A 144,179-nucleotide genomic window follows, 5' to 3' on the forward strand; every position below is an offset into this window, starting at 1 on the left:
AAGGTAGGGAAACCGGTGAAAGAAGAGGGACTGTGAAATAATTCTTAGGCTGGCACTTTCTAAAATGGTCTGTTAGTTTGTTGTCTTTCTGGCTGCTGTTTTTGTTGTCTCCACTCCATTTTTTTTTGCAATGTAAAAGTTTTTACAGAGTGAATGATCTTCATGCAGCTCCAAATAACCACTTATTTTGGTAAAATTTATAACACCAGATTCTACTTTTAGCCAGGAAATGCAAACAAAGCTTGGAGACAGCTTGTTCTCTGACCCCAAATTCATTCCATGTTGCTATAGCATCACCCCCTGAGAAAATGGGACCAGCTCTTTTCCTTTCCTTAGACCTGCTCAATGGGCTTTTGTCAGCTGTTGAATTATAGCATTAAAATTTAAATACTAGAGATTTAATGGAGGATTATTATGACACCCTGGTGCATTCTTTGTGTTGCTCTTGGCAACAAACCCAAGGAATGAGTGAAAGAAATAAAAACGAACAGCTGTCTTGTTAAAATCATGCTGGTACTAGGACATATTTAGGAGGGAGAAAAATGGTTCCCTAACTTTGACTATTATTGTTATACCAAATGGACTGAAAACTCTTTTCAGCCTGTAAGCATGACTAGCAGCTGACCTTGATTCCAAAGCTGTTATAATTTTCTGTAAACAGGTTTCTTTCTACCTTGTGCACAAAATAAATGGGATCAACAGGAGAGGGTGTTGCATCAGTTCACAATTTTCTTTTGCTCATCAGAAAACAGGAACACTTTTAAAAACAGTGGCATGTCAAATGTGTCAGAGATAATTTTAAAGCAGAAAGCACAATTCGTCTCAGAATATATGCATGGTATTTTGTGTATACATGTTGCATATGCATGACTGCTACACAAATGCTTAAATTGCTCATGTTTTCCACCAATGTCTCTAGATTTCAGGAATGTTTGCAAAAAAAAATCTCACCTTTTTTTTGTATTTGGTGTTAGTCTTTAAATAGGAATTGCATTCATGACCATATAGCCAGAGCATACAGTGAAACATCAAAGAACTTGTACATGAAGCACACTCTTTACTGATCACCAGTTTTCCCTGGAGAAATTTGAGCCAAATTCATCTCTAGTATAACTGCTCTGAAGTCTCCAGGGTGTGATTTTCATTCTTTTTCTTCATCCTAATTACACTAAATACATATGTGAAAAAGTTATATCTGGAAATACAGACTTTGTATGACTTTGAACAATTGAATACAACTGTAGTTTGAAACTTTGGAGGACAACTTAACAAGTCCTCAGCAAACAAATATTAGCACAATATATTTAACATGGTGAAAGTAAGATCGTGAGCTGAAGCAGAAATACGTAACCAGTTCCTGTTGAGATGCATCACAGAGCAGTTGTCCTTTTCCTGTGTAAGGAGAAGCAGATGAGGACAATCACATTAAACATGACCGTGCACACATCTGCTTGTGTTGGCTGAGAGGACTTCTCTAACAGCAAGTGTCTGACTGGTGAGCACGGTTAGGACAGAAGCACATTGGATATGGGTTACAGACAAAATGAAGTGACAGTCAGCTGATGACAACAACAACAAAATAACCTGATCTCAGAGACACAGAACTTGACATTTAGGTATAAAAAAATCTTTAAGTGGGGAAAGGAGGACTGTTTCATTTTGTTTTCATTAGTAAAAATCTGAAAGCATTCTATTAAATTATTTCTGTAGACCACTGTCTCCCACAAAAAAAAAAAAGAAAAAAAGAAAAAAAATCTCATAAAGCCACCTGGATTTTGCAAACTGTGCAGAAACACAAGAAAAGTTTTTCTTATATCCTGAAGAAATCAATGACTGTGCTGATATACTCCTGGGGCTTTGTATAGGCTTGCCTTGCACAGAAAACTGTCTTTCTGTTTCAGGAGAGCTTCATACACAGGATTTGCCCAGCCTGAGGCTGAGGATCAGTGCAATGGACATCTTGAAGTTATTAATTAATGTGCTTTGTCCTCTTGTGGGCTTCAAATAGGGAACTGATTAAACTGCAGGTGCTTCAGAAACCATTACAAGTTTGAATTCACTTGAGGCATGCCCATTGTGTCTACAACCAGGCAGAATAGCTGTCAAGTGAAATCAGTGGCAGGAATCGTGCCAAAAAAATAGGTCAGCTGCTGGGAACTTGCAGAGAAAAGCTACCTTGCTTAAAGGCAGAAGAGAGGCCTCCAAAAAGGCTCAAGGAGAGGTACAAGCATCTGAGAGAGAGGGCTTCAACGTAGTGCAGAGAAGCCAAGGCATAGTTTTGAACACACTTTTCCCATGCATGAGGGATCTTCTTTTATTTTCGCAGTAAAATCATGCCTTCCAAATTGCTGATCTTTACTAATCTCTTCCGATGACTAACGAAAAATGTCAAGCATTCATTAGTCTAAAGTGTATGAGAATGTGTCCCAAATAACACCTTGTCTAGCTTCCCTGGAAATAAAACACAGTGCGTAATGGATATAATGACTGTGTAGAATCAAAGTGATGACCAACATAGTGTGTGGAAGAAAATATATGACCCCCAGGTGCAGCAACATAAAGAGTCCTTGGTTTCTACAGTTGGTCTGTTTACCTTGCTGGAGATGTCATCTCTGCTAGAGAAAGGTCCAGATCTGGGAATGTGAATGTTTCTGGTTTCTATTACATCCTTTTTGGTACCTGAGATCTTTTCTTTGTGTTTCTGTAGAGTACAGTATCTCCTCTATTGTCTGCTGCTGGCTTCACACACTGGAAACTGGACATGTGTGGTAAAGAGAAAGTAAAAAGAAACAAACCAGCAGCTATCCCATTCTCTCATAAATACCTTCCTGCTTGTGTTTCTAGAATGCCAAGAAAGAACTTTTCAGAGCATTATGTGCCTGGAACACCTGAGAAATTTTCTTGTTACATTTCCACTAAAAGGCTTTAAGATGAAACTGCAGCGTTCCTTATAAATGGTGCTGGTTAGATGGACATCAAGGATGCACAGTAGCTGGCTGGTTCTGGAGAACCATTGGTTTTCTATGCTACAAATTCTTTATTAAATCCTGATAAATCTAGTGCTAGTATTTTGTTGCCTTTATTTAAACATGATTGCTTACTGATATTTGTAGAAGCTGTATTTTAAATATTAATGTAGTTTATGGAGATGGTGAATATTTTAGACTGTCAGAATTACTAAACTGAGTTCCTCACATATATCTCAGGTTACTGCACAAGTCATAACTACCACACATAATTAACAAATGATGAGGTGAGACTTCCAAATGGTAGCAAATATATTTTTCTCAGTATTTTTTTTCAGCCTTTTATTTCTGTTTTTTTTCCAGATTTACACCAATTCAAACCAAATATGATTCAGGGCATTAGTTATATCACAATCCAAAGCAAGTGATATTCCTACTACAGAAATTAACATTTCCTGTCAACAGGAAGCAAATCACAATACTGTGGGCAAAACAAAAAGTCCCACATACCTGGCTGACCTCAGAGAAAATTGCCTGCTGAGAGGGACAAAATATTATTTTCCTTCAGTAAAAGTCCTTCTTTTTTTCTTTCTCTTGTTTTTTTTTTTTTTTTTTGTTTTTTTTTTTTTGTTTTGTTTTTTTTTTTTTTTGTTTTGTTTTGTTTTTGTTTTTGTTTTTGTTTTTTTTTTTTCTGATGATAAGACATGGTTAGACTGAATAACACCTGTGGAACAAACAAACATGTCTATAAATATAAAAGTCTTTCTTGATGACAGAACTTTACATTTCTTTACTCTCTGGCCTCAGGAGAGACAGACAGAAGTACTAGATATGAGCTTCCCTGTCTTTTCTGGACTGGTTTCAGCTGAACTTGGTAGAGAAGCCAAAATGACAAAGCAAATGGGATTATTATTTAGATAAACACTAGGCTACAAAAACTCTCAAAGTTTACAGTATATTAACATGAGTATTTTTAATTTCTTTTGACTATTTTCTGTTCTCTCACTGGAAACAGAGAAAACAGTACCCAGCCTCTTGTCTCTTGCTATCCTGAAGTCCATCCTCCTCAAATTGCTTTCTGCACACTTGCCCTGCAAAAGATGCAGTGAAATGTCTGTTTTCTCCCATGACCGCATCTTGCTGCCCACTCTGAGATCCTGCTCTAGAAGCTACTTCTTTCCAGTCGCCTTGATAAATCCTGAAGAGACTACACTTCATGGCTAGATGCCTGATGTTCTTCTGCAATGCCAGTTGTGAGAAACACATCTGCTTTACACAAATGAAAGTGTTTACACTGAGTTATTTACTAAGGCATTGACAATTTTCTACATATTCTACAGGGATTTCAGAAATTTGTCATGAGGACAACTGTAGTACAATACTAGTCAATGGAAATATATTACTTTAATGTTTGTCATTGAACAACTGGCATTTAGCGTAGGAAAAAAGTACACATGACAAGGTAGTTTTATCACTCTTTTCATTGCTCTGGTGTTTTCAGGTTGCACTTAACATTGGGGGCTCTCTGTGACACATCATATAAATTCATAAGGATCAGATCCTGCCTCAGAGCACAAGATCATATTGAGAATGCAGACAAGAGGTGGGAGAAGAAGTAATCAGAGTGATGATTTGACACATTGAAACCCTGGGAACAGAGTAGTATCTTGGGAGCAGAAGATACCCCTCATTTGTCTGCTAGAGCTCTTTGAATATTTCACAGAAAATAACATTTTTACGGTTGTTCTCAATCTCTTACTGCTTAAATGACTCATTTTACTTCCCTGTAGCATTGTGTGAAACGGTTGTCTACATAGCTCCTGAAATCATCTCCAAAATTATTTTACATATTATCTAGCCAAAGATTATTTTTCCAAGACGAAAGTTACCCTTTCAATAAATAATTTAATGTCCTAAAATTAATTACAATGTTTAAAGAAAGAATCTAAATAAATTTTAAAATGTCATTGGCTATTTTATGAAAAAAGAAGTGCAAAATGAATGTGAAAACCATTTGTTTGGAAAATGTCCCACTACTAGACTGTTTACATTCCAAATTGTGAAACCCACAGCCCATAATGTTCATCAGTATATCTCAGAAACCTGTAAATTCTTCTAATCTTTCCCATTTTTCCCAAAGACAATAACAGAATCTTTGTAGATCTTCATTTTAAAGGAGCTGAGAGTTTCTCTCCTCTGTAGAAAATGTGCCAAAATCAAGTTGAAAAATCTCTCTCTATTGTATTCAAATGTAGCATCATCCCATCACTGCTTCTTTCTCTAGAACAGCACCTCTTTCTCTAAAGTGTTGAAAAGTATGTGCCAAAACTAGCCTTCACTTTCTCATGGTTCATGTCCATTTTGTGATGTTCTGAGTTTTTCAGTGGCTTTAAATAGGTGCATATTTTTATACATTTTCTTTTTAATAATGATGTTTCAATTTTATTTATTTATTTTAAATTTCCCGGCTCTTGCTCCAAGGTGATCTCCAAATTTGGTAGCAATGTCAATGGGATGTTTCCTGGCAGATACATTGCTTGCATTTTTGTTCTGTGATTGCATTCACTAAGCCCCTGCTAATATCCCAAGACCTTGGGGGGTGGAAATAAAAGCCTGTTTTCTGTTATAATAGTGTTTTAGTGCAATCCATTTCCTTCTGGTGATTAAGAATGACTTTATCTGTAAAAAGTTTTCTGCTATTTTTATAACTTGGGGGTGGTGTAATGGTAGCAATTTAAATAGTTTTGGGCAATGTTTTTCCCTTGTGTGAACATATGGTTTAATCTACCAACAACATATACTGGTGATTTATCAAAAGGTCTTCATTTTCGTAGTCTTTTCTGTTGTACTAGGCATTCATTTAGTTTAGCATAAAATGAACCCTCTAGTCTGCTCTTCTCTCAGTGTGCTTTCAGAAGGGCAACTCCCAACGTTGCACTGGCTATGCAACTACTCCATGTCACGCTTTTTTTGACTTGGTGACAGTCACAATAATTCCGTATTTCAAATCCATTCACTTTATAGGGTTATCTTCCCTTCCAGTGTGCCTAATTTATTCCACCCCTTATTTGTTCTTGCTTTACAAACTGTAACAACATTCTTCTGTTGTCACAGGTCAGGCATTTATTTTCCTGCACTCTGAGTTGGCTTTGTCATTCGACCTACAACATGTCAAATGTTTTTTCACAAATGTTTCATTGATTGTTATTACTGCAAGTTTTATTACACCGCTGCTTTGGCAATGAGATTATAACATTAAAAAGAAGACTTTTCCTCTCTTTTCTTGCTTTTCTGTTTAATGAGCTTTCATGCCTGCTAGCACTTTTGGAATTTATTGGAACACTTCATATCACTCTGTAATCTCTACTGAATAATATACTGATTTGCAGTTACTGAGGTGGCAGGAAGGGAAGGTATTTTCTTGCGGCTTCATGTCCTCTAGACATAAAAAAAATAATTCTTTATCATGTTAATGGAACTTTCTTGAGACTAATCTGTTGCTCAGTCTTTGCTACATGATCCACTTCATGGAAGTACCTGCTGTATCAACTGGCTTTACAAAGAACATTCTCTTCTGCATCTCTCCATCTGGGTTTTCATATGCAGCATATTTTTGGGTACCTCTGATGTACCTGAATATTTTGAGTACACTGTGGATTTGACATTCAGCTTTGTCTTAGTGAAGGTATTCCGCAACATAAATCCAGGTAAACTGCACAGAATTCACCTGTTTGTTCATATATATCCTTCATTTCAGAACGATGCCAAACACTTCAGTTAAGTCAACACCAGTGTTCCCACTTTGGTTCTAGCATCATTCAGTGTTACCTGCTTCAGATCGATCTCTGCTATCAGCAGCTTTTGCAACAAACTAATAAAGGTCCTTCTGATTGAACAAGAGCTTCCAATAGGAAGCTTCAGCAGTAAACAGCATCTCAAAGAAACCTATGCCTAGTCTTAGGCATAGGTGCCTACTCACTGTGATCTGGATGCCCATATACAACTGAAACACAGCCCCTGGTTCCATTTTGCAGCTAGTGTTACTTAGATTAGCTTTTAGACACTAGTACTCATTTCCATTTCCGCGTATATGAGGTTTTGGATAAATAAAAAACTTTGTGGGGGGGCATCAAGTGTTTCTTAAGTTCAGAAAGGGAAAATGATGGTCAAAACCTTATCCTTATTTATATCCACTTCAAACTGTTTTCTGGAAGCGATGGCATGACTACAACTGGTTTTAAAAATTAGTTCCCAGAGAAAACAACAGCAGGGAAATTGGATTTTTGCTGGAATCATACTAAAGCTTTACTGGAATCAGATTCAGTACTCAGACTAACTCCAGATTTTAAAGTTGCTTCTTGCCCAGATGGTTTTCAGCCAGACTTCATTATTTTTGGTGAGCTCATTTAAATTTATGCTTTATTCTTCAATCTGCAGACAGCTGGAGCATTAAACATAGATTTCAACTTTTGTTTTTCTTAACATTTTAGTAAATGTCTGTGCAGTTAGCCAGCCTGTTAATCTAGACTCATGCAAGAGGCAACAGAAGGACTCCTCTACCTGAAAGCCAACAGCATAGGAAGACAACGGTTGCCTTAGGAAATCAGCATAGTTTCCAACAGCAATCTCCACTGAATGTTTGATAGCAAAGTGCTGAAAACAGTCATCACAGATAATTTTGTCATTTTTGAAACAGTTTTTAAAATGAGTTTTAAATCCTACTTGAAGATTCTGGACAGCAGGATGACCATGAGCCACCACTGTGCCCTTGTGGACAAGAAAGCCAATGGCATCCTGGGGTGTATTAGAAGAGGGGTAGTTAGTAGGTCAAGAGAGGTTCTCCTTCCCCTCTACTCTGCCCTGGTGAGACCACACCTGGAATATTGTGTCCATTTCTGGGGCCCTCAGTTCAAGAAGGACAGGGAACTGCTGGAGAGAGTCCAGCGCAGGGCAACAAAGATGATGAAGGGAGTGGAGCATCTCCCTTATGAGGAAAGGCTGAGGGACCTGGGTCTCTGTAGTTTGGAGAAGAGGAGACTGAGGGGTGACCTTATTAATGTTTACAAATAAATAAAGGGTGAGTGTCATGAGGATGGAGCCAGGCTCTTCTCGGTGACAACCAATGGTAGGACAAGGGGTAACAGGTTCAAACTAGAACACAAGAGGTTCCACTTAAATTTGAGAAGAAACTTCTTCTCAGTGAGGGTAACAGATCACTGGAATAGGCTGCTCAGGGGGGTTGTGGAGTCTCCTCCTCTGGAGACATTCAAAACCTGCCTGGACACATTCCTGTATAACCTCATGTAGGTGTTCTGGCTCCGGCAGGGGGATTGGACTAGATGATCTCTTGATGTCCCTTCTAATCCCTAACATTCTGTGATTCTGTGATTCTGTGATCCTGTTCTGCAAGCATGACCTTGTTTACTTGTCTCATGAGGATCATCTTAAACCGGTTTGTTGTTTGAACACTAAGTGGACCAGATGTGCTCTGCAGAATGGGGAGTCCCTGGAGCCAGACATGAGTGTAGCTACAAGGGTTTTCACTTTTTTTTCTAATTTGCCTAGGTTTAAGCTGTTGACTTCAGTTGTGTCCAGTGTCAGTGAGTTCCTCAAGTCAATCAGGAACTCCAGGAATATTTCCATTTGTTTCACATCTGCTGCCTTTCGATTTCATCAGCACATCAAGCTTCCTGAATTATGAAAAAGGCTAACTATAAGAACTAAGATGCTTTTTCTGTAACTTCCTATAGTTTGAAAACCACCATCACATCCGTACAGCATTTCTGCTCTCTGTTTCCTATGAAAGATGGCGCCTATAACAACTGCTGTTACAAGTTGAAGGCTATGTTTCTGTCTTACCCAGAACTGACATGGTATGTTGTGTGAGTAGGTATTGGCAGATCTCAAAAGGAACCATTTTCAATTTGCAGGTCCTTCCTGTGCCCTTTCCATGTGCTTTTTGTCACTCTCTCTTGGGCTGTTGATACAGATGGAGGGTTTCTGTGGCTGACCTCAGAGGAATTCTTCTGATGAGCAGGAAGGTTGGCCTGTTTGCCTGATGAATCATTCCTGTGCCCTCTTGTCGTGCCCTGCCCCTTATATTTGAGTGGTATCATATAACATATATTAAAAACAAAGCCCCCAAAAAAAAGGCTATTGAAACTTCCATCTCTTTATTACACTGTCTCTCTCTCTTCTTTGGGCAGATCATCACTAAAGAAGGCATAAACAAAAGGGTTGGATCTGTGCAACTCCATATTGGGTTTGCTTCCCCTGCTTCTGTGCTGTATGCTGAAAGCCCTTACTGCTCTGCTATTGCACAATCAAAGATAGATTTCACATGCAATTGCTGAACTCCACATGTTTTGAGTCTGAACATCGTGAAATCAATTATGGAAAAAATACATGACTTTCACCAGGAGAGCAAAAAATATAGTCATTTATATTTAGAACTTGATGTTGTGCTTCTGAGAATCTGAAATGTCAAAACACTAACATCAAGGAAAATGAAAACAGCCCTATTAACAGTTCAACCAAGTTACCATATAAGGTTTAAAGTAGTTACTTGTAGTTAATATGTGATTAACGAGTCTCTCTTTTTAATTGCTTTTTCAGAAGAACTTCAAAGACTTCAGATAGAATTTCAGCTGGGTTTGGCTAAGTATTGGGAAGAGCTAATCTGCAAAATTGGTTGCACAATGGACAGGCATTTTGGTGAGATTCCTAGTGCTTCCATCTGGTCACTTGAAAATCTCAGGACTAAGTTCTACCTCGGCCTTTTCTGGCATTTTTAGTGCAAACTAAAACCAAGAAATGGAACAGCTAATGAAAACCAAGATGAAAGCAAATCAGAATATGGCTGAGCTAAAATTCTTGTTCTTTCTGAAAAGGTTTTGCTAACCCTAGGAAATAAATAATTTCAAAATTGTGGTAGATTTTAAAGTACCATTGCTATTTCTGTGACCGAGCAAAGTGATAGAATGCACCTGATTAAAGTCACAAAACAGATGGAATAGCTTCATTTTTTTAAATTAATAACATGTATTAGTAAACACATGGAAATTCTTAATTTCCTAGACTGAAAGTCCCAAAATAGCACCAAAACCACCACCAAGCTTGAATTCAGTCATGAATAGTCCAATAACTGCAAAACTCTGACATTTAATAATAGCAGACTCTAGCTCTGCCTTGCTTTTGGCAGCCAGCAGTTTGAAACAGTACACGCTGTTACAGATATAGGTAGACTAGGGGACCACTAAGTTCTCAATTTTAAAGGGTGGATTAGGCTATCTAGAAAGCAAAAGTATCAAATGGAGTGTCCCTGAAAAATATTGACTGTCTAGCATGTTTGAAACCCATAATGCTAAGTAAAATATGCAATTTCTTAGTGACACTTGACCTATGAAGTCAACTCCAATAATGTTATAACACATTGGAATAAGAACAGAAAAACAAATTAAATGTCTCCTGGGGCCAAATGATTACAACAGCTTTTCACTAACTTTATTAATTTACTTCTCCCCTTACTATTTACCACCTAGCACTCAAAGCTTGTTTCTTATATTATGAATGCCTGGTTTTCCTTTTTCTCTTAATATTCAGAGAATACTAGGTGTAGACACAAACAGCAGTTAAATAATTACAGTAAGAAAGATCTGATTAATAAAACATTTTGCAAGCTCATGGAGGGTTATAATAAAACACTCTTACAGAAGTATGTTTGAAAGCAAAAGGACCCTATAAATAATCCTTTACATGTTTTTTGTGAAGATAATGGTTATAAATTTATGCAACTCCCATAAACACGAAACTTCCGTAATCAGATTTGGGATAACCCTCCAGCATCACACAATCTCCCCCTGCATACTGTGATATTCAGTAGTCATGTTTACAGTGCTCATTTTGTTTTCAATAGTTCTCAATTACAAGAGTTAAAACTGAGACTGAAATTACCTATCCCAACTCAGTTGAAACATTATCTGTACAATTATGATCTCTAACTTTCAACCTCATCTTGGAACTGTTGCTGTAGAGACTGTGATCCTACTCCACATGTCTTCTGAAAAGAAAGTACAGCCTAAACTAATGAGGCTATCTGAGAAAGGCGAGAAAAGTCTAACTTCTTTGGGGTAGGCAGATGAATTTTTGCATTTCCATGTTTTTCACGTGATTTCCATGCAGTTACAGAGATTAGCAAAAAAATAGGATTAATGAGCAATGTCCTTGGTCTTTATTTTCTGTGGCCGGGCTCATGGCTATTTTGAGAAGAGCAGCACAAAGTATCTCTAAACCTGTGTTTTGACTCCAGCTGATCTTTCCAAATGGTGCAATGGGGGTAGATAGAGTAAAACTTTGACTTCCAGTTCCCACAGTGTTATGCTGTGGTAGATCTGTTATTATGAGGTACATGTTGTGTGTCCACAGAATATTACAGCCTTCCTTTGGGGAAAAGCTGTGTAGCACATGACCCCATAGACCTCCCCTGCAACCGTGCAGCTTTTCTCAGGACCATAGGCTGAGTGTAATCTATCTGAATTAAGCAATTATCTAATGTATCCATCTCTGTCTTTTTAATCAAACATTCTGTTGTGTGTTGGGGCATTTTGCTTTACACAAGATTGCCAAGTGCAGGAAAGTTCCTATTTTACTGTAAATGATAAAGGTAATGTTAAATGAGAGGTAAATGAGGTAAATGATAAAGAGGTAAATGATAAAGTAGTAAAGTAATTTATAACAGGAGTGCATTATAAACAGAAATTCAGTCAAGGCTCAAATTAAGTCTTCCCATGTACTTAGAATTTTTATGATTGAGTATCACCATAGCAAAAATCTCTAGGTAGATGACAAATAAAAAATGAAAAATCCTGCTACAAAGTAATGTTTAACACTGCTAACAAAATAAGCTGGATGGAAAACACTGTGTAGAACAAGAAAGAAAAAAATTAGTAATACAAAGCAAAATAATTTAATGCTTCTTTCAAGTGTTCCATTATTTGGTATTGAGGACCAGAACTAATGTATCAGATTAAAGATAAATTAATGGCATGTAAATTAAATGTATATTAAACACAACAGACAGACTGGAAAGGAGAGGCCTTCCAGTACAGTGATGGACTTAATGCATACTTTGAAATATAAATTGAACCTGTGTTAAGTGAAGAAAAGACAAGCCTAAAACCATCAAACTCCTTTCACTGTTTTGAATGGTCTGGGTCTAAGTTAATGATAACACTAGTTATATTCTATTTTTATTGTTTTCTAATTAATTTAAGCTTTCAAAGTGGAAAGAAAAAGTAGTATGTATGCCAAGCTTTAGCCTGTTGTGAATTAAAGTGTCTGGCTTCTTAATTAGCTGCAAAACCAGATTTTCAATGGGAATAGCAATTGACCCTTGGCAGTCACGGTGTTAAGAACTGCTGCTGTAGTATTAAGTCACACCTCTGTTCCCTGGGCAGGTCTTACAAGTTATACAACAGCAACCATTACAGGATTACTTAATCCCTTTACCTAACCCTAACTGCATGTTGGACTTTTGGCTCCCATAACAGCTCTCCTCTAGAGCATGCACAGTGAAGATATCAGTGACGCCACCAAACCTGTATTCTGCTGCCTGCACAGATTAATAAAGTTCTGCTAACTAGTACCAGCCACCCTAAGGAACATTATTTTGTTTTTCCTTCTCTCCTTTCCTAGCTGGCAACCAATTATTGCACAAAATGATGTACTCCTGGAAAAAATCTGCACAAATAATAGATGTATAAACTACAGGTACAGTATGTACTGCATTTAATTTCTTGACATTTGTGTGAGACAGCCTCCCAGCTGCAGAAGCAAAGAATAAGTCAAATTAAAATGTGTGATACGATACTATATTTTTACTTAGGTCTTCTGGAAATCATCTGCATGATAGCAGCATATCTTGAGTGGCTTTTGTATCTCATATAGTCTTTAAAATGCAGAACTTGACAGTATCCAAGCCAACATTTTCAACTTGTCTGCATGTAGTTAGGCAAGCAAAAATCTGGTTTAAATTTTCTCAGTGCTCTGGTTTTCTCAGAAAGTAAATAACCTGAGAGAACCCCATTAACATCTGCTTGGTAGCACCTTTCAAAGATACAGGAGAGCTACACCTCACTGTTTTCATTATTGGGAGATTATGTGACTACTCATTACCAGCAGTAGCACCCTGAAGTTCTTATGTGGCTCAAGGTCCTCTTTTACCAGCTGATGGGCAAGCAAATACGGAGGCAGTTTTCTCCTGAAGAAAAATAATTGTTGTTCCTACCCACAAAAATCTGACTCATGACTTTTAACTCTTCCACTTCATCTTGTAAAACTTCTCCCAGAGGGGAAAAAGCCATCTGTTACCAGATTGCCCAGCATGAAGCCAGGTCACTGACAGTGCAAAGACAAGGATTCAAGGAGGAACAGACTCTCTGCCAACCCATAAAGCCGTGTTCATCTAAAAGCAACTGACTTTCAGTGGAAATGTGCCTGCAGGAGAAATCCAGCCTGCGCAATTTCACGTCTTGTCTGCAGAGTCATCTCACTGGCAAGTCAGAATGGATAAGGGATTTAGCTACCTTGTGGCATTCAGCATGTCATACAACAGATGGAGATTTCTCAGAAATCTCACTGGCATGATTTCAGCATGGAAAATATCTGTGTGAAAGGCAATGGATACATTAAGAAGTTAAAAGGTCTCCTAAGTGCTGTTCTCTGACACATTTGGTTGCTAATGAGGCAAAAGGCAGAAAAGGATGTAGCATGCTGAGAACATACTGTTACTGCTCCTGACTTGAAAAGTTAGCTTAACTCTGAAGTTCCTCCTAACATGCGGATGAATCCTAGCAGAAGGAAAATTTGATTAAGGAGATGGGCAAAGCGGGATAAAACTGCATTTGCTGACTGTTCAAAAGCTTCTTTCCCAAAAGCATTTTGCCTCCAAATACACTATTTTCTTCTCCCTCTCTTCTCAATTTTCCTCCTTCTTAATGCTACCTCTAATTTTGATACTTCACTCTACATACATTTGATCACCTTTCTTGTTTTCTTCCTCCTCCTTACCATTTCCTGCATGACACTCTCTGCAAGTGGCAAGACTCAGAAGGAGCTGCTGGATATATGTTGCAGTGCTTAACCTGTGAGGCTATTCACTTATTTCATTTTTTCTCTGGCCCTTTTGGCAGGAGGAGGCTTCCTGGTCATGTGTATTCAATATATCAAATGAGATGCCTGTACAGCACTGTGGTGATAGCTGTGCACTTCTACACTAATAAAAAAATGATGACTAAAACATACAAAGGAGTAGATTTTTGGGAGGTGAGATTGACTTAAAGGGAGCAAAACAGTAATTGGGAAAAGGTGGCTCAAACAAGTATCCTCTGCTTTTTATTCTTAATATTAGCATTAGTCATTCTAATTAATAATTCCTTATTTCATCATTTTTTAAGAACAAGCTGTACCATAATGTAGAGCTACAAGGTCCTCATAGATGCAGTTGTATCAATAACCTTGAAGCTTACTCTTGAAACTTTCACTGTTTTTGTGGGGTACATACTCATGGGCTCTATATATTGTAGTTGGCTGTGACCTGTGAATTTGCACCAGTAAACCTTTTAAAGGGACAGCCTTTATTCAGAGCAAGGAGGTCTGTGCTGTCTCTGCTTCTTTGTGGCCAGCTGGTTGCACAAAAGACTCAGGATTATGATTGCCCCAGTGGGTAGTGCGCAGTTGGAGCCAGAAGCAAACACTCTGGTCTTGTTGAATTATAATAGTGGCATAGTAGTATAATTGTATAATGACTAAGTTAGACAAATATAACCAACTGAAAACATAATATTGTCCCTTTTCTGTGTCTCTAATAATTTTCTGCAGTGGCTGGGCAAATTATTGATCTATTTGATCTAAAACTATTGTCTGCTCACAAGTTGCCTAAGGCACGCTTTTATTTCATCAGCAAGCCCATCATTTAAACCACAAGACGAACTCATAGGTTACACAATGTATTCCCCGGAAATACATTATTTTCAGTATTTGCTGTGCATAATTCCCCTCTTGGTTAGCTAAATCCTGTGATATTACTGCAGTTGCCACAGTCAGTAAGTTACTTAGAGAAGCAAAAAGTCAGCTTTCATTTATTCAAAAGATGGAACACAAGCCTTTGCATGGAAATATAGCTGTACCTTAGTTACAAGGCTTTCAGTCCCTATAAAAAGTTACAGAAGCATATCTTTTGTGTGGTGGTGATAGTTTCCATCAGCCAAAGGTTTTATCACCTGAACTACACCAACACAAAGCAAAAGCACTAAGTTACTCACACAGTCACTGAGAAAAATATGGTGAGTGGGAACATGAATAGTAACCATGAACTAATCTCTGCAGTATAAAAACTGGGGCTGTGTGCCTTGCTGCAATACAGCAGGACCTGGACCCCAGCTGGGACCTTCAGGAGCTATGAAAATACATGTACAACACAGAGAACACAGAGAAATCTGCCTTGGTATTAATGAGAGATGCTGAACAAGCACAAAGTGATGTCTGCCTGAGGGCTGCTGATGTAAATTAGGTGCTGCAAAAATCCTGCACCTGCCACCAGAGCAACCTGTGTTTGCTCTGCCACTGTTTGAACAATGTCCTTGCAATACAAAGCTCAGTATGTTAGTGGGAGCAGAAGCTAAGGGGAAAAACAGTTGAGTGGGAAGGGAACAGGGGTTTTGAACTTAAGCTGTCTGCCATCAGTGACATTGTGGTCACTCACAGGTGCTGGTGGTGACAGCCCCCAGATAAGTAGAGCAAGATACTCAGATTCTTTGTTCTCATTCAGACAAACTTCTTTTGGCTCCAAAGGAAGCTTGAGTGGAAACTGGATAAGGTGCCTGGTATTTTACTTAAAGCTATTAGAGCTGGAAATAGCCTATCAGGTTGTTGGGGAACTCTGTACCATGCCTATGAATATTTTATCAAAACTACACAGAAGCAAAGGAGCTACTGGAAGATACTCATTCCCATGGAAGATTAATTATAACCAAATCTTCCAGAGCTTGCCCCTACTGCTGATTTTATGTCTGCTGTCTCTGACTGTGCTACAAAAGGATTAGTAAACTCCTGTGAGAGAGTGCCAGTCTCCATGTCTATATGCTGCTTCTTAGCAGCATTACTTCATAGCCTAGATATTTGCTGTCAACCAGAAGTACTGGCCAGCCCATGAGACAAACACGGTAGTCAGTCACTAGCTGATGGCAGACATCTGCTGTGCTCGGGAGCAGCAGTAAGCAGTGTTTGTATTAAAAAGCTTTTGTGGCCAGACAGTAGGACTGACTCCTCTGAGCTTGGTTATGGTAACAGTCCCCCAAGGAAATTACGTATGGCTTAAAAGAGGAAGCAGATTCTCTGATTTACAAATTATGTGCCCTCTCTTCTCTGCCAAATAACTAATTGCACCTTAAATAGAGGGTGATCTATAAGAAAAAACAAACTTACATATGAATAAGTGCTCTTTGTAGCTTACACAGGCCATGTATTTGTCTTTTGTCTGTCTTGCACTTTATGTGTTTAGCCACTATCCAGGGCGAAGGATTGTGCATATTCACCCTGGGACTCATCCTAAAAGGCACTGGGATTCAGGGAGACAGTGGTTTTGTGGTTTCCTTAGTCCTTCTATGAACAAACAGAATGTTGTGATGGCACCATCCTTAAGCACTATGGCAACAGAGTACACCTGACCAGTGGAGGGGCTGGTCTTTTTTAGAGCTGATATTTCCCTAACAATACCTTGTTTCCCAAACAGCAACAACATCATACAAGGTTTCCCCAAGGCTCCGACAACTGATCCATTAAGTGGTCCAATTTCTGATATCAGTTGAATTCATGGAGATTTGAGTATTTTCACCACAGTCTCTGGCTTATTTGCTTTTAAGATGATGTAAAGAAACTTTACATGTGATCCCTGTTTTTCTATGCTGGTACAACTACAGCTGACCAGCTGTGGCCCAATGCTTTTTCCTGGTGTTTCTCTAAGGCTTTTGGTATGGTAACATCAGAGAAGGCCCTTCCTGACACAGCAAAACTGGCAGAGATAATCAATTTTAGACATATGAATTTACTTTGCAAACCCAAAGCAAAGTGTAACAGCAAAGAATAAGGCTCTGCAACATGATGAAGAGGCTAGGTGAATTATAGTTTAGTGACAGTCAATCTGAAAGCCTCCATCGATGACAGCCTTTCATACTCTCGGATTCAGAGGGGAGCTAAAGAAGGTCTGAATTAACAAAAATGCCAAAAACATTAAGAAAAATTATCTGTAATCTTTAAAATTTTTTGTCAAAAATCTGTTGCAGCAATCTCAGTTTCTGCATATGTATTTAGCAATAATAATCCAAGTGCTGGTAGCCTTGCTTGTATTATTTGGATTTTCATGAATACTGGTTTTGGCTGTTCCGCATTCATTGTTCAGGATCTGCTCCCTACATTTTAGTCTCTGACCGGACTGCTGAAAATTTCTAAGCAAATCAATTATTTGGGCTTAAGCATTCTTTCTCGTTTACAAATACAAGCAAAGTACTGGCACCTCTTAGACTGTAACACACACACACACACAAACCAACCAAACAAAAAACAAACAAACAAAAACCCCAAACAAACAAACAAACAAACGAACAAAGATTCTCTGTGTGAATCTGGTCAAGGGAGAGAATTACAGACAAATTTAATGCTGGAATGTGAACAGATATTACACAACTCTGTGTTTGCAGCAAACAGGTATCTCTTACTACAAGAAAGGGTAGTCACTCCAGGATGTAGTGAAAGGCTCTCTTTTTAAATCTTTCAGTATTTCTGTGCCAAACAGGTTCACATAGCTTAGACAATTTTTGAATAGGCATCAGTCTTTTGAATACTTATCTAAGACAGACCTTGGAAATTTTCAACTGCTTTTATTGGAGCTAATTAATCCCTTGAGCTAAAGCCAGTGCAGCTGGGTTTGTGCAATTTTCGAAGAAAGAGAACCACTACTATCAATACATTATCAATTTATCAATACATTTTTAAGAAAAAAAAATGATGGGATGTCTTATTTAATAGAATGAGTCCCTGCTTTTGAAGATATGGTCATAACAAACATTATATTCAATGGGGTTATGTATTAGATTAGCAGGTGACTGACAATATATGAACCTGTCCTTTCTCAAATGAGAAGTGCAGGTCCCTACTCTCACTGCACCTTATCTAAAACTATATAACACACTCAAAAATAATGGTTTCCTTCTACTTTCTCTTGGAGCCTTTTCTCAGGAGAAATCACATCTTTCTCAGTGCCTAAAAAGCCGAACGGAGGCAGACATACTTCTGATTCCATGTTTACTTCTATGCTCAGTGCAGTTCCTTTATTTTGCTTCTTTGTCAGAGCAAACTACCTCACTACAAAAGTGTTAGCAAGCCATTTACTGCATGCATGAATTAAATTCAGAGCTGAGCTGCAGCTGTTTGTGTGGACTGGAGTGCTCCTTCCAAAGAATAAATGTGTTTTCTTGACAACTTCCCAATGCTTTCTTTGCTTGTAAAGCTAGGGAACGGGGGAGGTAAGCGGTAGGTGAGTCATAAACATGCAGAGTTGTCCAGAAGATATCAAGTCTAATTATATAGCAGAAACTGCTTTTATTTCTGCAGTGGACAGATAAAAAAATCTTCCCCCTATTTCTGAGAAAACTGAGTTGTTTCAGTCTTTGATTTTGTTTGAATCAGACCTCAGTTCAGTTTTTCATCCCGAATGCTTTCAAGTCTGGCAGAGAATGAACTTTAACACAAACACCTCTGGCTAATGTATTTACCACTGGGCTGGTTTGCTTCATTGGTTTTGTTTCCATGAAATGTAGTGGTTTAAATCATGTGATCAATTCTAATATCAGCTGTTCCCCATTGCATCATTTTCTTCTTAGATGGTGATTATTGTGTCTATGGTTGTTTGTGATATAAAGAGGTACTTCCAAAATCCTGTGGTTCGTGTATGCTTACATGAATGCTCATGCCATTACCTTCATCCTGGGGAAAAAACAAAACAAAACAAAACAAAACAAAACAAAACAAAACAAAACAAAACAAATAACATGTCTGGAAAAACAGATGGTTTATTTAAAAAAAAGATTCAACTTCGTGAATTCTTCTCTTCTGTTGTATGCCCTTTTCTTGTCAGTCATCATGAGGTACGTCATCATGGTCTACCACATTTCAGGAGTTTTCATCTACCTCAAGACAAATCCCCATGCTGTTTTTATTTCACTTTGATTCAGGCAGAAGAAATTTTTTAAACTATTTTTTGTGCTTCTGAGGAAGTGAAGGCCCACCTTGATGAAAATATTTCCTCAAAGTCACATTGTTGGTCAGGGACAAAGCAGAACTCAGAACTGAGTCTCAGTTATGGGCATACAGACACCTTGTTGGGTGAGCAATTTTAAGGTAGATGATTCCTATTCACTTCATATTCTTGCCTGGCAATGCATGTCCCTTTTATCATCTAGGTGTCGGCTACCTCCCAATGACCTCAGGGTGAAAGACTGGGGCCAGGGGTGTTGATGTGGTGGTGAGTGACTCACACTCAGCCAGAGGCTCATGTCTTGCAGAATCTCTGCTTTTCCTTACCAGGCTCTGCTGCCTCCCGTGGGGCAGCTCTTGTGCAATTCCAGACAAGACCATTTTTTCTTTCACAGTTTTTTGTCAATGATCAAAATCAGATATGAGTTTTTAAAAGTAAGCAAACAAACAAAAAAACATTGTCTTTGAGACTCTTCTGGAAACTGGACATCCCCTTGAGATTATAAGTACTTGCTTGTTAGGTTCTAGTAGCAACTAGTTGTGGGGTTTTGTTTGTTTGTTTTTGTTTTGTTTTGGCTGGTTGGTTGGTTGTTTTGGGTGAGTTTTTTTGTTTGGTTGGTTGGTTGGGTTTTTTTTGTCAAGTACAAACCATTGTCTTCAAATCCAGATCTGAATTTCAAAACAAAAAGTTCATGAATGCTCAACTTGATGACAGGGACACTAACCCAGAATTACCATGTCTCCACTTATCGTTCCTAGCTTACATATGGAAGTTTTATCACAAAACTGCTGAAAACTTCAAGTAGGTGGATAGCTGGATATGCCCTGACAAAGCTCTAAACTTACATGTTTGTTTTTTTTTTTTTTTTCATCCAGACTCCAAAACTTTAACCCGTGTGCTTTTTCATATGGTTTGTTTCCAGTGCTGCAATGGGTATGTATCTTCAGGATATATTACAAAAAAGAGAAGGTAGGTCACAAATGACAAATACAATTGTGGTTTTAGTAAAGACCTCTGATAGTAGGCATAGATGAAATAGAAAGAGATTAATGGAAGTTACACTTTTCTTGGATTCACCTCTTTGCAGCCACATGATTTATGCAATGTCCCAGATACTCTGCATCTCTGCAATGAACTAATACAACATTCACATGACAGCAAAGCTCAAATTTAGCCCTGAAAAAGCTGCTTGCTGAGGTCTAAGATGACGTGGGGGGAGTAAAACCTCTCTAATGCTTAAATCCTCCTGCTGCTTCAGAACAGTCAGCACCTCATTAGCCTTAGCTCCTTGTTTGATAGGTAATGTCAGCTTGCTACAGGAAATCTCCTACACCCAATGACAGGAGCATCTGTCTCCACCTAGTGTTCATCCATCTACAGTTGTACTCACCTGCCCACCAAGGAAATTACAAACCAAGAAAGGAAAACAGGGGAAACACTTGCTCACTAAAACGTCACCTTCTCACCCACCGGAGGCAGCAGATGACATATAAACCTGCTGATGAGCTGCAAGGGAATTCAGCACTCCCACCTTCATCTTGTGCTAAAAGAGTGGGAAGTGACAATAAATTTTAGAAAAGCTTGTCTATTTTACAATATTCTTCTGCCCATGACCAAAGTTACATTCAAGCCCTTTCTATTTTTTGTTGCCAAGGGAATTACTTAGTATGAGAAATGAAATATTTAATTAAGGAAAAGTAGCATGGAAACATTTATAGGAATACTTTCCACTGTAACTCCCAAAGTACTGGATAAGAGTTACTCAACTTGCCTCTCAACGTGACTGTGAAGAAGAAAAATGTCACACCCTCTGTGAGTTGTGAAACCATATTTTCCTCAAAACCTTCTGGGTGATTTGAGGGCATTTGAAGTGAAACCAGGTACAGACTGCCACCAAGATAACCCTCCATTCCAGTGGCCCAGCTTTTTGCTGTGCACCTTGCTTTATCACTTAAAAGAAAAATCTGTGGTACAAAATGCAGGATAACTAGTAGAACTTGAAGGGGGTGGTAGGCCACACAGACACTTTTGGGAAGAGAATGAGTCCCTTCAAAACACTTTTAAGGCCCTAGAGGGACCTTCAGGCTGCCTAGCTGGAAAAGGACTCAGCCTGCAGCCACTACTGATGAGGTACTGCTGAGACTAAACTGAGCTGTAAGCCACAGAGACAGCATCCTGGAAACTCAGAATGGACGTAAGCATAAGTTCTAAGTTTTAAAATAAGAGGTAGAAGAAATATCCTGCAAGCTCAATTTATAGCAGAGAGTATTAAGAGCCTTTGTGGGAAACATGGTCTTAGTCTTCATGAGGTCTTGTTTGTCCTGTAAACACTGAAATAATGGTTGACTAAAGGGAATTAAGCCCTAACCTCCCTTTCTTAACACTTCTATGTTTCAGTAAGTGGAACAAATTCCAAAATCTCAGAGAATAAGCTGAATGTCAGTGGGGTGAACCCAAATTATTTTGGTGAAAAGCAAGAGAGGCAAGCAAGGAAGTCATGGAGCTCCAGCATGCAGTCAGTACTGGGACCAGCTTCCAATGGCTTTGTATTGTCTCTAGACAAAACAGATTCACAGCAGCTGTTACCATGTTCATACATTTCAATTTTCCCATCTCACAGCTGACTGTCTTCCCAAAACATGTTAACCTATTGACACACAGAGCATGCTGAGGGGTGTGAAAGTGTGATGGACCTAGGCTTGCCTCTCGTGGTGGGGACCAAAGAAGAAAGGAGCAGAGAGGACCCCAGCAGGAATTTAAGACCAAAAGATTGGCTGATCCAAGGGAACCTGCCAGACCTCAGGGAGTTTCTGAAGTGAAGAGTATGGGGAAGTGGTGCACAGGATGTGCCTGGAAGAGGTGTGGGAGTGCAATGAACTACAACTCCAGCTTAGAAGCAGCACCAGTGTGAGACTTCAGGAAACAACACTATTTCACACTTCTTGTTTCATTTGAGAACTTGCTCTCTTTTGTTCACACTCTCTTGTCTAATGCTCGCCAGCTTCTCCTTTATTCTGAGAACTCTTCTCAGTTATAAGCTCTACCACTGAGTTCTTGCTGATCTCCAGTTGAGGAGACAAAGACCACCCATGATCTGACGCATGCAAATACTGCAAACACTGCTGATGTTGAAAATGTCAGTAAGTGAAAATAAGTTAAAGCTGTCTGTAAAAAGAAGAGAGGCGCTAGAATAGCAATATTCAGTATTTGGCATTTCGTGTATATCTTATTTTTATATTCCACTGCTTCCATCTGTCTACCTTGACATTCATCTGAAAAAAAATTAAAAAAAAGACTTCATATTTAGATTTTGAAACAGACTTTGCTGGAACACTTTCACATTGATGAGGAAGTCCCTTAACTGGTTTTATGTATGTCAGGAGGTATAATTTCCCCTGGGTGTTATGAGTAAACAAGAATGTGAACATAAGTTTTTCAATGTACAAGGGCCAAGTTTAAACTTTACACTAAAACCAGATGAATTTTTTGTACTTCTGAATTGCACAATGACAGTTTCGCACAGCACCAATCATTAAGAGGTATACTGCAAAAGAAGTTCAGTTTTGGTGAAGGCTTGGATGCATTTACAAGCCACCTTGGTTTGGAAATAGGCAGACATTTTCATCAGATCTGTTTTTCCTCAATGTATTCCAGGGATCTTCTGCCTTAGCCAGCTCAGAAATGGTATAAAGAGAGTCACTGGAGTGTTACAGTATTCACGTAACTGGTTGACAACAGACAGATGGATGCAACATATGATGTATTTTATTATTATCAACATTATCATCACTACTAGTACTACTGGTATTAGTTGTGTGTTTATATACATTTTCCAAATTTCAAAATGTTTGAGCTCTGGAGTAATCCTTATTTTTATTGAACTACATTACCCCTTTCTAAGCAATAACAATAGTTCTGTTGAGTAGGCAAATACATACTTGTGGTATACGCATAATTTAAAGTGAATGTTGTGCTCAGGAATAGGACTGACATGGTAGGCAATAAGTCCTTTATAAATTCCCCGAATAGTAAAAGCACTTGCAGTAGCAATGCTTTCTCATATTACCAGCATACCTTGAGTCTGTTCTTATCTAAACCTCCTTAGCTATAAGACAGTTTCTGTAGCAATTCAACTCTCAGCTTCTTTCCTGAAGTTGCCAAGAAAGTTGTTCTAGAGGAAGAGATGCCTGAGGTGGTTGTGGATGTGAACAGTGCTAACAGCAAAAATGGTAGCAATAGCAGCAGTCAGTTTTGAGCAGTTTGGGTATTTGGAATCTAACAATGTATATTCCTTCAATTGCAGCTACTTTCAGTGTACTAATTCAATATTGTGTCACTTTATGTAGACCACCTTCAGGCAGCTGCCATTTTGAATAAAATGAGGTTCCAATTGCTTGTGTAGCAAGGGTCCCATATTACCTCCATGGGTTACCTAGGATTTTAGGACTTAAATAGAGGAATGCCAAATTACAAACCTCTCCCCAAATCCAAACTTGTCTTAATCAGCGATGATGCCACAAATCAGTAATCTATTTAGTACTTCGGTATGTCGCATATAGCTTTTACTATTTTTATGGTAACTCTTCTGCCCTATAATGCAGGCATGAGACTCTGAATGAGCTTATGTGTGATATATGAAGGCAGACTGACTCAAGAGCAGCTTATGAAATAATGACTGGAAAGAACAATGATCTGCGGGAATTCTGCCCAGATTTATGAGAACTGCTAGGATTGATTTTCCCAGACTAATGAGCCCTGGGCAGCAACAGCTTGAAATGTTGAAACCAAAAGCATTTTTGAGGGAGGACATTTTAGGAGAACATCTTGAAGCTGCATTTTGTAATAAAGTGGAGACTTTATCTGTGGGTTGATACTGTTGGAAGTAGTATGCATCTCACCTAACTTCAGCCACCTTCAAATAACATATTTAGTCTAAACTGGTCATTTATGTTTCATCTGTCATCAACTAAGAGAGACAAGTCTATGTTTAGCCTATATGAAAGACTTCTTGGTGACACCTATTTTAGGATGTGACACATTATAGGTGTCAATTATTGTTCACTCAGTAGCACCTAGACAACTAGGTTGAACAGAATACTTATCTTCTAAGTATCCTGACTAACATTAGGAGAGACAAACTCTCCTTTTCCATTTCTCAGGAGAGGCTGCTGAGTATTCATTCCAGAACCTGTGCATAGACTGCAGTTTTATTTCTGTCTGTGTTAAATACTTTGGCTTTGGTTGATGGAAGAACAACTGCTCTTACATGCTGTGGCCCTGACAGCTATAATCCAGAAGTACAGACTTATTTCTTGTTGATATTTGGCCCTTGGCCCTGGCATGGGCTGAAGAGGTGAGCTGGTAAACAGGTAGACTGTATCTAGCAAAATGAGGCTGTGATCTCTTCCAGTCCCATGAGACGTTGCCCACCTCTTTCTCATGAGAGATCTCAGGTCTTCAGTCACTTGCACAATATCCCCATGGGTCGAATTTTATGAAAATATTAAGTGCTTATCAGTGCTGGGAGCCCCACCATTGGCACTGTAGTTAACTGCATACATGTTTTTTTGGTCCAATTTCATTGTCACTGTGTATAGCTTCCAAAGATGCATGTCTTCTTCTATACCCTAAGTGCAGATCTTCCTATTGATTACAATTGCTCATGCTAACTGCCTGGGCCATGCAAGGATTTAACAAAGGCATCTGAAAAAATGGACAAGGAAGTTGAGTCCTACAATCTAGGCAGGCAGAGCCAAAAACATAGTAGGCCAGGCATTACTTTGAGCATAGAAGGGGAATAGCAAGGAACATATTAAGAATAATGTTTTCTATCTTTGCTAGACAAATTTTTTGTATCTTCATTCTTTAGATGGATAGGCCATTCCATCATAATGACACTGATACCCTTTGGTACTATCCCAAACGACCGGCCTTTGCCTATTCTTTCTGACAAGGAATGGACTACTTTACCCAACTTTGGAAGGTGATGAAGAAAAATAGATCTTTGTCCAAAAACTCCCTTCTTTCAAGTATAAAGAAGTTGCCTGAGAGAGAAAAAGAGGGATTAATGTCAGCAGTTTTTTAGTCAGTACAGAGAAATAGCCATCCCCTAGGGTCTTGTCCTAGACAGGCATCTGACACAAGAAACATGACTCAGCTTCGGAGGTGTCTGTTTGTGCTGTGGTGATGAGCTCAAATGGGATGAAATAATTTATATTAGCTGATGTGCCTAGCAAAACTGGAAATCAAACTCAGGTTTCCCAAGCCCTGACCAGCTGATGGTATCACAAAACCATCCCTTTCAATGGATTCATATTTAGCTTTTGAAGAGTTGCTGTTAACCTCTGTATCTAATTAGCTGTGTTTATTTTAGCAGTGAAGGCACTAAACAGATTGTCTGATTTATTATTTCCAATACATCTGCATAATGGATTTGTTGGCCCCTTGGAATTAAATATAAACAATTTTTTTTTTTTTAGTAAACCAAGATAAAAAAATATCAATGTCAAACATTTGACAAATAAGGGTAAATAAAGTTAATGGGAAGTCAAATACAATATTTCAAATGTTTTGTAAAGAAAAAAATACTCCATATTTAGGCATTTGAGTAGTTTTAAGAATTTGTTTAGTTTCTTGGTGAAATTAATTTTTTTAAGAAACTTTTATATATATATATATATATATTTAGGAAACCTGTTTTTCCTTTCCCAACAAGAACTAACTGGCAAAAGAAAAGTAACTGCGAACTGAGCTGTGGCATTAAAACGGCATATTTTTCACAGAACAAAAGTTCAATCCATTCTATCATATTGGAGCTGGAGAAACTCGTAAAATGGATGTCCCTAAAACAAATGAGATCAGAAATTAACATGGATATGTATGACAATATGTTCACACTCATATTCAGGTGAACCCTGTAGCTCAGTGATGATCATTTGATTCAATGAAAAAAACACTTGCCATAAAGGAAACAGTGGAGTCACCACATGCTGTGGCAGGGATACTCCCAAGCAAGTCTGCCACACAGACTTGTCAACAATTTATTCAGATTATTGCAGGTGGCTTAGACAAAGAGGAGGGAGGAAGCCTACAAAGGTGGTCGAAATCCTCAGAGATGTGAGCTAAGCCAACAAATTTCATTTAGATTTTTCTCTTCAGCATAGTTCCTGGAGCTGTGTCTGAGCCGTCAGGGCATCTCTTTTTTTCCTACAGCCCTGAGCCCTCAGGACATCTTTCTCTTCCTACAGCCACAACAAGATGTCACCTCTCCTGTTCATTCCCTTTCTCACCATGAGGTTCAGACCATAGATGCTCTCTTCTCTGTTACACAAAAGTAGTACAAAAGCCTGTCACTGAAACCTGAGAGCTTCCAACTACCGTTATTAAACCTCCATAAGATGAGTGGCATGGTGGTTTGCAAAACTATCCCTGACTCTTGGGCCAGGCTCCATCTGTGAGAAGTAAAATCACAGCTTCAAAGGTGACCAAGGGACAGGGAAAAACAAGGTTGACTTGTAACAGAGCTGGATCTGCCTTATGACAATCTGCTTGGAAAACAAGTTGCAGCAGAGGAGTTGCCAATTTTCTTCTTGATTTTTTTTTGCCTCTGAAATAAATTCAGCATCTTTGGGACTGAGAGCAAGTATGAGTATAATAACCTTTCCAGAAAAGTGCAAAGATCAAATGCATGGGTGTTTTGACAGAGCATTACCTATCCTTCTTACAAACTGGAAAAGAAGATTGCATATAATTATACGAATTATGTCATTTTAGGAAAACTTCTGGCATCTTTTAACTCAAATATTTGCTTCAGCCCAACCTCCATCAATGATTAGAAAACATTTGGTGATGCCAACAGGTTGTTTGTGGGAAGTTTTTAAAGAAAAATACAACTGATGCAAAAAAAAAAAATCCCTTTTAATCAGTTCCTCATGCCAAAGATTAGCAGTGATCTTGACGTGTGCAACATAATCAGTCACAATAAAATCCGAACTGGAGTAGTACCTCAGATGTTGTTAATTGTATTCCTATTAGCCTAAATTTTATTTACCCATTACCTGCTGATGGTAGATGCAGAAACTTGTTCAAGATATTGTATGTTTGCCTTCAGCAGCAAACGAATGGAAGTACCTAGCAATGGAGCACACACAGGTTTTTCCCTATAAAGATACAGACTCCCAATGTTTCTTTTGGCTTTTTCACTGCCCTGAGATTTAGGTAGTCTGCTAGCATGTGCAGTTCAGAGTTGTTTCAACCTACAGGATTTAACATCTCTTTTTGGAATGAAAATATGTCTTTCCTGCAACCTCCATCAAACATGCAAGGATCTTGGCCATCTCTGAGACCTCCCACTGTGGCTAGGAAATATTTTTGCTGAAGTCCTCAGATATTACTTACTCTCCTCACATCAGTTCACAAAACTTCTTTCGCCATTTCTACCTTTTCTGCAATGTTCTATCAATGCCACTTTCCCAGAAACTGTGAAATAATAGAGAGAGGAAAAAAAAAAAAAAGGTAGCTATTTTTATTTAAGAAGGAAATAAAATTGGCAGAAAACTTTTGGAGAAGGTAGTGTAGGCAGGGAAGTTGCAATCACTGCACATGCACACTTTTCAACATTCAAGGTTTACACCCTTTAACACAGCCTAAATTCATGATCATACCAGTGCTCACCATACACAATTGTTGTACCTGGTCTTAAACTAGCACTTCTACTTCCTTCTGTTCAAGAGAACCCCACTAAAAATGGCCACAGTTTTTCAGGGAAGAGCAGTTTCAATATTTGTGATTCTCAGCCATGAGGGGACTTTAGACCAGTGCACATGACTGACACCTCTGCATCTTGCTGGACCAGAAATAGATTATGAATTGTGACAAGACAACATGCAGCCTCAAAAAAGTACCTTGACCAAGTGTGTGTGAACTTACTAGCCACCTAAGGAAACATAACAGTAACCGGGTTCCCTTTAAGGAGGAAAGTTCGCTACCAAACCTTTTTTTTCATAGGTTGAAAATGCTCATTAACCAAGTGAAGATTATACGATAACAAAGATTAAGCTGTCATAGTACAGAATGCTAAACTTCATTTACGCATGCTGCTTTCCCACATTTTAGCCCAAATCTCAACAACAGAGACACTATGCATGTGCCCTCCATAGTCAGATGCTGGTAAGAAATACCACCTGCTTCACAGGATTACTGACTGATTAACTAATAGCAGCCTCTCATTTTGATCAGCTTTACAAAAGGAAAGACTCACCACTGTGGTCAGATATGAACATTGTTAAGGAGGCATCACTTGACCATTTCTTCCAGCCTGTCAACAGCAATTTGACTCTGCTTTCCATAACATTTCCATTTTGTATTTCTCTGAGGTTAGGAAAGGTCAGTTTTTCTATATGCTTAAAAATATATAATTACTATCAGTATTTCAGTTTGTGACAGCTAGAGCAGCAATGTCTTGCATCATGCCTCTTACAACTGCCCTTCCTGTATCAGAACCAGGACACATATATGAGTCAAACCAAAGGTCCGTATAGCCACTGTTGTTCTCCAACAGTGGTCAATGCAGATAAATAGAGAAAAGTACAAAAGCACAGGAAGAAAATAGAGGTATTGTTCCAGAAAAATCTGTCTCACCATGACAGTTTGGTCAGGCACCTCTTGAATCAAAAATACTGTCTTTGAATATATATCACCCTTGATGAGTTTTTCTCCCAGACTAACACACAACACATCTGAGATAGGAAGGGAAAATTTCTGTTAAATCCAGTTCTCTGCTTTTCTCAAAAGTAGTTTGTGAAATGAAGACCTCAGTACTTCTACCCATAGTAACAGATACGTTGTGTGTAATGACAAGGGCCATTCTAAGCAGTGGTTAACAAAACTGAGAACACATTTTGTCGGCTTGTTGTTGTGAACACGCTTTTTTTTTTTTTTTAGACTCTATTTTAAACATCATCTTACATGTTCAAGTCTGGCTGGCAAAACATTCTTTCCTGTCACATATTGTACTGATTCTGCAGCCAGGTAGAAGGCTTCTGAGCACTGCTTTCTAACTACTGTTACTGTGCTGGTATATAGCAATAACATCCATGTGGGTATAGCTGACCACGATTCGTTCTGGATCAGCAAGCAACTGTTGTCCCTTTGGTGGTTTACAACAGCAGTTACCTGCAAAACATCAAGGTTCTTATGTTAAGTCTTTTCCTTATCTGTTGCAAGTCACTGCAGATGAGACAAAAGCCTTCTGCTCAAACATGCCAGAATGCCCAAGATTTTCTTGGATTATTTTGCTATTTAAGGATTTATTTATTTTTTATGTTGCATGAACCTAGTCATTTCTCGTAGGGAAATGGTAATGCACTAAGCTGTAAAAAAAAAAAATCCAACAGAGTTTTAAGATCTCCAGACCTCGGAAAAAAAGTCCCTGCCTATATGCTAATATTTCTTCTTGGTACAGTCATTTTTATTTGCCACTGAAACATCACAGATGTACTACAAGAAAGAGGCTGAATTGCCATTTGAACTATAGACCTGGTTAGCAAACTATCATTAGATCTTTTATTTTTCTTTCTCCAGTTTGTTACTCTGTTACCAGCCAATCTATGGGAGATCTACCACAGCCACGGTTAGCCATAGGTCAATTATGTGGTCTATGGAACAGTTGGCAATGTAATTGTGTACATATGGACAAGGGGAAATAAAAAATAATCACAAGATTCCCGTGATTTTGTTGTGTGTGCCTACACATAACTTTCGGAAAAGTCAGTACATGATGTTTAGTTCATCATGGAAAGCATGAATCATGAGCTCTTGAGTCATCCACCAAGGAAATGGGATATCATAATTATCTTAGTTACTTCATCCCTTTCTTCTGCTACCACACACTACCCTATCAACCTCCTCCCCAGTTTCACGGTCCCACTTTGAGGACAGCAGCTGCTGTCCAAAAAGTTGAGGCTGTCTGCACTTTGTAACTTTATTTTTGGCTCCTGTTTTTTATTATGGGACACAACATTTTTTAGACTTCATCTCTAAAGTGGAAGTGACAAATGGGTTTCCTGTCAGTATGCCAGAAGTTGCTTTTGTGCTGTATTTCGCATTAATGTGAATTTTTTTTAAGTTAAGATGCACTATGTCTTTTCATTCAGGACCGCAGAAGAGGGTAATCTAGGAGAAAAATTTAAAAACAACCATTTAAAAAGGTTTCTTCTGCAGAGGTCAATGTATTTTAGACTGAAGTAAATAAATAGAAAGTTCAATTGTCCCTTAGTGAACTAAAATCAGATTTTCAAAAGGGTCTGGGGAAACTGAGTTGAGATGCTCATCCTCTTTATTCATTCATTGGAAAGAGACAGATGCATTTGCAGGGATTTAGAGGACCCACACAGCCTCCTTTCAGTGCTGCTTCCTGTCCCCTGCTCAGCAAGCCTGTGTGCTTCCAGAGACTGTCTACCTCTTCCAGAAGAAAATGGTACAGCTGCCCATCCAGCATCCAGCTGCCCAGCTATACCTGCTCCATGATAATGGAGCGGGGTCCTAGATTCAGTGCACAAATAGAAATTTCAAACATACTTAAACAGGTCAAATGCTTGAGTATTTTTGAAAACCCAATGCAAAGTTCAGTTACACAACACCTTCTGAAATCTAGCCACTGGTGTGCCAGTGCTGGTGGTAGTGGTGTGCAATCCTGGGTGAGATTTTTCCAGCAGCTCTTCAGGATCAGACACTTCCTACACTTTGTCAAGTCTGGCTTTTAGACATTCCTAAAATGCAGGGGGATCATACAAAAATCTGTGCAACGAGGAACTTGCTATGTGGTGAAGGGAACTCAAACTAGGTCCCTCCCTGAACAAAAACAGATGGAAAAACACAGACAGACCACATCAGTGCTCCATGACCTACATCAAACCTCCCTCCAAAACATCTCTTAAACCATTCAAGAACCACATCAGAATAAACTTCCTATTGCTGAGATCTGTCAGACCAACAGCTTAACAAGCATTGGGGCATGACCCAAAAGTGGGTCACCAGAGGACACCAACTGGGCTTCATCCCATCAACTGAAAGGGTAGTAAATCCCTGTCGTTGCTAAACCAAGCTGGAATTTTAAGCCCAGCGAGAAAGAACAATGCTTTCCCTCACCCACACCTTCCCTTCCTGTTCCAGCTGCCCTTGCTCCGGTTTTCATCTTCACTTGCCCACCACAAAGTAGATGACCTGCTCTTCAGTTGCCCTCTCACCTTCCTGTTTTTCCTGCCCAGCACTGACGAAACGCCCATATGATCCTGTAGTACCATGTCAGAACAATGTTGTCCATTTGCTGAGGAGCACAGAAATAGCCTTATACCATTCCTACAGTGTCTTATCTTGTCAAGCATAGAGCCTCCAGGGTTCTTCACCTTGCAAACTCAGGCATAGCAGTTTTCTGGGGCCTCAACTCATGTTTAAGCCTAACAAGCCCACTCTGTTGCATTATTATGTTTCCCCACATTAATGGTCAACTCCTCATGAAGTAGAACACTGGTTATATTTTATATGACATTTATAATGCTTCTATTTTTGTTAAATGGGAGGAGGAGGCTAGCAAATGTAGTCACACATATGTAGCAAGAACTTTCCAGCCAATCTTAAGGCGATGAATAAGCAATTTAATGGAAAAATTAAGGAAGTTGCTAGGTCACTAAGCAAACTGAGAAGTCCTGCATTAGAGGAGTCTTTTAGTATTTTAACAAGAAGAGGTGGCATTTCTCTAATTGATGATGGACTATCATGACAGCTACATATGGGCTCTGTCAATGGAACAGATGGAAGTTTTGCCTTCTAGTCTTTTCTGCATAGGAATGACTCAAAATGCAGCCATTCCTACTTTATAATAGTTGTTTTTATAAGTAACAGGAAAGATAAAAAAGAATAAAAATAGTAAGAAGTTTTACCTGCCCAGAGTGTTGTGTCCCTGTGGTAAGCACAATGCAAACAGAAAATGAAAAGAGTGTTCCTGCCTATGTTTATATTCTAAGAAAATGTACCAACAATAGCACACAAAGAAACAAAAAGGCAACATTTGAAGCAGAGGTTTCAACACACCAACTGTTGTTTTGCTTTTCCCTGGTTATCATGGCAGAAAACTCAAGAAAAATCCTTCTGGATAGCACGTATTAGGACTGCAGGCACCCTATTAGGTTCTCATAGGGCAGGGATGGGTAATGGTATTCCTGTTACAAGCAGAGAAGGCACTGTTGTTAGGCATAGTTCCCTAAAGTGGGAATCATACCTAATGCTGCATCAATACTCCTCTTTTCTCTGTTAAAGAGCTTCAGACTCTAGTCTCGAGTGTTTATTAGGTTTTATGGTGTTAACTTACTGTGACATCCCTCTAGCAGCTGACGCATGGATAACATTATCTTACAGATAACATGCATGCATGTGGATAATCCATTGAAGTTCTTTCCTGAATTATCTCTGAATAGTAAATGTGTTTAGAAATTAATCACTATTTCTGTTGTGTTTTCCTCAGAAATCCATACTTTTCTTATCAGTAGTCAATAAAAGCTTTTTGAAATACTAAGATAAATAAATATGCCGAGGGGAGTTTTAAAAGATTGCCTTAAAGGAACTAGCATGACTAAACTTCTCTATTTCACTACTGAGCTCTGGATGTCTACATTGACACCCTACAACTGTGTCTCAAAAATCCCTGCCCCTTGTCTGACATCTCTCATGCTATGTACACAGGCTTGGTGTGGTTTTTCTGGTGTTCACAAGATATTCATGAGCTCTTGGTGTGTTTTCTTGTATCACTGATATTGTTTACCTGGTTTTTGTTTTTGTTTTTGTTTTTGTTTTCAGAAAGGGACCTGTTTTGAGTTCCTGTCAGCTACATGGGTATATATTTATCATTGCTGGAAACAGCTCGTGATTTTGAAGAGCAAGAAGAGCAAATCCAAGTTTTGAAAATATTCTCTCTCTGGAGAATGACTTGAAAAAACATGTGATGTTTAGATTATTTTATCTGACTGACTACTGCTTTCTCAGAAGAGCTCTAGAGCCATGTACAAACATGGTGACACGTGCAACTCAGTGCAATACAGATCCGTATGGTACTGATTTGTCATGATGTAGACAACTGGCTTGGTAATTTGTGAGGTGCAGCACTACCTTCCTCTCATGGGAAGCATTAAAAAAAAACCCAAACCATAACAAAACAAAAATTCAGAGGAGCCCATTTCTCATCCTTTGGTAAAGTGGTTAGTGATCTCCTATTTTAAGAATTCCTGCATCATTTTCTAATTCCCTAGTGCAAGTAAGAGGGGAAAAAATCACATTACTATCTTACATGTGTTCATTAGGTGTTGGAGGATGTACCTGCAGCATCATTTAGCTGCCTCATTAGAGACTTTTTATCTGCTCAGTGTAACCACCACAGATTATTGAAGTTGTTTTAAAGTAAAACTACTCTTTATATTATGCTCAGTTGAGCAGATTTTCACTGAAGCATATTGACGTTATTCATTTATCTTCAATACTCAGTTCCGGCTATATTTGACATAAGCATCCAGAAAGCAAGATTTAACTTGTAGAAGATTTACTCTAGTGGATTTAAACTTTAGATGATGGCAAGAGGGGAACCATAGTGTACCATACCATACCACACCACACCACACCACACCACACCATACCATACCATACCATACCATACCATACCATACCATACCATACCATACCATACCATACCATACCATACCCTACCCTACCCTACCCTACGGTATGGTACCGTACCATAACATACCATAGCTCCTTCCACAACCCAGGACAGGCATTGTGCCCAAAAGTATCCCTGAGTTTGGGTGAAGTTGAGACAAACATTGTGCCTCTTAGAAACAGTCTATAAATTAACCACAGACATTGATATATTTTATACATCAGATCTGGCTCACCTTCATTTGATCTCAGTGTCAGCCTTCATATCCCACCTCCTCTTGAACCTGTGCACCACAACATAGCAGGAAGAGCCAAATCTAGACACGTAAGTATGACACACACAGTGTACTTTCAAAACTCTCTTTCATGCAAAGCCAGCCCTGGGTTGTTGAAAAGCATGATAGAAGGCTGTTACTTACTATATTCCAGCTGTTGTCATAAAAAATCGTGCTGCTTCAAGTAAATGCTAGTAAAATATCACATTCCTTCCTTTACCAATAAATTAAAGCGTGTTGTGAAAATATTACAAAATTAATAATATTTAGGAGGATCTGCTTTTTCATAAAGCAGCTGGACCTACAAGTTTCGCAATTTACAGCACCATCTTGATGTTTGTTGAAGTAGAGCATCATGGTTAATACCCAGTTGACTGTTTTCATCCTTGCACATGTCTTGCAGCAGAAACCTAATGGATGAATCATTTAAAAGAAGAGGAGAAATAGAAAGTATAGGGGTAATACTGTTGGTAAAATTAAAAATGCATGGCTACAAGATCAATGATCTAATGCATATTCATAGAAAAAAGCTGCTCTGTATTTTTCAGATATCTGCACTAGTCTCTGTGCTGAATCCAATGCTGTGTTATTGCCTATTCCAACTGCATAAAATCCTCTTTTCTTCTTTCTTTGAAGTTGTGGAACAACTTCAAGGGGGAAAAAAAAAAAGGCTAGTAGGGCTTTTGTAGGGCTTATTGCAGGATCTGTTAATAAAATCAGCCACTATTAAGATTAATTAATATTTACACTTGCAAGTACAAAAACATAAAAAAGGACTGGGGTCTATTGCAGAGGAAACACTCACTAGAATATTAGGTTAGGTACAGCACCAGTCTTCTGCTGCAGGTGTGGAGCTTAGGATAGCAAACTGATGAAGCAAAGACCTATTAATTCAGAGTCCATCTTCCTGAAAAAACAAGAGATCAAGCCAAATTGAAACTGATGCCTGGTGACTTCAATAATTAGATCATAGTCTCATGATACAAGGCACATCATATAGTAAACTGAGCTGGGGCCAAGAATAATGAACAGAGATCTCATTAACTGAGATCCTGCAAGCTTCTAAGTTTTACTAAATCATTTTAATGTCACTTTTCACCACTAAGTGGCAAAAATAATACAGTGAAAGCACTCTGTATTTGCAGTACTAGACATACCTAGCATACTCCCTATGCCTCCACATGGCTTATAAAAATACAAGTAAATATTTGTAAATCAGACTCAAATTAATTTCTTCTTATTACTTTCCAAGATTTTTTTTCGGTAATAATCCTGGTGCTTTCCCTGGAAATTTTCTATCACACATGGAACATAATTATTTATAAAGCAATAGGAATGTACATGCAAACATGCTTTGCAAATGCATAGAACATATAGGCAAGGTTATAATTTAGCTTAGACTGAACGGAACAAATTCCAGTCCTACAGAAGACTTAAGCTAATGCATTATTTTAAAAAACCCACAATTTTGGGGTCCAACAATGCTTCAGTGAATGATAGTTTAAGAATTTTGGAGCAAAAGACTCACAGAGTTCGAAACATAACCACAGCAGAAAGTCTGTAGCTATATCAAAAATCCTTTTCACTCTGCTTATCTCTATCTGCTGCACACATTTGCTTTGCTAGTACCCTTCTAGTCTGATCATTGTAAAAATGAATCCACCAAGGAGAAATTTCACACAGATCTGAAGAATGTTTCCTAGAGGAAGGAGAACCATGGAATTTGACCAAAAAAGGAGTATGTCATTCCAGTGCTAATATGCAAAGTGAGAGCAAATTTATGTAAATATAGTCCAAATTACAAAAGTTTGTCATATCTGTCTCTGGAAGCTGCATACAGGATGAGCAGAAGACTGAATTATGATTTCCCTCAGCATAGACCTTCTGGTGATATTTGGGTATGAACAGATGCTGAGACTTTCTACCTTATATCCATTTGTCTTTTTCATTGTCTCTGTTTGAGGTATCTAAGGAACAAAATATTATCTCCCTGGGACATGAAAAAGTAGTTGTGCAGGGGCAGATAATCAAGGTAAGCAGGATACCTAAAATGTTGAAGGCAGACTCAGTTTCAGTTCTGGACTCTGTGGTCCTTCATGCCTCCCTTAGAGCTACCTGCAAGAGAGTCACAGCTGTTCTTTTTCACTTTAAGAACGTGACACTTACTTCACAACAGTATCTGCTGCTATAAAGAATATTATAGTGCTGTAGGGGGAACCCCACCTGTACAGGACTCGCAAATACTTTGTTTTGCAGTACCTCATTTCTCTGTGCAAATGTTTTCCAGCTTAATCTGATCATTTTGTGGGGTCACTGTAAACATCCATCTGTCCAGCCAGCCAGCCAACCAGCCAGGCCTGTGCTCAGTTTCATCCCTCTGGGTTCCAGCATCTAGCTGGGACTCCTTGTCTAGGAGCATGGTTGCCACACTTTACATGTACAGTCCATGAAAGGATGTGGCTCTAGAAAGTGACTCAGGCCACCCAGGAGCCATGTTCTGGATAAGCCCATCTGTGTTCATTCAATGCAAGGTAACCACATTCCTGCACAATCCTCACAGGCAGGTGGCAAGAACCTGTGGGATGACCCAGGTCTCTGCTTAAAATGTGCTTTCATAAAAACTAAAAGAAAAGCTGGAAAAGTTCATATTTGCCTTCTTCTTCTATAATTCACCTTCTTGAGTTGATGGCACCTTTTAATAGAAAAATATCTTTTGAAACACAGAGCTTTATGCAATCTCAGTGTTAAAGACAAGTTCTCATCTAGACAACAGTATATTTTTCTGTGTGACAGAGAAAGCTATTAGTTGTACAAATCTGTGTAAAATTCAATCTGCTTTTTATAAAGGCATTTTTTTTAATTAGGCATGGTTCACTGGCCTATGAGACACTTCCACATACTAGAAGTTTTGCTGTGCTTCAGGGACGAGTGACATCAGTGATGATTACATTAGCCTAATAGCCAGCAGTAGCAACAACAAAAAAAATCACACCCCACAACCTGTGAAAAGATTATCCAATTTCTTAGTCTAGGAATAAGATCATACTAGATTCCCTACAGAATGTCATTTTGGCTTAAGTGCATTGTTCACTCTTACACAGAGGTTTTTTTAGGAGGTAAACAATGTCACAGCCTCTTTATGGTAGAGGAGCACACATAGTTCAGTCCCTGGTTCATTTATTTGAGATGATGCAGACCTATGAAGCTAAATTTAAGCATTTCCTTCTATATTTCCAGATAACCAATTCTGAACTAAAAGGGGAGGTGGAAATATATCTGGAAAAAAACAGTAAGCTTTACCTTTGTCAGAATTTCCTTGCTAATGAACAATATACTGAGCTGTTGAACAAGTATGGAAAATCTACAGAAATCAGGAATACTTTTCAGATCTTCTCCTCAAAGCTGGCATCTCCTCAACGACTATAGGAGAAGAAACAAACTCTCCCCAGGGGCATCTGCTGGCTGACAATATTTTGTGCTCAGTACTTCAAGTAGAAAACAATCTGTGATGATCTAGGGAGCTTATTCCAGGCCCCTCCTGACACCTCCACCCTCTGTAAAACTTTTCTGTCAGAGCCTGTGACCTCCCCCAGCATACTCCTTTCTCAGCCACTTACCTTTGGCTGCTCCTCAGGGAAGTAGGTCAGCTTCCGGCCCTCACCTTACATATCAGAACTGCTAGTTATTTGTTGCTAATAAAACACAAGTTTTCTTGTTACAGAAGTTGTTTTGATGGACCTCGAAAGAGCTCAGGTTGATTTCAGACCACAAGTTGGACAGCATTGATGGAAAATCCCTCCTGAGGCTTTAGTTTTCAAGGTAAAATGTTTATGTAGATGTACAATCAAAAATCAATCAACAGAATGCCTGTGCATCGTATCTGCAAGCATCCCACAGCAAACTATATGATCTGGACCTTAGTTGCCCTTAAAACCATGGTTGTTCCACAGTGCTGCCTATCTTAGTGGCAGTATTTCTGTGTTGGGAAGTTGACCCCATATACAAACACAGCAGTTGACTGTGAGATAGATTATCATGGGCAAACTTACAGGTACTTTTTATTCTTAGTCAAGTCCATGTACACCAGAACTTTTTTGAAAAGCTCAGCAGTGGGCACCAAATTCAGATTATGCCCAACAAACATTGCTGCAGGTGAAATAACCATGGTCTGGGGGATTCAGGCTTGCCAGTAAATTACTGTATGACACGTGTTCCTTCTAGAAACAATTTTCACAAAAACCTCATCCAAATTCTGGCCAGGCTTGGTCTGAAAGGCCTGCTGGTCATCATTCGGTCAGTAGGTCAGGAGCTCTTTGGGACAGATGGTTGTGTTTCTCCCTTGCTGAGCAGGTTGCCTGCAGCGGAACATGGGTGTTTGTGGGTTGTCACACCATGAACCAAGTCTCCTATCAAATCACAGCCCTTAGTCCACAGAGCAAGTGCGTAGGTTCAGTTATATCTTAGTGTGTTTTTCATGCAAACTGTGGTATTTAACTTTGGGTCCACCCTGAGGATCCTAACAGGACATAATTAGAAGGGATGTGTCTTGCCCAGGGACCCACCACCCAGGAACTGTGGGCACGTTGCAGCCTTCCTCTATATGATGTTTCCAAGAATCTATTTGATGTGATTTACACCCATAGAGGAACACAGTAAGAGTGTGGAAGCTCAGACCCGCTGCGATGTTTGTGCAAGCGGGCACAAGGATAGAAAGTCTCTTTGTTCCCTGCCCTCCCCTGCTCCCACACTCAGCTTTCAAATGTGGGTGCTGGAATCTGATGGCACTTTTCAGCACCTACAATGATGTGATTGATGCACTTTAGGATCAAACTGGGTAGCCTGTTTACCAGACTGAGATATTCCGTGTAGGGCCTCATGTTTAAAGATTCATGGAGTGTTGAAAGTTCAAAGTGGTTTCAAATGATCTGCATCTCATGAAGATGCCTGCAAACTAGCACACTACAGTTCAAATTCTTTCTATGCCCTGACCATTGAAATATTCTTGTTTGTGTTTCCTTAGCTAGAAAATGGTGATAACACCTTGATCATTTGCTGTATCAAACACAACACGCGCAGTATCATGACATGGACTAGTCCAAAGCCATTTTCTTGTTATGATGTTATATTTCATTCCAATGTCACCCTTTGCCACCTTAAAAACCAATCTTCACCCAAACATCAGGATTTTTTAATCTCAGTATTAGTAACCTGAAGTGAGTGTTTTGTTGTTTTTTTTTTTTCCTTTATTGTAAGGTCAGGAATTGCACAGTTGCTACATCAGATTAAGAATTAACAACTAAAGCATTTAATACTCAAAGGAAACAATCTATTAATGCAAAAATCACAAAGGCTTTGTCTTCACTCTCCAGCTTCCAAACATTTACTCTTAATAATCTTTCCATCACCACAATTTCAGAATTTATATTCTTACCCCTGTTCTAAAAGACATGATTGAAGGCAAAAAGATTGAGATTGATTGTTCCCTTCAGCCCCACCTGGAAACTCACCTACATTGCAGTAAAGCTCTAACTCAATGCTTGTTCCTCTAATTACCAGAGTTTGCAAATGCAAATGATTCTTACTTAACTAGATAAGCTGCCATTTTTTTTCCTTAGCGTGCAGGGAAAGCAGTTATAACTCTTCAGCCTTACCTTGTTGTTTCATCGCTAAACACACTTCCTGTTTGTGTCTCGCTGACAACAATTTTAGGCGCTACTTTGTACTCAGTGCCTCCTATGTGAAGAATGCTGTACCATACCCCTGCAATCAGTACTGGGCACTGTTCTGGATGGGAGGCTGGAGAACATCAGCAGCTGGGTGTAGGGAACTTGTCCCTTCCACCAAAAGAAGCTTGTGTAGAACCACTGTAATTACAGCTAGAGGGGGCTGATGTGTGTAGGGGTTTGCAGTGCAGAAGCTCTGTGTGGCCTCAGGTCATAGTAGCAAGCTCTGGAGCATAAACACAACCATTGGACTGTGCACCTCAGAGTTGCTGAGATGTCCGGAGGTCCTTGGTTTGCATGGTGGGGCTGTCCTTCTCGCAGACTCAAGTTTTAACCTCTCTTTTTAACACATTTAGCAGAAGCCCTTTCACTTCAAAAGAAACTGATGCTGACCACACCAAAACAACAGTGATGACTGGCTGGCCGTAGAATAATAATAATAATAAAAGTGTTAATTACTCTCATTTGCAAAGTGAACAAGGGTCATGTAACACTCATGAAAAGGTCACCTTGTGAGGTGGCCGAGAATGAGGAATTCTGACCTTTAAGACTGAGCACAGCCCTCTGAATGCGTTTGCTTTTGCTAGCTCTGAACACAACATAAACTCCCAATAAATGGGCACTGGCTAAGGAAACAAAGAGATCCCAGGAATGAGACTGCTGCCTTTCTCCCAAAGAACCCCCTGTTATCAAGAGAAGTGAGTGGTCTGGAAGAAAAATTGTTGATGTCTCTCTTCCCCGAAGGTACTTCAAACAGTAAACGAACACACAAGATCCCGTGTTTATTTTCTTTTAAATATATTTTTGAAAATATTGAGTGATCCAAAATATGTGTTTTTCAATTTTGCGTGCCATAGCCCAGCCATGAGTGATGTATTTTATCCATATTCATAGCAGTGTACAAACTTACTATTCATAGCTCTCTCCACAGCATAAATTTTGGTGGGCATGCTGGAATTTCCTTCTGCCGCATATGGTAATCCTTTACCTGAGGGCTTGCTCCAAATAAATGTTTACATTCCTCTGACAGCTCACTCGAAATGTAAAGGAACAAGGTATGTGAGTCTTCCATTAAATGACTGCATTTACATGTTTGGGGGAGGAAGGCACACAGCGTTCCTACACTGGACTGGCTGCAGGAATGTCCAACCTTGTTTCCTCTCATAAATATTTCATAATAGAAAAGACCTTAAAAATATGCCAATTCAAACTGCAGATTGACTCTTCCAAGTCCAGGCCCCGTAGCTAGGAGGGACTGAAATAAACACCACAAGTAAGCAGTGCCTGCAGCGGGAAGTCATCTGTGGTAACCACAAACCTCTTCTTTGGTCCTGGGGACCATCGTTTCATTCGGAGGCTATTCCAAGGAGGGCCAGCTGGGAGGGAGGGCAGTGGGTGGCAAGGGTCACACATCGAAAGTGCCAAGGAAGGTGGAAAGAATCTGGAGAAAAACTTCCTCGTCTGGGATCAGGTTTTATTTTATTTCACCCAGTTCAAGCAAATAACATTTTTACTTATGTTGATGAAAGAATGTCTCAGCAGCTAGGGATCAGCACGCTGAAGCAGTAAATAGGGTAAATGCCTATACACAGTGTATATATCCACTTACTGAAGTAAATGTGCTGCTGTTTGTTTATTAGGGTACTACATCTACTTAGGCTCCTGTGATTCCAGCTAGTCACATGTCTTTCTTTAACCTTTTAATCATTATTCATATCACCAGGGCTATATACTTGGCCACCCTCCTTTCAGCTGCCACCAGGCTGGGGCTGGCAGGTTACCAAAACATCCCCAAGAGAAACAGCAGCACAGGAAGTCGGGAGTTTGTTATTCTGCAGGAATCCAAACCCACAGCTTTCTCTGGTCACTCCTGCCCACCTTCCTTGGCAACAGAGCTCTAATAAGATATCCTTCAGCTGCCTTTGATATCCTTTGCTGGGGGAACATGCTGTTTAGCCCCAGGAGGATGGTAAAACAGAAGCTCTTTCTCCTCCATTACTTGCATTCCCGTGCAGTGAAATATCTCACATTTCCCAGTTAAGAGTCTAGTGTTTCCTGTAAGTGCTTGTCAAGAGGACCATATTTTTTGCTGTTCCTCTCGATTTCTATCAAGCCTACTTGCAGGTCTCTCTAAATGGACACAAGGAGCTTGTGCAAACTGAGCAGAAGTAAAACTAATACTGGAGACTCACAATACCTCTCAAAAGCTGAGAGGTGCCTGAGCGACAGTTTCTCCAGGACATTTAGCAGCTAAAATGTACCCAACAGCCTTGCTTTGAATTAAGGAAAGCTTAATGGGTGTTATGTGATTTACTCTGGCATAAAATTAGGGGCAGGGGGGAAATGGACTCTAGTTGCTACCGTAAATTATAATCACCACAATAATAGTTTGTAATAATAACCAGTCTCTTCTCCAAGGAACCAAATTGCCTCTGCAACCTTTAATTAAGTTGGGATCTGAACTCTTTGTAGGCTAGTTTCCTGTACATTCCTCAGTTTACAGTGTGGAAACCAGGGCATGTATATGTAAAATAACTTATCTGAGTGTCACAGAGGAAGTCCAAGACAAAGCCAGGAGTGGAAACAAACCAGACCATAATATAAACGTGTACAATTCCTATTAGAATCTGAAAGCACATTTATTCAAACCTAAATTTTATTCTTACTTAATAATCCAATGCCTTGTAAACAAAACTATCTTTGTCTACCAGTAATTTCAAAATCTACTCATTATTGGGAAGGTGGATGTATTCATCAGGCAATTGATACAGCTGCATGTAGTGTCTCAGAACCCTTCTCTGCTGAATTACATTTATATATATCCTCTATCAACATGCTTCAGAAAAGTGTAGTAAGGACAAAACACTCCAAGGAGAAGAGTTAGTTTAATTCAGATAATTCTTATTGAAAGTCATAGATATTACCAAGCAGTTATCACTGCTAACACAATTGAAACTGGATTTTTTAAAGCAGATGAACAATAATATCACCTACCCCTTAAAAAAATCCATCAGTGACACCAGTTTAGCTCATACCTGTCCTTAAACTTTTTCTGTCATGGATTATCATACAATATGACTTCTGTAGTTTCTGGGGACCATCTACAATCAATGCACAGACCTACATACACCAAAAGTAGTAGAAGTCAAATCAACAAAGGTTTGCATTTCTCAGTACAAAAATCACCCTGCTGTGTGACAACCAACCATGCCCAAGAACCGTTTCTGGAGTTGTGAAGCTCTTTCAGCATACTTTTCCAGTCAACAGAGTAGGAGTAGTCACATTTATGCAGTCCTAAAATGACATATGGCCCTCTGAAGGCATCAGTGAGGTTGATGTGGTCTCCAGCGAAAATGAGTTTGACAACCTTGATTTAAATGATGAAACAAATGACCAAATTGAAATGTTGCTGCTGGAAATAACCTAACCCCTCCTTCCAGAACTTAAAACTGAACACGGCTAGCAAAAGTGGTTCAGAAAATAGGGTGGCATGTAATGAGAATGATGAGTTCTGACGTTTCTTGGGACCCAAACGACACAGGATTTAATAAAATGACTTGACATTAGGATACACATCTTCCAGCTTAGGTAATAGCCTATTGAGAAGCCAGAAGGAATTTCAAAGGTATTAGTACACTGTTCATGCAAATACAGACAAGCAACTCAGAGGTTAATATCTGTGGTTGTCAATATAGTCAGAGCACACTGCAGAATTGTAAACTTGCATCTAATCTTTATCAAAGAAGCAGCTAGCTCTATTTCTCTCCTTCTCAGCTATTGATAAAAACAGCATCAACTTGTGCTGGTGCTCTCCCATAGCAGTTTGTGCGCCCCAATCCAACCTTTACATCAAAGCCTCCCCAGAATACCCTTGCAACCTGTCCCCAGGATTGGAAGGCTGAGATAAACTTTGTTATTTTCTGATGATGTAGATATAAATATTGACACCTTAACATTTTAAATAAGATTTCAGTGGGATTTCCTAGCATTTGAAGAAGTTCCACTGTGTTTTGGTGGTAAACTGTAAAATCCATCTGTAGTCCTCCATCAAACAGCTTCAAAAACTCATTGCAAATGGGAAGACTCACACTAAAATTGAGTCACGGTGTCACTGCATTTTGGTTTAATATCCTCAGTGGAGATGTTGAGAGACATCTCCCAAATTACCAGGACATTGCCAGGCATATTCCTGCAGGTTTCAGCACACTTCTCACCACACCATCAGTCTCATGCAGCTGGTTCCACAGAAGTGAAATCCCATCTTTCTAAGATACTCCTCCAGCACATGGATAATCTCATATACCTGGAGCCTGCCTGCATTATTAAGTCCCATTGGAATTGAGCTTCAGGTCAGTTCAGTTGTCTTTTGAAGGCAACAAAATGTTTTTTAAAAATGCTGTTTTTAACATTAAAAAAACATTAAAAAACATTAAAAAATGTTTTTTAAAAATCCTCCAAATCAGCAACGGCAGCTGTTTGTAACCAAGTTAAGAAACCAAAGCATTTGAAGTTACCAGAAAGAGGACCATGTACTTCTGTGCTGGTGACATCAAATACAGTTTCCCTTTGTATGAAGAACAATTTTCTGTCAAAAAATGGTTTTGACTGAGCTTTGGGCAGTAACAAACTTCTACCATTAAATATAGTCCTGTTTATCACCATCAACCCAGTGGCAGACTGTGAAACACTTTCATTTGGTTGGGATTTACAGTTTTATGTGAAGTAAGCAAGCTCTTTCACTTTTATAAGTATCTCAAAAAAAAAAAAAAAAAAGAAAGTCTTTGCAACTCAAAAAGCAATAACTGGCGTAAATATCCTAGAAACATCCTTGGTTTGGTATATTTCAGCTTTTATTAATTTTTTTTTTCAGAAAAAGTTTTGCCTGCATTCCTGTAGTGTTGAAACTAATTGTAGGAGCACATGACTAATTTAGTGGTATATAACTCTCTCTGAAGCACTGTGTCCATACTGGAAAATGACAAAGCGGTCAACAGAGGACTCAGTGCCCAGATGTCAGATTAGTAGTTGTACGTTGGGTGACACCTGAGAGGTTTGAGGTTTTTTGTATTAGTATTGTTTGTTGTTACCAATATAACTCCATTATCACTTGTGCTTTTTCCATAGGCTCCCCAGTCAGATACTATTGACAAAAAAAGAGTGAAGAAGTTGTATTTTTTATGCAGTTGGATGTTTTAAAAACTGTACAACAGACAGGAGTTTAGCTGATAAGTATCATTTAAAAACATCTAGCTATAAACAAAACAAATTATTCATTATGAATGAGATTTTGAGTGGTATTTTTGGACCTTGAACTAATGACAGCTGGCCACATTCACAGAAAAAAAGCTGTACATTCAGATAAGCAGAACTTGGGAGACTTCAGCCAATGGGATCTTAAAACACTCAGCACTTCTGAGATGTGGGTGATACGTGTTAAGTTCCTTCAAAATAAATCACATTAGTATCAGAAGCTAATGCTTTGCATAATCAACAAAAAAATAATTTCATCTCTATGAAAAGGTTGTAAGAATACCCAAGTAACTATTGCTGCTGTAGGCTTTATTTTATAGAAAGTGCGTAAGGGAAAGAAAGTTTCAGACAACCCGTGTGTTTGGATAGAAAGTGATGTCTTGCAACTAATCTGTTGGAGCACTTCATTCCTGGCTAGGTTACAGGTAGCCTTCACCAGTCTATTGAGTGCTGGTGAATGCAGAAAGTGGTAAGGCTGAGTTCAGAAAACACCATTTTGTTGTCTACTTTTTCCTGTGTGTCCTACTGGACCATTGTGCCAACACAGCAGGAACTATATCTATAGTGCCTGTATCCACTCCCAGAGCATCACTGTATTTCCTCTGGGATGTCACAGCTTGTATGTTGACTGAGCAGCAAATGAAGAAAAAACATATTAATGAAAACAACAATAGAAACCAATCCATTTAACAGTCTGCTTCAGATGACTTCTCATCATGCTTAGTTCTGCAATGTTTGCAGACCCTCTTCAGGCCTGTTGCCTGCAGGCAGCAACAGGACCTCACTCTGTCAGGCAGCCTCCTCACAGACACCCTCAGCAGCAAAAGTTTTGTCAGTTATTCCTAAATTCACTCATCCTTCTTTGACCTGGAGGACTGAGGTCAGGGTCTCCTATTACACACTCTAGTTTGTAGAAGCTTGCTGGCTGTGACATTGCTCTCTGGCGTCAGCAAGTGAAAGAATAATTCATCCTTTGTCTCCTATATCATGTTTTACCTTGCAAGGATGCAGCAGCTCTTTTCAGGAGACCATGGGTCATCTGTAGCATCATGCCCCCAAACTCCAGTACAGCACCTCCAAGAAGAGGGCCAGGAGCCATTTTCTTGGGATTCAGCCCGTTGTCTTGTTCCATAGTCTGAATTGCCTCTTTCAGATCCTCACAGGGAGAAGAGTTAAATATCAGCCTTGAATACTGCTTTTCAAAGACAACCATGTCATTACTCATTTTAAAGTAAACAACTCCTGCAATGCACAGTAGAATGAGCTATGTGTTTCTTGTGCTATCTATAAAATGGTGGTTTTGTCTGTGTTCTCTGGTTTCTTTATTTCCTATGGATAAAGGTCAGTAAAATAAGAACAAACCTGATATATTCATACATACTGTTATGGCAAAAACAGTTTCAAACACTTAAATCTCATAATGGTCTTATAATTTCCTTTTATTTCATATTTGGACATGGCCACTCCTCTGTTGAAGATGATGATGATTTGATGAGATATAACTTGACTAAAAAACTGTCCTACTGGCCTTTTGTTTGCAGATCTACCATTTTGTTCCTCTTCCCTCACATCTCTTTTATTTTTCCTCTTTTTCTTTGTGCTCTACTGCAAGTTCCCTCCTTGCCTTCCTCTTCAATAATTTTTTGAAAAATTCTGCTTTCATGCACTTTTTTTCGACCAAGATAGTTCTCTAGAGTCATCTTTTATCAGGGAGAAGCCAAAGAATGACAGTGAAGGCATATCTCTAATAGCCAATTTAAACAGTGAGGAGTTTAGATGGATCATAGATCCTTTTCATAGTTATCCAGACTAGTCTTATAAGCTGTCAAAAAGAGGAGCTTCTGCAGACATCATTACTGGTGATATTAATGATCTCATTTCCTCTGACGTAGGAAACACAACAGCTAGTGGTCAAGGTGGCTGGGAGTAAGGAATGTACTGTATTTTTTAAACAGAAGACCAAATGACCACACAGACACTGCTGCTAGTTTAGAGGGGAAAAATACACTTTTGCTTGCATTCATGCATTAATTTATGGAAAATACTATTACATTACTACATGTGTTATTATCAAGAGTGCTAAAATATCCATGTGCTTTGTGACACTTCCAGCATGAATTCAAAGTGAATGATAGGAACTGTGTCATAATGGCTCATGGCCTGAAATTTCTGTTTTATTCCAAGACAGCCAGCTCCATTTGAGATGCTTCTATTCTGTTAAGTGTTAGAATGACCATCAGAACACATATCCTGCTACCTTCTTCAGACAGGACCATAATTCTACCAGGATAAACCGATAGTATGTTTGATTCATGTTGTGCAAAAGGTGGTGAGAGCAGATTTAAACACAATATTATACTGAGTTACCATAATAATCTCTCTGTTTTCTGAGTTTCAAGAAGCAAACCATTTCAGGTCTGGATCACAGAAGACATATAGTGCTGATATAAGATGCAGGAAAAACAGTTCTCGAGGCCCAGTGTTTTTCATGTGGAGATTCACTGCATGACGGCAAAGGAGCGTTTCAGTCCATCAATTGACTGACTGTTGTAGTATTTGTCGTTTTGGTGCTTATTTGTTTTGCTAAAGGAAATGCTTCAGCAGGGAGCGCACACACAGACAGCCTGGCGTAAGATGGAGTGTGCCCACATTCCTGACAATGATGGTTTACTTAGCTGTGTGGGGGAGGCTGTTTTCAGCTGACTGTTTAGAGCACCCGTTTTTTCCTGAAAAAGGGGAAACATAATAATGTCATGGAGGATCACAGACCTGAGCTGCCTGATTTCACCACCAGACGTAAATTCTTCCAAAACAAAATACCTCAAGACATCCAGCGGGCAACAAGGTGTGTATTTATGCACTACTGTGGCAGGCTGTGGATTGGCTTTGCATGGTGATATTCAGCCAGCTCAGTATTACAAACCCAGGCACAGTAGCTTTAGGTACCTATTGGTCTCCAGGCTATTACTGTGGCAGACACATTTTATCCAAAAACTGTGCTTTACGCTGCATAAGGGTTTTGTCCTTTGTTCATCAAAACCCTAATGGATCAGCCGAGGATATTTGCAGGTTATTTTAAGGGATGAAGTATCTATGAGATGCAGAAGGCTGGGGTAGCTGAGCTGGGAGCTGAGAAACGGTATGACCAAGGTGTGTACAAACAGGAAGGCAGTGCAGAAGAGGAGGGGGAAGGTGTTGCCCCAGATTCTCCAGTAGCAGAACAGTTTAAAACAAGTAAAAGTCACTTTACAAAGCAGGGAGTACACTTCTGAAACATGCTGCCACAGGAGACATGATGAGGAGCCAGAGCAAGCCTCCAGGTTCAAACCAGGAATAGAGAAAATAAAGCAAAATAAGTCCAAAAAAGACACCATTGGAAATAGGAAGAGATGTTTCCCCTGGTATCCCCAATCCAATAGATAACTTTACACAATTATTAATGTTAATCTGGAAAAGCTAATCTCCCTAGGATGCCTTCTACATAGCAGCTCAGGGAAAATCCTGTCTCCCCCCAAGTGGCTCTCTAGCAAGCTCAAGGAGCCTGGCTCATTTAGGTTGAAGTTAGCTTCATCTTAAACCTCTCCCCAGGTAAAGAAAATTTAACTTAATGAGCCCATGACATAAGTAAAAAAGTCGTATAGTAGAAACAACAACAACAACAACAAAACAAAAAAAAAAACCCAAACAAACAAAAAAAACCCCACAAAACCACCAACCCTTTGAGCCATTCTCAGAGGGAAATAAATGTTCAAAACCTGAAACAATTAATGTCAAATTTTTCTCCCACCATGTCAGCCATCTGCTGACATAAAGGCAGAGTTCAGCCACAGTGGCTTAGCTACATCTTTATCCCCCTGGGGTAAAAGGATTCGAGAAAATGGCTCAGCTTGCAAAAATGGCCAGTATCTTGAGCCAGGTTCTGTGTACTTTTGACTGCTGGGAAACATCACTGCTAGTCTTGCAAGTGGATCATATTTTTAATATCATTTTCAGGAATGAGATTATAGCCTTTGACTCGGAAATTCCTTCCAATATTCATTTTGATCCGTTTCTTTGAATTTATCAAGGCTAACTGCTTCAGCAGTCACTCATTGTTTCCCCCACTAAGCCTATGCTGCAAATTACTTTGGTATACCGCCTTTCTGTTTATCTTTGTTCACAATAACATCAAATTCCTTGCTGAATGGCAATTCATGTGTAATCTGTCTGCGAAAAGGAAAGATAACCTCTTACTGGAAAGTGTGCCATACATAATTATGACTCAGTCTGAAAAACAACAAAAACTGTGTCAGTGTTTTGATTTGTCAGCTCCATTGTGTAATGTTAACTGGTCTTGATAATCCAGGGCAACAACAGACTGCCACATTTTAAGCTTTCTTTGCACAATTCTTCCACCAGAACTGCCAAATGCATTGGCATTCCCCTGCTTCTGCACTATCTTTTGGGTGTCTGTGTCTTAGCTGACCTCTAAGTAGCATAATTTATTACCTAGAGCCCTGTTTCTAGCTTCAGACAATCCCTGGCTGCAAGTGGAAAGGATACATGTATAAAAATATGTGCCAGTTCTATAACATATATATAATAATAATTTGCACCCATTAAGTAATAATGTGTAACACTGATCCATGGCAGTGGTCTCTTTTCCACCCTGTACCCACCCTGTACTTTTGTAGACTCTCACCCATTGATGATTACTATTAGGTAGAGAAGTGAGACAGAAAACAGTTTTACTGATGGGGCACTGTCTTATCTGTTGGTCCTAAGAGAGATCAAATCTCCACCTTCTCCCCCTGTGGAACCAGGTGTTTTGGGCTTCCCTTCCTAGGAAAGATTTTTCATGTGGAAGGATGCTTTCTGTATTTACTTCAATCTTATTTTCACTGAGTTGCAGTGTGCAAAGTAGCCTGTTGACTTTCTGCTTCCTGCTTTGCTATGAATCCAAGATTAGCACAGGCTGCTTACTAGTGCTGGGTTTTATTGATACAATGAGTTTCACCAAGTTTATAATTCCAAGAAGTCTGTCTCACAGGCAAATGGGAAGTGAAGGAAGAAACAGCCCGTGAAATGAAAAATATTTTCTTGACCTACTGTAGGTATAAACTGAATTTTCATTGAAAGTAGCCACAAAAGTCATCCAGAAAGGCACCAGAAGTAAAATTAGTCATCAGCCTGGTAAAGCTGTCTGTACTAGGTCCTCTTTGTATGTTCCAACAATGTACACAGTTAGTTTAAAATAATAGCCACTGTAAACCAAGACAAATATGTCTGATGTTGACTTCATGTAAGTATAAATGAAACAACACAAAAATTAAAAAATACCTCAAAGATAAACACATCTGTTTGTACAGTAGCTACCTCTCACTCTACAGCAAACCTTTCTTTTCCTGTTCCTGTTCTCTTCTGAATCACCATCCAAAATATCATCCTGGCTTTCTTTTATTTCATTTTATTTAATTTAAAGTGATTTATTTAATACATTTCTCTTACTTAATTTTTATAAATCCAAAATGGACCAGTATTAGGCACATTCATCAGTCTGATCATTCATTTTGCCTGCAGGAATTCCTTGGGCAATATAAGCTGTTCTGTTTCAGTCAGCTTGTTCCCATAATATAGAACTTATTGGCAACAGAGAACTTAACTAACTGTTACACTTGGGCTGTGGACATGCACCCTCTTGGGCTGTAGCTGCACCAGCTGAAGAGGTTACTGAAGCAGCACCTCATCCCCATGTGCTCACCACCTTCTCTCTGTGGCCCCTGACCAACACCCCTCGAAAAGAGATGCATCAATTTTAAGAATTTAAAGAAGGGGCCACTGTTGCAGCAGCTTATTTTGACTGAAACAAGTTATGGGAAGTCACATGAGAAGCCTGGCCAGCAGATCAGAGGGGATGATAACTTCCAGCAGCAGAGCTGGAAGGAACAGCTGGGAGGAGGCTGGGGCACTCACCTTTTTGTTGGCACAGCTGCAGCTGGGAAAGAGCATGCGTCCATAGGCTTGCAAAAACACCAGCTGCAAGACAGGAGATGAGAAACCCAGAGTAAATGCCATAGAGGCATGTCAATGTTCAGGCAGATCGAAGCAAAATATCTTGGTCTTCTAGTGAACTTATTCCGCTTGAGAGTGGGACCTTTGCCATTTACATCTGTGACAGAAATAATTCTGAGTTCTCAGGCCAACTCGAACTGCATTAAATGAAAGGACAGTTTATCACACATCATAAGATGTGTGTCAACTTGCTAAGCCACATAGTTAGATCATGTGTCTGAGCCCTAAATTCTTACTTATGCACCTAAAGAAATAGATTGAATTTCATAAGCACTGGGAATCCAAGCATCTCCTGTTGACTTAGTCATTCCAAAGGCAACTGTAAGATACCCAAATTTTGGGAAAATAAAGCCATTTCTATCCTTACATGAGGGCCGAGAAACCTACTTTTAAGTACATTTGAGTTAATCTTTCAGTCTGTGCAACTGAATGCAAGGAAATAAAGTTCGTTTGGAAAGGCAAACGCAAATATTGCCTCATTTTAAAAAACTACAAAAACTGTAAAAAATACTCAAACAGAGATTTTGCAGTAGCACTATTATAGTGTTTTGGATGACTGTGGCAAGATCTTGGCCTAATCTAGTAATGGTTAAATTTCTTCTAGGTACATACCCTTTTTTCTTCAGAACAGAAACTTGTTATTCCAGTCAAATGCAAATCAGTCTCTAAATTCTAAATCTAAAAGCTGCGCCAATGACTGCAGCAGCTGTTATCTTTCAGATACATGTAAGAAGATCTTTCAGCCTTTAGGTTTAATTAAGAAACTAGTTAAAGTATGCAACAGCAGTCTCTGAATAATGCAATAATATTTTGCCTCTGTATTGATTTTACCATATCTTTCACAGTGTATTTAGAGGCGGAACGGCCCCACTGTCAGGGATGGAAAGTTCATGGTGGTTTTGTGCTTTCTGTTCCAAGGTTTCAAGAGATTGAGGTAGAACTCTCATAACTTGGTCATTTCTACATTTGAATGTGCTTGGTAATGCTGACCCAACTGTGTTTAACCATATCAGTCACCTTTTCCAAGTTCAGTGTGCAATTGCTATGGCATATGTAAAGTGTTGTGGAGCACAGTGCAGTGAATACGATGCAATCAGTACATGCTTCAGAGTAGTGGAGGCTCTTGACCTTGCAAGAAACATAGAGGAAAAGAGACAGTGAATGGAAAGGGTGAAGCTCTGAATATTAGAAGATGCTAAAAAAAATAAAAAAGGAATCTTTCTGCATGTACCTACACATACTTAGTACTTTCCATTACATTCAAGCTATGTACAACATATCATAGCATACTCATTTTTACAGGCAAAGTTGTAGATATTACAGTATCTAACTTTCCAGCCCTTCTTTGCTAATATCTTTCCATATGTTAGGGAAGTCAGCGCTAAAGAAACAGATGCCCTGTACACGTACATCAAACACCTGAGTGTAGCAGGCAGAAAAGGCCACTCTGAAGAGTTTTTATCACTTCCCCAAACCCAGATCAGCCAGTGTCTCAAAGCGTCTGGAGAGATGAGGGAGCAGTAACCTGTCTTTCCTCTTTAATGCTGCCTGCAGAGGCCTCATGAGGAAAGCTGTGCTGGTTGAAATCTGGAAAGAATGAAGATGATGTGTGCCTTGCCCAGACAAATAGTGCCCTAACACCAACCAGGCCTCCCGTCCCCTGTGCCCAAATGTGTTCTTTTATATCTACTTGCCATATGACATCATCGGGCAGTCAAATACCATCTGAAAGTCTGTTCAAAGCAGTATACTTTTATTCAATCCAAAATTTAACCTAACCATTTGTTTGAAATTCGCATTTCATTGGATCTCCATCCACCAATTTTTTTGTATGTGTACATATGCATGTATACTTGCATTGTGTGTATATTTGTATGTACAGACACTCATCTGCATGCACACAAATATAAATGCAAAAATAAGTTACAGGCATTACAGATCAACTAAAGTGATGTCTATTATCAGGGACCTGTCATCTCAGGGACTACTTGCATCTGGCAAAATATTATGTCCTTTTCACCCTTCCCCCTCATCTCTTCCTCATACCTTGACCCACCGTTGTTATCCCCTGTTTCAACACACCATCGTTGTGCTGGGATACTGCACAGGTCTATGCAGAACGTGCTTAAACTGGGCACTTTTGGACCAGCATGGAAAGACCTATTCCTAGCTGAGGAACCTGACCATGTATTTGGTAGTGTTCCCCCTTGCTAAAAAAGCAGGTGTTGTTACCTGAATAGGAGGACAGTGGCCTGACTTCCCACCTGCCAATGTATGCATTTGAAAAGGAAACACCCAGGCTGTGTGGGATCCATGAAGTTCAGATGGAGGGAGTGAGCAGCTGGAATGGAAAGCCTTCCCACTTTTAACTGTTTTCTTTTTCAGAACAAACTAGCTCAAATAAATTCAGCACCAGCGAATCAGTCAATTAAGGTCTTGAATGGAAAGTCAGTTACAGATAGATTTAAACCAAAATATATCATGGCTTAACTCTATGCTGCAAATGTTTGTGTACATGTTTGAACTGGAAGTTGCCTGATTCAAGCAACCAGTGGTGTTAGCATGAATTAAGTTGAACACATACTTCAGTACTTGACAGGCTGAAGTCTGAGACCTTGATTCAGTAAGTGATCTCCTCCTCAGCTGAGACACAATCATTGGCCATTGGTGTCTCAACCTAATGTACCAAAAAGATGCTGTCTGGAGCATGAAACAAAACATCTAATTTTGCTTAGTATTTGCAATGCACTAGGCATACACATCTGTCTAGTGACCATATCGTAACAACTATTCGCATCTTCTGAAAAAATTATAATTCAGTTTCTTACTATGTGAGCATTTAGGCTGGATTCACAGGTGGATTTAAGCATATAACTCCAGTACAATGGCTTTAAAAGAGCCTAATTTCCAAATGTGACTCTTCTTGGCCTTTGGTCAGCTGCTTTCAGGCCCTGCAAGCACTTCCCTTTTCTATGTCAGATTTCTCAACCTTAGCACATCTTGACCTATTAATAGTACTGGTCTGCTTTTGCCATCTGATCTGGTAGGTGGTTTTGAGAGCACTTCTACTAATGAAATGTCACCACAGTAGACGTGCTTCCACCTTCTTGCCTCAGATCACATTCAGCTCCATCCTTCTCTTCCCACTAAACTGCAAGAAAAGCTCTAAACTGCACAGTGAAAGCATCAGTTTCAATTCCATCTTCTTCTGACAGGCCTTTGCATGTCCCATGCAGTTAGAGGTGAACACCATAAATTCCAGGCAACAGAGTTTTCTGAGACCCCCTTTGATGATTTGAAGAATAAAGTGCAGTGAATAACCACGTTTGTTAGGTGAGCGAGAGAGAGAATATGAAGGATTTTACAGACTCTTGAGTCAGGTGTTCCCACGGCTGAGGAAGTACCTCACCTGCCGTAGTTCTTCAGTGCTTGACTATGTCATATGGATGGTTTATCTCTGGGTGAGGAACCCCTCTCCCTTGACTCTTCCAGGTCTTCCAGGCTCTGCACTGTAAAATGTTGCTTTTTGCCATAGTCTGTCTCAGAATATCTACTACTCATGTTGTTTAGTGGTTTTCCAGGAAGTAAGAAATACTGCTTCCATTTCTTACAGGCAAAGGAAAGGAGTTGAATATTGTATTTTTCTCTTCTCTTGTCCTGTTTCTGCTAGTCTCCATATTGTGGTGGAAAGGTCACCATGGCTGTATTCTGTGTGAATTTATCACAGCATGGACAGCTGGAGATGGAAGAGAGCTCAGGGTGGTGAATTCTCATAAAAAATCACTATCTGCCTGCAGTTTGGAGACTGGGAAGAAATGAAATTTCAGATAATATTTCCTCTAGTTTATTTGTAACCACACTGGCTTCTGTGGATCCAGACAATAAGGATTTAGATCTCTCTGCGTATTGTTCAAGGAGAGTAGGATGCTCACCTTTCAGGCAGTGAAGTTCATCAAGAGTAAAGCTGCAGTGAAACACCTAAACTTCCATCCTGAGCACCAGTCTTCTTGGAATCTAATTCCCATCAATCCAGATGAGTCTAGGTGCTTTTTAAAAGTTTAACCCTGCAGTCTTAGGTCACAGTCTCTTCAGGGCAGGGACAAGCTATTTCATCAGGCTGCAGAGCAATACCTATTCCTATAGTTTACAGCACTAGTGAATACAATGGCATTCAGCAACTTACTATCAATTTAAATAAGAACTTTGCCACCTGGCCTAGAGGCATTTTTTTCATCTCTGCATGAACTGTTATATTTTGCCTAAGAGCAAATGCTTCATCACTATCTCCCTCCAATGGTAAACTTTGGTAATTTCTTTTGCAGAAAGAAAAAGATATTAGAAGACATTATAGTACCCACAATTTATGGATGTTTTTCCAATCTGATGAGTAGAGAGAGAGATTGAAAATTTTGTATGTCAAATTCTCATTAGAACCCGCAGTTACTTCTAAAGAAGAATTATCATTTATCAAGTGTGTATTTAACTATATTACAATCACAGGACTGAGCCAGAGTGTCATTCAGGCTGAGCGGGAGCTCAGGAGATCTCTAGTCCAACCTCCTGCCCACAGCAGGGCCAGCAGCGTGGTCTGGCCAGGCTGCTCAGGGCTGTCCCCCATCAGGTGCAGAAAACCCCTGAGGAACCCGCTCCACTGCCTGAATGTCCTCAAGCATGAAAAAGCTTTGTCTTCCACCCAGCCCGAACCCCTCATTTCAACCCAAACCTGCTGTCCCTCAGCCTCCCACTGTGCAGCACAGTGAAGACCCCGTCTACGTCTTCTTGATTACCTTCCCTGGGCTTTGGGGGGGTACTGTTAGCCCCCCAGTGTGGTCTCTTCCCCGGGCTGAACCAGGCCCAATCCTCAGCCACCCAACATGGCAGGAGTGCTCTGGTCTGGCCACCTTGGGGACCTGGCTAAGCTCTCCATGTCCTTCCTGAGTTGGGGGTAGGGGCTGGCTGGAGGCAGCACCTACACGTGGCCTGTCAAGCACTGAGCTGAGACATCGCATAATCTGGTGTCTTTGCACCTATTAATATAACAAAATATCTAGCCTGAAAAGATCTCATCATGTTTCTTCTATGCTGACATGAGCGTCTGGATGTCTCTCTCCTCCCCACATCTGGATGAAGACAGCTGGCAGCTGGGCCCCATGGATGGTCAGAAGGCATGGAGAGTCACCTCTCCCAGCTGTGTCCCCAGGGACAAGTACTCACATAGCAGCCCTGGGACCTTTCAGGGTGTGAAGAGGGGCTGGGACAGGGCAGAAACTTTCACTCAGGGCATGTATCTTTTACTGAAAATGTGGAAAATATGAATATAGTTCAGCTGAGAACACAGATCGCACAAGTCAAGGTCAGGTCTTTCTGTGGTTTCACTGTTTCCCGGTAGCAGTTGCAAGAATTTCCAAGCTTTTCTGATCTGAATTTCATTTGGAAAGTATGCAAAAGGTTATTTTCATTGCTTGTACCGGCTTAGTCAGAAACTCATGCCAAGGAAGATGGGCATTTTGCAGAATTTTCACAAATAGTAAAGCCATCATAGTTTACTCAAGAGATGCTGTAACAGAGGTTTGACAGCATAGCTGTGAAACAGTTCAGCGTGCAGAGTTACTGGTTGTGACAATTCAACATGTGGCACTGGGACATATCCTGCATGAGGTAATAAAAGCCATGCTATTGGATTCTAAAGCATCTTGATTTCTAGATATAAATTTTGCTCTTGCTACTGATACCCTATTCTTCTCATGTCTTGCTGCAGCTTAGGCAGTAACATGGTAATCTAGTAAATAGTAAACCTCCAATAACACATTTCAAATGGCGAAATACTTGCAAAAAAAAAAAATAATAGTAATTTTAAGTGTTCAAGTTTTTGCAGATAGATTCAAAGACTAGACTAACAAAGTTTGCAACTTATTTCAGGGATTACAGTGGCATGTTTGGCATATGTGTAAGTATGCATAACATAAGACATGGAATAAAATTTGAGGAATAATGTATTCACAAAATCTAATTTGACAAAAGAAATTTTCACAAGCACCTCTGAGAATTACATCTTGGTCTTAGTCACTGTCAATGAGACTGAAGAGCCAGTTCAGCTGACACTAGCAAAGAGCCATCATCTATGAAATACCTGAATATTTTGAACTTGAACTTCTTGCAGGTATGTTGCTTTGGGCTGAACACTAAGCATGTAGTAAACTAGATGTTGCTTTTCTTATTATCTCTTTTCATGTCTTTGGTCTGTTGATGTTCTTGACTGTCCCATTTCAGCTTGCCTCTTTCTTTGTTAAGTCAAAGTCCTAGAAAATAAAATAATCCAAATCTATAGGATGACTTATTTAAAATTCTTCTGGTATGAAGATCTATCTCCTAGACTTTCACTGTAGACTAATACTGTTCAAAAGCCTTCAATATAACAAAACTGCATTATTTTACAGATACGAATACATAGACTGAATTCAGGAACAAGCCAGTATATTAATTGTTTTTTAAATAATTAGAAAAAAAAGATTGAAAGGTTGAAATAGTAATTGAGCAGCAAACCCTCATTTAATATTCGCCCTTAATAAAATATTATTTTTACCAGTATTACTTATCATTACTAATGGTAAATGGTAAATTTTAACCAAATAATAATATTAAACTTGAGTTTTATCTCAGCTGTCTGAGGAATTGTGTGAGAAAGCACCCTAAGCAGAAAACTTTTGGTAAAGTGGGTGATTTCATACATTTTAGAAAGAAAAGGTAGAGCTGCCTGAAGGCCCAACAGGAAAATGACATTGTCAAGTGAGTAAAAGTACACAAAAAAATTCAGACTGCAACAAGTATTTCCTAATGCTATTGTCTTCCCCTCCTTCCCCCATACATTTCCCATGGGCTGAGCTGCTTCTCAATAACTTCTCCTAGTAAATTTTCACACTCAGCATCCTAAATTTCATAAAAGTAAAATATGTGGTGATCATTAAACAAGAACACAATGATATTTGTTAAGAACATTCAGTCTCTAACTTTTAAAATGCTATTAGTGAACACAGGTTGATCATATGACATGATATAATCTGAGGACATGTACTGCTTTATTATCTTTTAATGACAAACAGTAGGGATGACATATTTAACCAAACAATACTAATGATATATTTTCTTGACAATGTAAAACTTTCTAAATTCATGTGTGGTTGGTCAGTGCAGTATCTTCCTATCTGTACTCCAATCTCTGTTTTCTCCATCACTTTAGTTCCTAAAAATTGCTTGAATTTTATTGGCTCTGGACTGACATCCTGTCTGATGTGTCTGAGTACATTTCAGCTCAATAGGATTCCAACCTCTAAAAGAAATACACTATACCTTATTCAATATACAATTTATAGTTTATATAATACATGATACATTAACAGAAATACATTGCAAAGTATTTTTCCAAAAGGGCAGAGAAAATAGGAAGAGAGTCTAAAAAACATGCCACGCTAAACAAGCAGTGAATGGTCTGTCCAAATCCTGCCATGAGCAGCTCTGAAACACGTTATAGCACATAGTGTTCTCTACGGCAGGTTCCCACAGACATACAAGAGAGCAAATATTTATTTCACAAATTTGGACCCTGTGGTGGAACATAAATATTTTGTATGTTGCCTGCAGCTCATTATCACAGGTCCAATGTTACAATTCTCAGAAATCAATCACCTAGGGTGCACTCTGTACTGAGACCCAGGGTAGGCAGGGAAGAATACAGCTTTGTACTTCAACGATAATCCAGATGTAAGTATAGGTGTATCCCCCAGCAGCCTGCTAGAGAGCTCTGAGTACCTTGACCATCGGCCAGTCCCATCAGCTTTGTACTGTTTATGGTCCATTCCTCACATTCACGGCCAGCCCTGGAAGTCGGCTCTGTCTGGATGGTCCAAGAGAGCTGGGTGTTCTTGGCCAAGCAGCGGGTGTTTTTCCACAGCTGGGACAGGAAGGACTAGAGTGGATACTCATGAATGGGAGGAGAACTGGACAGGTTTCTGCTGCTGGAAGGAGGTAACTCCTGGTCAGTGGTAAGCTGTCAGCAGAGGAAGAGCTATTGCCACATGTCTTTCAGGGAAGAAACAACAGAAATCTTGGCAGGGACCACCCTTGTTTCTCCACTGAAAAGTCTGGTATTTGAGATGCCACCTGAAAGTCTCAGTTGAAAGGCATGAGAGATTTGCAGTCTCGCATGTCTTCAGGGGTACTCCACATTGGTGAAGAGCATCAAGTGTGATCTTTAAAGAAATTCTAGATGCACAGGAGTGCAACATATCTAATGCCATACTAGCCCTAATTAATTTACTCTTTTTTTCTGACAATTAGAGGCAATGCTTCGTCATCGACAGCACAACACTTTGAACCATCCTATTGCAGTATCGGGTACGTGAAAAGCATTCACTCTGTGACCACAAGAAGCATCTAGTTTATGAGTTAAAACAAAATACTCATTGGTCTTAGAAAAATGTTATTCATGTTATTCAACCCACTTTAAATCCAAGTGTGCAGTGGAGTCTTTAAAAATGTATGGTATGAATTGCATAAACTGACTAGAAAAAAAAATTACAATGTTTGTTCTTAAATTATTGCACAGGAATAGCTAAGAATCACTCTTCATGTTATGATACAACATAACAGAGGAACTGTTTATGATTTTGTTTTCCACAGGTCGAGTTTCCCTCACCTCTTCTGAACCAGCCATGCACAAACTTTGCAGTATTTCACGGCCTGCTGTAGCTCACCCACAGCACGAATCAGGGTAAATTTATGAGCTGTTCTTTACCTGCAGTCTCCCATACATGATACTAAACTATTCTATTACTTAGAATTGGTGAGGAACAAACCACCCTTTTTCATCTGCATGTCTTGAATCTCAGGAGAGGTAGAGTAATGTGCTAAAAGAACATTTGTGCTCACTTTATAATGCGTGTGGGGAATCTCCAGAGGGAATATTTGGGGGAAACTGAAGACTGTTGGTGTTTATGCAGGCATGCTGAGAGCCCTTGCCTGAGGACCAGACCTGGGTTCCTTGGTGGTGCTGAAAGCCCAGAGAAGGAATTCATCAAACTCCTGTCTATTGCTTATACCCCTGAGGCCCTGTGGAGTGACAGAATAAAAAGAACCCAATGCTGTTCCTCGATGAGAGGAATGGCACAATGAGGTGAGATCTTCTATGAGACACCACTGCTAAAACATGGATTAATGCCCATGAATATAAGGATGAGTCAGGAGCTGGCTCCTTAGTCGACCAGTGATAAAGGGAGCTAGTAAGTTCAGAAGACCATTCAGCATACCTGAGATCTGAGTAACCTTTTGGATACCCTCTTCTGATTGACTCCAGAGGAAATGTGATAGACTTCTGCAGCTCTTTACTGTCCACATACATCTTTAGCACATTAAATAATTTTGTATTAGAGCAAATTTTAGCACTTTACTTCCAAGTCCCTATCCAGAGCATTTCTGGATGTGCCAAGCACAGGGCCAAATACGAATGCTTGCAGAACTCCTTTAACGACATCTTCTGTTAAGAAAAGTTGGCACACCTCCCTGGGTATTATAATATTTTTTGAGCTTTTTTGATGTTGAAGCTAAGTACACAGCTGTGGCTCATAGAAGCAGTTATACCACTATGCCATGAAATAATCACCGATAATATCTAAAACTGTATGTCCTGCTTCAGGTCCAGAGTAACATTTGCTCAGTTTTTATGTTTCAGAAATATTATTACTCCCTTCACTACAAGGTGAGCGCCAAACAATATTAGTCAAAGGAAATTCAACTGTGGACTTGTTGAATTATTGTCTAGAGTGTAAGAGTTATCATTTTAGAAAGCCTTACAACCAGAAGAATGCAAAGAAGGTTTTAAAATAAGCTACTCTGAATCTTTAAAACCAGAAATTTTAAAAGTTTTCATGAGCAAGCCAAGGAGATACAGCCTAAGACATCCTGTTGCCATGAACTGGAAAGAATTACGGTAGAGCATGGACCTACTAAACTCCTGCACTAACGTGATACAATGGCAAGAGAGGACATGCTTCAAAATACATGAGACTTCTCCTAAGAACTGGGCCTCATCAAGCTGTTATAAGTGATCAGAGATACTCAAGGGCTTTCAAATAAGAAGTGAGTAGACAGGCTACATAGGTGGAGAGAGAGAAAGACAGAGATTTGTAGCCACGAATGGTGCAATAAATATGAATAACAAATTATATTTAGATGCTGTAGACTGTTTTTTAAAGGTTGTATATGTCAGTAGTCCTCACAAGAGTGAATCAGAACTGTTGTTTCTGAATATATATGAAGGCATGAGAAATTTATAAAAAAATTATTGCCAGTTCTCCTTCCCAGTACTTTTGAGCACACAGTTTGTGGCCAGAAACACATGACTGTCAGAAGTCCAAGGCATGAAAATTCCCTTCAATGAAATGGAAGGAATAAGTGACCAATTATTCATTTCATTAGACCATCACTGGGAAGATCACTTGAAATTGCCATGTGAAAATTCAGGAAGCCAAAATCTTGAGATGTTTTTGTTGCTGTTTTTAATTATTGCTTTTGTTGCTGTTGTTAATTGTTGATGCCTCAGATTATTCATCTTGAAGAGGATCACAATTTATTTTTTCAATACACTCCTGAGACATAGTAGAAGATACTATAAATGTTTCTTGTATTAAGATGGTTCTTTGCAAAATTTCTATGCCTTACTACAGATGTGGTCATAAATTCATTTCATTGAGGTTAAATGGAGTGCCTTTTCACATGCTTTAAAATAAATTGTTTGGCAACACTTGCTATTAAAAGAGAAACTCACATAGACAAAGAGATGAGGGTGTCTAAAACTCTGATTTAAAATTGCTTTATACCAATTTAAAGATCACAGACTGTCTGGGTAAGCTCCGACACAGACAGAACATCTTGACTCAGTCTGCATCCAGGTGCACAAGAAAAGTCCAAGAAACTTCAAGGAAGCAATGAGTGATTCAAGCTGACTGCTAGTCAGAAGCTGTCAGATATCCAGTTCTCATTTTTCTCCATCTCTCAGCAAAACTGTAGTTTCCAGCCCAGGGACTGAGCTGGCAACACTGCCTGTGTGCTGCTGTCCTGCTTACGGAAAGCCAGGTGCTGCATTGTGATGTGCAGTGAAAGAAACAGCATCCTGCAAATAAACAAGATTATCAACTCCTCAACAACCTGTGTGTGTGTGCACATAGAGAAAAATAGTGTGGGTGTTATGAAGAGAGGGGAAAAGAGAAAGAGAGACGAAGAGGAAAGATAGAATTTGCTATTGATTAATATTCACTATTATGACAGCCCCTGTACAAAGAAGATATTTTCCCCATCAGCCTGCTTTTGCAGTTTTTTTCCAAACTGCAGCTTGAAGAAAACAGGAAGAAAAATCCTGCTGTTTTCCAGATGTCATATCAGGATGCCAGCCTTTTCCTAGGTCATCAAATCAACATTGCTGATTGTTCAGCCCACTGTGATCTGCGTAAGTTGTTATAGCTGTTGTGTACTAACAGCAAACATTCACCTTCTGCCTTCCTGTGTCACTCAGCTTCTCTCTTTGCCCAGGAGCTCCTGGCCAGCTGCCACAGACAGTAGACTCACCATCTTGACTCGGTCATGTTTATTAACTTAGTCTAGAAAAACACAGCTGATCAGCAGCAGCCAGTGTACCTTAATCAGATATTCTTCCTGACAAACTCCATAGCTGTGGGACGCGACTGTGTTACGGACAGTCACAGAGAGTGACTGTCTCCACAGCGCCATGGAGAAGGACATGGTGTAAGAAAGAAGTGCACAAACACAAGGCTCCAAAACAAGCCCTGTGAGCCTCCACAACTCCTAGGGAACAACCTTCTCCAGGTGGATTGAAGAAAGCGTGAATTAACAGACATGAGCTTAATTAATTCACTGGTTTCAATGGAAAATGACATTTCTTGGGCTACCCAAAGAAAGGAAAGTGTATGAGTTGAAAGCGGGGAAAATATTACTGCCCAAAGGGCATAATTATCTTCAGAGAGGGTGATTAACTGCCTGAGAATTACATGCCCTGAAAGCTGATGTATAAATATTTAGTAAGCACCTAAGACCAGTTCATAACAAATTTCCTTGAACATAACTTGTCAGTTCTGCTTTCAGCTTAAAGATGCAAGGATATCTTGCATCAAGGCTGCAGTCACAGAATGGATGAGTGCTAGCGACTGCTACAGGTATTTGGCAGAGCTGGTGTAGGGAAAAGAACACCCTGGCAGCCCCTTGCTGCTGTAGTGATGCTTCTCATCTGCAATAGCTCTGGGGTGGGCAGAGGTATATTAAGCTCACATTTATCAAAAGAAAATATTGAGAATCAGAGATTCAAAAGAGTGAGCAAAATCATTACCTGCTGTCACCTCGTCTGTCTGCTGTTTCACTGTCTGTCACTGCACTGAAGTACTCTGTCTTGTATTTTCTGGTTTACATTTTTGTTTTAAACAATACAACTGGCTAGATGCTTTCCCAGATTCTGTGTGGGAGTATTAAGGCTCTGCTAAACAAGCCCTGAAGAGGAGAGTTAGTTTGATGGGCGCTGGTCTGTAAATTCCAGATACTACCAGAGATCTGCTGTGGGAGGAAGGAAAATGGAGTCTTTTCACTACTGACAGCTGTAGCATAAACTTTTATTAGTTTTATTGTAGTTGATTTAAATAGTTCTCAGCTGGGCTCTGTGTGGAAGTCACAGCTATACATGGACCCTGGTTTTCACCCTGAATAAGGGTTTTGTTCCTATGGTCATACCTCTGATGTCATGAGCTCGATTTTACCCTTGATGCAATGCCCACTCGTACTTCTTCCCTGGCTGCCTGCCTGCGGCATGGCAACAGGCACGGGGAGACGAGAGAGCCTGTGTGTCCAGTCACCCACCCACCAGAGCATGGGACCGAGAGCAGAAAAGGAAGATGAATAGAAAGCAGTCCAAATCCCAGACTGAATGAGCTGAATAAAGTTACAGAACTGGATAAAGTAATCCCTTTTACCTTTGGTCCTGCTGTCTCAGCTCTGGACGCAATAACAAGCTGGCTTTGTTTCTGTGATCCAGCCTCTGTTTTGTGGGTGAAGGCCGGCAGGCAGCTGCCCTCACCCCGTGCTGGCAGGGGCTGGGGGATACTCTCTCCAGGACAGGTGGTGGAAAAGCTGATTTAGACTCAAAGTCTTCATTTTCTACTACTTTGACATTATTTGGGCAAGCAGGGACCTTTTCCAAGGAAGGGATGATAAAGCAGAAACAATATGCAGTATTTTCCAAGTAACTTTTCCTTTACCTACTATCTTACAAAAGCGATTGTTAATCTATTATTGGCATTTACCTCATTCTACTGTAAAATTACTTGAGAATATAGCAGAAAAGAAAAGAAGGGAAATTATAACTGCTAGTGATACATCCTTTTCCAGGTCATTTATATTTCAGAGTCTTATTTTTCATAACACAAAACTAGCATGGGACTTTTTGACCATAAATCTTACAACAGAGTTAAGAATTAACTCGTGTGGTAAAGTCTGGCTAGATCTGTAAGATACCCAAGGAAAAGAATGAATCTAAAATTCTTAGTTATTCTCACACTTAATAATCACAATTTCAGAAAAATCTTTCTAATTCTTCCACGTGTGATAAAAATGTTGAAGCAAAGTATGATCATAGTAAGTGGTAATATTTTATATTAGCTTATGAAGGGAGATGTAAAAGTGCACTAATCTGCCTCAGGTACTGCTACATATTTCCATAGGAGATGAGTTAGAAGGGAAGTAAAAATCAGCAGTGAAGAGAAAAGGTGAAAAAGAATAAAAAATACTTTTGTTGAATTATTCAGCTTTCCAGAAGTATTATTGTAAAACTGCTTAACAGCATCAGTTACTACTAAGGTTTCCACATCATTTCCCTTTTTGAGGTCATATTCTCAGTTATACATAATTTTTATGAACTCTTCATTTGGACAAAATTTTCCATGTCTAGTGTCTGCTTTAGGCTGCTTTATTTGTGGAAAAATCCAGCCAAAATGATTCACTGGTTTCCAAGTAAGAGGTTAGTTAAAAATACATTGTTTTTCACGCGGTAAAAATGTTCTGGTTGCTTTTCCCTGGAGGCACTGAAGCACCCCTCTCATTCGAAACATGGCGTAGAAATTGGGCTTGGCTTGAAGGCTGAGAGGAGAGGCAGTACGAGTGGACTTTGAGCACACTCTGATGTACATGTAGTAAACCAGCAAGTCCAACAGTGCCTCCTCACTGGGCTGCTGCCAAGAGATGTCCATCAAACCTGGTTTTGGGTGATGCATCTTTTTCCCCTTGTCCCTCTCTGCCGCTTCTGTGCAAATCCCTGTGGAAGCTGTCAGCCCCCAGCCACAATGAGTTACTTGGTCTTTCTCAAGCTCTTGTTTTGGAAATGCAATTCAGAGCATGTGAGTACAGCCCAAATCCACAATTGCACCCACTGTGGGGAGCCATGTGTCATGTCCAACCTGCTGCTCCAGCCTCTGGCTGCGGTGATCTGCAGGGACCAGGGAGCTTCGGGCTCTCTGCCCGGACCACTCCTCATCTGGTGCAAACCATTGTGGCCAAAATTTGCAAGCGCTGCTCTCTTCTTGCCCAGGAGGAACTGAATTGTAGGCTGATGAATTATCAATATTTGGGAAAAGCAGTCAGCATTTCCATGGGTAGCACCTAGTGGCATGACTCTGGCTCTCTTTTCTTGTTATTTTTAAAGATAAAATTGCAGGAGAAAAAAAAATGTGTTTGTTTTTTTTTTTAAAAAAAAAAAAACATCTTTCATGTTCCAATGGAAGAGAGACATTTGCTTTCCTTCATGTGTGTCTTTTTATTGTGTGCTGTGGTTTCTACAAGATCTCTGCTTCATCAATTGTAGAGGATAAAAGGTGGGAAATAGTGAATAGTGTTAAGAACTGGCTGGCAGGTTTTAAGTTATACAGCAGTTGCTTATTCAGCCTAGGAAAAGGTACATTGTAATGTGGCTCATCTCCATACACAAGGGGAGCACGGAGGCACAATGCCTGTGGGAGAACCCCAATAATCAATCAGAAAAAAGGGGTACTGCTTGGACCCTCCCAATGCATCACAAAGGGAGCAATCAGCCCTGTGGGGAGTGACTGGGGGTGACAGCCACCACAAGAATTAAGGGGAGAGGGTCTCTGGAGCACGCCACAGGCAGAGAAGGGATGTAACCAGGGGTATGGGACTCATTATTGGATGCAGAGGAGCATTTGGGGATTTATTATAGGATGTTTAGTGGAAGGACCAAAGGCAGGTTGTCAGAGTAATCAAGACAGTTGGACAAAAACAAGGGCAGGAAAACACAAGGATTAGAGGACCGAAGGGGCCAGTCACACATAAGCAGGTTGATGGTCAATGTGTTTGTCTGACTGTGCCCTGTGTCACATCAGCACAGCCTGTCCTGGTTTCTCACTCAATTTCTAACTATTTTCCCCTGCATGTGTACATATGGGGTCTTAATGCCAGCAACTGAAGCAGGACTGTGGGTCACAGGGCCATGTGTCCAGGTGCCAGCACCTGGACTGGATGAGGGGGTCTGAGTGTGTGACCATCAGTCAACACCTCACTGGACTGGCTGGTGAGCAGCACAAGTGGTTTGGGTGTTGAGAGAAGTGTGTCTCTGTGTGTGTATGTATCTGAGCACCAGTGAATGGAGCAGGGCTTTGGGCCATGGGGGATCCTAAGTTCAGGGGCCAGCCACTGGAGGGATTCACATTATATATACGTTTGAATTTCCAACCAATGGACCTTTGTTTAGAACGGGCGAAGAAGGGAACAGGATTAGGCTGCTTGTGCTGTCCATGAATGTGTAACTGTCACTGTTGATGTTGCTCTGTGGGGCCAGCCACTTGTATATGTATATTTGCATTTATGTTTACATCATGTTTGTGACTACAGGGGATACACACTCAGCCTTGCTACTGACTAGACTGGGGGACATGCAGTGGGGGCAGCCTCACCTCTCTTGGGATGCCTGATTCAGCAAACCCAAATAAAGATGGTATTTCTAAATCTAGAGCGAGCACCCCCTGTGCTGATGGAAAAGTGGAGATGAAAAGGACAAACAAAATAGGCAGATAAAACTGATTAAAGTCTTTTAATAGTTCTCATTAAGTGAGCACTGAAATTCTGCAGTCTTTAAATCCCTGCCTCTCCCATGGCCTGTCATTTCTTTAAACACCAGTTGTTGGTAGGTCCAAACACAATGGTCAGGGCTGAGGGGGACTCTGCTGGAGCAGGACCAGCGCCCCAGGCGAGCGTCCTGGGCTGTGCCGGCAGGCGAGGTGACACGGGGACCTGGCGTCCCAGCCCTGCTCTGCTCAAGAGCCAGAGCTGAAAAATCACCCTGCACCAGCGACTGCTACAGGGCTGGAGTTAATTCTCCCCTTTTACCACAAGATGGCATGGCCTTAATTTTAAATCTCTGATTCATATTTCTAATTTATTTATTCTGTTCTGGTTTGTTTTCAATTTCCTGTCATTTTGGGGCTGTCCAACACTCTCAGCTACTTTATTTATGTTACTAAGCTATGTTATTTACATTATTAAGCCTAAGCAAGGAGCTTAAATGGTGCTTTTGTAGTGATGCAGCTTTGTCTGCATAACAATTTTGCTTTAGCTCTGGAGTGGGTTAGACATTTTAAAAAATAACACTGCTTTACCAGTATAACTTGGTATAAGTGCACCTTTTAGTTTCTTTTTTGGTACTATTTATTTCCTTTTCATTCTTGGAGCAGGACAGCCACTGCAAATATTTTTATACTGGTATAAAACCACAGATGTAATAGTTTACACATAAAATGCCTCAGCTTTTGTCCTTTGACAATAATCCAGTAAAATTACTTTTATTTGAAGAAGGCAGATGTTTGGGGCTTGGTTCTGCTCCGCTCCTATACCTGCAGAAGATGCCACACCATCGGAAATCACCCAGGTGAGGACTGAGGGTGGGTTTTAATGCATGTGTGAATACTGAGTCTCCCTACCTGTCTCTCCTTCATCTGAGCTCTCCCCCTTGCCCAGAAGGACAAACAGCAGGCTTTTGGACTGGCATCAAAGACTGTTTAACACCATCCCCTCTCAGTCCTTGTCAGAAGAGGGCACTTCTCCCACCCTAGAAAGCGTGCCTTTTAGCCTTGAAATGCTTAGAGCAGATACCACATGCAAATCTCTCAGGAGGCAGCAGAGAGTGCTGTTCCATAAGTAGATATTTTTTTTCTGTCTGTTTTTTTTCTTTTTTTTTTTTTTAGTTTTAGTGCAAAATTGAAGAGGAAAACATGAAAGGGGAAAAAAAGAAAGTACTTGACTCCTTCTGCTCATAGGAAAGGGCCCTCTGTCCTCTGCAAATTAAGTGATGTACTAAATACCAATCGGTATGGGATCAAAAAAACAGATGTGAACAGCTCATGTTGCAGAAGCCTTACATGTCACTGTATGCTTGGCATGCCCTTTTCTGCTGCCTGGGTATCTCAGCCACACATTGATTAAAGACTAGCAGGTAGGCACAGGGGGGCGGATCCTGCCATTGCCTGCTACCAAGTCCAGAATTCAAACCTTTAAAATTCCTCCTCTGCTGTTACCTGGCTCTGCAGCACCCTCATCCTGGTAGCCATCAGGGCTAACCAAGCGAAATAACTACTTCTTTATGTCAGCTGAAGTAAAGTAAATGTCTTTCCTTCTTAGGAGACAAAATAAAATAAGAATTTTAGTAGTAAAAGGAAGATCAGCAAGGACCTTTTGTTACACGTGATGAGAAAGATAAGGAATTGGAAAATTCTAGCAAGGTCTGTGGAACAGGAATAAAAGGAGTGAAGCCAGAGAAAGGCAGTTATAGTAGTAAAAGAACTGGAAACTAAAACCCAATAACTGAAGAAAAACTCTAGTCCAGCAAGTAGTGATTGAAAGGGAAGAGCCCTACTTTTCCTTTTAGTGCAGAATTTGAAAACTGAGTTTTTCCAATGGAAATTAAACTTTGGAGAGGACGTTGTATAGTGACATCTATTTTACTGTCTGTACCGGGGTGAGGTTGACTGGTGAATTTAATAAGTGTATTTTTTTAATATGAAACCTTTTGCCCAGCTTGAAATTTCAAAATTTTCTAACCTGTTCAAATGTGAATAAAGCCACTCTTTAAAAATGAATATATAAAGACACACTCTGCAAACCCATATTGAAAACAAACAGAAAATAACCATTTCTGAGTTTCAATTATGGCAAACAGATGATAGTCCTTTAACACAGTTTTGCTTATGAACATGATGCATGGAAACACGTACCTATGGGAAAAAAAGAAAAAAAAGAAAGAGGTGCTTGCTAAAGGCATGTTTCATTTTTCTGTTTACAAGGGAAGGTTCTTATTTGGTTAGCAGACTGTCCCCTGTCATTACAGGATTGTTCTATAAAGCAATTTTTTCGAAGTTAAGACTACCTTTCCCAGACAAGGAAGCCCCAGGACTGTACACAGGAAAAGAAGAAACTGGACTGATTTCATAATCGGGAAGGCTTGGCTAATAGTCTATTCCAGCCTTCCATAATTTTAATTCACCTAGTTGTTCAATTTATCTTTAATAATTCCTTCTCTTCTGTACCAATACACTCCCTGTATGTTTCTGGCAATCTTCTTATCTCTGTGGTATACAGTTCTCACACGCACATTTTCAGATTTATCCACCAACACCCTGTTTGAAGTGGTTTAGAGTGTATCTTAGTTTAACTGCACACGTTTCTGGCAATGACATGGGTAGGCTACCAAACCTGGGACTCCAAGGCTTAGTTCAGTGCATTCGGTATGAAGCTGGTATGAAGCCATCATGTCTTTCAGAAATACACCCAGATTTCATACATAGGGGTCTCTTTCCTGTGCAACTTGGTTCTTCCCCAACCCTAGCTAAAAGGCACTAACCTCTGGAGGTATGTTCAGCTGGACATATGTATCATTACTTTTTTTCCTGGTGTCTTTTTCCTGTGGTGCCTTTCTCAACTTTCTGACCTGCTTTTCTACATCTTGCCAGACTTGAGGGCCAATTCCTCTGCTGTTGAAAGATGAGGTAGACTCACATATCTCTATAATGGATTTGTGTCACCTTACATTAGCAGTGAATCCAACCTGTCAAGTCTAAAAGTGCATCCAGGTTCGGTATTTCAATTACAGTCTCTCCAGAGAGGCACAATCTGAGAATAGCTTCTCCCAGATTTATTGTATGATGCTACAAATAATGGGCAACACTTGAGCAGCTTTTATGGCTTTCATAGCATATTGCAGACTTGTAACTTGATGTCTAAAAGTTGTAGATATTTATAGAAGTTTGCTGTATTCCCCAGAAATGCTTTGCAAAGTTTTGCACAGGTTATAAAGAAGTTTTCAAGCCCTATCCCCTTAAATATCTTAAGGCATCTTCTGATGACAAGCCAGTCATACGATCTTAAGACAACCAGCGAAAAAGAAAAATATACTGCACAGCGTCTTCCTTTAGACCTGAGAATAGAAATTCTCAGTAAAACCAACAGGACACCCACAGAAATGCTCTTTATCCTTATGAAGTAGGTATTTTTAATATATTTTCTCTTCTACTGGTAATCTGTGCTTAAATAAACCTGAAAGGCATTTGAGATTGTCACACTGCTTTTGCTCCTTCATAAAGCAAGACTCTTCACAGTATTACGTCAAGCTGTAAGAACCTTTTATTTTTGGTCCCTGGCTTAGGGCAGGGGAAAAAGTCAGCATCTTGGATTTTGTCAGGTTTCCTTTCAAAAGATTAGAAATTTCCAGTGAAAAAATACAGTTATCTTTCTTAAAAATCACTGCAGTCAGGGAAGTTCAATCATGATTAAATAATGTAAATGTGCTGAGGAAATGGTTGCTCCAGCTGTAAAATTAGAAGACAGAGTAATTTTTTTCCTTTGCTGCTATTTTGTGCAGGAGTTGTAAACCACCTGTAATGAGGCTGCCTGGCGGTTAATTAGTGAAAGAACCACATTCAGCTCCCAGCTGGTTTCTTGCTTACTAGGGTGGAAGAAACGGGAAGCATTTACAAGGTGATGTATATGTAATCCGTGGGAGGTGTACGTAGGAAAGGAGAGAACAGCCTCATAAAAGGCGATTTAGCTTGCCCGTACCTCTGAGTCTCCAGGAGTATTAATACAATCTGTTGTGTTTTACAATAAGAGTTTTCTGTCTCTCAGAGCTCACATCAACACCACGGTGTTAGTTATCATTGGTAGTGAAATTGCAATATGTTGTCCTAGATCAGATTTGATGCCCCAGATTCACTGTTACATGATTATGTGGCATACAGAGTAGCAAGTGTAAAAAGACATTTGCTTAAAGTAAATATTTTGTTAATATCATGTGGTGCAAAGTGTTCCTTCGCATCAAATGCTATTGGGGAGAGTTGTCCCTCTAGGAGGAGCCATGTTCCGCACCATCCTCTTCTGCTACAAAGATCAACTGGAAGCCTCAGCTGGCTTGAAGTTAGGTAGAGTGAATAACACTTGCTGTCATTTAAGGAGCACTAACATATTCCAGGTAAAATCAATAGTATGTAGGGATGCATGGCAGCTAGGGAAAGAGAGCTGCCTTTTGTACAGTAAGTAAAACAAAATGAAACAAAACAAAACAAAACAAATACACACACAAACAAAAAAAAACAAAACACCACACAAAACCACAACTCACACACACTTTATATGCTTATAGCATCAGAGGCTTAAAATACAAGGAAAAGGTATAAATTGAATGAAAAATAGGTCCCACTGCATATTCTGTATCTTTTCATTGATTAAAAGGTTGTAATATTTCAAGATAGACAGTTAACCCTTTCCTAGGAATCATGCTCTGCAAGCTAAGAACTGCTGCAATATTTAATTAGTTTTCTGTATGCTGCCTGTGACGTAATAAAAGTTGATTCCTGCAGTTTGATCTGGACATGACTTTAGTAATTAAAAACATAACAGAAAGAGTTTAACTCAAATAAAATTAAGTAGAAATAGTTTAATCCTTGTCAATCTGTGAGACAAAAGCTTTTGCCTGTCCTAGCTAGTACGAGCCATGCTCTGTTGATTCTTGATTCTTCCAGTCAAGGGAACAAGTGAAGAATAGCACAATGATTCTGTTCTGACCAAGTGGTGATAAGGCAGTTGCTACTACCTGAGCCTGTAGTATCCACACTTACACACTCCCAGCATACGACCCTTCCTCTTTCTGAAGTAATTTATTTACACTTGAAGGGTTTGTTTGCATTTAACTAAAAAGGTGGATATTTAATTCATAAGACTTTCTTAAAAATCTCAAAAATCCAGTTTAAACTTCAGTAATTTTAAAAGGACACTTCAAGAAGTATTTAGTCAGCCACCTCTACACTATTCATCAACCTTTCTAACCGTGCATTATGGTTATATGTTGTAATAAAGACTTTGCTTCTAAGGCAGGTATTCACGGGGTACTGAACATTTTCCCTGTATATATAAGCAACTATCCTCCTTTACACTGTTAGAAAGTTGCCCTTTCTTTATAACTTTTCAGCAACCATGCATATTTAAAATCCATGCAGTATATATACAAAACAACTATGTGGTTCCTCCAGTTCAGAGTTCCCATCACACATTAAAATACAGTTTTACCCAATTTTGTAAGTGTATTTTAAAGCAAGGAAACATATTTCAACTACTTCTCATCAGTGTAATTGTGCCTGTTCAAAATGTTTTTCGACACTGACGTCTATGTATACAATGCAAACCAAATGGGTAGTAGGAAGAGCCACATCTGATTATGTGGGATCATTCGAATAGTGATATGTGTGATTCTTGTTCAGTGGTTTGAAAGGGCTTGTAGTGAATTTTAGCATGTCTTCTTCTGAGCAGGATCCAATAACTCATCCTAAAATGGCCAGCTCTCAGAAGCAGACTGTAAGTCATGTTTATAGATAGCTTAGGTCATCTTATGTTTGCCTGATAACTTACAGTTTTCCTGCAAACTAGAGTAACCACAAAACTAAAAACTCAGCCTGGGAAAGTATTTTACTTTGCTAGTTTTGGTGTACAAACATAAATAACGTTCATACCTTTATCCTAGGTGAGTCCACTAAGCTCCAGGTTTTAGGTTTTGGTAGCTGGGGGTGGGCAGCAGCACCGCAAACACTTTGCAGGGGCTGAAGAAGGGAAACTGGATGGCTGCTCTCACTCCTTTGGTCAGCCTGTGCCAAGTTCGGTGCACCCATAAGATGCTGGTCTCTGGGGGTCTGATGGTCCTGAGGGTACCTGTGGCCCAGGGAAACCTCTGTGGTGATGGGGAAGCAGCCCAGAAGAGCTCTGTGTCACAGCTGTCATTTTCTTCTCCCAGCTTTCTCCTCTGCTTAAGGGTTCAGGACAAGTTTGCAGTCTCCCGCTCTCAGGCAAGACAGGGATGTACCAAAAACTCAGAAACAAGAGGCAGAGAGCCGAAGGAGCAGAAATTCTTAAACATTCCAGAAGTAATAATGGGCCTAAAAATAGTCACTTTCTGCATGAAGGGAAGAAAGAGGAGAATGAAGCCAGTGTTTCTGCTGGTTTTATTTATTAAATTTGTGTCTTTTCTGCCTCTGGCATAATATGGCCATACAGTCCCTCTTTTTAACCAGCCAGTCTGGTTACCAAGCCAGACCTGTCTCCAGTAGAAGGGCTTAAGCCCAGCACAGTTCAACTACCATCGGCTGCAGCTTTCCTCTTCATCCTTGTGTCCCTCCACAATTGCACCCGGTCCAGATGTTACCACAATGCAGAGACAGATGGGCTGACACAGGGACATATGACGGACCACATGGATGGGATATGCGAATAGAGAATGACACCCTCCTCTATAGGAACAAATTGAAGAGCTACGTAAACTTCAATGCTCCCTTCTCAGTCTTCCTGCATCCCAGTTTAATGACACATGGGCAAAATCCCAAATGGCTGTTGATCCAGTTAACATGAATATTTGAGGAGAGCCATATGTTCATTAAATGGAAACTCCATAATAAACAAATAAATAACAAAACCAAAAGGGATTAAACAGTATTAATAGTGTATCTATGGATCGTCTACAGGCAGTTGAATGATTTTGTGGGTAGTCTGATTTAAGGAGAATTGGATTTTCAATTGCTGTTCCAGAATGCAACTCCTTATCCCACTAAAATATTTATAGATTTAGCTTCTCACTAGAAACTCTTAAAACATTTTTCCATACAGAAAACTTTAAATGGCAAAGTTGTTAAAATGAGGTGTTATGTTTAATCATTTTGGGCTCATAGTCCCTAACTCCTTGATTTTCCAGTATATATTCAACATCTCTTCTACCATGGTTTGACTGATTTCTTGTATATACTTTTAACAATTACTATTATGAAAGCTTTGTGAAGAAATATAACGGAAGACTGTATGCTTAACATAGCACAAGATTGAAAGAAAAGCACACAAACATGTGTCTGGGAGCTTATTCATGTGTAGTGTGACAAAGTGTTTTTAATTCAGTGGCACAGAGTTAGCCCATGGGAAGAGGGAAGCAGTGCCATTGCACTGCCTCTTCTTGAACAGTGACAGGCTTGGGGCCGTGGGAACCTGTTCCAGTGCTCCACCACTCTCCAGGTCAAGAACTTTTTCCTCATGTCCAACCTCAATGAGGGGTCTCAGAGGACACCCACCCCAGCAGCCCACCGAGTCCCCACCAGCCCCTGCCCAGCCGTTACTGAGGCTCCACCCCTTGCCCTGTGACCACGACCCATCACCCTAAAGCTCCACTCCTGGCCCCTGACCACGCCCCACTGCCCTGAAGCTCCGCCCCCTGCTCTGGGACCACGCCCCACCGCCCTCAGGTTCTGCCCTTGGACTCCCTGAATTTGGCCTCTGAGCTGTTCTGGATCTCCAAGCACTGCGGGGTTCCAGAGCACCGGCTGGATCCCGTCCTCAGCAATAAACACCTGGGAGAAGCTGGGAATTGTCCCGCTCAGAGCTGGAGGTGGAGGGAATAGCTCTGAGAGGCTGCGGGAAACACATCCCATCTCTGTTTTCCTTTTCTTCCTTTTATTCCCTTCATCCCTGCTTTGAATTTTTGACAATTTCAGACTTTTACTTTTTTTTTTTTTTTTAATCTTATTTTAAGTTTCTTTAATAATGTAATGTATTTTGGATCCTTTTAGTTGGAAGTATGTCAGAACTCTGTTACCAGTCTCTCTTTTTATTTACCTGTAAAGCACTATTTTCCTTTCCCTTCTTCCAGAAGTCATAAAACAGTTGCAGTTTAATCAAAAATAAACTTCTAGTGCCTACAACAGGTCTTCCTGATATACTGACAGTTATGTCTCATAGACATCCTTTCTGAGCAGGCTTTGCTTTACATCAACCTGTGGCACACTGGATGGCAACAACAAACACTCATTTCTTCACATGTTCTTGGGTCAGGTGTTCATGGAAAGGAAATCCCTGTAGATAAGAAACTGCGTCAAATCAGAGAGCAGCCAAGTGAATGGAAAATAACCTTAGATCTGCTTTATCTTCGCTGCAAACCAAGTCAACATAGGACTGGTGTCAGTAGCCCATGTCTATTACCAAATGAGAGACAGCATTTTATGTGAAAGGGCTCGTCTGTCCTACACAAATGCTCTTTTCTCATTTCATTTGCTATTATTTTTCCATTCACTCCCTGATGAAAAACTGTTCAAACATACTCATTTTAGAGACAGATTTAAGAGTAAGAAAGGCCAAGGCTCCCTCTGTCTGCTTTTACAATAAGAGGCATTCTGGTCTCTATGACATCTTAGCTGGACGTTGCCCCAGCTTTTCATGCTCAGAACAGATCTGTTCACATCACCCAGGTATATTTAGGGCAAGCAGCTGCCCAACAACATCAAAGAAATTTCTCAGGATTTGGTGGAAGTTACTCTTAACCCATGTGCAGACTGCCGCACTAGGCCCTGTGAACCCTTGTCTTCATGGCTCATTTTAAATTCCCTTTATGCATAAATTTTTTAATGAGATTGTTATAAATCCTAGAAAATTAATCTATACTTGATTAATTCTTTCATCTCTACTTGAGGAATTAGCTGCTTCAGTCCCTCTCTTCTGTGTCAATTATCACATACATTGTCATTTTGGCTACTCACAAAGGAGCCTTAGCAGCTTTGTGATGCTTGCCTTCTCAGTTCTCAAATATAGCAAAGACAGTTCCCAAATCTTCTCCTTTTTTTCCTTCTTATGTGATATGTATTTGCATCAGAACAGCCTGCTCTCCTTAAGAGGTTCAACTGCACAGACAGGTATAAATTGTTAACAGACAATGAACAAAAATGTTTAAAAAACAGTCTATCTCTGCTCAATCAGGTTCTTGATCTGCTCTGGACTCAGAACATTGCACATGAATGCTCAATGACATAACATGTATGTAACAAAGTCCAAATGTAGCTGAGTCTACAAAGATTAGTTGTAGTGCAGGTGTTTCAGCGGTCAGGGAAGAAACAACTTATTTTTATAGCCACACTCCAGTAAAGTTTATGCAGCACTGTGGAAAAATTATAGTTTACTGTAGCTGCAGTGTGGCTATAAAAATAACGGGGGTTTTGGATGTTTGAAATCCTTTTCTACCGTGTTACATAATTTCTTTGGGGAGCAACAAATTAGATATCTTTTGGGAATCTCTCCTGCCCAACACCATCTCAGTTAAAAAACAAAAAACAAACAAAACCAACTTGCAGATTTCCAAATAAATCAACAAATAAATAACAACTTGTACACAAAACACAAGAATAACCTCTTAATTGACAGTCTGGCCTACAGTGATGCTCGGCATGTGCTAACAATGGTTTCTGGTAGACTGGTACTCTGGTTCTCTGTGAGAACAGAGCCTGGTGTGAGATAGATCTTTATTGCTACTGCTATCCAGATCAAATCTAGTCAAGGTGTGCCCACCCCTTGCCAAAGCTTTACTCACTGTACGAATACCTTAAGACAAAAGAAATGCACTGCATTTCCAGGGACTGGGGAAAATAAAACCCTACCAAGACAAAGGACTGGTACAGGACTTGCTATGCGGAGAACTGGGGTTCATCCCTCTGACCCCCATAGCACCTGCTGCTCTCAGGAGCTGAGACGGTCTACAGTGTGTTGCTTCCAGAAATCTCCCTCAATTAATCCTACCTGTAGCTTTATGATACATGTCAGTCAGACATAGCCAAACACATGTTCTCAAGACTTGCCCATACAGCAATAACTTCATAAGCTGCAGATGTCAAGAACCAAGACAAAATAATACAGCACACACCAGATTAAATGTGGTTAACAAGTTGCTTTTAGTTTATTAATTTTGCCCATATACATAGTTGGTTTTGGAAACACCACGTGAAAGAGTCATGACAAAGTATAACAAAATGGTACTGGAAAACATTTCAATATGCAATGTGCCAGTGTACCTACTGTGTTTTATACATACTTTACATTGAAAACCAAAAACCCACAGTTTTCAGAGGAAGTTCATGTTTTATTTTGAACTGGCAAATTTAGTTTATTAATATGTAAAAAAATAAATCTACAACAGCAACAGTGCAAACACATCAGAAACTTGCATGGCATACAGAACACAAATGAATAAAAATTATTATACAAAGGGCCCAATGTTTCCTAGGGTATTGGCTGCGACATGTACAACAAACAACAGGGTGAAGAATAAACTGCAACATAAACAAGAAGATGAGCTACATATTACTGGTTCTGTCTTGTACGGTCTCTCTATTTCAGGGGGTAAAGCTGTCATGCCTTGGATCTGCAATTAAGATAATAAAAAATTATCAGAGTTTTGTCACATAAGATTAGAAATTTCTATTTTGCTCTCTAACTAGTTCACAGCTTGCATGAGAATCTATTGTTAGTTTTTACTGGGATTGTGACTTTTACTGTGGAGAAATCAAGCTCAGTAAAAATATTAATATATTGCACAACATATGATCAGCCAGCATGAACATCCGTTGTTCTCAGCTTGGAACAGCTGGACACATTGTCATCCTCTCCAGGAAAGCAAGGTTAGGCTTTTGTTGGTTGATTTGTACCACCTTATTTTGCTTTGTGGGATTGTCTGGTTGGTTTATTGTTTGTTTGTTTGCTTGTTTTGTGTGTGTGTTTTTTCCTTTTTTTTTTTTCCCCATTCTTCTGGCAGATAAAAATAGAGGGTTACAGGGTTATGATTCCATAGAGGTGTTAGATGCTGTTTGAACATATTTATTTGTACATAAAAAGCTTACAGTTGCCTGTACAAGGCAGCTAATTGTGCATACATTATTTCGTGGAATCACAGGATGCTTGCGGTTGGAAGGGATCTCTGGAGGGCATCGAGACTGAAAGCGCTGGGTCTGTTCAGCCTGGAGAAGGGAAGGCTAAGAGGGGATCAGACCCCTTTCAGTGATGCCCAACGGTAGGATAAGGAACAACGGGCACAGATAGGAGGTTCCATCTGAGTATGAGAAACTTCTTTACTTTGAGGGTGACAGAGCGCTGGAACAGGCTGCCCAGAGAGGCTGTGGACACATTCAAAACCCAGCTGCACACATTCCTGTGCGATCTGCTCTAGATGAACCTCCTTTAGCAGGTGTGTTGGACTAGATATCTACAGAGGTCCCTTCCAACCCCAACCATTCTGTGATTCTGTGGTCTGCTCCAATGTCCCTGCTCAAGCAAGGTCACCTACAGGATTGTAATATTAATACATGTTGAGCATTTTCACTTTTCCCTTAGAACTTAGTGCAATTGTTATGGTGTTGGACATATCTACCTGCCTGTCATGGTTTTGACATGAGATTAGAGAGCTTTGGGTACACTGGTTGGCTATGCTTTTCCTGAATGTATTCTCTACGTATTAAAGAAAATAATCTCTGCAAAAGGCAAGCTCCTGGGCATGAGTATCTTTGAAAGTTTGAATGACGACCTGCACAGCATATGCTTGCTTTGGGTTTTTTCCATGTTGCAGTTATCCTGCACTGCAGAAAAAATCTAAATATTGAATTAATATTGGCAAACACAACACAAAGCTAGAACTGACCAAAGCCCCATTGCTACAGAAGGATGAAGATATTTTCATCTCACTTCATTTGTTTCAGTTTTTTGTTGTTTTTTTTTTCTTGTAATAACTCACTGATTGTTTGACCATTCAGGCTAAATCTGTTCTTGATTTTGATGAGGATGGCCAATTTAACATAACATCACTAATAAGAGAAGGGAAGGAAAGAGTCCTAATTTTAGTTTTGATGAATATGCCCTAGTCATTTAAAATAGGAAACCATGATTAAAAAGAATTAAGCATTCCCAGTTCCAGTGACCTCACCCTTTGACAAAGTATTGTTCCTTCATCCTGTAAAATCAAGGTGAACAGCATTTTCCAGAAATCATACCACTAAAAATAAATAAAATAAAATAAAATAAAATAAAATAAAATAAAATAAAATAAAATAAAATAAAACAAAATAAAATAAGAAGCGTATCCTTTCTTGGTAGAATTTCTCTGTGCTTTTCATCATCTTAACTTGTCCTCTGACAAATAATCAGTGAAAGAGTGGCTGCGCAGCTGCTACTGGCCAGCAGTTGCAAACAACAAGAAGGTGAACCAAAACTGGTGAATAGCTGTATGTGCTGTCAATAACTACTTTTCACAGAAGGTCTGCAGTGGGACAAATATTAGAAAAAACAGAACCTTTTGATTGCTTATAGCACACAGTATTTCATTGACATTCTATGGGCAGAACAGTCTGATCGATGTTGGGAAGACCCAAGAACATCACAGCAGAAAGGGCGTTTTTGCCACCACCTGAAAGCACTGTGTGACCTGCTGCGAGGCAGTCAGGGCTGTTTTGCAGGTTGAGGACAATGAGGGACAATTTCACCAGTAGTATCTCGTATCAGCTCTATTAGGCTGGCCTAAAGTCACAGTAGGAGAAAAGCCAATACAATGAGCCAATCTCCCCTTCTGAACAGAAAAGCTCAAAAAAGTAAAATGGAATCTTGACTTTGGACTCTGTAAAGGAGTTCAAGGAACAACACATATTTTTCAGCACATCCTTAGGGATGATACTATATGCACTAGTAGTTATTTATAAACATATGTCAAAACTAAAGATGACAGCATTTCCCAGCAGTCCTGTTAAAATAGCAGTAGACATTTGCAATAAATAATAACTTATTGGGGAATTATTTTTTATCTTACAGTTATTTTCATCAAGAGAATTGGGGAAGGAAAGCTATAGAAGATAAAATCTTCCAAAGGTGCACAAAGGAAACGAACAATTTAAATATACTTTTTTTGGCCCGATACTATAGGCATCTCTAAGACACAAGACCAACAAAAAAAGTAAGAGATATTGGAAGACTACTCCTATAATTTTAGGTAGTCTAGACCAGGAGTGTTAAGCTCATTTTCACCGGGGGCCACATCAGCCTCGTGGTTGCCTTCAAAGGGCAAAAGTCTTAAAATCATATTTAGCCCTTTGAAGGCAACCGCGAGGCTGATGTGGCCCCCGCTGAAAATGAGCTTGACATTACTGGTCTAGATGCCTGAGTTAAGAAGTTAAATGCTTGAGGCTTCCTTATGCAGTCAATAAGCTTCCCCTTACAGAGTGACTCGGAGAAGAAACCTATTTAGGGATTTTGAATCACCTATTGCAAGACCCTGACATAAGTCTCTAACAGAGGCAGCCAAGTGAAAACAGCTTTCTAACTTAGTCACCTAATCTGGACCCATGGTTACTCTCTGACCAGTCCCAGGCACACTGAAAGACTCCATACTCCTATTACTGATCTCAGCTGCTAACCAAAGTTTCAAGTGTGCTATTCTTTTTAAATACTTCTAGAACTCAAGTTAGGTGAAAGCACTGATAAAATATTCTCATCCTTTGTTGCTGTATGTAAATGCAATATAGCCACCTAAACAGTCTGAAGATATAACCAGGTACTACATTGCGTCATGCACAATGAAGCACAGCAAACCACATTTGTTTCATGGTGTTGTTGCCTCCTTTTCAACACTTAGACTTACCGACCACTCTGCATTATCTGTTTTTGAACATCTCACGTTCACTGGTAGTTTAAGCACAAGTTCATTATATGAGAGACCCTCCGATATGGACCATTTGAATTTGTTCATTGCATCCATAAAAGACAGGTTTTTATATTGCTTAGGACTCTTGATAATGAAAGGCCAAGTCCTAAAGAAAAACAAATAAACAGATTTTTAAAAGTAAATAAATACCATCAGGTTGGAAGTGATGAGGAAAACTCAGAAAAACAAATGTACTATTAATACGTGTATTGTGCCTAACTCACATTGTCAGCTACGTTCCCTGCTACACAGAACTGATGCAGTTTTATTGATTTTAACAAACTTACAAAATTTTGTGAGCAGTTTAATACTTGCTGCCAGATGCTTTTAGAAATGAAGGAATTTAACTTAAAGAAAAAGAATTGCATTGTTGTGCTCCAATCTACAAAGTGAATACACAGGCAATATAAAACAGATCCTCTGTTGTAACTTCTCAGAAAAGCCCAAAACAAATCAAAAGCCATCCCGTCTACCAGGCTTGGCAGACAGTGTTGCAAAGAAACGTTTGCCATTAGAAAGCTGCTTCCAGATGGCTTTGCCAAGCTCTGGTCTTAACTCAGATAACAGGTAAAAACTCAGCCCAGCAGAGAAGTTGTTCTAACATGTGTTGGTTGGCAGCAGTGCCAAAAGATCAAAGGACAATAACTGGTATTGTGGACATTGTCTTTTGGCACATCCCTACATGCAGGCTGCAAGGGGAATTTTGGCCAGGGGTAGGATAGAGACCTGTTGTGCTGCTGTGAGAGATCTGACTATTTGCCCACGTGTGGGAATCCTCCCCATGAAAAACTGGGGCAAATCCCATTTTCCACCAGCCAAAGATGTGGAAAGCAAAGAAATGAGATTTCTTGTCTTTATTTAGGAAGGAAAACTCAAAAATAATAACAAAGGAAAAATAAAAGAAAAAAAAAGAAAGCTGAAGGAAACCTTTTCCATTTTTCTTGCTTTCTTCTTGCTTGACTCTATTGGGATGAATGGAAACAAAATGGTGAATGGCTCAAGTTTTTAAAAACAGAAAGTCTAATACAGCTAGTGGAAGAAAGAAAGTAGGTAAAACTTCAACTAAGTAAACTAATTAATACTTTGGTGGCAGCATGAATTATCTTTTCAAAGCACTTTAGACAGATCTGTGTTATCTTGCAGGAGGCTGTCTCCCACTTGCTTTGGGTAAAGTTCTGCCTATGCCCAGGTTCTGCTCTACTCAACATCTAGGCACAGGGAACATAATTTTAATCAAGCGCCTATTTTACACTGTTGTGGCCCAATCACTTTCATCTCAGGTCCTCATGATTTATACCACTGTCTGTGCCACCAGACTGAGGGAAAAACAGTTTTAAAGTGCGCCATGGTGCATTGATCCTGCTGCCAGTTTGCCTTCATGTGTAAGTCAAGAGAGACCATAGAGAAGTCAGTGAAGCAATTCCAGTGTGAGACTGACACAAGAGAGATGGATATCAGGTCACATATCCTTAGGCTGACAGAGTTTAATGAAACAAGAATTGCGGATTAGGTCATAAATACTAGAGGCATTAATAATCTCTTCTTCTAATTACTATTCCATTTGCAGCAGACAGTCTGCATACTTATTCTATTCAAAACATCTTTATTTCCCCAGGCCACATGCGCATTTTTTCCTTAAGTACAGTTATCATGAATGAACACTCAAGAGAGCATACATTTGTTAGAATATTTTCTTTCTAAGCTCAGAAAGACTTTTTTAGCTAGGACTAGTTTAGAAACTGTGTTCTCCCTGTATTAAAAGAGATTGTAAATAGACATAGTGTGGAAAATGAAGTAGCCTGATTGTATTGTGACTTTCTTTGAACTCTTCTGTGTTGGATATAAATTTCAGAACTTAATACCAGTAAGCCTGTACACCAAATGACTTTGAAACAAAAGTTTTATATTTTTTTTTAAGATAAAATATATAAGGAAAGAAAACTTTTTAAAAGTGTATGTCACTACACACTATTAGTCTACCAATTTTATTTTAAAAACTCACTATTACTTTGTTTAGTTCAACTAACAACGCAAATGCAATTCACCTTTCACCACTAATAGTGCATTCCACTTTCTATTGTTTGATTTTTTTTCTGCATTGTATTCATTGTGGGAACATTCCTCTTTAGACAATTCTCACTCTGTTTACAGTCACTTCCACTGCTGATCTGCTGTTGAGATGCTTTAATTTTAAGCACTGGAGGGAACACTTAAAACCTGAAATATGCTATTTATTGGGTTTTATATATTCACACACATTATCCTGTCTCATCTGGCTTCCTCTGAACTTCTACCAAAATTTAAATTTTATATGAGATTCTGGAAATTGCTCTTATTGAGCAATATCCTTGTGCAGGTCATCCCACTGACATTAAAGGGCAGAAAAGCCAGATCCAACAACACATTGGGAAACATTTTGTTCTTGCTGAGTACTCTCATGATGAAAGACAGCAAGACTTCCACTGACTTACTGAAGAAATTGTAACACCTTGTTTAAAATTCACCAGCCTCTGGTTTACCCGAGTGGCCAGATGCCAAGTGAATTGCATGGACCTTCATGGTGGTTATTATAGATCGTGAGTTGCCTAAATGGTAACAGCCCCAGCCCCCCATGATTCACAGAGAGGATATTTAATATTTGTGGAGCACTGAAGCAGACAGATCTTACAACAAAATGATATTACCCCTTTTGAGCTGATCAGCTGGTCAATATTCAGATTCTTGTGGGTTATTTTTATTAGGAAGAAAAAATAATGAATGAACTAGGATTTTTTCTTTCTGACATGGATTTATATCTGAAAAATGTGCAGTGTCCTGCTTCCCTGAACAGCAGGAGTCTAAGACTCAGGAGACAGTGTCTTTGCACAGAATTGCAAGCCCCTGCAGCCAGTAGTTCACCTAAATAGCTCTTTTCTTCCTCTTGGCTGGATTCCTACCACTGGTTCTGTGTTTTTCTCTCAACTTACCTTGCATACCATCCTCTGACTTGTTATTCTTCCAAAGCCTCCATCCTTTCATTTCTCTCTGTCATAGTAATTATCTACCATTTATCTTTTACTATGAACAATTTAATGTTCTCTCAATTTCCTTTCTAGCTTACAAATTCTTCCTCTTCTGTGCATTTTTGTCAGTGTCACCAAGACAGTGTTAAGTTCTATGTATGAGCAACGGTTCTACCGTCTGGTTGCACCTATTGACTTCAGCTGAATTACTCACAACAAATTTACCCAGGGTAATTTGATACCCATGCTCCCAAACTCCTTTTTCAGCATCATCTCTATATATGTGAAAAACTTATATGTTTTCATAAATTGACAGATTTGAAATATTGATATGACATTGATATATAGTCTTTTTACAGATGGTTGTGGTGGAAAAAAAACCTTCTGTGAGTAATATTATTTCTTTAACAGAAGAAACTGGTTTGGTTTGGTTTTGTTGTTTTGTTTGTTTGTTTGTTTGGGTTTTCGTTTCTGTTTTGTTTTGTTTTTTCTTAAAAAAAGGCAAAGTAATTTGGCAGGAGAAATAAGTAGCAGCACAGTATATTGATGAAAAAAGAAGCAGCATGGGTGACCCTGCAATGTGTTATACTATTAGAAAGAAATAATGGTCATATAAAAATGACTCTGGAATCCCACAGACAGAAACAAAGCTACTACACATATCCATAAACATATTACTTGCCTGACTGGTCTATAGATTTCCTTAACACCAATGAATTGGAGCTGTTCCATTATATCTGGAATACTTGCACATCGAGTGAGGTTGATTCTCGGGTAATAGAGCAGATATGACAAGCACATTTCATTCCTGGTGCTCAGACCACCCTGAAAATGGAATTTTTCTTTTAATCAAGATAGCATTGGAATCCCACAGACGAAAACACTGATTAGCATTTATATGCTAATGAAACGTGTATGAGGAGGCCCAATTAAACAGGTTTATTTTGCACATTAGATTATCAAGTAGTAAGCAGTTTTTATATAATTCATTACAAAATACTCCCAAGTAGCTCCCAAGCTTAAAAGATGTCAAAAAGAACAACTATCAATAAAATAAGTCTCCTATTATGTTGAAGAGTACTATCTGAGAAGTTCAGGTTTATTTTCAGCTGTTTCCAAAGTACTTATATCTACTGTGTTTCAGAAAAAAAGGGCTTCAAAATGGACCAGATACAGAAAAGTCTGGTAGGATAATTAGTCTGTGTAATAAGACATTAAATGAGCATTGTCTAGTAAAATGGAGGCTGGAACGGAATATGTATCTATATGAACTCTCCTTGTATGTGTATATGCAGATATAGAGTAAGAAAGAAAACAGTGATTTAAGTTAACAGATAATGCTTACTCAAGAACAAATGAGCACTAACTATAAAATAATTAGAGTAAGATTTTTAGCTACCTGTGGAAACAGACTCTTGAACAGTCTTCTATTGAGAGCCATGGGCAAAGGACTAATTTAAAATTAATGTTGATAAATATGGACAAGATTATGAGCTGCATGTTCCTAAATCCTGTGTGGGAACAGTTCCACAAAACTCACAGAACCACAGGAACAAGAACGGAGAAGACAAAATACAGAAACCAACAGCCAAGGGCTAGTGTGGTCACCACAATGGAAAATATGACAAAAACTCAAAAGCCTTCATTCTCACTCTTTTGCTTTTGTTTATATGCTTACATGCAAGCCATGATTCAGGGAGAGGTATCCCTGTGTTCTTTGGATGCTAGGACTAGGTCTTCCTTGCTGAACAGAAACCCCTCCAGTCCCACCTCCCACAGGTCTGGAGAAGAGGAGACTAAGATGAGACCTCATCGTGGTCTACAGCTTCCTCACAAGGGAAGGAAGTAGGGCAGGTGCCTAACTCTTCTCTTTAGCGACCAGTGACAGAACCTGAGGGAATGTCAGGAAGATGTGCCAGGGGAGGTTTATGTTGGACATTAGGAAAAAGGGTGGTAGAGGGTGGTAGAGCACTGGAACAGGCTCCCCAGGGAGGTGTCACAGACCGAAGCCTGACAATGTTAAAGAAGAGACTGGACAACACCCTCAGACACATGGTGTGAAGTGTGGGGTTGTCATACGCAGGGGCAGGAGTTGAACTCGATGATCCTTGTGGGTCCCTTCAAACTTGGGATATTCTATGATAGGTCTGGATTCAGCACCTTCTGAGGAACCTGGTGAAGGCCTGGTGCTGGCAGCTACCTCCCTCCCGTAAACATGGTGAGTCTGTCCTCACTCTCTGGTTTTGCAGCCAGCTGGCACAGTCCAGCTCATGTCCCAACAACCAAATTTGCTTCACCTCCAAAACCAAGTGGCCACATCACAATGGCCTGTACCTGGTCTCTGCCACCCTAAAAAGCTGCATCTGGGAGACTGTGCACTGCCACATGCTAAACCTTAGCCAGACCCCTTGAGCCTGAAGGAGATGCTCACCCCCTGGCCATGGGGCTGCGGCACAGTTGCTCCTTGTGCCTCAGCTGCAAGGGCATGAGGGTACTGAACAGGCTTCTCCTGCCCTGGGGGCAGCAACTGTCCAGGAGGGTCCCTGCTGCTGGGAAACCCATCACAAGAGAAAGGTAACTCACAGAGGCTGACTGTGCCCAGCCTCCTCCTCCCAGCCCAAATGACCTGCATTCTGCCTGCATTCTACATTAAGGCACATAAGTAAGCAGTCCCATCCTGGTCATGACATAAGCAAAAATCGATATGTAAGAACCAGCAACAGGAACTTTGGGGGAAAATGCCTAACAAGTTCATAAAAACAATTCATTAGAATATGCAGAATTTGAATGTTAATACATGTTATGAAGAAAGCATGCCTTACACTAGCAAAGTCTGATCTTCTAAGATCTTTTATGAGTTGGCTTATTTCTATAAAGTGGTAATTTGAGTGCCTTATGTAAGAGATCAGATTATGATAATAATAGTCCTGATTACTTTAAAACTTTAGAATCTATGAAGGGAAAGATAAGACATAATTACATGCACACAAGCATTAGCAAGTAAGCATAGCATTTATGAAAAAGGTTTTAGTCCTCAATATTATCTATGTACGTATTTTGACCCATTAAGACTTTTCTTACCCATGTCATGCGAACTCGGTCCACAGTACTGTAGTGACATTCTGTGATTAAATTATCCCCCTGAAACACAAGATTTAGGAAGTTGACAAGTATAAAGTTTATCAACACCAGCTTCAGGTAAGCACAGCTGACAGCAAGCACTTGAGAAATAAAGACCAGAGCAGTGAATACAACTTTTTGAAAGAGCAAAGTATTAGGTAATTGGTGTAGGCTAAAGCCTTGGCTCTTATCATTCATGTTATCCCAGATCTTCAGGAATGCCCCATGGATTTAAAAGGGGTCTTAGTAAGAGTCTGGTCTGTTTGTTTAAGATAGCAGTGGAGGTGCCCAGTTATAATCCTGTCTTCAGGAAAATTATATATGTAGGTGCTGCATACACATGATAGTAGCTCCAAAACTCATCCAGTGCTACTTTGGATAGCTTTCTTCAGGCTATTTTATCTTGCCAACTTCAACAGAACTACTTGCCAAATGAGGAAAAGGAGGTTTTCCACATCACAATAACAACTATTTATCTGCCAAGCCTGGGAGTAGAGGAGTGGCAGGCAAAGACTTAACTACATTGACAGATATGTATGGGAAAGGCTAAATACTTACATTCTCAAGTACATACAAGTAACATTTTGCTGTCTTGACAAACTGATCTACAGTTTGGTAGTAACTTTATTCCCAGTACCTGATCAAATACAAATCTCAAAATCACCATGATAATCAAGTGGAAGTTTAAAATATTTAAGAGTATAGCCAGACATCAAAATTCTGGTATTATTGGGCAACTTCATATCACAAGGATGACAGAGGTTCATTTTTTTTATATCGTCCTCTTCCCTTATCACCCACTGTATTAATCTTCCCTGAAAAAAAAACAGATCACCCTTCAAACATGGAGAATTTCTCCTTCCCTGCAGGCTGTCTCATTGCCAGATCAGTGCTAGTGCTAATTATGCTCTGGGCTGCTGGAAGAAGGTGCGTCAGCCTCATGTCGGCCAAGTGGAGACAGAGCCTTCTGAAGCAGGGAGTACTGGCACAGCTTCGCTGTTCCCAGCAGGAATATGCTGGTTCCTACCAGAGAGGTCTCTGGTTTACAGACTGGATAACATTCACTAAAAACATTCCTTCTGCGAGATTACATCTTTTGCTTCCAAATTCAGAAGAGAGTTCTAGTACATGAAGAAAACAAACAACCTGGACTGCACGAACCGAAAGAAGGATTCACCCTTGGAAGAGCTGGCAGAAGGAAACAATAACAAGAACTTCTATAAAAATTTTTAATCCTATTACGTAACTGATTAGAATGTAGTCTGAATTGCACCAGAATGATGTATGTAAAGTTGTACTGTTTTGTTTAAGATTAAACCAACAAAACACAAGAAAAAGGCTCACTTTAGAGAAAGAATTCCAGCTTCTACCTGAGCTGTCTTTTTTTTAAGTTGCTGATACTATCAAATACGTCTTTTAGATTTTCTCCTGTCTACTCCCTTTTGTTCTTGAATTTTAAGAGGCCTTTCTCTATAATCTGCATGGATTTTCCTAAAAATATTACAGGCTTTCTCTGCCAACCTGTCATCTTCTGCCAGCCCTCTTCCTAAACCCTTCAACACTTCTTTCCTGGAGGAGGTAACACCAGTTTGTCTTTGAAGTCCCTGTGGAGTACAAGGAGTTGGACTTCAAAGAGTAAATGCTATACCTGAAAGTCCATGTTTTGCTTTAGAAATTAAATTAGAAATCTAGCATTTTCACTTCTTGTCTCTAAAGGACAAATATGAAAGTATCCTGGCCTGGGCGAAGAGACATAAGAAAGGAAGGGACTTGAAGAGAAGCCTGGAAGTTTAAAACATCGGGCTCCTGATGATACTTGAAGTTCAGTCATTACACTGATCTTTTCAGCTCCCTTTTCCTTACTGGCTGTAATCATAAACAAAATCCAGTTGTTTGATACTTTGCATCTGATCAGTTCCATTAAGTAACTGGCTTGTTCATATGCATCAGGACAAGCACATCTCCAGCTGTGGCATTAAACTTTCTGTCCTCAGGCCAAAGCTTCAAAAATAGATGTTGGCTGGAACTAACAAAGCTTGAGTGAATAATTTTTAAATGAGTCACTCATCCAAAAAAAATACAGACTCTGTTCATGCAATACCTATGGATAGCTATAGTTTTATAATATAATTGCAGTTGGGATTTTTATAAAAGATGATATATCACATTATTCTCACAAGCATAGCAGATAGACATAAAATTGCATTTCTTCTTCTGAAGGATTTTGTTTACTTGGTGAAACCTCATGTGAAACATGAGCATGGAGTTTTCCTCCCAACAACGAATAAAAATCAGAAACAATCAGAAGGCTTGGCTGATTTATAGATGTGTTTGCAAGGCTGGATACTTGCTCTGTGCAAATACTCATGATGTGCTACTTGGTTCCAACAGATTCATAAAGCCACACCATTCTGTTTCTATTCTTCAGCTGGCTGGATGAACAAAGATGGCACAACCAGTCACATGTGTGATTTTATGATCTGCTTTGTTCAAACATTTATAACAGTAAAGTTCAAATCAAGCAATTGCAGGCATCAAACATGCCTAAAGGATAGCTTGAATTAATTGGCCAGGCTAGTTCTGTAGTGAACCGGGTGGACACTCCTGAGACACTGCGACTTTAATGCATTAGCTACTCTGAGTTAAGTAGAAAAATGAACAAAAGATTTAAGAAATTCTGTAGTAAAATTAATCCTAAATGTGAGTAAATGTTAGGCACACAATGTCTTAAATGCTTTAAGGGAAAGAATTAAGAGTGTCATACTGGCAAGATGGTTCTTTCTTCTTTCAGATACTGAAACTCCTGGAAGTTGAAGTCAAACTCATCGTCATAAGCAAGAAGTTTCTGCTCCTCGCCATTGTGGAAGTGACGCATCCTGATAGCTCTGCCAGCAAGATGAGCATGAAGAAGGACCGCAAACACATGAATCCCAGCAGGTCTCTCAGCACCTAGAGCCTGGCCAGGGGAAAGCAACACCATCAGTGTGCTCACAAGTAATATAACTTAATGTAATGCAATGTAATGTAATGCAATGTGCAAACAGAGTGAAAATACATCAACAAATGCATTTTGCATCCCCTCAGTTTACAGCAAAAATGTGGTCTGGAGCAAAAACAAATCTATATGTGTAATTAAGGTTTTATATACCAAAAAAAGCTAGGGCTTTTTCTGTGCTGTGGTTTTTTTTCAAAGTAAAAATGTGGTTTGACTTTTAATGCACACAGTTTTTAAAAGAACAGCTGGACAGCCAGTAATTCTCAATAGATTAAGACTTTGAAGGTTATTATACTAAAACCTCCAAGTTATTTTACTGCTATTGGCCAACACTGCTGAATGTGGATGTTCATTGTGAAAAAGAATTCTGTGAGTTATGAATGACATTACGATTAATATAGTGCCAAATGAAGCACTTTAAATTAAGAGGTTGTAATTACAATATGCTCTATTTCCCATCTTCAAGTCAACTGGTAGTGAAATACTGTAGGTCTACGTCTGAAGCTTTTTTCCAGGTCAAAAGCATTTTAGAATGAAATTTTCCAAATTGACACAAATCTGACATCACTCTCATTCCAGCTGAGATCTACAGATCTGAACTTCTGAACTTGTGGTATGCTAAACTTTGATTCTTGTTCGGAGCCCAAACTAGAAATAAACTGCTATCGCAATACCTTTCAAGTACAGCCTTAAGGTCAAAACCTCATTATAATAGAATACTCAAGTGTTTTTAGGCTGAAATATGACAGTATGCAGCATTGAACACCACCACCACCAAACTTAAATTCCATATCTAATTTACCGTTTACTCCAAACCACATCATAAAAAACAGACATTGATTCAACCTTTCTTTAAAAGTGACAAAGCACATGAGAATCTCCCATAATATCTTAATCACAGATTTTAGACAATGCAAGCATTACCTGTAGAGATATTTAAATTATTGTAATGAAACCAAGGGTTTAAGGAATACCTAGTTTTGTACTTTGAGCCGTACAACAAAACCTGTTCAGGACTTTAGTTTCTGCGATTGGTCTAAGAATACTTTTCAGCCTTTCACTTCACTATTAGGAGACTTTTGCATGTGCACAGATCTTAATTAGTCTCTCTCAACATTTTTTCTGGGCTAGCTATTCCATACTACCAATAGTTTTTCCATGGAAAACAATGTATGCTTATAAATTGAACACATAATTAAATCATTACAAGCATTCTGTCAGCCAGTATTACTCATATCAGTAAAACAGCCTGAATCCTGCGCACCCCAAATACCCAGATCAAAAAGACTCAAAAAGACTGCAAGCATTCTGGAGGGCAGCATGTAGCAGATGCCTTTTCTCACATCTTTAACCAGTAAATATCAATCTCCTCAAGAAGTTAAAGAGGTTGTCCAAAACTATTTTGAAGATTGAAAACCAATGGATTCAGGCAGGAGACATACCTCTTCCAGACATTCCAGTGTGCAGTGACCCTCTGACACAAATTCAGGCATGCCTGGTGGGATATTGTGGAAAAGGCTGACCCAAAGACCGGCTTCAATAACCCCAGCATCATATTTCCTTAAAACCGGAGTATAAATTAGCCTCAGACCAGAGTTATCTATCAAACCTGCAACAAAAGAACACAGTCAGTCATGACTGTGAGTCAGTACTTTAAAAGAAAAAAAAAAAACAACATCCAATTGTTTCACATTTTTCAAGGCTTGTCCTAAGTTTCTTATTGAGGAAATCAACCTCAATAAACCGGAAATCAGTCAAACCATATTCAGGAAGCAATAAACAGAGGCAGCCCACAGGAGGGTTGTTAAATGTGATGTTTTGATATATGCAGTGTTGAGATATGAATGAAAAATACGTGCTGCTTGTAGCACCTGTGTCCCTTCCGCTAAGTTACCCAGCAGGGACCTGAGAGAAAAGAAGGCAGAGCAAATAATACAAGGACATAATAAGTCCTCAAAAGGTGCCATGTATGATTTTCAAATAAAATATTTAAAGGGGAGTTTAAAGTTGTTGTGAGGTTTTTGTTTTTTTTTTCTTTAAAATTTTCAAGCTGTGTATTGTCTTCTACTTGTGAATTTATCTATTTCTTCAAGTTGAGCCCTAGCACTAATTACATTTTTTCTTAGTTTTGGATTGCCTGTCACATTACAGGATACCTTAGGTGACCAAATCACCCCTTTTGCAATCTCTCCAATTAAGACAGCATCAACTAAATGTGAAAATTTGCTTCCTAAATCCCAAAGTCAAAGATAATGCCAGCACTTTGAGTAAAGTAGACAAGAGAACTACACACAATTTTAATGCTGCACTCACTCAAGGACTTCTTTCATTTTAAATGTAGTTTCAGGAACCAAATCCTGATATAAAAACACTGAGATTTTCAAGAGCCAAAATTATATTAATCTATTTAATCCATTCAAATATTTAGTCATATACATTTGTTTGTGTATCTACTCATAATTTATGTTGCTTCTATCATCTAACTCCTTATAATTATTTCTCTTGCATTAGCCATTTTGTTAGGAAAGATTCAAGCTAAAAACAAAGATTAATATGTGTTGCACAAGCTCTACATTGTTACCTCATTTCTTCTTTGTTGTCACTTTTCAAATTTCAGCTTTGAAAATGAAAAATGCAAAAAACCTACTAAGTATCTCAGAGAAGGTAAGAGGCTCCCTAGTGACCAATATTGGTCTTCTAAAAACATAACAGACGTAGCAATGCTTGAAACCAAATTTTACATCAACATGAAATCAGCAGGCTATTTTGAGATAGGCAAATGACAAAGGGGCAGAGCAGGGACTAAATTACCCAGTCACTAAAATACCTAAGCCAGAGTAGTATATAATTATTAAGGATCAAGAGCTATGAACTATGCATAACCAATTAAGAGTGACGATCAACTATGCTACATTGTACGCCATGTATTTTGTCAGGGAGGAGAGAAACATGACCTGGATTAGAGACACCTCACTTCGCCTGTGCTGTCTGAATTTTCCCAAGTCTTTTGTAAGACCCTGCATTCACTTGGGACTGTCCCAAAAAAGGCAAAATTTTCCCCATTACTTAATAAGAAAACAAAATACTATTGACTCCCAGCTTTTGTATCTGCCACTTGAACTAAAACAACAGTATTATGCAGCACAGTCTATTAAAATAGTTAGTTTAGGGACACAACCAATTCAGAAATGTTTTTTCTGCATGCGACTTCTTGGGCTTTCAGGTAACATTTGATGCAAAAGCACATAACACCAAGGATGCAAGTGAAGTTTACTGTATCCCATGCACATGTGCATGCTGAAGGGCAAGAATCTGTCATTAAACAGAACAATTTTGGGACAGTTCATCTACAACAACACAAAGAGGGGGAATAACAGTAAGACAGAACACCATAACTCACAAGATTTTATTTAAATACATGGGAGTGTAAAAAAAGGTCAGTACACTGTGCTGCACTGGATTTTACTTCATTCACTTATAGCAATCACCAGAATAATATAGTAGCTCACTAAACTTTTCTTTCAGAAAAACAGAATATCTTTCCAAAAATCAACTTCAAAGTTCCTTAGATTTTCTGGGGCTCCCTGGTTTCTTCCTTTTCCTTCTTGTAAACATAAATGAATTTTAGAAAGAAGATTAAAAGACACCTTTATAAAATAAAAGCTAGTCTTTTAAGATAAACTGCTTTTACCCGGTGGAAGGCCTAGCAATCTGAGTCTATATTTCTCCTTTAGTAACTGCCCACAGTTCAGGTAGTTATCTCAAAAAATACTAAAAAAAAAATAATAAAAATTAATAAAAGGTCCTTTCCCTGTGTTGTTGGCTCATAATCTGAGTGCTGTGCTGCTTGCTCTCAGTCTGACTGGATTTCCCAGCAACAGGAAAGGATAATGTGAAGAATGTAGTGGTAAAAGGAGATGTATTCACCTGTTGCACAATTCTTTGTATATCTGAATCAATACAACCCCAGGTTCCAGTATAGGTTGGGAAATTACATGTTAGAGAGCAGTGTAGGGGAAAGGGACCTGGGTGTCCTGGTGGACAAGAGGATGACCATGAGCCAGCACTGTGCCCTTGTGGCCAGGAAGGCCAATGGCATCCTGGGGTGTATTAGAAGGGGGGTGGTTAGTAGATCGAGAGAGGTCCTCCTTCCCCTCTACTCCGCCCTGGTGAGACCCCATCTAGAATATTGTGTCCAGTTCTGGGCCCCTCAGTTCAAGAAGGACAGGGAACTGCTGGAGAGGGTCCAGCGTAGGGCAATGAAGATGATTAAGGGAGTGGAGCACCTCCCTTATGAAGAAAGGCTGAGGGAGCTGGGTCTCTTTAGTTTGGAGGAGACTAAGGGGGGACCTTATTAATGTTTATAAATATATAAAGGGTGAGCGCCATGAGGATGGAGCCAGGCTCTTCTCGGTGGCAAACAATGATAGGACAAGGGGTGATGGGATTAAGCTGGAACACAAGAGGTTCCACTTAATTTTGAGAAAAAACTTCTTCTCAGAGAGGGTGACAAAGCACTGGAACAGGCTGCCCAGGGGGGTTGTGGAGTCTCCTTCTCTGGAGACATTCAAAACCCACCTGGACATGTTCCTGTGCGACCTCACTTAGGCGTTCTTGCTCCAGCAGGGGGATTGGACTAGATGATCTTTTGAGGTCCCTTCCAATCCCAAACATACTGTGATACTGTGTGAATCTTGCACTGACTTCAAGTTAAGCTTTTGAGTGCAGTGAGAAAAACATTGGGAATCAGGAACTATTGAGCAGTGAAAAATAAGCCTCAGCTTTGTATTTGCTCTGTTTGCCGTGCAATGCAATGAGAAACACTTGTCTCTAGTACATTTCCAATCTTGCATGGTTTAAAGAGTGTGAGGAAACAAACCTTCTGTGTATGATGGATTGTCATAATGAACCTCCATAAGAACGAACTGAGGGTCAGCTGCTGTGCCAATGGATAACCCGACGTGAGGAGGGTATGTGAAGCCCTGCAAAACAGCACATGCATACAGAATTAAGGTTTCTTTGCCATGGTTGAGTTAATTTCTTTTTATAAATACACTTTTGTTTTTTTTCAATTATACAATCATATTAATAGTAAAATCTACAAAGATAACTTCTTTTAAAACTTTATGAACATGGCATTGTGGCATAATGTATTTGTTATATTCTGAATGCACTAAATAACTATGTCAACATAAAATAGCAGATCCTATGCTTGCTAGAGGATAAAGCCCTGGGCAAACTGGCCTGGCCTCACCACAGACCCTGCCTTCAGCAGGAGGCTAACTAGAGACTTCCGGAGGTCTCTTCCAACCTGCGCTGTCCTGTGATCTTATGATTACTTATACTGTATTTATTGCTTGAGCAGAAGAGGAAAATTCCATCTTAAATGTATAAACATTGCATCAACAAGCAGTTAGCCTGACAATAAAGCCCTTATGAAAAAGTGAATCTACATTTTATACCTTCCCTTTTTCTAAAAGCAGTAATTTCCAGGGAACACTGAGGTTGAATGCTAATTGCTAATCTAATTGATTGATTTTCCTGCACAAATCACTGCACCCTAACCAAAATTACTTGAACTATAAAAATTATCTTCCTGGCTACATTTACGTGAGCAAGCCATGTAGTGTGAAATAAATAGCTCTACACAGGGCAACAGCATGTGCTGGACCCACTGTCCCCAAACGATGTTCCTTTACTCAAGCCATGGTCAGACCCATGCACTTGAACCCCATTTATGGCTGAGAGGTGCTGAGTTCACCCCTTCACATTCAGTTTCACTTCATCCCAAAGGGGGCTGTGCAAGTTCTCAAACCACTTGTGATGATAAACAGAGCTTGGTAAGTGGGGATAACCTGAAGATTTACTTCAAAAGCTCACTCCTGATTCAAACAAAAATTCCAGTATCTACTGAGTGAACTCATTTACCAGGAGTTAATTTGCGTCATTTTATAGCATATAGCTAATATTTTAACATGCAATTTGAGATTAAAAATTCTGAAATGTGCAATTTGAGATCCAGACTTTCTGATGCTTGATGGACATTAATGAATTAATCATAATACATAGTAATAAGTATCACCCCATTCTACAAAAAGGTAAACTGAAGTAAGTGAAGTGAGAACTCCAGTAAACCTGAATGTAACTCAGATCTGCCAGATTCCTCTCTACAGATCTTTAACAACAGGATCATCTTTGCAAAAGCCTCCATGCTGCTTGACACATGATAACCTATTTATATGAGTTTTTTATTTCACTTAGATTAAGACAGTTGAAAGTATAAATACTAGGTCAGAGCATAGCTGAGGGCAAAAATGCACAAAGCATACATCAGGGATAATGCTCACAGGGGATTAAACTTATTTTGATGGGTCCATGTAGCAGCTCTGGCATCCTCACACTGCAACACTTGAAGAAGGTTTTGAGCTGCAGCCTGGCAAACTAAGGCTCTGGAAATTATCATCATCCCAGTCCCTCTCTGTGCTTGCACCGTGGTTTATGTAGGCACTCAGTGAATCGAGGGGGTAAAGAAGGGGTGGGATTCTTTTGGCAGTAATGCTGCCTTATGTCAGCTGAAAGCATCAACTGGAGCCTAAATTAACATGTGAAATAAGCTGAAAACACAGCCTGGGGCCAACACAGCATCAGAAACCATGTTTTCTGCAGATATGCTGTATTGCTGTGAGCAAAGTGATCCATGTGCTGGCTCTGTGGTGTCACAGGATCACTCCTGCATTGAAATTATGTCTCTTTGGGCTGGGTAGGAAACTTCAGAACCATATGCCTGAATGGGGCAACACTGTAACCATACTCTGGTGAGGCAGAAAATGAATTAAGTCTATGTCTAACTTCATTTGGAAAATCTTGCCTCCATGTCTATTATGCAGTCACCTACAGAGACTTGGGTTTTTTTCTGTCATTCTCCACAGGTAACAGATACTGGTCATTGCTGTATTTCCATATTAGACAGGACAAGCTGATATGGTGACAGACTTCCATGCTCACAAGTCATCTTTCTTTCCCTGAGGCATCAACTCTTCTATACTATTTTCATTACTTCGAGCTTGTCACTCAAGGTGTTCATTGTGTTTCATACTTCAGAGGCAAACAGGAAGTTGAGGACTTACTGGTGAGGCATTTAGGAATTGTGACTGTATACCCTTAAAAACAGACAGATAAATAATCACGAATATACTAGGAAGAAACTTCATTACGATGTACACCTTCCTAAAGCCCCATTGACGAACCACGCTAGACAGCCATTCATCCTACCTCTCCTCCAATGGCCCAAGCGAAAATGACCGTCTCACACGTAAGAAAAGAGTCTGGCATGTTGGGGTGGTAGCACTCGTGCCCGTAGTCCAGCACACTGTCATTCAAATTGCTGCTGCACTGGTAGAGCAGGATATGGTGTACCAGATTCTCATGGCCTTTCTGGATCAATGGCTCAACCTGTCAATGTTAAAATGAAAAAGAAAAAGAAAGTAAACACACTCCAAGTGTGACTATTTCAATGCAGGTATGCGGACAGGACTAAAAATTATATGGTGCATTTAAAATAAAAGAGGACATTTGACATTAGTTTGTAGTTAGGTTGAGATGTTACTTCAGCACTCTGCAACCCCAAGCATTAAAAACTTCATTGCTCAAGTGAATCTACACAGGACAGGAAGAAAATTCTGTGTCTCGATGAAACCTCTTGCTCTCTCTTCTCCCACTCCAGTCTTGCACTGTCACTTGTCTCCCTGTACAATCTTGTTTAGCCACACACCACCATGACGAGATTATAAACCAGCTAAAAGTCTGTTCAGCTAAACCAGCTTGGTATCTGAACTACTCAGTACTTTTCATCCCTGTTTCTGCCTCTTTTGTACTATTTCAAACTAGAGCTGCCCATAGATTCTGTACCTATAGTGTGAGCCTGGAGGTATACCCCACATTCCTCAGCAGCTGAAGACGGCCTTTCAAATTTTTTTGACATCTACAAGAAATTAGAATTATTTTACAATCCATTCAGTTGTAAAGACTTTATTAACATGAAGTCATTCTTGAGAGGTCGGGTGCTCCAGACTGTTTATGGCAGTGATGAGCCAGAGGGCTCTCCGGGGTGCCTGGGTGCCCCTAGTATAATGTGACCACCGAACTTCAGAGTAGGCTGAAATGATTTCATTCCTATATGACAATGTTCACTCTCTATTTGGATGGGTGATGTTAAATCATCTCTGTCAGAGATGACATCCCTGGGGCAAACATGAATACTTCTGAAAAAAATTATTTTGCATTTCAGAAAGACCATATTCCACAAAATATCAGCATTTAGGAAACAGTATTAAAATGAAAGGAGTATTTCCCTTCTTTTTCCTTTCCAAGATTGCATCTCATTCTATCATATCTACCTTCAAGTTGAATAAGACAGACATTAATGTTTTCACAAGAAAAGTAAAGCTTTGGCAATGCAACTCTTAAAATGTAGGGTGGTGCCATGCAGTATTGCCTTCTAATATTAGGAAAGAAAAGGTATTTTAAACAGGCAGAAAATGTATGTACATCCTAACTTTGCATCCATTTGTTTTGCAAGTACATGAACACCGGCTACCAGAGGACCAGAATAGGGTAAGCAAGGATAGTTTATTACCTTATTAAAATATTGCCAGCACAATACTGTTACCAGAAATGTATCTTTCTGCACTTTGTTCAATCCACTGAACGGATTGCAAAAGAGGAAGGGCAGGAAGAAACAACTAGAGTCTGTGCACATCAAGACCACCCTTGTTAATATGAATTTGCAAAATACCATTGAAGTTGGGCTCTCAGGGAGTCCAGCTGCTGCTGAGTACCTGCATGTCTGTCCAAGAAGTTCACAACCCGAAACCACCCACTTCACTCTGCTTAGAAGTCAATGGAAAGGTGCCAAGACTGAAAATACTTCACAAAGATCTTCTGTACTGTTCTCAGCAATCCCTATTTCATTTAGCATTACCATCATCATGAATAACTGTACTACAGAAGTAAAAGGTACTTTTGAATGAGATAAGAATCAGTTTGCCTGTTAGATAAGAATTTATTCTCAAATACACTGGCTGACAAAGATTCAGAAACCCATTTCAGTTTGATGTTGCTTCTTCCCTCTGCTCTTTCATATACCTGCATATTTATCCAAATACTGAAGAACTAAACTACACTCGTATCATGGCAGCTTATACATTAAATAGTAGTATATATCTCAAGAATTCAGAAGCTTCACACAACATACAGGTTAGTCAGGGAATTTTATTCCTGTATCTACCAAGAAAAAGCAGTGGTTTTGTCCCAATACGCAATAATTCTGCCTGCTGCTACAAGATCCCAGCGCCTGCTGTGCTTACAATCATTACTTCAAAACCGGCTTCCACTCAAAACAATGGGACATCACCAAAATTAGAAACTCACATCCTGTTGTCGCTTTCTTAGTGCCAGTTACCTAAACAATAACAACACTTCAAAAAGTAGGTTTGTTCAGCTATCTTTACTGAAGAAAAGGAAAAAAAATAGAACAAACCCTTAAGCATCTTTCTGTTGCATCTTGTAGGGCAAATTATACACTCCAGATGCACAAATAAATAATGAAAAGCAGCAGTGAAGTTACACTTTTTACATATTTTTATTACAACCTGGTTAAAGAGGTGCCACCTTTCTCTCTCCCCTCTTAAACAAAAAGAGGAAAAAAAAGCTACCATTAGGAGTGGTCAGAAACCTGTTAACAAACTCCTATAAAAATCTCATTAATCACAAATTGTTCATTTCCTAGAAATATACGGAAAAATTTTAAAGGCCAGGTCCCTAAGGATCACAGCATCATTTCTGATTGAAAACAGAGAAGGAAGAGGAGCAGACTGCCTAGACATACTGGGTTCCCTTTCCCTATTCCAATGAGTAGCTAACTGTCTCTACTTATGAGAATAACCTTGTCAGAAAATAAAATTAGGAAATATGATTTGATTCTCTACTGCAGTGATTAACTGGAGCAGGGACGTAAACATGCCATTCTACATCCCAGGTGAGTGCTGCCCTAGTTACTCAGCCATTTGTTGTTTTAACTTATGGAATAAGTCGGTTGTTTAGGCTGCCTCTCTCTTCCTCTCTCAGTTTCCACAAAGAGCATCTGTACAGCTTAGTTTGCTCCAAGCTGAACAGAAATTCCAAAACGCCTCTTTTCCAAATAAATAAAATTCTTGTTTTCTGGGCAGCATTGCAAGCAATGATGAGCAATGACAAAGCTCCTCAAATATGGGGCCAAATTCAGCAAATCACTAATGCATTTAAATGTACACATAAGTTGTCTCAGGTTTAAAATTAGTTGCCAAAACAGGTATCTGCAAATAAATATCTAGATCAGGGTGGCCTGATTTCCAGAGTACTTGCAGCCACAACGAATGATAACACAATTTGAAAGGGCTTGTCTCTTACAAGGTTATTGTTATTTTGACACCTCTTTATCAGCCTTGATCCTTAACTATAGGCATTCATTTTTAAAACAAGGGCTATTTAATGCACACATGGAAAGTTTCCAGTTATTTGAATGTTTAAAGCATAAAGTTTTTCATTCTTTGATAGTCTTCAATCACAAAATCACGTAACTGAAAGCTAAGCTAAACTAAGATCTACTTTTGCAGGTCTCCAGTTACAGTAATAGTGGACCAATCCTGTAAAGTCTCCATGACTGTCTTGTTAATTTGTCTTAGGAAATAATGCAACTTTCAGAATATTTATGCAAAGACAATACAGATAATAATTTGGGCAAAGTAACAAAATACAGAAAAAATGTGAAAAAGTACGCATAGTACATAATAGTCAACAAATTGCAAATTTAAGTGAAAAATTAATTTTTATTTGGATCCTTATTTATACCTAGGTTTGATTACTCTGTTCTTGTAGCATAAGAGGACTCTCAAATGACACTTTCAAATTACACCAATAACTGAGTAATTTAGATGAGCTGTAGTGAAAGTGAGAATCTGCATTTCACTTCCAATAATTATGAGGAAACCTGTGACTTCAAAATGTAGTTCCTTTCCCTTTCCTTGCTAATTCCTACTAACCTCTTGTTAGCCAAGGGAGTGAAGAAAGAGGCTGAAAGGAATCTGAAAGGGAATATTCATATATCTACCTAGAATATTATTTTCCCCATTTGACCTCATTCTTTGAGGCTCATCTGTGGCATTTTCATTGTTGCTGAAATGCAAGGAAGACCCAGCTGTCAGGGTTCATCTCTTTGCCATGTTGTGAATAAGCCTGCAGAGATACTGCACCACTGAGGCACCTCGGTGACTTTTTCCCCTGTAGGCAAAGTGCATTTTCTGCTTGACATTTCCTAACTGCCAGAGGCTTGGAGAACAAAAGCCCTGTATCCACCCTACATCAAAATGCCAAAAGCGTTTGGGACTGGAAAAAATAAGTGCATGCAACAGGACACAATCTCCCCTGCTTTTCATGAAACCTGAAGAAAAAAGCTGGTGTTTTATTATTCATGATGATTTACTTTTTGCATCATCTCTACCTTTCTTGAAAGCTTGGGTGAAAGATCTTTCTAACAGAGTATGCCGACATGTACAAACCTACCTGACTCTCATTAACAGAGATAAAAAATAACACATGTACTATACTCCACCACCACATCTACACTGCATTCGAATGCAAAGCGAAGACTCTGCTTTCTGCAGCCAAAAGGATGGGTTACGATTATGGTGTTTGATTAGCATGACCTGTACTTGTCAGACAGGTTGAGAGGTTTTACAGACCTCCTTTCATCATACTGTATCTCTCAGCACTTCTCAAAATACTGACTTTCAAATAATAGAACAAACAAATTTTCAATGTATTATCAAGTTAGTTGATACAGATAAGATGTGCTTTCCACCTGTTAATTTAACAGAAGCAAGGTCAAGATGCTGCTGGACAATGTACTACATGAGATGAAAATGCAAACAAGCTCAAATGGTCCAAGAAGTTAGATTCCCTTAAAGGGAAAAATATCTGCAGAAAACTGGAAGTCTTTCTCCCTTATTCCTGTTTTTCTCCTCTTATTCGCTTTGCTTTCTTTGATGTTAACAGCTGTGGGTTTTGATTCATGCTTGCTTGTGTGAATTATGAAAGTTAGTAAACTCTATCTATAGTCTCCCCATAGTATACCAGTTTGAAAATATGGCTCGCTGAACTTCAGAAAAAAATGATGAATTTAATTTATATACAAAAATGGCAACAGGTTTTTGATCTTGTTGCAGTGATGCATCTACATGGAAATGTCAGTGAAAAATATGATTTCATTTTTTCTAGCTTAAAAACTAGCTTCAACTTATTCTTACATTTTAAAGACACTAAGGGATGGTACATTGCCATATAAATGACTTTGAATATGGCCACAGCCTTACACAACACCTTGTGTTTGTAGCTAGTGGTGTCACGGGGGAAAAAACTTTATTTTATAACCTCAAAAGTGACAGAAAAAATTTGACACAAGATTTTGTCCTGGCACTGCTGCATCTAAGATGGTTTCTAGCCTGTGGTTGGTTATTTTATTTATATGAGCTTTCCATGTCCCTTTTTAACTCAGAACAAAAAGTGATAGTTGTGAAATTGATACTGACTGAGTTTACCTGAGAGAATCTTTGTAGCAGAAGACCAAGTTACATGGTCTTTACTTTCTGTACTCATCATTGGGAAGAACTATTACTGTGGTCTTTGCATTTCTTTAACAAATGTGCAACATGTGCAAATATTGATATATTTTCCTTAGTTCTTCAAAGGTAGACATGATGTCTTCTTATTGGAAATCATCAAGATTTTTTCTGATTTTTTCTTTTCAAAAGTGTAGTTGTGAAATGAACAAACGTTTACCGAAAACATCTCTTTTAAGGTTTTAGATTTTTCCAGAAAAGCAAATACTTAGTATACTCAGCTTAATACAGTTGAGTCTTTTTCAGAAAAAAAAAACTCCAAGTATTGCAGAAAAATCCTGAATAGTAATATCAATTTATTTTCATCTAAATATTCAGAAAGAAAAACAATAGGCATTTGATGCCCAGCATTGCTTTGTGCACATAACCCAGAGGTGTGCTGAGCAAAAACCCGAGTCAGACGTATGCCTCTGAGCTGGGGTAGATGTTTAAGTCCATGGCTCCAGGGCAGACCAGGATTTTAACCCTAACAACCTGACAGCTATCCTATGCCATGAGTAAAGCCTGCCTAGGTCCGGGTCATGTCTGGGACACTAATCTGCTGCAGACTTCCAAGCCCTGAGTTCAGGCATCCCAGGGTCAGGCAAGGACCACCCTCCCAGCACCCCCACCCCATCTGTCAGAAAGCATTAGATTAATGCCACAAAATAGTTAGGGTTGAAAGAGATACCTCCAGTGCTCAACTGGCTGCAGTCTAGCATGGACAGGCTGCCATAATCTTTTCTGAGATCAGCCACATCGGTTGCATGTACACAGCTAAGTGTCCATTTCTGGTTTTCTCAAGGTACAATCCTAAATTCAGACTTCACTACTAACAAACACCTTTAAATCATTCTCTGTCCCAAGTGCTTCTGAATGTATACTTTACTTCTTACTTTTAAAAGTGTATATTTTGATGAGTGAATTGCAGGAGGTAGAGCAAAACGACTGTTTCTGGTTCACTGATAGTCATCTACATATAACAGGGGGTATAACTGCTTAACCTGAAGTGTCCTTCAAACATAAAAATGTTCATCCAAATTATTTTCATACATATTTCTCACATCTTCAACCTGGAGGAAAATAAAACCTGTGTAGTTAGTGACAAATCTTGCTACTTGTTTTTTAATGCAAAGGAGATGGAGATGGGAAAAAGGCCCAGGCAACAGCAACAATCCCCACCCCCAACCTCATAATGTGATTAGGTAAGGTTTCCTTGGACGATGGAAATTTTCTCAATGAAAAATAGAGGTTCCATACAATTTAAGGCATTTAAATTTGCATGATTTGTCCTTAATATGCATGGAAGTGTTTTTTTCCCAAGCAATATTCAAATACAGGACATAATTCCAAGTTAAAATAACAGTGCTGACTTGTTTATTTATTTATTTAAACTATATTGTTGGCATTTAGGTTTAACCAGTTTTGAGTGTACTTTAAAATATGTAACAAAAATTCTAACATCACTGTGGATAAAAAGTCCTTACCACATGAATAGAAAACTTTATTCAAAGCACAGATATTTCCTGTTCTTGGTGTAAAGAAGAAAGGATCTATTTACTCAGTGACTGCATATTTCAATGAAGGCTCTTATTTACATTTTATTAGTATACCACATTAAGAAGTAATTACCATACTTCCATTTAAAGATGCAGAATTTTTATTGGGAAATAATATGCACTTTCAGGTAAAAATTACTGTTGCTGCACTGTTAGCTTGGAGAGAAGGCTATGTATCTAAATTCACACAAATCCTAGTATTATAATTAAAGAAATGTTAATGATTACACTGTACATCCAGAATTTCTACAGGCCAGTATGCAGAACGACTTAAGTACTTTAACCAATAAAACTGAATTATTTAGAATGAGAAGTAAAGACTAGTTTAGGGCTTCTTGTTCTCTCTGCCATCAAGCCCATTCCTATGTTCTTCTTCCTAATTAATTGCCTGGCACTCCACCACCTGAAGAGTTTCAGACTTTAAAGGCATGCAGTAATTCAGACTAAATCCAAAAGAAGCATACCTCAAAGAAACATTCATAAAACATTGTTTCTGTCTGAGGTATGTCTGAAGATCTAAGATAATGCATTTAGTAACAGTTAAAATATACAACCCTGAGAAGCAACCTGATAAAAAGCTCAGGTCAAGAAAACACAAGTTGCGTTTGGTTACAGTTCCTGGCTATACACTCGTTCCACTCCGAAACAGTAGAAACACCACCAGAGTGGTTACAGGCTTTGGTACAGTCATTGTCAATCAGCACAGCTGACACACATCAAGCAGAATTAATCGGTAATTAATCAGCAACATCATTACTTTCTTGTGAAAACCATATCATAATAAAGTAATATGTAGCAAATATGTTCCAGATCTAAAGCCAAAGTGGGTAGTCTATAAAGAGTTTATATTTATTCAAAAGGACCATAATAATATATAATTTGAATATGTATTATATAATGTAATAGTATAATTTGACTAGTATAAACAATAAAGTCAGTGTTCATTAAATCACCATTTATCCACAGTGATGTCTATCTATTTCTTTGAGATGGCAATGGAAGAGGTTTTCATTCTACTGTACAAATGTAAAATGTTCCCTTCGATCGTGTAGCTTAAAAACACTGTACTCACTTTTTCTCCTCCTGCTTGAGAGTGAATGTGCAGCTTTGCTCGAAGACAGAGTGTGTGAAAATTTACAGTGTGTGCACTTCTTGTTTTACACATACTGGAGTGTACTGTTAGGAAATGTTTTTTTCTGACAAGGAAATACTGACTTCTGTGAAGGGCTACCAAAAGGGAACACAGATGAGAAAAGACTTCGAGCATTTGGATACTGAGCTTCTACAGGACTCAGCAATCTGGATGCTCTGGCACCTAAAGTTTGCTGAAGAGAAAGTATGAGATAAAATAAGCAAAAGGCTCATGATTTTGACATGACACAGCCTAGTGAGTCAGCAGAAAAAAATCTTGGGAACTATTGCTCATAACCCTCTAAAAATTTATATTTACAGGGTCTACATACAAACATTAAATGGCTTACAAAATAAGTGCGGTGAGGTAATGCCTACATTAATAACATGATATCCACATTTTCTCATTCTGAGCCAGATCCTGGTACCCTTGTGTAGGACTCCAACATCCCTCAATGGCACCCATGAAGTCACACAGAAAGGACAATTTTCAGATGACATGGTTCTTTTGAAGTTACTTGAGAATATTGTATTAAAATTATACTATATTAATTCTCTAGAAACAAAAATTTTAATTGGCACTTCATGGAACAGAAATACACAGTTCCAGTCCAAGCAACTTAAGAGATAGTAATGGAAAGGTCACTGAAATGAGGGGATGGAGAAAGGAGAATGAAGGGCATTATTTTGCAGTTTATAATAATTTGCTTAAATATTTATATTTTCTCGGGTTAGAGCATTTTGGGGTTTTGTAGTTGTTTTTTTTTCTTGTTGTTTGTTTGGGGTTTTTTTTAATGTATTTTAGTCAGATTCAATATTTAAATTATTTTGATACTAGGTAAAACTTCAGTCTTGGTGCAAAGAGAAATTATTCTCAATCAAATTTTGGTTCAGCTGTCGTCAGTGTGGATTTGGATGTCATGTGTGCTATGTGTGGACATGGTGGAATGGTATTGTCTGACAATTGCCTGTTTTTCCACTGCTATTAATGTTCTTTATTTCTATTTCACCCCTGGGAGTCAATGAGTCTATGCTCTGGACATAGCTGTAATTACTGTACATTGCAAACGGAAACAGAAATGGAGAGGATATTGTAACGTTAACCTCTGAAAACTTATCCTGGGGGTTGTGGAGTGAGAAGAGGGAACTGAAGGGAAACACTTTAAACAGTTAGACTGGAAATGAAATTTCTTGTCAATATAAATGACGTTGGGGTAATTAAATGTGGCCCTATACAAAATTTGTTTAAGATGTTAGTATGTGACTTGTCTGAATTAGAAAGTTGATCTTACGAAGCAATGCTAAGAAGTCAGTGGGATTGAGGTAGATCTGCTCTGTGATCCATCTAGACACTCACTTCACACTGTGCGAGTCCCATCAGGTCGGATTTTAATAGCTATGAACCTGCTGTTTGGGTATTTGCACAAAAGACTGTTTGTAATTTCTCATCTAAGGCCCAATTCAGCTCTAAAATATTTTATTGCTTGCTATGATAAGAAGTGTGGATCAGTTAACTGCAGACAATTCCTAGACACAATTTTCTTATTTTTTTAGTGCATTACGTAGTCACGTTTACTCTGAAGTCATACACAAAGCCAAGGATGAGGAAGAAGAAATGAAGACATGACACAACATAAAATGGGGTCAATAAATAGCAATCCTCTGCTGAAGATCACCCTACAAAGACCTCAGAAGGTGAAACTCAGAGAACTTCACAAAAATTGTGCCCTACTCCATGCTCGCTGTTGGTCATCTTTTAAGTTAAAGCTCCTTTCATCTAACACTTCTGTGTAACTATACAAATTCTGACTTTCATTTAACCAGAAAATCACTTAAAATGCATATTTTCCAACCACATGTTGGCATAGTCAATACATTGCCGTAATGGATGGATGTTGTTTGAATTTTAAATAAATAAATGAATAAATAAATAAATATCAAAGAAATTGGGTTAAATTAACCAGATATTCAAGTTCGCTGATGACAGAAATGAAGTGGATTATTTTTGCATACCAAGTATGGAATAACTAATGCAGCAATAGCTGCACATAGTTTAAGCATTCTTATTGTAAAGATATACCTGGGAAACGAAAGAATACTACCTCAAAATATGTTCCACTGAGAAATACAAAGTTTGGTGTGACAGTAAAATCTGCGGTTATTTGTAGTTTTATCTTTGATCACAGAATGAAATAACATATTAAATTATTTTATATATTAAATAATTTAGCATAATATGGGAGAAGACAGTATTTCTGTTATTTTCTGAGGCAGATGCTTGGGAAACTTTTAATTCCCACCCAGTTCACTTAGATTATTCTTTAACACTGCAAAGCCTAATGGGCCAATTTAGGCTTGCACTGAAGAGACAGCCCTGCAGATCAAAGGGCAGATAGCTTGCAAACTCTGCAGCGCAAGATGAGTGTTTGGTTGCCAATCTAACTTAGCGAGGCTGAAATTGCTTTGCAGGGGAACTTACAGGAAAATACAGAACATTTGTTTGTGTCAGGCTGCATGATGCAATTTGCTAGTTATCACATTTAGCAAAACATAAAAGTTCAAGCCAGAGAACAACAAGCAGTTACTGTCTGGTATCACTCAAGTTAAAAATCAGTGCCCTCATTTAGGTACTGAAGGCTACAGGCTGCCCTTCTGGCTTTCAATCAATCAGTCTCTTAAACTGGAGTCCCTTTGTATTTTCACACTGGGGTCTTTGGTATTACTAAAGCATTCCACTGTCAAAAAACAGAGTTACCCTTAGCAACAAGTTTTTCTGGAGTTTTTACTTCCTTATCAGGGATTGCTCTCAAACTGAACATGAAGATTAACTGGCAGCTGCTGGTGTGCTCTAATACAGGCCTTTCTGCTGAAAAGAGGCTCCCTTTTCTAAGGAGATCAAGAATGGAAAACTTTGGTGCTTATATAAAAATATGTCCAATGTAATGCTTCTCAGTTAATGTTAAATAATTAAGTTTTTCTGGTGACATGCTTGGCCTGTTTTCACAAGTCACATCTTAAGTTCACTGCCAAAAAATTACAAAGGGTTATGATTGACAAAAATAATTTTTTTTTCCCAAAGGTAAATTTTAAATAAAAATTTTTATTTTGCAATTTTTGCTCCTATCACAATCTCTTCTGTCACCTGACCATTTTGGCAGGACACGTGTCCCCTGATTCATCCATCTGAGAGCTACATATCTAGTACAGGCTGGTTATCTGGGTTCTTTCTTGAGTCAAAAGAGAGAGAGAGAGCCTGAACCGTACCTCCGACCAATGGATAGGTCAAGTTAGATGAGAGAAAGACTATCTTCATGGTTGGAAATTTACCGTCTTTAACATGTTGCCTGAGTTTAATTTAGTATGCATGAGGTGTACTTAAGAGATACTGAATTTTGAACCCATAGTCTAATCCCCAGCATGGGGCTTCTTCCCCATTTCACCGCACTGAACCTTCTCACTTCATTCTCCTAAACAAGTTCAAGTAATGAACATGGAAGGCGTGCTGCCTACAGGCATCCAGAAGTTTAAGAGCTTACAAAATGCAACCTACTACCCTCTTTTCCAATGCCAAATGCTCTCTAAAACTGGGCATCCCATTACAAAAGTTTTCTTACAGAACCCAAAGTATTTTACGCTCTTGAGCACAGACACATTGCAGTCTGCTGTCAGTATTTCTCTGACTATGCTCGCTTCAAAAAAAACCCCAGAAAGTTTGGAACTATAGCAAAATGAGTAATTCTTAGAGAAAAGATACATAGATACAGCTAAATGACCTTACTACTCAATTGTATGTGTTATTTTACATAAACTGATTTTCCTGCTCTTAATAGTGAAATTCAGCATCTGACATCGTTTTGTCTATGGGTTTATTACTACTGAAGCCCAGAGAAACTACCTTCCCCGAGGAAGAAAGAAATTAAGAAAATAAAGAGGGAAGAATTATGGTGTTGAAACTAGCAGGGACATGTTATACACTGAAGCTGAAAATCTTCATGCAAATAGATTCTGGCTCATCTTGCATATAGAATATACATATCATTCATTCACCAGTAAATACTGTAAATTTTCAGAAGTTTACACACAGCATTAAGCAATTTGTCAGATCTAGTGGGAGACCACAGGCATAGGAAATTCACAGAAAATCTAGAGACAGTAGAAGAAATACTGTATTTTAAGGTTTTCTAATTGTGGCAGAAAAAAACAGTGGAGCACATGGGAGACCTGTGGTTAATGTGAAGCCAGAATAATGAATCTTTAGCAGATGCAGTTGTATTAATAAGAAATACAATGAAATTAAAGGAACAGATGACATGGAGTATTGAAAGCTAAGCTGAAGACCATAATAAAAATGTTGTACCTGTAGAACCACGAGTAGAAAGAGCAGTAAAAACAAGCTTTGAAAATACAACAAAGCTGTATTTACTGAAATACAGGGAAGTATTTCTCACAATCGGGAAACAAATTTTCACTGTTGTGCCACTGTTAAACATCTGCATGATGCCAACTCACACTAAGCGAAAAATAAATTCAGCAAATTTGTAGAAAAAAACAGTCAGAAACAAATGGTCTTACAAACTGTCAAATTAGAGAATGACAAGTGAGCACACACATATCCATGCACACTGAAAATCATGAAAATCAGAAATATCAATGGTACAAGAATTAAAGGGTCTCAGAAGTACCAGTGTGCTTCCACTGAATAAGTTTTGGTGTTTGTTTTGGGTTTTTTGTTTGTTTGGGTTTTTTTGTTGTTTTTTTATGAGTGTGGGGTTTTTTGTTTGGATTTTGTTGTTGTTGTTGTTGTTTTGTTTGGTTTTGTTTGTTTGTTAAACTGAAAGATCGATAAAAAACTGTTAAAACAGGCTATTTACAAGAGGGAGAGTGCTGCACAGATTCCCCTTTTCAGTGGGTAATTCTCTAAGTAAGCACCTCGGGTTCTATGAGCCCTCACTCCCAGCCCGGCTCTGGCTGTGGCTTTGCCTGCAAGGGCTCCCCACAGCTGAGGGGCTGCCCCCAGCACCACTTCAGCAGGGAGACAGAAACCTTTTCATGCAGAGGTCAGTGTATGGACATGCGTGTGTGTCTGTTCTACCAGAGGGTCCCTCCCTCCCTCTGAGAGGTCTTGCCAGAGCAAAGGTCCTTCCCCAGGTGCAGTTACTGAAACCAGAGAAGTTTCTTTAGGGATGTGAGCAAGACGCACATTCAGAACCAGTCAAAATAACGATATTTACAGAGCACTGCAAAAATCCTAGCAAGAAATAACCTTAAACCCATCTCCGGAAAGTCTGGGCTAATAAGTGGAATGCTTTTTTTTCTAAGAAAGCTACTTCTGAGAAAGCTCCCGGCTAACTTCCATATGTGAGAAAAGTAAAATTCCCTGTAGGGTAGTAAGCCTGAGGCACATACCACAGCCTGCAGCTCAAAGCAGCAAAACAAGCCAGTGCACATGTAGCTGCAGGAGTTTTTTGCAGACAAGCGGCGATGTGCAGCCGGGGTCCACCGCTCCAGGATCGCTGCGGCAATCCTGCAAACAGCTGACTTGAAGAAAGACAGTTGCCTTCTATTACCTCCAAGCAATCCCTTTCATCTGTTCTGCATATTGCTATTTTCAAAATGGATCTATTACCCTGATAATTGGTTCTGCTAACAAAAAACAAATGGGAGGAAAACCCATAGAAGTTTAACAAATTTTCAAGCAGCAACTGCTCAACCAGGTAGGCTGCTTGAAGCTGAGGAGTGATGAATTCCATCAGAGTCACAAAACCAGCTTGGTGCCTGGTATTAGTTGTAATCTGGATAACCCTTATCACTATTGTGCCCAGATATTGAGGTATCATTTTATTTCTTAGCAGGCATAATATTCTTATGAGTTACATCTCCAGGGCTTCCCAGAGGCATCAGAGATCTTGTAACAGAAGGCATTGTACGGACACGTAGGAAGACAAAATCTCTTCCCTAGGGAAGAAGCTGCAAGAGGTATGAAACAAAGGAAGATTAAACAGACAAGTCCTAACACTCACTATGTGCCCTGTTATAGCAGTGAAGCTCTGTTCTCCACTGGTAAATGCAGCATAAGAAGGGATTACTTATTCATGTCCTTATTCTGCCTATGAAATGAACACAAGATTACAATCTTATCTCTTGCGGAATTTACATATCATGTAGTGCAGCTTGAGCAAGAACAGTCAATGAAAATATACCATTTCTCATTACCTGAGGTTCTTGGAAAGCAGCATGAATATTATGTAAAGAGAAATAAAAGACCTAAGTTCTTACATAATTTAGCTTTGACTGATTTTGAGATTTCTTATGCTAGTTATTTCTTTATCTTGTGCTAACAGAAGAACCCAGCTCTTGCAGTTGCTACCCAAACAAGCCCTTTGATTCACTTCAAATTAAAAGCTTACTTATGCAAAGAATCAGGAGGAAGACCGTGCCTGAGCTACCTGCAAGACAAAGGCAGCATAGTGGGACATCTGAAAAATAAAGCTTTGCATTGCCCAGAGGGTCATTCAGTTTTGGGAAAGCACAAAAGAGGAAAAGGGTGTGTTCTGGACATCCTCACTATTCATCACAAATGTTTTATTAGTTCAAGCGCCGGTCTTGTCTCATGGACCAACAGCCCACTTCCAACCAGGGACTTCGGCTGTGCCCCTGGCCTGCACCCTCCTGTTGAGTTTCACCAAAAGGGATTCAGTTCTCGAGTCCCACAGCTGCTCCATGGCAGTAGCCACACCAACATAAGCAAGAAAACCTTGAAGTTTCACTTTAGAACTGTGCTTCTCATCCAAACTAAAACACTATTGTAGATGCACCCTAGGAGCAAGTATTATTACTTATCCAGCTGTTGCACCCTAGACTGTATTCACAAAATATATTTTTTTCTGCCTGAGAGCTTATAGTTACTCTTTGAAATAATGCATGGTCAATGGAAGTTTAAAAATCCTATTTAAATTTAGAATCTGTATTCCGAATCTGGCATTTGTTAACCAGAGATGATTAAAACTTTTGGCCTCTACCTTTAATGATAAGTCTGATTTTTTTTCTCAGACAGTTTTCTTCATTAAAATATTGTGCTTTCCTTATAAAACTGATATTTTGTGGAGGAACATCTTTACTTTGAGGGTGACAGAGCGCTGGAACAGGCTGCCCAGAGAGGTTGTGGAGTCTCCTTCTCTGGAGACATTCAAAACCCACCTGGACACATTCCTGTGTGATCTGCTCTGGGTGAACCTGCTTTAGCAAGTGGGTTGGACTAGATGATCTCCAAAGGTCCTTTTCAATCCCGACCATTCTGTGATTCTTTGTGACATTTTAGAACATACGTTATTATAAAAGGCTCAGAGCAGTTTTCAAGAAGAAAGGAATGACAAAGAACAGCTGAACAGTATGAAAAAAAATATTGTGGCTGTTGCACCTAACAGAGACTCCAGATCACCGGCAGATTTACACATGCACACAGCTAAGCACACACTTTTGTGGTGGTGATGGCACACATCATCCATCAAGAGCTGAACTGCACTTCAGTGCTTGACAAAATCATACAGGAGGAGAGAAATGGCCAAATTCAGCTCACAGGTACATTACTTGAGTAGACGGAATTATACCAGAGATGAATTTGTACTGTTTTAAAACTTTTTTTTTTCTGTCTTTAAAAATGATATGTGTAAGTTTGTGTGAAAATGCTGCTACAGAAGGAATCCAGAACCAACATCTACAGACTGTTTGATCAGGACAAATAATTCGTCTATCCTCTCCTTTGTGAAATTCAATCTTCGTTTGCACAGCTAATATCCTCCTAAGTAGCCATAAGCCTTATCCCTTGTGTATCAGTAGGCTTTTGGGAATGTTCAGTTTGCAAGACTGCAGAGATACTATTCCACAACAACCTTATGTGTCATCTACAAAAGTCACACACGAATGTGTAAGTTGTGCCCCTGAAAGTAAATGCTAAGGGACTGTTCTTACATAATTCTTCTCTCTTTCTATAATTATTTTTCTCTCTCAAAACATTTTTGAAGTGGCAAGATGAAATTTGTTTTCTTTTCTGAAGGTGGAAAATCTCTGAGGATTCTACTCTAATATCTACCTTTATAAAACACAAATAAATTGCTGATTTCATAAAGTGATTTCTAAAATTATAATATTATTTATGTATCATCATAAAAGCAAATAATAAGAAACTATTCTGAAAAAGTAGTCAATGTACTTCCGAGCTAAAATCATGTTTTAGCTTACACCAATCACAATTTTTTTAAAGAACACTAACCATACGTGCAGCCAGGCAAAACATTTAAATAATAAATTCAGGAAATATAAATAATAAATAGCTCCAGGAAACTTTTTAGCAGACCAGCCTGCATCTACAACTTCCATCAAACTTAACAAGGAAAGCATGATCCTGACACTACCATTTTGAAGTGTTCTCTCTAGAAGGCAGAAAGCTGGGAATCCTGACATATATTACTAGCAAATTCTGCTTTTCATAGAGATCTGTGAAAGCAGCTGTTGCAAATTTCAAATGGGATTAAAGACGAAGTATCTGAAGGTAGAAATTTGGACCTTGCAATTCTTCATTTTGATAAAGTACAGAAACCCACAATGTTTCAAAATAACAGAATGTATTTCTCAGATGCACTGAAGATCATATGTTAAGTTCTCTGAGTTAATTTAAAATTTCAGTCTTGCTGAATGCATTGGAGAAATATAACTGACAATAGTCCAAATAATGGAATAGAATTGTGCACTTAAAAGCATTAATGGGTTCAAAGAAAGATAAGAACAAGGGCCAAATCTATCCCACAGTGCTATTTTGAGCAGTCTAGAATGATAAAATGCTGTTCTTTTCAGAGGTCTTTGTTATATTCCTTCTGGGAAGAAATGCGAGAACCATCTTTCCGTCAGCACTCTTAATCGTTCAGTTCCAAACTGAAAGTTAGAAAATGTTTTATAGGAAAGCATGTTTATGCATGTGGGTTTTGAAATCGCCTTGGATCCTGCTGAACCTTGTGTAGGTGTAAACTACTCTTGTGTAGATGTAAACATCTCTTCTTTCATAATATTTGGCTTTTACACAGATGAAGATAATGGAGTCTATACTCACGTGATGTAACATGGAGTAACTCCACTGTGGTCATCGTAAGAGAGATGATTTTAATCAAATAAGAACTTTGTCCTTTATTTTGACAAACTTACCCTTTTAATTATTTTTAATATAAAATTATTCTCTGTTAAAAGAAATTAATTAAGTTCCTGTATAAAAGTAGAAACTTGATGGAATTAGTATTTCCCAAAAATGTTTATGGACAGAAATAATTTTCAACCTTGTTTTCCTAAGAGAGAGAGAGAGGAGAGAAAAAGAGAAAGAGAAAGAGAAAGAGAAAGAGAAAGAGAAAGAGAAAGAGAAAGAGAAAGAGAAAGAGAAAGAGAAAGAGAAAGAGAAAGAGAAAGAGAAAGAGAAAGAGAAAGAGAAAGAGAAAGAGAAAGAGAAAGAGAAAGAGAAAGAGAAAGAGAAAGAGAAAGAGAAGAGAAGAGAAGAGAAGAGAAGAGAAGAGAAGAGAAGAGAAGAGAAGAGAAGAGAAGAGAAGAGAAGAGAAGAGAAGAGAAGAGAAGAGAAGAGAAGAGAAGAGAAGAGAAGAGAAGAGAAGAGAAGAGAAGAGAAGAGAAGAGAAGAGAAGAGAAGAGAAGAGAAGAGAAGAGAAGAGAAGAGAAGAGAAGAGAAGAGAAGAGAAGAGAAGAGAAGAGAAGAGAAGAGAAGAGAAGAGAAGAGAAGAGAAGAGAAGAGAAGAGAAGAGAAGAGAAGAGAAGAGAAGAGAAGAGAAGAGAAGAGAAGAGAAGAGAAGAGAAGAGAAGAGAAGAGAAGAGAAGAGAAGAGAAGAGAAGAGAAGAGAAGAGAAAGACAGATGGAAAGAGAAAGAGAAGGGAAAGGGAAAGGGAAAGGGAAAGGGAAAGGGAAAGGGAAAGGGAAAGGGAAAGGGAAGGGGAAGGGGAAGGGGAAAGGGAAAGGGAAGGGGAAGAGGAAGAGGAAGAGGAAGAGGAAGAGGAAAAAGGGGTTCTGTCGCTGTCCATGATTATCATCAGTGCACACCAGAATCATTTGACCCATGTTTGTGAAGACAGACACAAGATCTTATTTTCACTCCAGTAAGTAGTGAAACTAATTTTGAAAATGCAATAATTTATTTGAGGAGTAATGGTTATCTGAGTCACAATCACTCACCTTTGTCACATGATGTTTTTCATGTTGTACGGGAATCTTAAACATTTGGCACCAATATGTTGTATCCTTGTCTGGTACAGGCACCTGTCTTAATAAAAAGGGCAAGAACACAATATTATAAAAGTCTCATTACCCCGTAGTGTAAGCCCAAATCTTTCACTGCCACCTTATCCCATCTCCACATAAACCCAAAACCCAGAGTAACTTACGTCTTTGTTTGTCAAGTCAAAGTATGGCAAAGAGGCAGATAAGACTTCCTCTTTCTCAGGGTTCAGTAAACGCAGACTCTTTGTACCACGATTAGCCCCATGGTAATTTTGACCTGCTTCTCCCATGTCTTTGTGGTGGTAGGCCCATATTACCCTCACTGTGCTCTCCTGAAAAAACAAAATAACCAAAGAACCCATAAGGAATGGGAACAAGATCTTCCTCATATAGTTCACATAATTCCTAAGATCTGTATGATGTAGGTCTTGCTGTATCTGAACAATGACAATGTGTACCAGAGGGAGGAGCAGTCATCTACTGATTCAGTTTTGCCTTCAAAATTAATAATGTTTTATACTCATAGAGTTCATTGCAGATCTGCATAATTTTAATCTGTCTCTGACAGATCCCTTCATTAATGTCACAAATTTAAATTGCATCTGCAAATAGAAGAACAGATTCATAAAAAGGTAACCAACTAAACATATCAAACAATTTTCTCTAGAGATGCCATTCATTTGGCCAGCAATCAGAAGATTTCCTCCCAAAACAGTTCCCAGGCTCTACCCTGTAAAGATGTGGATATTTTCTGTGAATTACTGTCTTTACATACTAGGCAAGATAGACATTCAATTACAGAACAAATTTACATCCGTAAAATCAGTCTACAGTCACAGCGCAGATCAATTCTCTGTAAATCATTCTCAGATTGCAATAATCACCCTTGAGACAAAATACTCTAATAAATCCTGAAGGGCCCCAGAAAGTTAAATTACACTGAGACAATTTGGAGCAGGTGCAAAAACCATAGGTCCATTGATTGCCTGGAAATCTGTCAGTTTATACAGCTGTGGATTTGCTTCCTGCAACTTTCAGCTCTTCATGTTGCTATTACTGCATATATTGTGAAAACACAGATAATGAAAATAGTGTTGAAGTACAGCGATCCTTCCAAAATGAGCAGTAAACAAGCCAAAGCACAGAATGCCTTGCAAATCTCTCTAACCTGTCATTTCCAATACAAAAGTCATCAAGTTCATATAATTTAAAATTATACTTAGGAAACAGCACAGCAGTCCCTAGGGCAATAAGAGAATTTGTCATGAAAAGTATTTTACCATGGGAAGAGTTTTATCATAAAACTCTTCAACTTCCTCATTTTGAATAAAGAAATAAAACAAAAAAAATATATACTATAAATACATACAGTCCAAAGTTTTCTAAAAGTCTGTCTTTAAGATCAATTACAAGTTAGTATAAGATCTAAAAAGTGTTTCTCAAGTTGGCATCTCTTGAATGATTGTAACTGTGGAGTATGGGACCTGATGGTCCAGAGATACCTGTTTCAATCCTGTGTTCACTTGATGTGTTAGAAATTAGAGAACATAATGCATAAAAGTAGAAAGGCAAAGAAAGCTGAAATTAAAATATAAGAGCTTAATAAAACTAGCACAAGTATTTTTCACGGTTAATTTAAGTTGACCAAACAAATGTTTTGGAAAGTGAATTTCTATATTCCGTCTTTTTACTAGTACAAGATTTTAATAACCAGCTTCATAACCACGTATACATTTGGTTTGTATTAATTAGTTCATCATCTACACACAGGCAAACAAAAACAAACAAGTAACAACGCTCTAAAAGAGCCCTCTTACCGTTATGCTTTTGTCATTTGTATCACAAGTGTGTAGTTCTCTGCTAAAGCCAATACTGTATGGGTGCTGTTTTCCATGGCATATTCCAGATGGTAATCCTGTGAGGGTCCCTTTTTAAGTACTCTGTTTTCATCTGTAAAATAATCCTGTCAAAATAAAGAGTGGACCATTAATATAAACTAGTCAAAATAAAGAGTGGACCATTAATATAAACTAGTATTAAATTAAAAATAAAACGTTATGTCCATTACTGAAGCCTCTTAAAACACGCCTTTATGAAAAATATTGAAATATCGCAGTTTTGTATCAAATTATAAGTCTGAGTTAACACTGAAGACTTTTTTGATTAAAATCTTCAGGAAAGCAAGTCTCCTTGATAAGCTGCTTGAAGAATATCTTGAGAAACTTTAACAAAATGCTGCCTGTACATAACCGCAGAAATATTGGCTGCACTCAACAACCAGGAAGCCTAATTTATTGCAACTGGGGTGTCGTGAACTTCAGGGGTAATTACAGAGAGAACGAATTTCACTTCATATTCACATCAAAACAACTTTTTCTTTCTTTTTTCTTTCCAACAAAAAGCAAACCTCTTGAATGTACCAGAACCAAAGACTCCATGGCTTAACTAGCTCAGTTCATACAAAAGGTGCTGGGCTGGGGTTGGGGTTAGGTTGGGGTTTTGGAGTGGCGGGGGGGGAGCTGTTTTTAAGAAAGAGGCTCCCTGGCCGGGGTTCAGCAGGGGTACAATGGAGGAGCGGCTGCAGTGGTGCCGGGTCATTAACCTCCTCACCCCAAATTCCTGCAGCCCCCGCACAGCTGGGACCCATCCCTCCCTCCTCCTCCCCCCAGCCACCTGGAACAGGCTCACCACCACCTCAGATGCACCTCCTTCGGTCACCCTCCTTTGAGATTTAGGACGTTTCTGCTCGATTGGGGATGGGGAAGCGGGCTTTTAACTAGTAGATATTTTTCTCATGCCAAACAGGCTACAGGCAGAGACTTAACTGTGTGGCATCATTGCAGAATAATGCAGCACCGGCTGCTCCTGGGATCCATTTACTTATGTAGCTATTTGGACCTCTATTCATTTTTTGAGAAATTTCTAGCTTTCCCATTTTGTTAAAGTGAAGGCAACCAAGCTGAAAAATTGTAAAATGTTATGTCCATGTTATGTATTTTGATGTTATGTATTTTGATACCGGTGAAATTATCCGATGATACCTTGTTAATTCACTAAAGGATCATTTAGGAGCTGTAACCTAAAGCTTAACTGCACCCTAGAAATACGCATGTATGCAAGAGACCACATGCACACCTGTCAGAGTTTACAAACTCTGCCTTTCATAGTTGTACAAATAACTTAATGCCCAAACATTTCATTAAGGTAAATTAATTAGTATTAAAAATTGTTTAAAATTATCTCAGTCATTATTCAGTTTCAAGGAAGAAAAGGGTAAAAAGCCGACCATTTTTTATCAGTATGAAAATATTCTGATTTAATTCTCTCTTACCAAAACTACTGAAAGAGTTCAGATTTTTTCTACATTTCAAAAATTTTTCCTGTCAGCACTTCTTACAACTACAAATGAATGCGTACACATGTGAAAGAATACATACATGTAAAACTAATCACCAAAAAGAGTAAAAGAGGGGTCTGGGACCTGAAGGTGTATGCTATAAGAAAGGGAACTTATGAGTTATGTTTGCTTAGAGAAATAATTTTGGATTTGCTTTTCCAAAGGGAAATAATGGGCCTGTTCTGGGATGGTATTGAAGATGGATATTTTATGGGATCAGAATCCTCTGCTTCAATCTTGTATCAGAGTTTGAAAAGAGGCAGTGTACTTCCATACGCAATACCATCCCTGCTCTGAAAACTCTCTACAGAATCTCCGCTTTCGTCTTAAAAATAGTAAGGGTTTATCTGGATGAGAAATGTAACCTTGTGAACATCAGCTTTTATTAAGTTGTACTACCTTTGCTGAAATATTACATTAAATTGGAGGAAGGCACAGTTTTATTAGAATAAGCACACACATATTGAATTATTGAAGAATTCAAATGCAAGAATAGCTTTTCCTCATGTGAACAGGTTGAAAGTCTTCGCCTGAAACCACTGTGAAGAAACACTCAGAAATGTGAAGTAAAGTTACGTGTGCACACTCAAGCTTGTCAGTAAACTTCACCAGTTCTTAACAAATCTAGAGGATACAGCCATAACCAAAAATACGTCTTGTAATATAGCCCTGAGTTCCATGACGCAGCAGGGAGAATATAAAAATAACTTGAAGGAGTTGTGTAATTAAGGTGTTAGCTTAGATATGCCTTGATAACATGATTGTCAGTGTGATTATTTCACTCATTTGGGTGACAGTCAAAGACAGGTCACAGCTCTGGCTCACTGCAGGGGGCTCATTTTGTGGCTGCCAGCAAATGCTTCGGGAAAGATGGTCCCAAAATCCAGGCCTCAGAAGGGGACCACACTGCTCCCGGCAGGAGGAGAGCTGCACTAAGCTGCACTGGGAGAGCTGCACTGGGTGAGCTGCACTGGGAGAGCTTAGCAGGGGCTGGCAGCACTGCCCACCCCAGTGCTCGCTGTCCACCCTGCTGTCAACACTGAGCAACATCTCGCTCAGTGACTCACCATAAATTATGTTGTGGGTAGATGCTAATCTGATCAACTAACATCAATCTGTCCCATGTGAAAATTTTTGTGAAGTAATGAATTCCTTGTCTCTGCTTATTTCTCTGCTTGATACATGCCACATTGAAACAGTCCTTGAATATCAGGGTTCTGAGAATACCTGGGAGGCAAATTTACGTCATGCCCAAGAAGACCAAAACGTCCATTTATTCCAGAAATCCTACAGCTCCACTGAGTGCAGTGGGACTGCCCCAGAGGAATCCAGTGCGAGTACAATTGCAAGGAGTGATTTAGGAGTTAGCAAACCATCTCTATTACTATTTTTATTTCCTTTATTGAAAATAATCCAGATGTTCATCACAAAAATAATGTAACAAAAGAAGTCCTGAACAGCTCAGTATTTAATTGCTTGGTGTCTCACATGAAAACACTTTTTTTAACAATATTAAAACAAAATAAGGCCATAATGCCAAGTAAACCCTCTGATCTCTTTCTGTTCACAGAGAAGATTTTAAGTCAATCTACACAGACCTGGCTCAATTTACTCATCAGAGCCTAAAAGCCTTCAAGACAAGTTTTTGTTTATACATTGTAATGAATGAAAGCAGGTTATCAAAAATGAAGACACACTCACAAACTGTGATGCCACAACCTTTTCAGTAGCACCTTGGAAAGGTAAGAAAAAAGCTCTTGTAGATATATCTATATTGATATATGTCTGTACCTTTACAAGTATCCTTCCTTCCTCACAGCAGAAACCTGGAAACATGGATTTATGTACTGATGCAGCACTTGCATCAGGATTCTTCGGTTTCTTATACAGACAATAGTATATATCCTGTGTTAAATGAAGGTAAAGTTGCCAAGTTTCACATCAACATTACAGAAGTGTAAGCAGTTACAGAAAGAGAAGATAAGAGTGAAATGACTTTATTTTTCTAGTAAGAACACCTTATTTTGGTTATTTAAATAGTAACTGTTTAAAACAAATTTTTGGAAGTGTTATTGGTCATACTACATAATAACAAAGTTGTTATTTTTGTTTCAAAATTTGCTTATGTAAATTGTTTACATTTGAAACATTTGAAGTTTCTGCACTCCCTTTGATTATATTGCATAAACTGGCATTTTAAAGTCTAGACTAAGTTGTGCAATCAGTCAATAAGGGATCTCCTTACTCACATTAACTAGAAGTTGAAACAACAAATGGAAAATGAAAAATCCTCCTGACCGTACAAGTTATTTTATGTTCTTTTCCAGACGTGAAGCCAATCATGTTATACTGTTTTTAAGATCCCATTAACCTCTCTCTTCCTTAAAAAATTGGTTTGTGGTATATATGGCTTCTGATTGCTGCTCTACGAACAGTCAAGAAGGGTAATTTCTTAAGGATGTGAAAAGTGGCTGGTTTCTCCTCTGAGAATGTGGGCACAGCTGCAGGGGGGAGCCTGACCCTGAAAGCACCACCAGCTGTCACCGCAGTCTTAAACAGGTGTTTATGGGACTCCATCCCCAGATCTTTACAATGTACAAGATTGTTTTGTTTATGATATCCATTTCCCATCCTAAATTATATACAGCACCTTTCAACCTCCAAGAGCATAAAATAACTCTCAAACTGTGGCCTCATCCATCAATTGCCTTGCAGGCTCAGCTTGCGAGCAGCCCTGCCACTGGGATTTCCACACACTTGAACTGGGAGATCGCTGCTATTTCAGCAGTGATTTAACACTTACAAATGAGTAGAGGGACAAGACGGGAATGGGTAACGACAGAAAAACAAGTTGTGTTGCAACTAGTCCTCACCAATGGTCTGTAGCCAACCCATGGAGTTTCAAACATCCCCAGACTACCAAAGTAATGTCTAAGGCCAAGGCTGAAGATAAGTAGTTTGGCAAAAGGAATTGGGAAGCTGTAACCGAGATGAAAATTGGCATAGAAGATCTATCTTAGTATAAATAGGATGCATAAATTGCTACAGTATGCAAAAGAACTGACCAGAACATTTATTTGAAATAAGCACCAAGCTATGCCTTTCTGGGTTTCCAAGAAAATAACTGTGGTTAACATTTCTCTTTTTTATTGTTGCATTTAATTTAAGTGGAATCCTGCTGCTCATGGTTCCAGCACACACTGGATGTTACTACCAAAAAGAAGCTGGTTGTACATTGTATTTGGCAAGAAGCAAACAGAGCATGAGTTTACAAATAAACAAATCAAACTTCTTTGTAACCTCAAATAAATTTCAGCTTGAGTTTCAGGCAAAGTTCTTACTATGCTCTGTTAGGGAAAAGCAGAGCCCACCCACAGAAAACTAACATGAAGCAGGAGTCTGAAAGCATCACTGCTCTATATAAGAACACCTTGAGAGCATTCCAGTTGACTGATCCAATCTTGGCTTTGACCCGAAACAAAAAAATATCTGCAGAAATGGTACAATGACAGCAATCAAGCAGTTGTAAGAAGTTCCTAAAGAAAGTGGGATCAGTAAGTTCAGCTGCTACCCTATGAGCAGTCTGAGCATTGTGTTTGCAATTAATCTAGTGATTTTTTGTTTGTTTGTTTGTTTGTTTGTTTGTTTGTTTACCTACATAGCGGATTAGCATGAAATGATTCAGTCCTTGCTAGAAAGCCTGGATCTCACTCATGCAGGCAGGTCCGAGAAGCTACACACAATTCCTGGTACAATTCTAATTAAACCAGCTGAATAACACTGCATTAGATGTGAATTAATTACTCTAGGTGTACTACTATTATAACTTTAACAAGGACAGAAGATTTTTATCTGTAATAAATAATGGCGGGTATGTCCATTTCAAATGCAGACATACACATATACACAAAGACACACATTTTCCACTTGTGTATTTACAGAAGCAGATAATGCATGTATTTGTGTATACAGGTACATATATTTTCTTTGCAAAAGAGGTTGTGTACTTTTTACACATGAAACACAGTTATTTACTTAGAGACCCATCTTTCCTCATTCAAACTGTGTCATTTGAATACACTTCAGTGTATTTCTTATACCTAGTTAAATGCTGCCTGGGGCGGCTTCCTGGTAGCCTACAGCTAGCAGTGACATCCCTTGGTTTCTGTGGCATTCCTGGGAGATATAAAAATATCACTTTCTCCACACACAAATGAAAAACATTGAAATGTGGATTGCTTTCTAACCTACCACACAAAGGTGTAAGAAGCATGAGTGGTTAGAAGTTGAAATGTAACACCGTTTATTGGCATGGATACTTTGACTTAGCAGCAGAGTCCCAAAGACCTGAGTCTTTGCATCAAGAATAAATGTTGATTTAAGAGGTTATATTCCAGTTATATCAGAAACTATAAAGATAGATTAAAGGCTATCCTAACAGAAATAGACCAGACAAAACATGTAGCAAAGTGTTTTAAGGGAAAGAAATTCTGCGCGATCTAATCTTACAACTGCACTTTTATCACAAGGAATGTGCCTTATACAGGAGCCACATTTAACTAGTATAAGTCTTCTTTACAAGTTAATTACTTTAATTACTTTAGTTATAAGGAAGTTTCAAAAACACTTGAGGGATTTTCAAGCACAAATATTAGTGATACTTGTTCTCAGAATTTCTGTATGTGCCTTAGAAAATCTCCCCTCTTCCCTCTTCTTCTTCTACAATAGTTGTTAATATTGAGAAATAACTGTTACCCCATTATTTTAAGCCTTTGAATCACTCATGGTGGCTACTTTTCCATCCTGCCCAAAGTACTTACTTTTAAGCAGCTGTAAGAAAATCCCATCTTCTTGGTGTTTTCAAAGTCCAAAGGACAAGTAAAAAATACCATGAAGACCAAAAAAAAAAAAAAAATAATAAAAGAAAAACAACCCTTGTAAAACAGCCCCCCAAAGGCTGACAATTAAAAGAGCTACAGAATTCTTCTCATCTTTTGTTCACTAACTGTTGCTTCCTTGTCCTAACTATTTTACCCCTGAAAGAGAACCACAAAGCACCCAGCCAGTGTAGATGTACACTGGAGTGTCTCTTTATGTCCCACATCGAAGCCAAGAGGGACTCATTAGTCATCTGGAGATTTTGCCCCAGTGCCCAAGGGCATGAAATACCTCCAACCAACAAAGCACCAACTGAGATATGTCAGTGTGGCACTCACTTTGCATCTCCCTCTTGGTGCCTTTCAAGTTGTTTTCTAAACACTTCTTTTGTTGCTGTTGGCATGAGTGCACTTAAAAGCAGCATATCTTTAAGTACAGAAAATGCTCACTGTTTTCCGTCCTTTAAAATCTCTTCCAAGTACTTCCCTGTGAGTAATTAAGCTAACTCTATGGGATACATTTGATAACAGATATTCTCTAGTTTGGGTGACAGTTAACAAGCAGGGCTGTAATGAATAATAAAGTACTTTTTAGTGACACACAGTCCCTATTCACCCTGAGTAGGGACTATTTTTGTGCAAGTTCAACAGAAGATTCTAACAATGCAACCCTCTTGTATAACTTGCACAAAATAGGCATTCATCAAGGAGGATTACTCTCCCCAAAATGGGGCTCTCAGCAGCTACGTGCTGTGGGTGGGGATGCACAATTCCAGACAGGGGTGGAGACCAAGGAAAAGGCATGGGTCTAGCATGAAAATGCATGCTGTGTCAATTCATAAGCATAAAAGAGATGCATTAAAAAAAAAAAAAAAAAAAAAAAAGGAGAAAAACTAGATGCAAAAGCTAAGGCTGCCCCTAGAACTTTTACGATGAGTAACACATGCTGCAAGTGACCATGGTAGTATTTCAAGGTAACATTTTGCTAAGCATGAATTCTCCTTCTAAGTCCACCCTCTCCCTATAGAGACAAAGGCAGCTCCCAGCTTTCCAACACGAGCCTCCCTTGGTATCTTCCACTTGTTCTCAAAACATGCTCATCCAGACTCCACATAATCTGCGGTGCTGTCACCACGGGGCTCTCAGTAACATGCGAGAATCATTTGTTCACTAATCTCCCTCTCTTTTTTCCCCTCTGCTTGATAGAAGTGTGTCCTCATGCCAATACAGTAAAGCTATGCATGTATGTATATATATATATATTCATGCTGTGTCCTCTGCATCCTCCCAAAAAACATCTAGGTTCCCATTCCAAATACTAAACTTCTGAAATGTTAGGATAGTAAATGTATAATATTCTGATTGTTCAATGCTCTTCAAAAAACTACTCTGGTCCACCATGAGGGTTTGTTCTTCTCTCATGACATTGAAACACTTTTTCGCCTTGATATATTTAGAGAAAACTAAACCTCAGACTTTCAAATCATTTTAGCCTTTACTTACTATGCCAGACACCCTTTTAGCTTAAATACAGCTCAAACATGGAAAAGTAAACCAAAACAAATAGCTCCTTAGCCTCATTCAGGATACACCTGAAAACTGAGAAAGTAAACCCCAATCTCAGATATCCAGAACTTGGAGTCACCAGATTTTTTTCAAGGAAAACACTGCCTGCTGACGGTGAGCATAGCTTGTACTTGCTCTGAAAGGATGAAAATTAAATGCCAGAGGAAATATTTTCTCTCTCTCTGAAAACTATCCGGAAGTGTACCTCAATACGCTGGTCTTCTACAGACTAAGGCATATCTGCTTTTACCTTTACTGACAACTGTAGTCTAACTACATTTACATATTTCCTCCCAGAAGAGGACTCTTCCCTCCGAGAACACTTTCTATTTTTAAAGGAGAGAGAATTTAAGAGGGGAAAAAGAGGCTAAATTCTCCTAAGAGACTAGCAATTTCAACGCCCACTTGAAAGGCTATAAAGGTGTTTCAGAACATCTTCTGAAAATCAGGCCACTAACAAGCATCTCAAAACTTTCAAATAAACCAAAAAATGACCGTTCTAAGAGTTTAGACCACGATGCACATTTTCCGACTGATGATCATGGAATAAAAGCATATTTCTAAAACCAAAAAGAAAAGTAAGTTCTTTCATTATAGGGTGTACATATTTTATCGAGTGCAGCTAGGCATAAAACCACATACTTTCAAGGGTACTATCTATGAAAAAATCTTTTTTAGTAGTAAATAATGTAAATGACGGTGACATACATTAACTGTATTTGTGTGTCCAGTAAAGGGAAGAATTAGATATTATTGAAATAGCATTCTAGAACAAGTTATTCATTTTATAGCAATCCCTGCTGACAGGCCAGAAAAAGCCTTTGGACAAATTCTGTTTCTTCATCATCTTTGTTTCTGGACTTTCCTTGTTGATGCAAGTATGGAAATATTTTAACTGAGCAGCCTTTTAAAAGACTTCATTCCAGTTTAAAAAGAAACTTTGCTGCCTAGAACTGAAGAAATGGGGATGGAGAAAACCTCAGGTTGCAAGCAAGCTTTACAGACAGAAGTGTTTCTTCTGTGCCTTACTTACTCAAAAGCACAACAAAATAAGTCATGGCACTTAGCATAGCAGATCTTTATGTGCTAAATTAGCACTGGAGGAAAAATACAAGGTGTTCTGTAACAGGAGGCACTTGCTACAGTCCTTTCCTTTTCTGTCTCAGTTGTATTTGTCATGGGATGCCAGTGAATAAAATCTTTGGAAGAATGGAATTACTATACAGTAGTTTTTAAAGGAAGCTGAAAACCTGTGAGAGGTCCTGGAAAGAGCTGAAAAAAGTCATTTAAGTGCTGAGGAAAATGTCTTGCAGTGGGATGGTTAAAGAGCTCTACCTGTTTTATGCAAAAGAAAATTTAGCAGTGGCTTGATTAGAGCATATAAATAACTTTATGGAGGCAGAGTGGGGTGGGAGTAGACTTTTTAATACAGTAGAGGAAATACATAGCTGGAATCTGAACCCAGACAAAGTAATACTAGAAATCAGGAATAGCAAAGACTCACCATTGCCACAAACTAACAAGGAATGTGATGGATTCTCTGTCACTGCATGTCTTTACACAAGGTTTGGATGCCTTTCTAAAAGGTTTGCTTTGCCCAAACAAGATCTATGAACTAACCAAGCACAAAGTTTGTGTTTCTTTTAATGGTTAATAGATATATATTCCAAAATGTAAGGCTCCAGCAAGGCTTACATTCTGTGAGGTAAAAACTCATTGCTTGACAACCAACATAGGGGGTTATTATTATTATTGTTATTGTTATTGTTATTGTTACTGACTTATTTAGACTTCAGTTTTGGGGAAAAAAAAAATTAATTTTGAAATACGGAGAAACGAAATTCTTAAAAACATCATTGTGAAATTAGATAAAACAAATATTTACCTGAACTTCACATAGTAAACTAATAGGGAAAAAATATGCTGAAACTTCCCTTTTTCTGGAAAATATTTGATTTTATAAAATCTTGACAAATAGTAGGAGGGATACATTAAGCATTTAGTTTTCTTATAACAAAATGTTAGTAAAAGTCCATATTCTTAAAGCAAAATATCATAACATTTAAGCAGCAGCTTCAAAGATCAAGTAGCTTTAACACAAAGAAAAAAAGACAGACAACTTCTCCTAGACTGTACTCTGACAACTAGGTGTTACACTGCTCTTAAATTGCCTTTCTAAAAGTTGTTATTCAGGCAATCGGGGGCAGCAAGTTGACATGCCAGTCCTTTTCCCCATTTCACTCATCCGTGGGACAAGCTGTCCCAGCACCCCAGCCCCAGAGCAGCTCCTCCAGTCTGGATCTCAGGTTGCTGAGGTGAGACCAAAGGTGTGGGTGCCTCTTGGAAGGGATGCTTTGCTGGAAGTCCCAAACTCCTGTTCCCAGCCATAGCCCTGGCAATATCAGTACAGTTGGGCTCCTCAGAGGTTGCTTTACCAGACCAAGGACAAGTACCTGGAGCTCCAGTGGTTACTCTTTTAAGTCCTTTTCAACACTTGGGTCAAAACACCTCCAGGTGAGGAGAGGAGAAACACCAAGAACAAGAGCAACACCGGCTGTGCCCCAGCAGATGAGGACATCAGCAGGCTGGGAAGCTGGTGGGATCGTACCCTTATGCCGATGGGACTACAAATGAGAAAGTTTAGGAGGCACCAGGACGGCCAAGCTCCATCACTTGTTGGTAAAGTGAGGGGAAAAGTGATGCACCTCGCTGGGAGAGTCTCTGCCATTCCTCCCCTCTCCTCACCGGGTCTGTGCTCAGAGGGCCAGCACGGAGAGGGTGCTCAAGGAGAGAGAGAAAGGCTCTTGCATTTTCTGGTTAAAGAGGAAGGAAACCTGACAGATTTGACGAAACCCACGCAGAAGTTTAGCAGGAAGGTTGGCAGGGAGTGGACCGAAAAGGAAGGAACGCATATCAATAGGAATAACCAAAAAGCTGCAAGAAAGAAGCAAAGAGGTAGGGAGATCAGGGCCGAGGAGGCTGCGAAAGAAAGAGGGGCAGAGAAAGAGGAACGTCCCGAGAAAGAAGCAGCAGGGGGAAGGTGGGTGGACAAAGAGGACCCGAGACGCGCGGCGGGGAGCGGGGTCCAGGCAGCGCTCTCCCCCAGCAGGCGCCGGCGGCTTGCGGGCGAGGGGAAGGAGCGGGGCCTTACCTGCAGGTAGGGCTGGCCCCTCTCCACGCCCCCAACCACGATGTCGGCCGAGGCCATGCCGCCGCTGGCCGAGAGCCCGAAGCCCACGTAGCCGCGGGTGCGCACCTCCAGGCGAAAGGCGAGGGCGCTGCCGCGACGGCCCCAGTGCAGGCGGTAGGCGGCCGCGCCGTCCAGCACCGCACTGTGCGGGTAGCTCCGCGGCGGCCCGGCGGCAACGGCGGCAAACAGCAGCCCGCCCAGCACCAGCGCCCAGGGGCGCAGCCGCCGCATCCTCCCGCCGCTCACCGGCGGGCGCCTCTGTCCTTGCCCGGGCGTGCGTGTGTGTGTGTGTGTGTGCTCGGAGAAGGGGGGCCGGGTGCCCCGGTCACCCCGCCCACGCTGCGGGCGGCACCGTGCCGGCCGGCCCCGTCGGGGCAGCGCGCCCTCGGCAGCCGCTTTGTTCGTTCCCCGCCCTGGCCCGGCGCTGGCGACCGCCTTCTCTTCTACCACGCCGCCCGTCGGGGCTGGGCCGAGCCCCTGCCGCCCTGGCAGCACCTGCCGTGCGCTCGCCGCGGCTGCTGGGCTCCCGCGGGTGCTTTCCGGAGATGCGCTCGGAGTTCGCGTTAACGAGTGAAAATCCTCCTCCTGACGGGGCAAGCGGAGAGGAGGCGGCGGGCGGAGGTCCCCTCCTACTTGCTGGGGACGCCTCCGACCCCACGGGAGCTTTCACTCCAGTCGAAGGAGTCCGCGGGAGGAAGCCCGGAGGCAAATGAGCACTTTCCAGCTCTCAGCCGCTTCTTGTGTGAGAGCACGGTGCCGAGGATGCCTGAGCAAGTAGATCCCCCGTCCAGAGAGTTATTTTTGCTCCGTAAGTGGAAAGCGGGAACTTCCAGAGGGATTTGCACCCACACGGTTCCAAAAGCACAGCTCAAATCCCACCCACTTCCTTTGACACCCCCGCACCCGTCCCCGGTGGCCCCCTGGCCGTGAGGTCCCCGGTACACCCGTAACAGAAGCTGCATCCACTTCCTCTCCGCTGACTGGCAACTCCACCGCCATTTAGGTAGGAAAGTAAAGATCAAAAAGATATTTTTGGAGGAATGTTCCTCAGCCCCCTGCAAATCTGGAAGAAAATAAAAAATAGCATAGCACCCAAAACGGGAAAGTCATGGTCAAAAAGTTGTATCGGCTGTTAAAAGCTCCAAACAATACAAAATCGGTTTGAAAATGAAGTTATGCTGTTTGAATTGTGTTTTATTCATGTTTAAATGAAAGAGAACAAGTTTGGCACTCAATGGAAATTAAATATTAATTCTATGAAAACCAATCAAACTAGTACATGATGGAAATTAGCCATGCTTCTTTTTTGGCTTTTGCGTGAAAATATTTCACAAATATCAGTGGGGCTCTTGGAATATCACCACCTACTGTGATGTGAGGAATACATCGAACTACAAAACGACTTCTATAAAGGAAAGCATTTAAAAAATGATAAGCACCAAAAATTACTTTCACTTAAGGTAGCATAAGAGAGAACAACAATAATTAGACACTGGTGAAATGAAAATAATCTTTAAAGGTAGCAGGTTAGTGAGACCTTTCCTTCAGTTCCAATTATAACAGTAACATCAAAGGTACAAACTCAGGTGACTGATGAAATAGAAAATGGGGACTTGCTGAGTGTTTGGATTCTCTTCTAAAAATTGCTAACAGCTACCAGTGGAGGTGGATTCATTTAGAGAGAAATTGCAAGTGTGAAACGATACCTCTCAAGGCCAAAGGTGTGATCTCAACACTCAGTTGGGGAGATGAAACCTCTGTAAAAGTATGTGTTAAAGAAGAGATCCTTAGGAGAGTTACCAAAAGAAAAAAAAGTTTATATTTTCTGGGGACAGGGACAAAGAAGGAATGATGGGTGTTTCCTAAAATTAGCTTTTTTCTTCATTTTCTTGTAAGACTGTATATTATGTTCTCACATAACAAACCCTGAGGTAAAGTTTAAATCATGTGGATGTGACAAGGTCATGTAGCAACTTCACTCTCAGAAAGAAAGATTGAACTACACATCTGGTAGGAGAATTGCTGCCTTCAAACCATAACAGTGGTCACTGAAGTCTAACTAGTGCTTCCATTGTGCATGCACTCTATAAGTGTTTGTGTAAAATAATGGAAAGTACTCCATCATGGTAAGGATGATACTGATGACACAACATGGGATATTGTTATACAGGGAAGGGCGATGGAATATCCCATACAGCAGACTATGCTGTATAGCACAGCAAACAGAAATGGGGTTCCCCAGCCAGCCTGGATGAAGGAGATAGGAGTACAGTGTAGAGGTTAGGTTGTTGTCAGTAAGAGCTGTGCACCTTCACATACGGAAAGCCCTGCCTCCACCACTTGGACCTCCGACCCTGCTGCTATTACAGCAAACAGGCACTGACAGAAAACTGAAAAACAGGCTCCAATGAACTCAAACTTGCGGTCAGCTGACATCATTCCAGTAATTCAGCCAAAAGCCAAGACAGTAGGATCATCGAGTGACTTGGACAAACTGCAGCATCTCAGAAAATCCAGAGGTTTGTTACAGTGGGTCTGGCAAAAGTAGCAACACTCATGGAAACAGCTTGGTGTTTCTGGTGGGCTACAGGGGTCTTGGAGGGTGAAGAGCCCCCACACATCCTGGCATGCAAGTGTCCTCTGCTGGCAGAGCCTGTGGCCAGGATGCTCCTGTTCCATGGCTGTGGAGCTAACCCCAGATTGCTCCCGGGCTTTATTTTCTTTTGTGGAGAAAAATGACATTTTGGAGGCTGAAAGCTGAAACAGAAACAATACTCAGGTTCTTGAAATACCCCCTGGGACTGAATGATCTTCTCTCTGCACAGCTCGAGCATCAGTCTGCTGCTGCTCAGGAGCTCTGAAGCCTTTATTCCTAAAGCCCTTGTGACCCTTTACCAAAACCTGGGGGTGCTGGTAACCTGTCTTCCAGCAATGGGACTTTGTGCAGCACCCCTGCTTGCCCTTTTACACTGGCCATGTTTAGATTAGTAGAAGTGCAGGAATAGCAACACTATTGCTTTCCAATCTCCGGTAGACATTTTTGCATTAAAACAAACCATCCAAATGGTTTTACAGAGCTGAACACTTGATCTACAAATACTGTGACAAAACCTTTTCCAACTTGCTGTTATTTATAATCCTAAGAACAATACTCATGCAATAAAACTTTCCTAGTAGACTTAGAAGAGGCACTTTGTGGGCAGAGTAGTAATATTCCCAAAACTCACATTAAGAGACTTTGGTGACTTCACTGAAGTTGTTTTGCATCATTAAAACACCAAACTCCTACGAGGAAAACACAGTCTAAATCTGAACCTTGGCCTAGAAGCAACACTGCTGGCAGGAGCACAGGATGACACTGGGTTACCATCTTCTCCTGGTTGAACTCAGTCCCACCACTCCTATTGTAGAGGAAGGCAGTTACCTAGCAAAATGAAGAAAGATGCAGCAAATGTTTTTCTCTTTAAAATGTCTTGCTACTGTTACTGAACACAATCACGGCCATTGCTCCCCCACACCATTACATGGCATGGTTCCTATACTAGAATATTGTGTAAAAATGACACCTTCTTGTTCATATCACAAACATTTGAGAAAAAAAAAAAAAAAGGTACAAGATTGATAAAGCATTAAAAACTCTAAAAATGTAAACATCTTTTGATACAAAACAGTGCACTATGCTGTAGGAGACCCTCCACCCATCAATTCCCACAACTGTAAGGAAAGAAAGAACATGACACAGCTGAAACAACAACCTGTGACTACCCAGGAGAAAGCTGGCCCTCAGCCAGTGAGCTAATTAAGCTGTCCAAGAAAAATCTTAAAAATCACTTGTAGCTGACAGTGAAATTGGGTTTCATCCAGAGCAATAATATGAATGCCTACCTCGGCCACACTGCTTACCTAAAAACTCCTCCTGTGCCACACACCCCTCATCTAATTATTATAGAAACATTTGAAACCGTCTGCATAAGGACCTTCTTGGGTCCTGCAGGAAATGCATGGAAATGCATTACATACGAGTGTGTCACCAAGTACCTGTGGGTAATGCTGTGAAGAACAGAACATAGCAATTGGTGTAAAAAAATTCTGCTATTAAACCTGTGCAAAAAGCATTTAAACTGCATACCCTATATGACAGATAGATGGTCAGGCAAGTTGAATTGTAATTACATGTGGATTAACTTAGTAAATGTATATATGAAGCATAAATAACCATTTAAAAATGGTACTTGCACTGAAAGATATGTATTTCAAAAGGTATTCCACTTCGGGAAACATCAGCACCAGAACAAATATGACCAGTGAAAAGTAAGGAAAATTAGACTGGGTTAAATTCAAATGAAAGGGAAAGGCTTCTTCCCCACACCTGAGGAATTATGACTGTGTAGAAATGCCATTGCTGAGGTATCCCCTTGTAGCACTTGCTGTGAGTGGCTCCGAGTATTACACTGCATGGCTGACTGCAGTTAAGTGCCTCCTTTCACAGAGGTACTTGTGAAAAAAGGGGAGAGACAACAACCACAACCAACAGAAATGACAGAATCTTTGCTGTAAAGCCTGCCGGCTTTTCCAACTGGTCTCATAAAACTCTTGCCCTCCAATTTTCTTTCCCAAGAGAAGTAAGAAGTTTGTATGAACTTGAGTCAAGGTATTTGGAAATCTGGCAACATCTGCAGAAAACAGCCTGCCAGTGTGGAAATGAAAGCTAAATCATTCTGCTGGTTCCCCAAGCACAGGATTGGGAAAACATTTTTTTTTTCTAACACTGATTTTATTATTCTATCCTCAGACAAGTCATTTAAAACATCAACCAACCTGAGTCCAAACTCATCGTAAGAATAGCTGAAAGCACACTGGTCTTTATTTACACCAGTTTGAGATTAACAGAGCATTTAAAAATGTAGGTTGTAGGTAGCACAGGATTGCTCCAAAACTATTCTAAGTTGAGCCAAGGTCAGGCTGCTTCAAGAACGAAAAGGTAGAAATAGTCCACCTCTGTACTCACTGGTGCCAAACACCGCTTCCAGCTCCACTGATTAATGTATATTACTTCACAAGAAGAATTTGTATCTCCTTGGCGTGCCGACCTGCAAGCAAAAACAACTGTGTCTCCTTCTCTCCTAGCCTCAGCAAAATAGAAGAAAAATGAAAACCAAGTACAGAAAATGCATAGAAAGAGAATTAAAAAGACTTACATAATAAAAAGCCTTCATGTGGTTACTCTGTTTACAGCAATCAATTAAATTGTAGGCATTTTCCACTTTACAATGTAAAAATAATTTTCAAGTATTTGGGAAACGAGGTGGAAAAAGGACAAGGGGAAAAAGAAATCTTTTAAAGACCAGAATATGAAATAATAGAGCAAATTCCAGAAATAATTATATCCTGAAATGTGGGAGAGCTTATATCCCCAGTTTGATATCTTGCTTTAAAAGGGTTTCCATGCTCAGAAGATACAATGGAATCATATACTTCCCCTCTCAGAGCTAGCCAATGCCTTTGATATCTTTTGAGAAAAACACAGGAGTGCATAGGAACGGTAAATACAGAACTTCTGGTGTATTTATATGACCATGTTGTTGTTCTCCAAAGTGCAGTTTCAATAAACATCAATAAAATAAGCATGATGCTCTGTTCTCCCACCTTAATCAAGTAGGTTAACACAAAGCAGTTGTTCCCAACTTGAAGGGGTTTTTGGAGTGTTTTGGTTTGTTTTTTTCTCTATGTTAACTACTTCAAAGAAATGTTTAAGAGCAGCCAGATCATCATGTGTGCCTAAGGAAATGTTTGGTGCTGGCGAAGGCACAGGTGGAACATTTCCACCTTTCTTTTCTTGAAGCAATCTTGGCCTTGGATCAAGACAGAAGAGTTTTCCATCTCCTCTTACTTTTGCTGGGAGTAATGTTCCCTAGGAGCCCATCCTGCTGGCTCAGCATTCCAGAGACAACATAAGTTCAACCCACAAACCTTGCTGTTGTCAGTCCCCCATCTACATTGATAGGTTTATTCTGCATAAGTACTCTCCTACTGTAACAAGCTCCCAACTGGATCTGCAAGCTACTTCTCTAACCCTCTTGCATCATGTTGATGTCAAAATCTGGGTTTATGTAGACATCCCCATGGGGGATATAAATCTCTAAATTAAATGACTGAATAAAAGGTGCTTCATTTCATTTTCACAGGTGAGAACAGACTTCTGGTTGTCCTCTGTTAGCAAAATGTTGTTGCTGTTGGCTAGGTAGTTTACAAAATGTTTATAAAAGGCTTTGCATTAACTAGTAATGTACAATCAATGTTCAATATTCTTGAAATTCCTGCATGTAAGCTAAATTGCATAAGACAACAGCCAGCGGGCATCTAACCCAAAGTACGCCACAGAACACAGGATGCATTAGAAATATGCTGAAACCAAACCTTTTTATGTCTCTTGGATATCCCATTGCCTGCAAACAGACAGAACAGCCAGTTCTTGCTGGGACACTCTCTAGCAAGAATGCTACTATGCCAAAACACACCAGCAGGCAAATTAGATGTGAGGTCACTACCCATGATCAGGCTAAACCTTCTTTATTAATTGACTCATTAAGGAACAATAGAGAGGCATCATCTCTTTACCCTTCACTCTCCAGCTCCTGTCAACAACTAAGAGCATCATCAATGTGGTAGCAGCAGGAGGCACAGTACATCTCTTGTTTCTTGCTTCCCAGAACTTGCTACCATTTGCTAAACCTGGGCATTCCACACAGCACTAAAACCTGCCACATTTAGTAACGGTTTTAATGTGTAAGCCTGAATGAATGAGAAAATCGTTATATATAATGAGTAAACAGCATATAATTTGGAGAGAAATCTCTCTAAATGCACACAAACCGTAGCTGAAGAAGTGTGTTATTTTTAAAAAAAAGGTGTTGCAGACATAATTTTTTTCAAAACAAAGGATGCATCTGAGGCTTCTGGGTTTTGGTGATTTATAGTACATCTCTAAATTGGTTTCGCATAGTCCAATTAAAAATTCCAGTGCAAAGATTTTGGTGATTATACAAAATGTCTTGCTGGATTAAATGCCATAAAATAATATTTCTCCATCTAAAAAGTATCTAAAAAATAAATGAAGCCAAACTGCTTCTCTCTGCTGTTTCTTTGCAATTTCAAACATGAAGAGAATCTGAAAAACTACGGTTTTCAACTAATATTTTTTTACTGGTTGTAACAAGATTGTAGAGGGGTTCTAATGGATTTTACTGGTTAATTAAACATTGTTGTTATCTCCACATAATACTAAATTCCTGAGAGACAGTATATGCTAACGGATTAATAATGATTTAATATTAACATCTCTTTTGTTAAACAAAATAAAAAATGCAGGTTGTCAAATACTTGTCAGATTGAGAATAGACCTGGTGTTTTGGGGTTTGGTGTTTTTTTTGGTTTCGTTTGTTTTTTGGGTTTCTTTTGGTTTGGGGTTTTCTGTTGTTTTTTCTTAAGACACACTGGCTAAAATAAAAATGAAAGTCTTTACCAGAGTAATGGACTTACCAGGTGAGAATTGACTTCCTGAGAGCACCTAACCAAAACCCTAACTCCAAGGCAGGATCCCCTTTTACATATGTCAGTCCTGAGAGATGTTTGCCTAGCCTCCCCTTTACAATGTCCATAAGCATGGAATATTTTCCTTCTCCTCTGTCCTTCTTCCTTTGGACAGAATAGATCCATCACCATTCTTCCCTTTATTAAGCTCATTTAGGTGTCTAATCTTGAAAGCAGCAATTGAAGACCAAAACTGCTGATGTATATATTTGACTGTGTGGAAGCCAGCACAGCTGCTCTTGAGGGGAAAGGAAGGTGTTTCTTAATCCCTACCCCTCACTGCCTTGTTCTCTGTCTTGGTATAGTTCAGAAACCAAGAGGTAAACAGAGGTTTTCAAGCTGACTTGACTTTTGTAAGAAGCTGAAGACTATCTCTCCTGTGCAGCCTTCACAAAGCTCGATAGGCATCCAGTTTTCTAAATGAATAATCATCTCTATTTTTTTCCTAACTGGACAGATGGATTCAGGGAACACAACTTACCTCTGGGTTTAATTTCCCTCTGTTATTTATAATGGCAAAATTCGAAGAACAAACATGAAACAGAAGGAGAGCAGGAGGTGGGACTCGGTGCCTTGGAGGGAATGTTTTGCTCTGCATTAGTGGAGAGCATCCCCGTGCCCTACCCTTTGTTCAAACAGCCTGCCTAGCCAGTCAAAGCTGTGAATACACACAAGAAACAAAAATGTAGCAGAAAGAGAGTGCCCAATGTACTGTATCCTTTGGACAACAAAGGTACCATGTATCCCCCCAGCAAATTACGAAGATTAGCTCACAGTTACTTCATCACATAAAATTTTCCAGTATTTTTCAACACAGAAAACTACTGAACCCAATCCTGTTTTCACTGAAGTCAGTGGTAAATTCCCAGTGCAAACAGGAGAAGTGACCCTGCTTTTGAGATTAAAATGTTCTTTGGTGGAAAAAAAATACTCATCTCTAAAACTTTCAAGCACTCTGCTGCTCTGATTTTTTTTTACTTAGAACTGATGCAATACATTTTGCTTCTGTATATGTAATATACAGCCCAAACACCTACATGCAAGGTAGCTTGTATTTAAGCAAAGAGGAAAGCTTTGTTGAAATATGGAGTTTATAAATAAAGTGTGTGTATATAAAATGTACACAGGTTGAGGAATGAGATTCTTGCCTTCTGATTTGAAGGTAAGGTTACTGTAAGAGTTCCAAAAGATGATGTTCAATATGGGCATCAGTGAATGTCTGGATTTTTCTCCTGGATTTGTTTATTTGCTTCTCATGGCCATAGATACTTTTGTCAGATTTCAAACCTAGAATGATGAGCACTGTTACTATGGAAGTGAAAGGAATGTGACAAAAAGCAATGAAATTAAATTTCTTTAAAATTAACAAATGATATCACCTCTTGTCATTAATGGTGTCAGCAATGGATCAGTAACTTCAGGAGACACAAAGCAGGCTTGAAGAAAGATTACAGATATTCAAGACCATAGCAGCAAACACAGGAAAAAATAAAGTCATGGTTATGTGATAGAAAAAGTACCTGGAAGCGGTGATGCCAAAAGACACCGAGGCATCTTGCTAAATAATCTATTGAGTGGGAACCCCCAGGATGAAATGTCAAGAGAGAGAAAAACTCATTGTGCCACCACAGAAGAAGGCAAGAGTTGCTTTGCTCTGTCCCCTGTGCCAGAGTCCATACGCTGAAAAGACAGTTAAGCAACTGAAAATACAAAGAAAATTACTGAAAGCCTCACTAAAAGCCTCAAAAATCTCTTTCAATTTCTTAGAGTCTTTCTCTAAGATAGGAGATGAATTGATCATGACGTGTAAATACCTATGGATAAAATTACAGTAAAAAATACAATCTGTAAATAAAGATATTACCCAACTGCATCACTGAAAGCAAAAGCCATTCAAATATAAAACAAGAAAGACAGCTGCATGGAAAAGTTAAGTGGTAACCAGCTTCCCAAAGGATGCAGTGGGTACTCAGACCCTGCAGGCTCCACAGTATGATGTGTGGTCCTGTATGCAGGTCTGTGCCAGTTCAACCCAGAGCTGTGATTCAGGTGCAGAAATTTCTGGGCGATGTTCCATGGTGATCAGATGTCAGAGTCATAATAGCTGTTCTGGGATTTGCATCAGCAGGAGATAGCAGGACATAGATTTCAAATAAAAACTCTTCATGGAACAGCTAAATTCTGATCCTTAATGATCCTTAATACAATCTGGAGAATGTTCAGGCAGCCAGACATGCCCTGTTCTTACTGCGTCTCAGCTGGGTAAAAAGACTGCCCTTCCAGACAAATCCCAAACATTCTCCATCACTTTTCTAGTAGGGAGTTACCACTTTTCCCCCATCTCTCACTTCCCCCTCTACACTGTTTCTGTTCCTCAGTGTAGTGCCCTAGCCTCTCCCTAAACCAGTGCTTTCCAAATCAGTGGACTCAAAATTGTGATTTTAAATCTTTTAAACTAGCCTATCTCCTCAGAGTTTTGTCAATAAAGGCGTTGTTTTTCTTTCAGGTTTGTTACATGGCCCTGTCCCGTATTTGTATGAGGAAGGGTTTGCAGCACCACCATTCACCTTTTCAGTAGCTGGCTGTGTAGAGAGAGGTCTGCATGGATCGTTTATGACCATGTGAGAATGTCATATCTAGTAAAACATTCTCCCATGCTCAGTTTGGTCATTTAAGAGTTACTCTACTTGATTTATTTATACTTTTGTGTTCTTATTCTTTTATAATACAGCTAATGTTGAGAATACAGTGGCATTGGTACATTATGAATTACTGACGTTTTTTCAAAGACATTATGCAAGAGTTGCAGAAGAAACAATAAGTATGATGGAGAGATTTGTAGACTTTTTGAGAAAGTTTAAGTCCAGACCACAGCAGATCACAGACATTTCTTCTAAACATCAGGAGAAAAACAACTATGAGATGTTCCGATATGAACACTACTGCAGAGATTTCCAGCTAACATTCATAGGCACAATCATTGTCAAATTAGGGCTCACTTTAACAAAGCTGAAGCCTTCCAAATAAATCTAAGCAAATCATTGCTTGGAGCACACTATACCAATCCAAAGCATGAATACATATTATTTTGATTTTTGGCAACAACAGGTTTGTTAATATACCCACAAGTCTCAAGCCCAAAACTCAGACTTACATAAACAACCAGTGGCTGTGCCAACTGAGCTCAATATCCAAAGACTATTTGTGAGGACTCCTGGGTGGAGTTGCATTTAGCACTTTCTGCTCGTGACGTGAATTTGGGTCCTTATTTGTTTTATAATCCATCAGATGACTCCAAGCGTGCTAAGTTGTGTGGGTGTGAGGGGAGAACAAAGATCATGCAGAAATGACTGCCTATTTGTTGGCTTTTGTTTTAGCCAAGGTTTTAATTCCTTTTGTATTAATCACAAGTCATGATATTAACAAAAATAGATAATCCCATTTCGACAAAACATTGCTAGGCTGTGGGGAAAAAAAATACCTCTTGCCATAACCAAGCTTGCTTTGAACTTCCAGGAGCTGAAGTTCTTTACATGAAAAGCTGACAAGTAAAATAACCAAAATCAAACAAACCCCCCACTTAACAAACAAACAAAACCCCAAAAACCAACCAACCAAACAAAACTCCAAGAATGAAATTTTACATATTTAATTTTAGGAAAACATTTATTTTTGAATAGGAGGATCTATTCCTAAATTTACTTCAGGGAAGGTTGTGTGGTCACCTCATGGCTGGGGTAGGAGGAAAGCAGGAAAGAGATTGCACAGGAAGACAGGGAGCAACACCTCATCCACTCTTATTCTCCTACAAAAGCACCAAAACAGGGACTGTCTTTTCCCCATTCTCCAAGAGAAAATATTTCTATGAGAAAAAGGCATAAAGGTAGAAAAAAGCTCTGATCCCAAGTTCTGCAGGCTTGAGGGTTAGAGCTGGCCAGTGTACAGGCTGTGAATCAACAGGAGTGCTCCTTTCAGAAAGCCACTGGCTCTGGGGGTGCTCCAGGGGCTGGGCAAGGAAGACTTCTGCAGCAATTACACAAGGGAACTAATAATAGTGGAAATGTGAGAGCAGTGGGAATACATGTGTACAAAACAACCTGTACAACAACTCCCTCCCAGTGGAGTGAAAGTCAGAGATATCCCCAAACTGCATTTTTTCAAAGGATTGTTTTTTGCCTTAAATGTCCCACTCTGATGGGATTTCAAGTAGCTGATTTGGGTGATGCTGCATGATGATGTGGCCTGTGAAGCACCTTGCAAACAGAAAAATCTTCCACAGTCCATGATTTCTTTATGATGCCAGATATTGGAGGCAAGTGGTGTTTTCAAATACTACTCTAGCTCAGAGCAGGAAAAGAAGCTGTTTTGTTTTTGTGGAGTTTTTTGTCTCACTTTCCTTCCTCCAATAAGAGAAAAATAGCCCTACTGAGATCAACCAGATACAGAAATTGCTCAGCAGGGAAAACTACAGGAAATGACAGTCCCTGCTGCAAGGGGCAATTCCATGAGAGAGGATTTCCATTTCTCCTTTGGGAAGGGATATACCATGAAGTGAAACAGACCACCAAGTTGTCAGTGTTGGGGAATTTCTCTGGGCACAAAGAAGCTCTTCTTCTTCAGGGCCCAGTCCCAGTGACTCTGCCCAAGGACCTCACACCACCACCACACCACTTCGTGGACTTCCCCTCTCTGAAGCTGAGCCCTTTAAAGACACCAGTTCCAAATTCCACATCTTCCTTGCCCCCCCAACACACTACCAGCAATTGTAAGCAAAATTTACCAATACTGTTTGCTTTCTGATGGCGCCTTACCCTGTCAGTGTTTTACAGATCTGCTTTAAAATACCAGTACTACTATTGGCAGCAGACAATGATTTGTTCTGGCAGTATGGTGGTCTGCAGCTCCCATATCTGGACCCACAATGGTTCTGCTTTTGAAGCGGAGCTCCTTGAGGGAGCAGTGAATTCAGTGCTCTCCCCTAAACCCTTTGTAGAAGCTGGAGAAGGCAGTCATCCATCTGTGGTCACAACCTCAGAAGACTCATGTGATATCAATGCTGCACAATGTATCATTTTCAGTAACTCCTGGCATTTCATGGACTTTAAATCATGTCTTTTTTTGTTTAGTTTCATTCATCTCCCTCTGTTCCTACAAACCTGACATTGCAACAGCCAAACTCAGTTTTCCATTAAATATATGATCTACAAATAATTAACTGTGGTTTGTTGGAGCTGTACTGTAATTTCACAATACTAAGTATAGATCAGAGTTTACTTCCTCAGCATCTTTCAGGAGCTTCTGTATTATTTTAACACCATAATCTTGTTATCCTTGGTAGGATAAGAGGTTACAGTCCAAACCCAAACTTCCCTCCAAATTGCTAGTTTACACGCTTTCAGCTTCTTGTCAGAGATTTCTCTGTCAAGTACATCACCATTAGTTCAATAAACATCCACAGTCACCTGTGTGTTCTTCTAGCAAATCTTCAACTGGACTAATGACCTAAAAATGTCCTTAAGGATTTTCTAGACAGCATCTGCAGATCTTGGGCTACTGATCTTTGTCCTTTTTTTCCCCTGTCTATCACCAAACTGTGCTCTTAGAGCTGGTGGAAATATGTAATCAATAGGGTGACTGGTGTGAAGGTTGTCCAGGTTGTTCTGACCCTCTCTGAGGGAAAAGCAGCCTGGGTAGGAATGGCATGGCATCTCAGGCTTCAGACCTTACCACTGGGCTGTTGCCTGAGTTTCAATGCAGACATTTAGGTTGGTGTGGGTTTGTTGTGTTTTAATAAATGATTTCCCCATCATTACCTCAGAAGCAGCATAGTTCTCAGGTTCAGTTGTCACCTCTTTGCTCTCATCTGAGATTACACTCATGCACCAGCCCAGAGTAGCCCCAGTTTTGTGCCATCCTGTGAAATCTACATCATCCCTCTACCCACAGCAGCTTTAAAAAAGTAAACACTCAAGGTACTTTGGCACCCATTAAAAGCAAATCAGTACTATTAGCATTGTAATGACTAATAGTCATTAAGTACTACTCAGCACAGTGGGAAGTATTCTGTAATGCATATCTGTGGAAAAATTTATAACCCTGAATAAGTAGAAAAAAGCCCCAAACCATAAACAGCTAAAAAGAGCCGTTAGAAGCTGAGTTAAACCTTGTTAAATTTGCATTCTTCTTTCTCATTTTAATTTACAAACTTAAAACATTTTTTTTTCTTTAGTGCTCAGGACTTTTTGATCAGATAAATGGTTCCAAATAAAGCATTGGAACAGGCTACCAGGGAAGTGGTTGAGTTACCACCCCTGGAGGTGTTTAAAACATGTGTAGATGTGGTGCTTAGGGACATGATTTAGTGGTGGAATTGGCAGTGTTAGGTTAAAGGTTGGACTCAATGATCTTAAAGGTCTTTTCCAACCTGAGTGATTCTGTGATTCTATAATGTGCTGCTTTTTGTCTGCCTTAAATGCTTCTGGGCTGAATTTGTTAAGGACCTCATGAAAAGATCCTCTGTGTTTTTTCATGGCAAAGCCGAACCACGAAAGGTTGAAGATCAAGCAGAGGAAACTCCTCCCTTCTCCCTTTAGGAATGACTACTAAAGGTCAGCCCAGAACTGGGACTCAAAAAAAAAGAGATTAGTTGCCAAATGTAAGTATTAATTCAAGGTGTCAGCACATCAGACAAACTTGAGATTTTACTACATCTTCAGTACCAGCAGTGGCATTTTGAACACACCTTTCAGAAAATCAGTTTTGTCCTTGTATTCCTTTGGGGTTAGAGTTGCTGAATTTTAGCAGAGAACACAGTTTGGGGTAGCGCTCTTGCTAGAAACATCCCAACCAAATAGCACAGGAGCAATGCAGATATGATTTTGGTGCAAGGTAATCATGGTGAAAAGTACAAATGAACAAACATGCATTTGGAACAGGCCATTTACTTCACCAGCACTCTCCCGATAGAACAGCAGAGATGAGGAGGCACAAAAGCGATTAAGAATCAAAAGTAATTAATATAGCAACACTCCTGGACCCTTTGCAACCTTATATATGCTGTCAAGCCAAATATAAATTTATGCTTTCCTGAAATTTTCAATATGATTTAATATCTGACCCACTAAGTTTCTAAGTTTTGAGACTGGTATATATTTTGTCTTATAATAACCCATCCATAGCCAGATTAAATTATGCCTGTCTATCTCAATTTTTTGATATTAGCATGATGTCATTATTTTGGTATTTCTAATTCTTTTACAAGCTTTCCTAACACATTCCTCTTCTGGTCAAGTCCTCACATTTTCATTCCAAACACACCCCTCCCAGAAAACAAGAAGATAACTAGGAATTCAAGAAAAGTTCAGGGATCTGAGCACTTCCCTAGAC

At 39.4% G+C, this 144,179-nt stretch overlaps 1 protein-coding gene and 1 long non-coding RNA gene across 2 annotated transcripts; one reads left to right on the plus strand and one right to left on the minus strand.

Moving 5' to 3' along the window:
- Positions 1–15,617: 15,617 nt before the first annotated feature.
- On the plus strand, positions 15,618–66,023 carry LOC110363939 (uncharacterized). The gene is made up of 3 exons (XR_010471367.1): positions 15,618–17,224; positions 20,151–20,208; positions 59,954–66,023. It is a non-coding gene; the product is annotated as an uncharacterized LOC110363939 (long non-coding RNA).
- An 11,580-nt stretch (positions 66,024–77,603) lies between these two features.
- On the minus strand, positions 77,604–129,811 carry MOXD1 (monooxygenase DBH like 1). Its single transcript, XM_065056996.1, is given in 13 exon segments — positions 77,604–78,092; positions 81,348–81,516; positions 85,095–85,237; positions 87,494–87,553; positions 90,297–90,488; positions 91,970–92,136; positions 95,407–95,509; positions 97,800–97,979; positions 116,129–116,212; positions 116,338–116,505; positions 117,991–118,040; positions 118,043–118,136; positions 129,165–129,811. Coding segments are annotated over 13 exon segments (1,845 nt in total). The 5' UTR covers positions 129,435–129,811; the 3' UTR covers positions 77,604–77,927.
- Positions 129,812–144,179: the final 14,368 nt, after the last annotated feature.

Source organism: Columba livia, chromosome 3, assembly GCF_036013475.1.
Source record: "Columba livia isolate bColLiv1 breed racing homer chromosome 3, bColLiv1.pat.W.v2, whole genome shotgun sequence".
NCBI classification, from domain to species: Eukaryota; Metazoa; Chordata; class Aves; order Columbiformes; family Columbidae; genus Columba; species Columba livia.